At 36.9% G+C, this 144,179-nt stretch overlaps 2 protein-coding genes across 4 annotated transcripts; both read right to left on the reverse strand.

The window, feature by feature from the left end:
- Positions 1–32,382: 32,382 nt before the first annotated feature.
- Positions 32,383–111,800, reverse strand: Not3 (CCR4-associated factor Not3). Of its 3 annotated transcripts, none has more exons than XM_081751090.1 (14): positions 111,377–111,800; positions 90,567–90,796; positions 87,766–87,921; positions 83,225–83,404; positions 77,707–77,826; positions 73,904–74,086; positions 71,306–71,426; positions 63,930–64,064; positions 60,981–61,255; positions 55,689–55,776; positions 55,031–55,090; positions 54,358–54,584; positions 52,967–53,176; positions 32,383–34,814 (listed from the first exon to the last, which is right to left on the reverse strand). In XM_081751090.1, exons 1-14 carry the CDS (start codon positions 111,399–111,401, stop codon positions 34,716–34,718), a joined length of 2,109 nt encoding a protein of 702 aa, XP_081607216.1. In that variant the 5' UTR covers positions 111,402–111,800; the 3' UTR covers positions 32,383–34,715. The 3 variants fall into 3 exon arrangements, with proteins under 3 accessions (XP_081607216.1, XP_081607215.1, XP_081607217.1); XM_081751089.1 differs by having other exon boundaries at positions 90,567–90,799; positions 111,377–111,799; XM_081751091.1 differs by lacking the exon at positions 55,031–55,090 and having other exon boundaries at positions 90,567–90,799; positions 111,377–111,798.
- A 22,080-nt stretch (positions 111,801–133,880) lies between these two features.
- On the reverse strand, positions 133,881–139,577 carry LOC145681829 (uncharacterized). Its single transcript, XM_081753436.1, has 2 exons — positions 138,152–139,577; positions 133,881–133,885 (listed from the first exon to the last, which is right to left on the reverse strand). The coding sequence occupies exons 1-2, from the start codon at positions 139,575–139,577 to the stop codon at positions 133,881–133,883; spliced, it is 1,431 nt and encodes a 476-aa protein (XP_081609562.1).
- Between the last annotated feature and the right edge of the window lie 4,602 nt (positions 139,578–144,179).

Genomic DNA, 144,179 nt, shown 5'->3' on the forward strand with positions numbered 1-144,179 from the left:
ACCAGAGGGCGCTCTATCTGACGTAGTCTCCTCAGCCGAGACAAGGTAATAACATGACGTCACTGAATCCGTGACGAAATATCTCTTGGTTCTCTTTCTCTCTTTCCTTCCCATCAACATTCAGTGATACCAGAATATTAGAACTAAATCCTAAGTTGTAAGGCAAAAAATTCTAGAAACAGGGTTGGAAATTAATTCTTTTTAACATGTTTTCCCAGAATTGTTAAAATTACGAATTAAGCTCTGAAACTATTACAAATGAATTACTACTGAATAAGGTAAACATGATAATTTTTTGGAAACCATAAACAACCCTGTCATTAATGGCGTATTCGAGGGATGCTATTTTTTAAATCGTTATAACTTCATTGTTTATTAACCGATTTTCAAAATTCAAACGGCAATCAATAGAGAAATAAACCTGCCATCTTCTGAATGTATTGTAGATTGCATAACTCTAAGGATAGTATTTCGAATGTGTTATATCTCCGTTGTTTATTAACCGATTTTCAAAATTCAAACAGTAATCAATAGAGAAACAAATTTACTATATATCGAATGTCTTGTAGGTTAAAAACTCTAAGGATATAATTACAAAAAACTCAAATAACTCTCTTATTTATATATGGAACTTTAAAATTCAAATGGTATTGCGTTCTGTATGTCCAAAGATCTTAGTTTTTATACTACTGATACAATAAAAACACTTATACACTTATAACATACTTAAAAATACAAGTTCGGATACTGATAATGGAATCTGCTAACTTCTTTCTCTATGGGGAACAATGATTTCTTAAACTCTGTCCCCTGATCGTAATTCAAGCTGAATAGACAGCCGTTAATATCAAAAACTACTTGGACTTCGGTTTGCACATTTTTCACAATAACTTGAAATTATTAGTAAGTATAAACTTTTTTGGGGAATCCATAATAATCGCTCCATTTTTACTTCTGAAAACATATTTTTAATCATTTTTGTTATTTTTTGGATTCATTTCTAAAGTAAAACTGATGTATTTTATAACCATTATCTAAATCTTTCAAACCCTCATACTTAACAAACAGCTTATACTTTTCTTGTCTTTTCATGTCTTTTAACACTTGCTCAGTATCATCATTATATCTTTGTGGTAATAACGTCTTATATTTCTCATCTAAATGTACTAAAACTCTTTGACCATAACGCTGTGTTTGAATCAATTTCCATAATGTTATCTCGTACGGTTTACTTTTTTCTAACTCATCTATGCGAAGGAATCTCAATGCTTTAACGTCATTTTCTTATTCAAATAATTAGCCATAGCTTCTTATTTGTTATAAGGAAAATGTTCGTGTTATGAAAAAATTCATAAAACTGCTTTCCATTTAAAATTTACGTACAGAACTCAACAGTTGGATAATTATCTTTTAGACCAGTGTATTTGATTTTTATTCCATCTTTAACGATCTCATCAATCATTTTATCTGTTAAATGTTTTGTAAATCTAGGTGGAAGAAAGACCTTAAACTCTTCGCATTCAACTAAAATGCTCTTTCCAAACTTAGTTTTAATCTTTTCCATTTTCACAATCTTATATTCTGTATCTAATTGTAATTATCTTAATCCAATAACTTTTTTTTTATCAAGACTTCCAAGTTTATTTAAAAGCTCAATATCACTCGCCATCGTATTTATTATATAGAAAATCAATGATCACTCTTCAATTTTTATCTTTAACAAAAAACTTTTTAATAATTTTTGCTAATTTTAGAATAACGTTTATGGAAAACCTCCATAATCATTACAAAAATACATTTAACTATCTAAAACTCTTCTATTACTTTCTCATTCTTAGGATCGTATGTAAAGTACTTTTGTCCAATTAAAATCGCATAGCATATAGTATTATCAGCAACATGTTCTGCAAAGTCTACTACAATCTTTATGTTTGTTCTCTCATTTACCGATACATTCTTCCTCTTACTACAATTAAGCACATACATTGGTCTGTTATCTATAAACTCTTTAGGATCATAGTACATTTCGGTATTACCACATGTTATTCTCTTAAATGCAGTATAATCTTCATACATCTTAAAATAATCCTTGTTAGCAATATCTAAGTTTCTTGATTCTTTTGGAAATACCTCATTCCTTCCATTCTTTAGATATTCCTTACCTTACAATGATCGAACTTACTTGCATCTGCTGTTTGTTTGTCACTTCTATCAGTTTGGAACATTATAACTACGAAATCAGGCATATCAAATTGTCTAGAATTAAATTGAGCAGTAACATCGAACTCCAAGAAAGAACCTACAATCGTCTTTTGAACACACTGATAAGTATGGAATGAAAACATGATTGTATGTTCTTTAAGCATATATAACTTTAACTTGTTTTCGTAATTAGATTCGTATTCAATAATAGGCATTCTTATCTCCATATTCTTTATTGTTATTTTTCCATCATGAGGAGCTTTTGCACCTGCTCCTGCTCCAGTCCATTTGTACAAAACAAGGTTATTGTTGTTAGCTTTTGTAAATGTTATTCTCAATCCGCCTTTCCACATAACCTCTTTATAATCACTTAAAAAGCCTGGAATTTATCTTAATGGATACAAAACGCTAAAGTCCTTTCGTAGACCAAGTTTATCATCTGTTTCAAATCCTGCTTGTTTTAGATATTCAACTTCTGGCTTGGAAATCGTTAATGTTCCAATAGCTGTAGATGTTATTCCAGGTGGTTCAATCTTATCTATAACAACTCCATGCTTTCTAACCTCAATTTGAGAAAAGAAGAATTGTAAGAAGTTATCTACAAGTTTTATAGTATCATTTGCACCGAATGTTCCTTCAGCTGATGCACCAACAACTTCGAAAGTCATATGACAATCTGCTTTGTGTGGATGTATAAACCCATCCCCCACATCGAAATCAAACTCAATATCTTTGTTAGCTTCATTCAAATTATTAAATGTTCTTGTGTTAGGTTTAAAACTCTGTAACTCATAACTCTCAACACTATCCATTTATTATAAAGAAAATCTTCGTTCCTCTTACATAAACAAAGGGTAACAATTCGTTCCCCTTACATAAACAAAGGGTAACAATTCGCTCCCCTTACATAAACAAAGGGTAACAATTCGCTCCTCTTACATAAACAAAGGGTAAAAATTCGTTCATCTTACATAAACAAAGAGTAACAATTCGTTCCTCTTACATAAACAAAGGGTAAAAATTCGTTCCTCTTACATAAACAAAGGGTAACAGAAAATCTTGAAACAACGCTTTTATGGAATGTACCCATAAAAGAATTAGGTTTAAAACTGTAACTCATAACTCTCAACACTATCCATTTATTATAAAGAAAATCTTCGTTTCTCTTACATAAACAAAGGGTAACAATTCGTTCCCCTTACATAAACAAAGGGTAACAATTCGCTCCCCTTACATAAACAAAGGGTAACAATTCGCTCCTCTTACATAAACAAAGGGTAAAAATTCGTTCATCTTACATAAACAAAGAGTAACAATTCGTTCCTCTTACATAAACAAAGGGTAAAAATTCGTTCTTCTTACATAAACAAAGGGTAACAGAAAATCTTGAAACAACGCTTTTATGGAATGTACCCATAAAAGAATTATACATATAACATTTAAAAACTTATAATCCCCATCCTAACTTAACCTTAGCATTCATAGCAGTACCAACTCCAAAAGCAGCTAATCGTTCACCAATTGATGCATCACTACTAAATGCTCTATTCCATGCTTTAGTTTCTAGTTCTTTATCTGCAATATGTCTTGACTCTGTATCTTTATTATCTCTGTAGTATATATCGTGTTCTTTACAAGCCTCATCTAAAGGGGTTAATACCTTTATCACCTCTTTCTAATCTTTCTTGAAACGTAGTTCCCGGACCACAGTACGACATACCAGGAATATGTAATTCAAATGGGAGTTTATTAATAAAATCATTTACTAATCCTTTCCCAAGCTTCTCATCTTTCCAGAATCGTGGTGGTAATGTATTTAAGATCTTAATCATATAACCTATACCTTTCGGATAATTAGGAATAAATTGTGAAAGCTTATTATTAATCATACTCACTATACCCACTTTCTCATTGTAAAAGTTATCATTTCCAGCTTTTTCCTCTCCATCTATAACTATTAACCGTTCAATTAACTTTCTCACATCATCCATCCATATATATTCTTTAGATAATTTGTTGTATAATTTTATTCCTTCCCCAGACTTTGGTGTTTTCTTTCTTGTTGGTGTTGAAGGTAAATTTGGCTTAATATAATCATCCCAAATAGGCTTGATAATATTATTGTACTTAGAACCTCTATTAGATGCTACTTTTTATCTATTATATTTTTGGAAGGCAGCATCTGATTCTATTATTATTTCCTTGTACTGTTCAAAATCATCATCATCATAATCTTTAATGATTTTATTAGTATTCATCGTTAACAATTCCCATAGACCTTCTGTTCTTTTATATCAAATCATCACCACTCACTTTAACTTCAGAATTTCCTACCTTATTTATTATTCTTCCATCTTCTTCAACAGCTCTTATTCCAAATACACTATCATTTCTTCTACTATAATATTTTGTTGCAATCATACCAAATGATTGTGCTGTTGTTAAAGGCTCTACTCCTTCGACTTTGTCTTTAATTTGTTTTATTTCTCCTGTTATAGGTGTATCACTACTACTTGTAGGACTATCATAAGTTATCTTTTAGGTGTTTCTAGTAGATTAGGATCTATTGAAGCCGTCTTATGTACTCCTGGAACAAGTTCAGTTATTAGATTTTTATTTTGTTCTGCTACGTCTTTGATCTCATTTCCTAAATTTTGGATAGCATCAATTACAGGTTGTTCTTGTGTCTTAAATTTATCGTATATACCCGCTTTTTCTTTCTTCCAAGATTTGAAGCCCTTTATCAAGAACTCCTTTAACTTAATATTCTTATTAATTTCTTTCTCATCCATTTATTATATAGAAAACGAACAAACGTCAAAAACATCAATAAACGTGAAAAACGTCAAAAAGGTAAAAAAACGTAAACCGTTAAAACGTAAAAACGTGAAAAAACGTCAAACTTTTAAGAAGTGTTTTATCTTGTTACTATACTTACCATTGTTTACCTTCCTTGTCATATCAATTACTATAAAACCATAATCTTCTTGCCAACATTTTGAACATATCTCTTTAAATTTATCATAAGACATATCTCCTCCAACAAACTCGTTATACACATGTTTAAGATTACTATCATCTTGTCTAAATACGCATAGGAAGTTAACCTTATCTCCTATAAGCTGTTTAGGTACTTTTGAATAGGTCTGTGCAAGATAGAAACAGTCTAAATGTCTATGTCTACCTCTCGTAAAGTAATTTCTAACAGTATCTTGGTTCTCTAAAATGTAATCATCAAACACAACGACAGAGTGTTTTTCACATTCATCAATAGGTACAATACAATCATTACTGCTTAAGAACGTTGCTATTTGCTTCTTGAACTTTAGTTCTGCTTTTTTCAAATCGATCTCTTAATTGTTCATACTTTGGCTGATTCATGCTTTTAGAATATATGTAGAAGTAATTATTGTTTAACCAACCTGGTGGTAATAAGAAGTTAAATAACAGAAAAGTTTTACCACAACCAGATGGACCCACAATAAGACATCGAATATCATCAGGTATAAGTTCTCCATTTCTTTTCTTAGCTGTTGTTTCTTTTATCATCTCTTTTACATCCCAGTTAATAGTTTTCTTACTCATTTATTATAGAGAAAATTTTGAATCAGACCCGATAAATCGTGAGTCCCTGGGTGTCAACACCTTTTATGATCTTATAACTTTAAGTTGTTCTTTGATTTTATGCAACGTATTTTTATATATATTCTTCATCCATTTCGCCATTTAATGTTATTATCATCTCTAACTGTTCTTTAAATGAGTTAATACAAGTGACAATGGTCTTATCTTTTCTTTTGCTTATGTTTAACGAGGGGGAAAGTGCGCTCGTAGTTTGGTATGCATGCTACTTGCAGGCTTGCATGAAGACGACAGTGTTCTGTAGTAGTGCAAGAAGCATGGTGAACAGTAAAATTGAGCAGCGCATTAACATCAAATTTCTGGTGAAATTAAACAAAACACCGAGGGAATGTGCAATGTTAAAAGAGGTGTATGGTTATAATGCTATGTCACGTGCGCGAGTTTTCGAATTGCACAAACGATTTTCAGAAGGTAGGAAGGAGGTTGAAGATGATGAACGACCCGGCTGCCCTTTGAGTTCAGAACGGACGAAAATGTTCAGAAAATTAATGAACTTGTGCGGAAAGACAGACTTCTGAACATTCGGATGATCGCAGACATGACGAACATTAACAGAGACAGTGCGGCAAGACAAATTTTGCATGACAAGGGTTTGTGCAAAAATTGTCACGAAAAACCTCTCTCAGGAACAAAAAGACATTCGAAAGACCATTTGCTGTGATTTCATGGAACGACTCAAAGCAAAACCAGACTTGCTAACACGTGTCATCACATGTGATGAAACATGGATTTTCCAGTATGACTCCGAGACTAAGTGTTAATCCATGCACTAGGAAACTCCCATATCGACAAGAATAAAAAAAACTATTAAACAACTCCAAAGTGAAGGCAATGCTCATCGTTTTTTCGATACCAGGGGTATCATCATGACTGAATGGGTGCTTCAGGGTCAAACGATGAATCAAGCCTACTACAAAGAAGTCCTAATCAAGCTGAGGGAAAGAATAAGGAATAAGAGAAAGGATTTGTGGAAGAACGATGAATGGATGCTCCACCAAGACAATGCGCCTGCCCATAATGCCCTTTCTGTGAAGCAATTTTTAGCAGCTAAGCGCATTAGTGTGCTCGACCCTCTTCCGTATTCCCCAGACTTGGCTCCCTGTGAATTTTATCTATTCCCAAAAGTGAAAAGTGCATTGAAGGGAATACATTTTCAGTCTGTGGAACAGGTGAAACGAAAAGCGGCAGACTTCTTGAACAATGTGCCATCTGATGATACACAGCATTGCTTTGAACAATGGAAGGCACTATGCAGCGGTGTATAGACAGGGGAGGGGAGTATATTGAAGGGGATAAGAGCAGTGGTCGAAGTGAGACGGTATGCGGTGGTATGCCATACCGCCTCTGGATTTTCAGTAATGAGGACATACCGTCTCTGTTTTTTCAGTGATCAAGACAATATTAAAATAGCCGGTAGGTTGAGTCAAAATCATAATAAACATACCGCCTCTGCTTTTTATCCACTTCGAACACTGGATAACAGTCAATTGTAACTTTCTTTACAACACATTACATTTATGACACGTCTCGTTATTTAACTGCCACACCTCGTATTCCTTAGAATGTGTAAATTTGAGGTACTAAATGTCTCGTTTAAGCTTTCTTTGACCGTCTAAAAACAGTATTACTCTCATAATGGCATTTCGTCTAATTCTGTTCATTTCTCCGTAAAATTTTGCGTTTCGAGGCCGCCATCTGCAGCAGTTAACCCGAATGCGCTCTTTGATGAAATTCATTCATTTTATAGAAACGAAACCACGAACCGTGACCCAGTTGCTTTCATTTCTTTTGTATTTAACCAATGAATAAACGCAATATCGTGTTTCTAATACTGCTGGGTTAAAACTTCTGATTATTTAAAATAATGTTTATTATTATTTACATATTGTATGAACTACGTGTTAGTTTAGACGTTTAGTTATATTTAAACTTATTACCTTCTTACCAATCAAAAAAACTAAAACACACTTGTAAAAAGTAAACAAGAAGCAGAACTAAGAAGCAGAAAATAATCATCTATCTTAATAAGTTTTTATTTAATTGATTATAAAGCAATGCCTTTACGAACCTATCTTCTCCAAGATTTATGTCATAATGTATTTACCTATATAATATCGATTAAGTATATATTAACCTTTGGCTAGCTGGGGGCCCTGCCTCCAGCCTCCCGCGTTTGCTCAACCTACGGCCTCCCATCTCTTATACATCAGCATTTGAATCAACAGTGAATTTCGTGCAATTGCTCTTCTTATTTCCTGAATTTACCAACTGAGGGCAAAGCCCACACCCTCTTTGCTCGGCATATGGCCTCGCATTTCTTAAACCCACAATTCTACCGAATTTTAAGTTTCTTCTCCTATTTCAACTATCTAAAAGATAAAATTTTGTGTCCCAACGAAATGCTAGTTTAAATAATATGGGAATTCCTTCATCCCGCTTTCGACATCTTAAAAACTAAAAATATTCAGTTTTGGTAATTTTACTGTCGGTTAGTCCCGAAAAGCTACAATCATGTCAAATTTCATCATTCTAATCCTGCCGGGAGTGCCTAAATATTTTGGGGTGTGGAAGACGTCCCAAATAAATAACGCGGGAAAGATTTTTCAGTTCCCATAAAACCATTTTAAAGTTGGCAACTTTTATTTCTACTGACTTACTTAGGTAACACTAACAAAAACAAACAAGCATACCGAATTTCAAGTTTGTATTCCCATTTCCAGTACTTAAAATATGAGATTATAAGTAAAAAAAAAAAAGACATTTAAATAACATGGGAAATTCTTAATCCCAACTTTAGACCCCCTAAAAATTAAAAATAGTCACTTTTGACAATGTTCCTTTATGTTAGTCTCAGAAAGCTACTATATATACACAAAGGGCATTAGAAAAATTTTGCAATAGAACAGAAAAGATCATCACAGGAGTTTGCAACTTAACGCGTCTCAGTTTCAGTTGATTTTCAGCTGTGTTAGTGAAAAGAGGTGAAGATGTCGTCGTGGTCAAAAACTAAATACAGGGCAACTTTACGCTACAATTTTGCATGTGGTTTAAGTGTTGATCAGTGTTCAGAGAAAATTACTCCTGTACTTGGAGAGGTTTGTCCTCATCGCACAACGATATTTAAGTGGTACCGAGATTTTCAAAAATAGGATACTCCAAGGTCAGGTCGGCCATCTTCATTTGTGACTGAACAAAACATTGCTGCAATAAGGAAAATGCTTGAGACAGATAGACGGGTTACATAGCATCAAATAGAGATATGCTTGAGCATTAATGCATCAGCAGTTCGTGCTATTCACCGCGATCACCTTCGAGTTAGACAGCTTTGTACCATTTGAATACTACATGACTTGACCGACGAGCAGATGGCACATCGTGAATGATGTGGAAAAAATATAAAAATGGAAAATCTTCCTCTGTGAGCAGTATTGTGACAGGTGACGAAAATTGGATCTATTACAATGATATCCCGACTAAGGCTCAAAACCAAGTATGGGTGTTCGAAGATGAGGAGACCCCCGTGGCTGCTAGAAAGTCCACATCAGTGAAGAAGAGAATGGTAGCGATATTTTTTAATGTGCGATGAATTGTCGAGCGAGTTGTCTTAGAAAGACATAAGACAGTCATAGGGAAGTGGTATACCGAGGAATGTCTGCCTAAAGTCCTTACAGCTCTCAAACAGTTCTGCCCAAACTCAAGGATGGACACATGGTTTCTTTACCACGATAACGCTTCAGCGCACCGTTCTAAAGTTTGCTCAGAGCATCTGGCCAATACTGGACTAAAACTTAGAGCACCTTCCGTACAGTCCAGATTTTGCTCTCTGTGACTTCGTGCTGTTTCTTCATGTGATGACCAGACTGAAAGGAAGGCCTTTTTCAAGCGATGACGCCTTTCTGAGGGCTTGGGAAGATTAGTGTGCCCAGATCTCTGCCGAAAGATGGCAGAGTTTCTTTGACGACTGGTTTCGAAGAATGGAAACGTGTAATGTGTGGTGGAAAGCACTTTGAAAAAAATATAAGAAATAAGATCCGTATTCCAAAACTTTCCTAGTGCCCTTCGTATATATATATATATATATAGTGTGTCTTACCTAACTTTGCGACATGAAAAAAATTCCGAAATGAAAAAATGTGACAAATCTAGTTACGTAAGAATGTACCCATGTCAGGGGCCTATAACATTCTGTAAACAATAAGTGCCCCCAGGGGTCCCATCATAGGGCTCAACTTGAAAATTTCAAATGGAAACCCCCTATTTCTATTGCAGAATCTAAATCTGCGATCAAAACTAAGCAACTTTTACTTGAAGCACTTTTTCGTTATTCTAATACATGGCACTGTAATCGCAAATAAATGAATATCATCATACCCACGTCTCCTACCTTTGCGACCTCAAATATTTCCGAAATGACAAAAAAGTGACAAATCTAGTTACGTAAGAATGTACCCATGTTAGGAGCCTTAAAATTCTGTAAACAATAAGTGCCCCAGGGGTCCCATCATAGGGCCCAACTTGAAATTTTCAAATGCAAACCTCTTATTTCCATTACAGAATCTGAATCTGCGATCAAAACTATTCAACTTTTACTTGAAGCACTTTTTCGTTATTCTAATACATGGCACTGTAATCACATAAAAAAAAAATCATCATACGTACATCTCCTAACTTTGCGACCTCAAATATTTCCGAAATGACAAAAAAATTTGACAAATCTAGTTACGTAAGAATGTACCCATGTCAGGGGTCTATAAAATTCTGTAAACAACAAGTGCTCCCAAAGGTCCTATCATAGGGCCCCAGGGGCCAACTTGAAAATTTCAAATGGAAACCCCATATTTTTATTGCAGATTGTGATTCTGCGATCAAAACTAGGCAACTTTTACTTGAAGCACTTTTTCGTTATTGTACTAGGTGGAGCTGTAATAAAAAAGTGGATATCACGTCACCCACCGAAGGCTGGATAAATAAAAACCTGGTTCAAGAACTGGACATGTTGTGTGATGTTGGTACTAAGACTTGCAAAGGGAAAGTTATGAATAGTGGTGGAGAGTGATAGTTTCAAGAGGGTAAGCCCAATGTTCTTCTTCTTCATCTACTACTACTACTACTACTACTACTACTACTACTACTACTACTACTACTACTAATAATAATAATAATAATAATAATAATAATAATAATAATGACGATAATGATAATAAAATGAAACAGATTAGACATAAATATCTTACTACAGAAACACAAGAAGACAAATTCACATAAATTTAACGTAATTGTATCCATCGACAGCACTTATTCGATCCGGATCTCAATTTTCATAATGAAATTCACGTGACTCTCAGCTTATCTTAGTTCGCCGTAATGCAGTTTAATTGTTTTAATTGGGCGTGATTGGGTGGGGAAGATGGATTATCACATTATCTGCGCTTTACAAGAAACATATGCCGCCTTATGCAGAGTCGTTTTGACATATGATTAGCATCATACTAAAGGCCTGACTACTGCAGTCGATTTCTTTAGAATGGCACTAATTACGCGTCAGAACGACTCTACATAAGGCCCATATTGTTTAGTCTACTTGTACTGAAACAAACTCTGCTTGTAAAATTTCGTCTTTAATTATATTGTTCAAAACACATGACAAGCATTCAATCAAGTCATTTTGTGTGTCACTTAATTCTCCTTTAAAAGCAAAATCATACGTAAATATTTTTTTTATACGCTGCTCTTTATATGTCAACAACCCCGAATAATTTTTCGTACCAATGCATGCAGAATTCTCTTGCACTCTGCCCTATTTTCAACACAGGCGTTGGTCTCCGTTCCTTAATAACACATTAATTTTCAAAAGACCACTGACATAGAAGATTCTTTAATAGGAACAACGTAACGGAATAAAGGGGCATTAGTTTGCGATAATACGCGTAGCACCTTTAGAATTGCTTGTCCCAGCTTTTGCGTTGGTTTAGAGTCCGCAAAATTAAGCAAAGTTGGTACGGAATCGGGCCCTACGTTCACTTGTTCTTTATTTGTTTGACATATCGAATCGAAATCGAAGGTCTCGAGAGAAACGCTTTATGTAGAAACGAAAGTCGATAAGCGCTGAGGCCGGTCTCTTTCGCAGGTAATTACCAACACGTTCTCTCGCGGGATTTTCAGAGTAACTTCCTGAGACACTGCTCAGTGAGCCTCCCAGCAGTGGTGCTAGCCACGATTTCTTTATCAAACATTTTTTTTTAACTTAGAAAACTATCATACATACTGTGCAAGGAAAATTAATTAATTATAAATTATAATTTCTGAAAGTAAGTGGGTAGACCGGGCCTCAAGGAAGGCCTCTTACGACCCTTCGCCACTGGTTATGAACATGTTTGTAACAAGACTCTTCAAAAACTGATATTTTTCTGTGAGCTTGTGGACACGATGTAAGTTGATTAGCTATCCGTTGGGACGTGAAGTTTCAATTGATAATCGGACATAGTGTCAAAAGAGAATTAAGTTATTAATTTTTGTCATGTTTATGTAGATATGTATAAGCCTAAGAGGTAAAAGTGAAAGTGAACACGTAAGGTTGATCGATGGATCTATTAAAGTTTAAAAGGACATCATCATTTTGTTGTTATGGTGATGTACAGTGGCGTATTTAAGGGGGGGGGGGGCTTCCGGGCTTAAGCCCCCCCCCGAAATCTTACTAACTATAGTAAAGTATATGAAATATCTTGCAGAATTTTCACATTTTCAGGCAAAGCCCACCCCGAAAGTTAGCAAAGCTTCCCCCGAAACAAAATCGTAAATACGCCACTGGTGATGTAGATGTACATAATTATGATTTGATTTGAAACTGCATGTAATTCCATCTGAGAAGTGAAAGTAAATATGAACATGTAAAGTTGATCCGTAGATCTGAGAGAGCAAATGTGCTCTTATAAACTTAGTGGAACAAATGACATTTGACCAGAAGAATACATGTGTGTCACCAATATGTCATATTTTGTAAATTCTTATAGTTGATTGTAAATTACGGTCCAGAAACGTAGAAGCCTTTAGATATTGGTAGCAGTAAGGGATATAATATACGTAAGACCGCATCAGTTCCAGAAGGAGCTGGACGCTCATACTTTTAGGAATTATTCATTGAGTATCTACGAACTTAAAAAGGGGGTAACAAACCCACTTTCATTTACTTACCGACTGATACGAAAATAAAAAAATAACGTAGTTGTCTTACACTTTGTTGTTCTTCCTCAGGCGTGTTTACCTTCACGACTGCTGATGTGCAAATGTCTGAGGTGTATCTAGTAGTACCAAGTCAAGTATGGTTGCTTAGCGGTGTTTGCAGACAGAAAGGAAGTTTGGGAGTCACAGGTTTTCGTGAAGAGAACGTAACGCGAAGTTTGCTTTTTTTATGTTTACTTTTAGTTTCTGGTCATTTCAATGCGAATTATAATGCTTAGAATTACGTGTATAAATTGAGGAAAATTCCTCGCTGATCGTATTACATCTTGGAACTCTAAGCACAGATGCCATTTCTAGTGATGGGTTTGCACACACTGACATAAGCAGCGGTAGGTGGCAGTATAGTATGAAAAAGAAGTCATTAACAAGATGGAAGGAGGATTGTAATGGTTATTTCGTTTTACGTGAACTGATTCTTGTATAAACGTGGGATAGTCGAAATAAGTATAAAATAAAAAAGTGCTGTGCTGTTGGTGTGATGTAGGAGCACGTGCTGCTCCGCGTCGGTAAGTTATCTTATGGATTGGTAGGGATGCGGCTTTTTTTTAGGGAAAGGAACATGTTTCGCTGTTGGAAAACACGTTTCATTGGAAATTCGACGAGGAAGACGAGGTGCATTTTTTCCTCCTCGCTTTTCAATGGAACGTTCTTTTGTAGAGCTAAACTCGATTTTTTTAATGCTTTGTGTTCTTTATTGTCTTTCTACTTTAACACATTTTGCCCTTGTACTCTATATGTGCATGTGTAGTGCCCTTGTACTTTATCTATGATTATGTGTGTGTGGGGGGAGATTTAACGCATATCGCATGTCTTGTGCACATGGATACTTCTTAGTATTGCACTACGTAGAAAATTTGTGGTATTTCATGTAGAAGTGGTAATAGAACACAAAGGAAACCCAGATCATGTTGTATTCACACTCGAATATAAAGTGTGAATACAGCCTGATCTGCGTTTCTTCTGTGTTTTACAAAAAAAAAGTCATATAAAATAAATAAATAAAATAAAATGTAAATAAATAAAATAAAACAATGATGATGATACTGATATTGTGTTTCTGTATGACGTTCACTTTCCTTAAGACTATGGTTGCGTGAATGTGTCACTGATTGCTGAACGCGAACCCATCGGGCCCAGACGGGCAAGCTGTCAACACTCACTGACCCATCCACTACACCAATCATCTCAGGAAAGTAGAACTCAAATCGTCCCAAAATGTGAAGATTTCTAAGCCTCCCTCATTCTCACTCGCAGTCCAGCATCCCGATCCGCAGGTCATAGCCTGCATCCCATCAAGAGATAAGGTTACAAACCACAACCCGACAGAACAAGACACTGACCCAAGAGTGAAACTGACGGTGAATGCTTCGAAAATCTAAATGTTTGTGTTTACTAACCCAGATAAAAAAATTCTCGAATCAAATCTAAATCGCGCAACGGGATGGAATTTCGAAAAAAAAAAACTGAATGCCAAAGTGAATTTAGTTGATCCTATTAACGAAGTGAAATTTCCTGGCAGGTCTGTGATTCCAACCCCGGTCACACTAAGTGAAATCGATTCTGTACGTCTTAAGATGCTATAATATACTTTCGTTACACTATTCACGTACTGCTTTTCAAAACTCTACTTTCTGAGTACTAATACTATTGAAGTCACTATACTACATAGTTTTAAAATAATTAGCTTCGCACTGGACAATGAAAGATTTTGTTTCGACTCGCACACTTTATTACACTAACTTTCTGTATGATAAGAAATAACAGGAGAATACATTTAAAAAAATCGCAAAGGTTGGAAATTGAGGAAAATTCTTGACATAGCTGAATGGGTAAGTCCATCATTGCATTACATATTCTCTTCACATATCATGAACAATTCTACATACGTTTAGTTTAGTCAAAACAATTTGAAAATAAAGACATTTACTACTATAACCACATGAGCCTTGTACTACACAGGTACCACTTATTACGGCTGTGTGCTACATACTATACTTTCTTTTCTTAGTATTTTCTCTTTTAGATACCGTTGTGAAAGTAGGGTCAGCGCGGAGGATTTATACCAATAAGGTGACCTCCCTTGTATGAGCTCAGACCTCATCCACTTTGATTCCACAACAAAACATTTTCTTTGAGACAATACATACACTAAATAAATCTACATGAAAAGAAAGTACACTTAACCTAGTCCCTAGCCTAACTATCTAACTTAACCTAAAACATATAAAATCACTTTATTCAACAGATTAATAATATAGCACACACCCTGCTTCTTACTGAGGACGTATGGGACGTCGACCATTCAGCTTTAATTTTGAATTGGGAAAAAAAGTCTTAAATTATGTGCTTAATATTCGAATTTCTGGTTTCTGGTGAAAGGAATTTAAAATACATAACGAACGTGTTGTTGTTGACGAGCATCTCCCATTACCAATAGTTATCCAAGCACCCTTGTTATCAATGTGAGCCGAAACTTTGTATACATTTTGTCTCATCGTATTCAAACTACAGTGAAGGTAAGCACAAACCAGAGAATGGATTAATTTTGTAATATAGCAGTACGGAAAAAATAATAAATAAAAAATATATATATGAGATTACATATTCAAAATATAATTTTGGGGTGAAATGTATGTACTCGAAAGTATACACATTTCATGGACTGTTGGTAACAAACGTCCACACTGAAACTCCAAAGAACAATTTTCCCCCCATTGAACGACTGATTTATGTCACATTACTAAGTTTTTATATTGTATAACTTAGGGAAAACTACGCAGCGTTTAGCACATTTTATAAGGCATCACAACACCAATAACATAACACATTTTTCCAATCCGGAAGAGGTTAGAATTTAGAGGTTCTCACGTGGCCAAAACAACAGAAAATTTTGATGCTATCTTCTATAACTTACTTGGATTCCATGGGAAAAATATAGAATACTTCTCTCCCACGTCTGATGGTTGTTGTTATTTTACACCAGCTCTCGAGGATGGAGAGCCTACCTCAGTGCACAAAAAATAAAATCATCGGATCTGACATCCATGAGTCGACAGTGAAGATGGCTTTTCCCCCAAACCACTTTCGGTCTGACGTGAAAGATTTGCTCTCACTGCAGAAAATCCTATGTCCGTTGAGCACAGCAACCTACTCACTGCCTTCCATATTATGTCCACAGATATCAAAGGTATCAATTATTTTGTGTCGAAACCTTTAACTACTTCTCTTTCACGTTTTTTTATGGACGGAGATTATCGTACGTCCATAACTTAACACTGCTTCCGGTAAAGACAATGACAATGGGAAGAAGATCCCTAATTGGAGGTTCATTGTGACGTTACTATACGATGATAGGTGTATCTATCAAGATCAAAGAAGCCGAAAAATCTCAACCACACCTGTGATTGCGGAAGATCCAATCACAGATAATTTAGATTAAACAAAGGGATGCTTCAAGAAGCTACTATGGCTGACTTTACAAATGAAAAATTTTAAAGAAGATTTTTGAAATAAAAATTTTGAATTCTTTTGAAGACCCCCTAAACCACAAATATGAATGAAAATTGATTGGAAAGGATTAAATACGACCAGATATTACCTTATTTCCCAAAATAATATTATATTTTAGCTAAATATACGAATAATTATTCAATGTAAATATATTACCATATATTTCCCTCTAAATATACTAAAATCATTAGTTCAAGGAAGTTAACGCAAATTTTGTGACCTACTTCAAATCGAGTCATTGATTTAATTATATATTAAAAATAAAATTTTAATAAATATTAAATTCATATATACACTGGTTGCCCAAAACTTCCGGGCCATGTTACCTTATACGATGTATAAGGTAACATCCTCCGGGAGCTTCGGATAAAAAAAATCTAACTTAGAAGTTCTAAGTTAAGCTCCTTTTTTTTCTCTAATCTAACATTTTAGTCATAAAATACTCTAATGCAATGCAATCAATATAAGAAATGTTTTGAAAATTTTTCAAAGACCTTAATCCTAACAAAGAATTTTATAACTACACTATGTGAAAGAAAAGAAAATTGGACAAAAATAGACACAAAACAAACAAGAATTACCTTAATCTAAATTTAACCTACGATTCTCTTTCTTTTTTTCTTTTTCGACTATGTTTATTTCTGTTCGACCTCCCAACAGCTCTCTCCTCTTTTCTTCAGAGCATCGAAATAATTTTAGGTTGTCGAAACTCTGAGTGCCAATATTTTCTCCTTTTAGACTTTGTAGTCTAGCTGAGTTTCTAGTTAAAGCGGAAACAATGTATGGTCCCACATAGGTGTCCATAAACTTGGCAAATATTTTCTTTGGTATGGATGACACGTGATGAGTTTTAACCATTACCAATGAGCCTTCTGTAATGGTATCCTGATGTTTCTGCTGTTTACGTTCTTTCTTGGGCACCATTGCTGGACTAGATATGACGAGTTTCTTGTCTTCACTGACAGGAAGTGACTCTTTTGGCCAGATAAAGTTCTCCTTGAAGCTCTTGGACGCAGAGTAGCATAGGAAACGCTCTGCCGGTGTGCATCCAAGTGCATCACACCAGGAATGGTTGCACAAATCTTGGGCGGCTTTTAGAAAGGTACTCCATTTGGATTGATTCTCGCTACAATAGAGGCGGAGAATACGGTGGAGGTCACGATGTCTGCGCTCGATAATGCCATGGGAGGAAGGATGGTATGGCGTGGTAAGTATGTGTTTGATTCGGTGTTTTTGACAAAATTCTCGCCAGACGCGCGACAAGAATTGCGGACCTTGGTCACTCACCAAATACTTAGGATAAGGTAGTTGATAGTAATATCTTTTCTCGAGGACAGCCACAATCTCCCTCGTGTGAGCCGTCCTAAGGGGGAAGAAACACACGAAGCGACTGTAGACGTCCAAGATAGACAAGATATACTTATAACCCTGACTCCTAGGAAGGGGCCCGACCAGGTCGAGGCATTGTTTCTCGAAGGAAGCAGAGGCCTCAACATGGCAGGGTTCCTTTCTGATCACCCTGTACGAGTACTTAGTTCGTGCACAAGGAAGGCATTCTTGAATATACTTAGTAAAAGTCGCACGCATACTTTTCCAGTGAAACATGGCCTTAGCGAACGACAAACATCGCTTCACACCAAAATGGCCTTTGTTGTGAATCGCCGAAACAATATTTTCCCCCAAGCTGGCAGGAATGACCAGCAGCCAAACAGAATTTTGAGAATTTCTAATATAAACTAAATGATTCTCCACACGTATCCTGTCATTGTCTCGAGAATCCTTCCAAATGGCGTGTAGCTTTCTACAATACGGATCTTTCCGCTGTTCTCGCCTCAGTTCCGTGACATCCAAGAGGTCAGCGTCCTCCGCGGTCAAAAAATTTATAAAATGATCCTCTTCTGCCTCAGGAATTTCTGGAGGATAACGACTCAATAGGTCAGCGATTTCATTGTCAGAGCCTTTGATGTGAACAAATTGCAGATCGAATCGTTGCAGTTTGAGCAGAAGACGAGTAGTTCGAGCATCGAGATTTCTCAAACTAAAAGCATATGTGACTGCAGCATTGTCACAGTGGACCGTAGTCCGTCGCCCCAAAATGAAGTAGGAAAACTTCTCGCAGAGAAAAAGAACAGCTGCCAACTCTAACTGGAAGACTGATAAGGAGGCCTCATGCGGCTTTATTCGCCGACTCGCGTACGCAATAACTTCCGGGTCATCCTGTCCCGGGGGAAATTGAGCCACGTAGCCAGCCAATGACTCCGCAGAGGCATCACTGAACAGATGAAAATCCAAATTGAAATCAGGTTGAGCAAGAGCAGGAGGACTACTTAGAAGTTCTTTTAGATGATCGAACTTTTCTAATAACTCCGAAGAGTATTCTATCTTCCGGTCCTTCTTAAGAAGATCGTAAAACGGAGCAGTTAAACCCGCGAAGTTTGGAAAATGTCGCTTTCGCCATCCCACGAGACCAAGAAATCTCCGTAGAGCCTTCTTATTTCGTGGAAGGGGAAAGTGACGGATGGCCTCATTACTTTTAGGATTTATTTTTACAGAAGATCCTGAAACAAGATGACCAAGAAAAGGAATTTCGAATTTGAAGAAGTTGCATTTCCGAAAATTGAGAGAAAGATTAGCCGAACGAAGAGTGTTGAAGACCTTTTCTAAATGCTGGAAATGTTCGTCTATGGAAGATGAAAAACAAAGTACGTCGTCGAGGTAAACTATAAGAAAATTTTTGAAGGTTTCTAATCCAAAGAAGGTGTGCATGACAGACTGGAAAACCGCTGGTGATGATTTCAAACCCATTGTTAAACGAGTCATTTGATACTGACGTCCTTTGTAAACAAAACTAACATATTTGTAAGAGTCTGGATGGATCGGGACACTATGATATGATTGCGTACAGTCCAACGAGGTGAAAATGGTTGCACCACTGACTCGCGCGATTAGATCGGAGATCGGCTCGACCTGAATCTTTGGTGTAATCACACGCTCGTTGATACCACGCAGATCAATCACGGGTCTTAGCTCTCCAGACGCCTTACGCACAATATGTACAGGGCATCTGTAAGGTGAAGGACCTTCAACGATAATCCCAAGTTTTACCCACTTATCTAAGACTTCCTCAAACTCTTTTTGAAGATGAATGGGTACAGGATACAACTTTCCTACCACCGGGACGTCGTCGGAAAGCTGTATTCTATACGGCTCGACCTTTATGATACGGGGATTCTCTGTGAAGAGACACCTGAATCGAACTAATAAAGAAAATAACCTCTCCTGAGAATCCGAATCGAGATCGGTTCTCTGAGAAACAAAGTTCCGAAGTTCCTCCTTCGTGACCGATGGCTGGAACAAAGAGTCGTCCTCTTTATCTGAAGTTAATTCGGCGACAGTAACCTGGCAACAATGCTGCTGTTCCATGTCAATAGAGATGGTCTGTCCCGAGTCTGACTGAAGCAAAATTTCTTTAGACTTACAATTTAAAGAAAGGTTATACCGAACGAAAAACGGAAATCCTAAAATACAGTGTGCTTTTAATTTCTGGACAACATAGACTGGGACTTCAAACACACAACCTTGGATAGTGAAGTTTAAGATCTGGAAACCTTTAACTTGGAATGATTCGTCTCCTGCAAAACCTTTTAAAGAGATATTAGTTTTCGGTCGAAGTTTGGCAGAAGGATAGATCTCTTTTATTCGCCTCCAAGCATCTCCCGAGAGCAAATTCGTATCCGCTCCAGAATCTAGGATACAAACCAAAGATAACTCTCCTACCGAACAAGTTAGAGTGGGTGAGGGATAGGATAAAAGAACACCTTTTTCCGCACTGGAGTCACACTCCCTCTCGTCTATCACGAAACGAACCGAGAACAGAGGCGTGCTCGATTTGTTTCCCCGAATTCCGGAAGTTACCAAAACATCTAATTTTGAATTTTGAGGTTCGAAATTAACTTCTGGACAGGTTGATGCCAAACAAAAATTTTGATGTTCCGTTATCGGACTTTCTTCCTTTTGGGGAGTCGAGGAATTCATATCGCAGTCCACAGTCTCCCCTAATGAGGGCTGCGACATGCATTTCCCGAACTATTCCCATTCGCTTCAGATGACTGCGCCATCGGCGGCATGAACGTCGTATACGGTGAAGGCCAACCAGTGGACATAGCCATGTTCACCGCTGGGGAAGGAGTGGATGTGGGAGTTGCCACTCCTCCTCCAGGAGGCAAATTCGGCATGTATCCCGGATAGGCTTGCGCTCCCGGTATGTGGTTCGAACTCGGCGCGCACTGTTGGGATGCACCTCGATGACATCCAAAGTTCATTGCTCCCGATTGGTAGTTAGGGTTGGAAACATATGGAGCATTCTGGTTTCCGTTCCCCCAGTTTTGCCTTCGGTTGTTGAACCAGGGTCTTCTGGCCTGAAAATTTCTTCTTCGACCTCGGTTCCCCAAGAATTGATTGCCATTTCCATTTTTCTTGGCATCACCATTCTTCTTTACTTCGTCCTCCTCCGTCTGCGACGAAGTATCTTTAGTCTGTTGCGCCTTTCCGTTCTTTTCGGTCTTTTTTCCTATCTTCGCCTGCCGAATGTGCAGACGCTTTAATTTCTTATCTGTCACAGGTTCCACAGGTTCCGGATGACCTTCTATTTCGGCTATCTTAACAATCAGATGCTGAATATTCTTGGGCTCCACGGCTCGCAACAATTTTGCATCTCCAGCTGGCAGACAATCAAGGACTATTTCAATGAGTTCTGTCTCATCTGGATGTTGTGCCACAGCATAGTATTCGGCTATGACCTTCCAGGCAAAGTCAGTTAGCCGGTTATACTTGGACCGGTCAAATTTCATTCCTTGGATAAATTTCTTCTGCAGGCGTTCCATCCTGGCCGAGAAATAGTGCTCCTTAAATAGACGCACAAAGTCCGCATAACTGCTGATGTCTTTGCAGACCGTTTGGTACCAAGTCTTGGCCCCAGCCGACAAACAATACGGTACCAAAACCATGCGTTCGTATTCCGACGCAGAGATTATCTTAAACGCCTGTTCTAAACTTTCAAGAAAAGACCTGGCCAAACCATATTCTCCAGTGAAGTTTGGTAAGTGATTTAGTTCCGACAGCCTTAAATTTAACGCTCTATTTCCAGAACATCCCTCATATCTGCCGGGATTCAGGGGAGAGTTGCAGCCAATCACAGGGCTCTTTGCATTATTATGATTTTGTCCAAAATTCGAATAAGAAATATAATTTGGTCCAAAAGGTAAGTTGCTTGGCATCGATACCACTGTGTGACTACATACTCCCTCCGGAATTCCAACAAACGAAGGAGTCCTATCTGCAACAGTACTTGACACTACATGACTTAAGCTACATACATTGGAAGTCGAGACCGAAGCCTGAGACCACGTCAATAATGGGTTTAAAGTCCTAGAGGCAACCTGACCACTCATGATATCCCCACAGGTGGGACTGGAATTGTTCGTGACCAACGAATGTGAATTTAAGTCAAACGGCCAGACATTCTTAGTGTGAACGTTGGTCGGCTGACAGACAGAGACTGTCACCGTTGGGACAGTACGAGTCTCCCCAACCGAAGAGACTGGTACATCCACTCGGGTGTCAGAGTCTGTTCCGTCAGAGTCAACCCCCTCACAACCAACAAAGTCACGTGACCGCTTGCGACCGACACGACCTGGTTTACTTTGCTCCTGATCCTTCACCAAAGTTTGGATCTTAGCCTCGAGTACGTCATAAGATTTCTGGGTGCTCGACTCGAGATGCGATAGTTCTTTTGCGAGCTGATCACATCTGCGATTTTGCTTTTCTACTGACAACCGGAGATTCTCCTCAACGGTGTCTACCCGCGCTGTTATCGTATCCTGAAATTCCCCCACCGAAGTGTACAAATCGCGAACTTCGTTACGGAGGTCCGATACGTCCTTGTTTACATTTTCCACCTTTTCATTTACAATTTGCACCATTTCCGACTTTAACAAATCAAATTTTTTATTCATCGCGTACAAATTATTATCTACTTTCTCAAACCTTTGGTTCATAATACTGTCAACCTTTTCAAATTTTTGGTCCAAAGTTAAAGTTAAAGTTTGACTAAAACGTTCTAACACTTTTGCAAGGTCTGTCACGGATGCAGGTGAACCTGCAGTTCCGACACTCTCTCCACCGTTGTGTAAGAGTTTCTCTCCCGTGTCGTGCGTCGCGGTGTTCCGTTCACTTCCACTTTCCTGTGACTTGGAAAGCGATTGCTCAGTCAGCTGTTTGGCCACACACGTTTTACAAAACCAGGGCTCACTACACTTATTCAATTCTTCTACCTGCTCGTCGGTTATACCATAGCACTGTGCATGCACCCATCCAGAGCAACCGTCACAATAAACACTAAAGCCCTGTATTTCTTCACTACAACATACATATTCATCCGGACTACGGGATTCAGTACTCGACCTGCTACCAGCAGACATCTCCATTTCATATAAATTGTTTTCCCCAAGTTACACATATACAAACTTAAGAGTGACTACACATCGTTCAAGGAGTCGTTTGTCACAACAGTCCCCATTACATTACACTGCTCTTTCAATATGATTCACTTAGCACTCGCGAACGGTTGGAATAACAGATCCTGGATGTGGAACGCCAATTTTACAAAAAAAAAAGTCATATAAAATAAATAAATAAAATAAAATGTAAATAAATAAAATAAAATAATGATGATGATACTGATATTGTGTTTCTGTATGACGTTCACTTTCCTTAAGACTATGGTTGCGTGAATGTGTCACTGATTGCTGAACGCGAACCCATCGGGCCCAGACGGGCAAGCTGTCAACACTCACTGACCCATCCACTACACCAATCATCTCAGGAAAGTAGAACTCAAATCGTCCCAAAATGTGAAGATTTCTAAGCCTCCCTCATTCTCACTCGCAGTCCAGCATCCCGATCCGCAGGCCATAGCCTGCATCCCATCAACTTTCCATTCCATATCGTAATGGTCTACCACGGTCGCATTGAAATGAAAATATTGGACACGTATCTCGTGCTCTTTAATTGCACGTGTATTTCTCGAGATATTTAGTTTATTATCAATCCCAGGTAGCGTACGATGATATTACCCCATCAGGATCCTGCCGCCTACAGTCGGACAATTTGTCCATACCGACCAGATGCTACTGTCAGATTGCCGGTGCCGTTCCGGGCGATTTTCGACCGTGACGAATAGTTGCCTCGCCGACCAGTAGGCAAACAGCCGGAATGAGCATTAAATGCGTCGGCGCCGCCGTCGAAAAGAGGCCGGCATAAGGAGTCGGCAAAGGGAATTTTATTTTACGATTTTCGACCGCTTGCCGCCTCGGCAAAAGGTCGGGAACTTTGAACAAGTAGATCGTCGTGCCGCCGCGGACGGGTGCCGGCTGTCTCTTTCCGACCGCGACTTCCTGATGGGGTACTTTTTTGTGATTACAGCGCCATCTAAGCGGATAACGAAAAATGCTTCAAGTAAAATTTGCGTATTTGCGGTCACAGAATCAGAACCTGCAATAAAAATAGGGAACTTTCATTTAAAACTTTCAAGTTGGCCCCTGAAGCTATATGATGGGACGCCTGGGGGTACTTATTGTTTACATAATTTTATAGGCCCCTAACATGGGTACATTGTTACGTAACTAGATTTGTCACATTTTTTGTCATTTCGGAAATATTTCAGGTCGCAAAGTTAGGTGAGATACCCTATAAACTAGGTGATATCAAGAAGATTCGAGAGCTCGCTCGTAGTTAAGCGGTTAGCGTACGCGCCTTTGGCGCGGGAGACCCGGGTTCGATTCCCGGCGGAGCTCGTGGTTCGGATTCCACGTTAATCAGTAGGTCCACATCTCATATAGCCTCGCTGCTGAAAGGGACGCTAAACGAAAATAACTCAACTCAAGAAGATTCGAGACTAGTTCTGCAACACGCCAACATATGGCAACGAATGGCTCCACTCAGACACAAGGAGCACAGATCTTCGTAAGTCAGGGTGCCAAGAGATATCGGGAGTAGTGGAACTAGTGCTATTATGACCACGTGCATTACCACGTCTGCAACTTCATCATGGCAGCAAGTTAAAACAACGAGCGATTGTGAAGTTCTATGTGAAACTGGGCAAATCAGCCACAGAGATGATTCACATGGTTCGGCAAGTGTATAGCCTTTTGCAATGACTCGTTTAGGGTGTTCTGAATGGTACGTGCGTTTCAAGTACGGGAGAACGTCACTGGAAGACGACGGGAGATAAGGATGGCCTTCAACAAGTACAATACCAGATATGTTTAAACCATTCAGCAACTTGTGCATGAGATTCGTCGGAGAACAATCCACAACGTTGCTACTATTGACGATGTGTTATACAAAACAGTGCACGTTATCCTCACGTGTGATTTGAACATGCACCAAGTTCGTTCCCAGGCTGCTGACCCAGGAGCATAAGAAACACAGCGTCGAAGTCTGCCAAGAACTTCGTCAGCGTGCCGTGGATGGCAGGTTCTTTAGTCGAGGTTCATTACCGGTAACGAAACTTGGGTGTATGGGTACGACTCTGAGACAAAGCAATATTCTTCACAGTGGAAGAGTCCATCGTCTCCACGACCGAAAAAAAGGCGAAGCAGGTCTCCACAGTTCGCTCATCGTTTTTTTCCACATTTGCGGCATTGTGCATTAGGAATTCATCCGCAGGGACCAGAACGTCAATAGCAAATTCTATTGCCAGATTTTGAAGCGTCTGAGGGAGGACGTTCAGCGAAAGCGACTAGATCTGTGGCGCACAAAAAACTGGCTGCTCCGTGACGACAATACACTGTCATCGTGTCACCTCACACGTGTCCCTCTCACCAGAAACAAAACTGTACTTCCGCATCCAACCTACTCATCAATTTGGCTTCTGCAGAATTCATCTTCCCGAAGCTGAAGATCTAGCTCAAAGGTTGCCGTTTGGACACCACTGCGGAGTTCCAGCGCAAATTGCAGAAGGTACTTGACACGATTCGAAAAAACTTCCAGGACACATTCCAGCGGTGACAGAAACGCTGGGAGCGCTGTATTGCTATACAAGGTGACTATTTTGAAGGTGTAAAACGTGGTAGTCTGCCTGTAAACGTAGACAAGTGAAGGGCTTTCTTGTAAATATTTTCGAAACTTTTATATACCACCTCGTATGTATGAAGTCTGTGCGAAGCCGAGCAAATTAACACCTAATAAAATTATCATTGAAACTGTAGTTTCATATTACGAGATTCGAATTGACAACCTCCTTTCTTTGAAGTCGATTTAGAAAGTAGTTTAATGTTGAAAGGCCATAAAGGAATTAATTTATCATAAAATCCAAGCCACAAAACAATTCGATGTCGTAAAGAACATTTCAGCAGAGATAACCGAAACGCGGCAGTTGTGTCTCATTAATTTTACCAACAATTATATATACATATATATATACAACACATGAATGAAACATGTGGCGCACGCACACATAAAGCCGGGTGCTTTTTGATTAGAATTCTTTTTCTTTTCTTATCTATACTCTTACAACGGAGACTTTCGTGGGGAACGAACCAAATCTTTAGGTGCATAAATGTTTCCAATCATCATAAATACAGCATTTTGTACATCTAGAGTACATTAACAATATACTATATATATATATATATATATATATATATCTTCAATTTCTCTTTAGTGGAAGGTAACAAGGAGTCAAGATAAGCAATAGTTCAGTAGGTGATGCAGTCAGTAATTGATAATTGTGAAATACACTACGGTACAATTAAATATATTTTATCTGAAATGTAACATGGAAGGAGGAAATTCAGCTTCATAAGTTTTCCAAGAAGTATGGCTCATGTTACATACACGAATGTTTGCCTACTGGAGCATCAAAAGGCTCACTGAGACTAATATTATTGATTGTCAACTGAAGAAAGGTAGGACAATATGGATAGACTGCCTGATTACAGTAATAGGAGCTCGAAATCTGGAGAAATCCTGTCCAAAAGCAGTAATAGCTCATGAGCTAAATATTCCAAATATTTCAATGTCTCACGTCCTAAACAGTATTCAATGGACAAATGTTTACTGTCGGAGTACAGGCCATTTTCTTATCCAAAGTAATACATATTTCAGGATATACAGGCAGGTGGAGAATAACCGCCACCCAAAGGTTATTTTAAATAATGAAAACATTTTTACTCCTCCGAAAACGACAGGATTTATGACAAGGTGCACAGAAGCTTGTGAGATCCTAAAGCCAACATATGGTTTAATGAAGTGTGTTCTGTAAGAGATCCACTGAATTTCTGTGCAAAGTATGTTGAAACTTACGCCAAGGTCTACTATGTAACTATTTATGCATTTTGTAAAGCAATTTCCTACACCCAGTTCAAAAGGTAAAAATACACCTATACCAATATATTTCACAAAATTAAATTTCTAGTTTTATGTACGACGATTATCTCTTTACAGTAGGCAGTAAGGAAAGATTATAAAATAATTTGGGGAGATTGAGAATGTAGGACGAAACGAAAAAATCTCGAGAAAACCCACAGACTCTTTTACCAAAGGATCCTTTACACCAAGATGTGCGTCACCGTGCCCCTCACCCCCAATATATTTCACAGTATTGAATTAATATTGTCTACCCAGGAGTGGCTTTAACTGAATGAGCCGAATCTCCACCAGATTAGTCTTTCAGCATGTGCCGTTCTCAGAAAAATTATATATATAAAAAAAAATATTCATGTTTGTAACGGCTGCTGATGATTTACGTTTTTAACGCTAGAGTGAGCCGTTATCAGTCCTTGCTTATAAGGCGTCTACCATCCATCGAGGGACCTGTGAAGTTCTGGAGGCGGGAGCAGCTCGTCAGTTTCACACATTGGGTTAAAAGTGTGAACATACAAATTCTTCTGATGGTTGTTCATCGATATTAAAAAAATGATCAAGTTATTTTGGTTGAAACATGTTGAGGTTAACTTCTTTAGGCAAACCTTTCAAGATTTAAACCTATTATTTTTCTTTTTTTAAGCAATGGTAATTCTTCCTATCCTGAATTTAACTTGAAAGCTCAATGAAAGTGTGTTGTGCATTATGCAAACCCTTTCTGCGTCGAGTTAACATATACTGCAGGTAAACCTGGAAATATAAATTGTTTGAAAATCTCTCTAATGTATGTTTTGACATTTGTCGGTTACGAATATTATGTTATACTTGTTACGTAAAATCTAGTGAAATTCAGACCAATTCATCACGTTAATGCAGAAGCTGAACTATTTCAAAAACTTTTGACCTGTTTGAATTACACTGTTTGCTCATCTGCTCCTTATATTAAGTTTGCATCTCATTTTGATTCATGTTAATTCTACATTAATGTAGTTTGAGAAATTTTATTCTTAAATTCTTTGTTACATATTTTCATCTAAGAAAAAGTCAAGAATAAAAGTAAACTATTTTCGTACATGGTAGTCTCATTGAGCGAACTGAGATTTCTTTGTGCAGGTACTTGAATCTTGTATTCCATGTTTGAGGATCTAAAATATTCCTTGATGCACACGCAACACTTTCCAGTGGAATACGTGAGTCTAATGTTTTAAGTGGCACCAGAGACATAAAGCCTGTATGATGACGGATATTTTGAAAACTGATAGGAGTGTTTTATTCGTAATTATCATCAGTTAGTCTAAAAAGTATTTAGCCTTTTGCGCATGAGATAGCGTTATTGTTTCAAATCTCATAGTACAGAAGTCAGCGGGTCAGGTCTAACGTCATTTGACAGCTGAAGCTAGATTGTAAAAATTGCTGAAATTCTAATATCAGACCTAAGGTAGTGCATCGTGAAGATGAGTGAACTATGGTACATTAGTTTATGGGAAAGACTATCAAATGCAGCAATCAAAATATGTTCAGTCGGTTTCGTCTGGAAATTTCGATGTCAAATATGCTCCTCGGAATGATCCATGAATCACAGCAAAAGTGCATGATGATATGGCAAAAGTCGAGCAAAATCGGCATATAAACAGTCATGACATCGCCAATGACAGAAACCAAGGTTGGCAAAAACCACGGTTTTTATTGAAAAAAACCTTATTTTATTTAAATAATTTGCTCTATGTATTTATATTACATATGGACAGAAATGTTTGTTTCAGCTTGGTGTTATTATGCAACAACAGGATTATACTGGAAGGGGTCACATAAGCTTAAAGCGGAATCCAAACCGCTTCCCTGCTTGTATCCAAGAGAAATTGTCCTCCATTAGGACTCGAAACCGGGACTAATTCGATGACAATGAGATGAGTCTGCAGACTCACTCACGAAGGAGTCCTGATAAAAAAATATGTTGTACTGATTTTTACGTACTTGTTAATATAATCATCAAAGAGTCATTTCAGGACAAAAAGATAAACAGTTGCACAATCTTTATACACAATACATATAAATCGGGAAACTCCCGTCTTAGTCATTGGGAAAATCCTGTTATTACTTTAAATACAAAGCAATTGCAGTTTGCATGTAAAATTTTAAGGTCAATGTATCATAATTAGTACGCTAAAATTGAGGTATTAAATTACAAATTTAGTATGTAGATATTATTCAATTACGTAGGCAGTCAATAAATTTTGCCAATGTGTCAACATATTTAAGCAACCTTTGCTTCTTTATAAAACAAGGGGGCGCGGTGGCTCAGTGGTAGAGCGTTCACCTCTGGTGCTTGGGGTCCCGGGTTCGATCCCAGCCCCCGCCAAGTGAACTTTGTGGTGGACAAACACCGTGCTCGTGGGTTTTCTCGGGGTTCTCCCGTTTCCTCCCACTTTCTTCATTTCACTCATCTCTCATAATCACCGTCTCCTTTAGCCTAACCGGCATAACCGTGGGACGTAAAACTCAAAGATTTCATTTCATTTTATAAAACAACAGGGATTCAGGCAAGCAGAAATATACAATTTGGGTTCGTTTCGCATGTTTAGGCTTAATACCGAGGTTACCAAGATGATTTTCGCTTAAAGTGACATCCGAACCGCTACTTGGTTTACATTTGAAAGAAGGGTTGTTGTTCGACCGAGAGAGACTGTCGGTGTGATGTGATATGTGGAAACGTCACCATGAAGTTCACACGATTTAAAGCTTTTGTTGTTGTTGTTTGTTTTGTTTTGTTTTGTTTAAAGCAGTTGTTCTTTTTGAACCGGCCAACCCTGACAGAAACCAAACGGTGTTAAACCTTTGGAGAAAGCTGGCTACAAAAAGAAGCTCTACTTTTGGGTGCCAAATAATCCAACTCTAAAGCATTTTCTCAATCCAATTTCTATTTGCTAATCTGTACCAAAACATACCGAACTCGAGTCATTTCTGAAGCGGTTGCTCACGAGTGATGTAAAATGGATACGACAACGACATTGTGCGAAAAAAATCGTGGTCGAAGCTAGTAGTTGTTCCACCATCTGTGACAAAGCCCACACTGACGCAACGGAAGGTTATGATATGCCTTTGGTGGGATTTAGAACGGCATCGTGCATCATTTATCTGCTGCTGACGCCGGGCAGAACGAGGCTCGGACCTGTACTATTAACAATTAGCGAGAGACCACTTAACAATGGAAACGACCGGGACCAGTCAACAAAAAGGATGTCGTACACCACGCCGACAACGCCAGACCGCATACATCTTTAACGACCCGTCAGGAATTAAGGGAACTTGGCTGGGAGGTCATTACGCATCAACTATATAGCCAGATCCTAGCACCGTCAGACTATTATTTGTTTCGGAGTCTGCAGAACTGGCTAAATGGCGTTAAGTTAGTTTGAAAAGAGGTCTGTGAAAACCATGTATCATAATTTTCCGTCTGAAACTACAGATGTATAGCGACAGGATTATGGTTTTGCCGAAAAAGTAAGTCATCGAACAAAATGGTGCGTGTGTGGTTTTTAAATGTTATTTTCAGATCATCATAAATGTACTCTCAATTGTGCTCTCCACAGGCTCAATACTTTATAGACTACCTGATATTATAGACCAGTCTTAGGGCTGGGATAATTGAAGTCTAACATATAAATTATTAAAAAAAAAAAAAAAAAACTGTATAGCAGAATACATTATTTCGAGTCTTAACTTGATGTCACTTGTACAGTTACAGTTAAAAGTTCTTTCATTTACTACACGCATAAATTGTTAAAGGGAATAGAAAGAACATTTAACCCTAACTACACAGACGATCGCAAAATGTTTCTGTCTTCTAAGGCTGAATGAAATTTGTTATTACCTTTAAAGACTCGACGAGATGTGATGAGGTAAGGTTGTGCATAAAATGAAAGCTCCATTTACACTGACAAAAATGATTGTATTTTGTCTCAGGTTACCATTTTTGTTTGCCCTACTTGTTACTCTCACTATCTTATTTAGAGTGGCAGTTTGCCTGAACATTTAAAAAAAAATCCTTTAAAAATATTTACATAAGATCCCAATGAGGGGGAAAAATAAACAGTAACACTGCACTTTTTATACACATGAAACCGTATGCTTTTAATAACCGTACTTGGATTTTTTTTTATGAGATAAAAATAATCACAGTTGCAACTTTGTTCTTTATACGGTTGTACAAAATACTCTTCGCGTAAATATCACACTGGATCCCGTTTTGTTTTCAATATTAACGTCAAATGCCATCAGCGAAAAAACAGAAAACGATATTTCCACTTACACCACTACAAATATACGCAATGTTACATTCAATTTCAGGCCCACAAATAACTGTAAGAATGAAGTCAACTTGTTCAGTTTGCAGCGACCTTTGATAAGAACGTAAAAAATAGAGCCTTTTATCATAACAGCTTTTAACTTTTGAATCTTGTCTTTTATTATTTAAAGTTCATTCAACTTAAAAAAAAGAAAATCATTATGCAAGAAAAAGCATAGGCACAAGACAAACTATCTGAAACCACAAATTGTACGTTAGGACCTTAAGTTTAGCGCATTAAAAAAAATCTCTCTCTCAAAACAGATTTCAACATTCTTACTTTGTGCTGTTTGCTACTTTATTCTAACTGGGAAATACTGTCTTTCATAAAATTTTGCAGTGTTAATGTTCAACAATGGAATGAGAGCATACACTTGCCAGAAAGTGCATATTTTTGATGTTTTCTTTTTAAAAAATTTCCATGTATACACAAACAAAAGTCATTTCTTTGTTGTTGTTATTGTTGTTTTGTTTCTATTATAAAGAAAAACAATTATATTGAAATCTAAAAATCTTTATAAATAGTTTTACTCTTTGTAGGTCTAAATACTTAATTTACTTATATATACACACAAATCGCAGAATTGAATGAATTGATTAGAAGGTATTTTTTCTTCTTTTATGCAGAAACGAAAATAATCGGCTTTTAAATATAGCTGTATGAAAATATAGCCAGCACCTACCATATTGTTTTATGTACAATCCGAAACCCTCCAAAGCTCTTTCTTACACAATAATTCAAAAAATCTGGCAAATATGCTCTCATACCGTGATTTTCCCTTCAACTGGGACAAGAGATTTTTCTTTTGATCAGGCTGAGCAGTTCAAGTTAACAACCACCATTTTATGGGCAACAACTATACAAAAATAAGGACATGAGCACCAGACATCTGGCTAAAACAATGTGCTCGTGTTTCAAATATCAGAGACTGAAAACTACCTCCATACCCATGCATGTCTCTGGACAGAATTTGCTCTTTTTTTTATTACTATCATTTTTTCAAGTTTTGTATAGTTCACTGAAAAAAAAAACTTCACAGCCAGACTGGACTCTCTTTATAATTAAAAAAAGAAAAAAAAAACGAAAATATGTGCAATACTGGTAACTCCATAACAAAACAAAGCCGGCTAGCTAAGATTACGCACTATTAAATAATTGTTAACAGAACTGTATACACTTAGAACAGCGGATGATATTCCTATGCAAGGTAGTTCCACATCCATATCAACTATGCAAAGTCAAGCATGGCTCGGAACTTAATGAGATCATTTGACTTGCGACAGACTTGAATATTTTCAGGATAAAAAGGACCTATAGGGAACAGATGAAAGTGATTAAATAACAGCGTGGATAGAGGAAGGAGGGATTGAAAGTAATTATACCTTATTCAGATCTTGAGCAAATCTATATAAGCATTTTTTATTTATTTTTAAAAAAATAGGCAAGAGTATACTGCAGCTGTCTCGAGTATCCATTTAGTACAACGGAAAACGTGTGATTAGGAGAAATTTCATCGGCAATATTTTTTCATTTTTTTTTTAACAAGATTAAAAATAAACGAACACACCATACAAGGGTCTGCTTCTACGTACTGTTTGGTCCTTTCTAAAAATAAAGGAAACAAAAAATGTTAAATGCACTGAACTTTTGTGAACATTTAAAAAAAACATAAACATTCACAAAAGAATTTTAAAATGGAAAGCAATCCACGTGACAACACTTATACAAACTTTACATACTTGTTTATACACGTATTATCTTTCGATTTGGCAATTCACACGTTATTGTTTTTTCCGCCTTAATGAAAAATAACATATTGACATGAATGGGAATGAGGGTAGCTTTCACGTAATCTTATCAGTCTAAAGAGTTTTCCAACTTCTTAAACTGTAAAGTCCACCCCTTAGATTAATATGCATTAAAGAACTCTGTGAATGTTTAACACTTGTCATTCGTGTATATAAAGTATGATAAGGCTAACTTTCTATTCATCACATTCCAAGTTTCTCGTATCACACAATAATTTTTAATTAATATTTTCGTTCACTCTTTAATTAATACTTAAGTAAAAACTATATCTCCACTCTGAATATCCTGTGACTAGATATAACTTCATGGACAATATTCAGTTTTAGGAGTAATGACGTTGAATTATATAAACAGATCTTAACTTTTTGTTTGGTTTCCTTCTACACAATTCTATTGTTAGTTTACTGTAATGAAATAATAGTTTTAAAAACTGCAACAACATAGAATCACAGAGCTGCCTATTGTACAGTTTATGTTAGTGTGTTGTGGGGGGAGATAGGAGCTTCATCACAGAGTTCAAATGCTCGAAAGAAAGAAGGGAAGAAAAGGAGAACAAGGGTAAAGGTTGACAGAGACAGAGGTGGAGAAAAATACTATTTATATTTATATATTTGTTTTGCATTGACCATTAGTGAAGGCCAGATTTCATCTCTCTTTTCAGGATGCTGATATGTACCTGGAAACAGGTACAATTCTTTGTAAATAGATATATCTTTTCTTATAATATACATATAAAAAAAGTTTTACAAGAAATTCAACAAATTTACAAGATGTAAAACATCTTCAGTCCAGTTACGATTTTTTTCCCTTGTACATCACCCTGCATCTTCTAAGCATCTAGCAACTGCTTACTATGCAAAATAATAATTATTTATTCTACACAAATAGCTTTATACAATATCTCAATACTTTTTACAAAAGTGAAAACTAACAAACAAGTTGCATCGTAGCAGTGTGTTGGACACTCAGTATAACGCAGGCCAGTGTACATCGAAAAGCAACCTCTGCTTACAGTCATTGTTGAGATACTGGCACCTCCTTCGTTTGTTTTTCTTTTTTCAATTTTTTTTATTATTTTTATTTTTGTTTCGTATCGTAATTGGATGACATGATTAAAGTCTTCCCCATTTTAATTAACACGAGGAAATAATTGTTCTGTTTATTATCACGGTGAAATTCCTCAAAAGGCATGGAGCTGAAGTGAGCAACCTCTTCTCCCAGGTACGATGTCTGCATCCTAAAAAACGAAGAAAAAAATGCATGGAAGTTGATTCGAGTCCTTTCTGAACACCAATGCACCAAGAAAAAATGAACACATTCAAGGCCGAGCCTGGAACCATTTGTTTTTGTTATTAGTTTGCTGTTGCCTCTTCTTCCGTATCAGCACTTACTAATTCATTGCTATTCCACTTAAAAATGATAACCTGTTTCAAAATAACTGTCTGTCTTCGGAGATGCATGGTGGGATATACAATCCGATGAAGCAAAAAAAATTCTATACAATATCACTTGCAGGAATCTCCTGTTTGCATCAAGTTTATTTCAGTTCAGGTCTCGGTCTTCTAAGTACTTGTATTCAAACGTAAAACCCTCTTTCTTCCGTTGGCCCCACTTCTCATAATCGAAGTAAATATATGTACCCTACAAAAACAGAAAGAAAAACGTATTACTACATTTATCAGTTCACGTGCTAAGTTCTAATCATTACAGTATCCAAAACAACATACAATTTTGGGAGCTACTGAAGATTTTTTTTTTTTTTTTTAACAGTAAAATCTTTTAAGAACAGTGTTACGTAAGCATACTGGACAAATATTAGTCACCCTCCGCAGGACTTAACCTAATACTAGGTAATACAGTCTGATTTGGATACCCGCTTATTGAATTCTGTTTGAAAGTACGAGGTACTGTGCATAGGCGACATTAATAAGAATGTACTCTTTCATAGCTGCAGCCAAGTACAGAAAGGTACTTCTGCGTCTCACCCTCTGCTCCAAATAGATCTACACGTTTTTAACTGAATTTAAATCTGGAAACTCTGCTGGCCAGACCAGATGCAACACTCTCAAACCATGTACAAACGGTTTTAGTGCTGTGAACACGGGAGATGACATCCTGGAAGATGTGTGTGTCCACTGCACATTCATCATGAATACGAAACATAGCCACTGAGACTGTACAAATAAACATACGTTTATATTAGCATTTATAAGCTGGCCTAAGCCACGATACAAGAAACACAATCACAGAACATGTTCCAACTTGAACCACACCCTCCACATACACACTATAGATGACATGCTTCATTAAGCTTTCGGTACACTCCACGTCTTATATTATTTAAATTACAGAGCTCTAAATGAAACTTGTCGAACCACATTACACATTTACAGGGCGTTAAAATGCAATATCTGTTCTTGAACATTGAAGATGTTCAGTTTTATGCACCACAGTGAGAAGTGGTTTGTCTCGTAGCATTTGGCTAAACATCCTACATTCACGGACTGCAGCAATTCCTATAGAGTTTGAAAACTAATTTTCTTTGACTAGACCAGAAATTTGGTGGATATATATGGGGTTGGTTTGATATTAAAGACAATTTTTTTTAACACACTTTATTTTTCTACATAGTCCCTTCGAAGTTCAACGCACCTGCACCAACGTTTCTTCACTTTCGTGATTCCTTTGCGGAAATGAGTCTCTTCGAGGCTTTCAAAATACTTGTTTACTTTTCTATGAACCTTTAATTTGACTCAAATTTTCCTCCTGCCAGTTTTTGTCGAAAAGGTTTGAATTTCGGGAATAAATGGTAATCCAAGCTAGATTTAGTGAGGCAGGATGTGGAATCAGTTCAAAATGCTGATCGGTTAATGTTTGCTCAACAAGACGGCTTTTTTCTGCTTGGAGTGAGTAAACGCGGCACTCAACTTGCGGAAAGTTTTTTTTTTTTTTTTTTTTCATGTGTACTTCATTATGCGAAATGGAGTGAACCCGCTCAGTTGAGGTGCCTGTGGCTTTTGCTAACTTGCGCATTTTCACTTGTCTTTCGGCTAAAACCAAATCATGGAATTTACCGACGATTTCGGAGTTCCAGGATGTGTGCATCTTCAATGCTTGTTCTGACACACTTAAATTCATTTATCCGAAGTTGAACAGCTTCATAGAAAGGGCATGAGTTACCCAATGTAGGTAAAAATCCTTTCATGAATTTCTTTCGCTGCTTTTCTTTCCGCGAAACTAAAAAGGATTAACTGAAGAACTGAAACACCACAAATTCCAATTTTATCTATATTTCAGTATTATTCGAAATACTTTTGTTTAAGCAGCTATCGAAACAACGAATTACCGTCAGAACGACCTGAGACCACAGATTATTTATTCGTAGAAAGGCGATTTTATGACTTCATATACGGATGACGTTAGCGTCACATATGGTATGCGAACCAAATTACTTATCAAACCCCTTTTGTATGTATACACTTATATTTATCACAATTTGAGTTCGCATGCGTATTATATCTTTTCTTGTGTACATATTGGATTGCCCGCTTTGATAACAAATCATGCAACCTCATTTTACTACATGTCCATAGCCACACTCCACAAAATGCCCCTGTCAATCTTTTTGCCATTCTGTCAGGTTCTGCTTCGATCAATCTTGGCAAGATGTTTAAATATAACTGAATGACATACTCCCTCCAGCTAGCTGTAATGGCCAAATGCCAAAAATGACGGGTCAACAGTGCATTGTGTGTTACTAGTGAAACATCATTGATACTTGCTGTTAGAAATGACAATATTAATGTAGAGAGGGTTGCTAATTTTTTGTCCGGTTTATTACTAAATGTATTATTTAGTGAAATGGCCATATAAATTATATAATACTTAACATCTAAATATAAACAGAATGTGACCAAATGGAACACTTATTATTATTAAACTGGGTTACAGTTTCGGCAATATACCATTGCGGAAACTATAACAAAGATTAGCAGTCGTGTTTGCTTGGCCAGATTTTATGATTATTAAAGTTACACGTAGTTTCAAAGCTAGAATGAGCAGTATTCCAGGGTGTCTACTGAATTTTATTTTCAAAATTCCAGTATATTCAGTATAACAATCAACAAAATTCGTGTACCTAATACAATGACTTTTTAAAAGTTTTTTTTAAAAAAAAATAATCACACTATTGATTTCAGGTTTGTAATTCTTTTACCGTCAAAGGAATGTTTTATTTTTAATAAATTATTTAACTTTGATTTTTTTTAAAATACAATGATTTTTTAACATTTTTAAAGGGCCTACCAACTCCCCTCACAGCCCTCCACTTCACCCATTGCTTTAAATGTCTTATTACAAAATATATACAACTCTTTTTTTTCTTTCAGTCACCTCCCTTACGGGAGATTTATAAAGGAAGTCCCAGCCTTAGGGTCTTGTGGATTACGTCACTATATTTGTTTTAATTATAAATTGCTTGAAATAAGTAAATGTACTAAAATGGCACGAGCTAAGATGGCCGAATTTGCCTGTCTTAAATAAAATTGTTTATCACACTATTAATGTAATAATACAGAAGGATAAGCGGCGCATGAACATATTGAAAATGAAATATAGTATATTAAAATTGTAACAAATAATAAAATTGTCCAAAGTAATGAATTGTAAATAGTTAAAATTGAATAAAAAATGAGAGCAAGGCTCCCCAATACTTAGTGTTTACAGCGCCATCTCTTATCCCTATACAATTCTTGCTTTGGAAAAATGTACAATCTCAATGGATACAAAATTGTTTCTAAGACTATTGAATACCAGTTTCATGATTTTTCTAGTATGTGGGTCAAAATTCTAGTATATTTTCAGTATTTCCAGTATCAAAATTGAATTCCAGTATAATTCAAGTACTTCCAGTATCAGTAGACAACCTGTATTCAGATACTTAACACATAGCTACTACAATTCCCAACAACGATACGTGTGTGTAAACATTTTCGTTAATTCATACATGAAAAACGTTGTTAAGTATACATAATATTGTATACACAACAAAATATATTTACAAACTGAACAGTATACTGCTAGAAGCTTCCAGACAACCATGATTTATTAATTTTCAGAATATTTCTGGAGTAATTTAGTCCATATCAAAAACGATGCTTTCTCATAGTTAGTAAAATTGGCTTACCAATATTGCTCTAATAGTTGAATCATACATGTCAATGTCATTATAATGTGAACGTTATTTTTCTCTATCCTATTACGGATTCATTTTTCGTTGAATCTTATCTCCACTCAAATTCTTCCTATTTCTATCTATTTCTTGACAATGCTGACAGAAGAATCACCGAAAATTCAACGATTTGTTTTTAAGTGAATCCGCAACAGAATAGTGAAAAGGAAGGTAAGCACCTTTTGAGTTTAAATGCAAACGTGTCTGAAATTTATGACAGCCAAACTTTCAATTACGAGTGAGAAAAACAACGCTCTCATTGATTCGTGTGCTAAATCTAACAACTGTTTCTCATTCTTCAACATAATTATTATTCTTTGAAATAAATTTAACCCTGAAACGAATTTAAAACACTGAGCGTTCCGCACTCACATGATATTTATTTTTAAAAAGTTGATTTTCAGTTATCGAAAAATTAATAAAATCAAATAGTGTATTACTTTAATGCATGTGACTGAATACTGTCGATTCTGCAAAACAAAACGAACTGGACCTTATGCAGAGTTGTTTTGACGTATGATTAGCGTCATACTAAAGGCCTGACTACTGCAGGAAACATGTTAGTCGAACTCTTTAGTATGGCACTAATCATGCGTCAGAACGACTCTGCATATGGCCTACTATGTTCAAAAATTATTAAAAAACAACGCCAACTGAATATGAATTTTGGACCAGTAAGAATTCCTCAAAACATTATATACAGCCTCAACAATGTTTAATAGGAAGAGTAGACAAAAGTATTTCTGGTATTGGAAGAGTTAAAATACATATGTATATCAGGAGAATCAAAGTCATTCCTTAGTAACTCTACAAACTCTATGTGTCCTAGCTCTTCAACATTTTATTACATTATTCCTTTCTGGGTCTTTTCGCTTTCTACGCTATTATATAAACCCATTTTAAATTGAAATTCTTGTATGCTGTCTATGCGACTTGATGAACAACGTTGTTTACAAGAATTTCCATTACGTATCAGATTCTTTTGCTGACCACATTTTACACTAAAAGTTTATTTCAATTTTCTAATGATGAACCTCAAAATACGAAGGCTCAATTTAGAAGTTTTTATTTTTATTACCTCCGTTCAAAAGGACATATTACGATAATTAATCAACTTACGCATTTTTATATATATACACAATTACGAATATATAGTTTAAACGAAGTTTTCCCGAAGCGAAAACAAAGTAAATTACTTATTGAAAAGGAGTAAAAACAATCACAATACTAAAAAATAACTATACTTCCTATCTGATGAAGTAGGACAGAGAATTGAAAAACCTCTTGCGCAACAGCCCTTAGTAAACAGGGCCTCCAGTCGACTTATGGCACTTATACCCTTGAGGTGATGTGTATTCAGCATGTCGGCTTCCCTCACCGCTAATGATGACTTTCTACACCGGAGTTCACTACTTCTTTCTGTCGAACAGCTTCCCAATTGTCCACACGCTGGGAGGGCACCACAATGCCAATACAATTTGACGAGTACAAACGGTTACCCTTTTTCTTGACCAGATTCGACACACTCTCGATTTCGCTCAAGTCACGAAAAGCAGCATTCTAATGCGGCTAAGGCGTTGGCAGAGAACTGGAGAGCCTGTTCAATCCAATGTATATTTCATGTTTACAATGTTGGATAACGTAAGATTTTCATTTTACGAACTTATGTATAGTATGTTCCGTAGTCTAAGTATATAGTTCGCTCGGTTTCAGTTTAACGTTCCACGATTATGCCCTTTAAGGGACAAGAGACCATCTCGGTAACTACTGAGGATACGGAAAAATGATAAGTTGGCAATGTCACGAGAATATATGAGTTTCAAATCTAAAATTTTGGAACTTTGCAAATTGGACAAACTGTTTGGGCTCTATACAAGTGAAGCTCCCAAAGGAAAAGAAAAATAAGACGTTTCTACGCCACTGCTACAGAACACTGAACGAAAGAATGTTGTTTAGTTTGTTGTATAGCTGACCAAGGGGAATAGTAGGGCACAAGGAAGAATGAAGGATCACATGCGGCTGCAACGTCCACAACAACAGTAGTGTCAGCAACGTGAAAGTGCGTGGGAAAAGGGGTTAGATAGAAGTTTAGTGTCCTTTTTAGCAACAAGGCTATATAACACGTAGAAACAAACCACATGAGCTCCCGCCGGGAATCGAACCCGGGTCCCCCGCGTCAAAGACGAGTACCCTTACCATATAAACGAGGGGGGAACGCTAATCAGTATAACCACTGTCCAAATGGTTATATTGTTCTGAGTATGTTGGCTCATTTTGGAACGATTTCTCTTACAAAATTACACTGGGAAGTTCTTAAAAAGAAAATAGGTGTGAGTTTAACATAGATACACTTTTTAATTGTTTATATCTGTCAATATTTCCGCTAATATTGAACAGTTTTGTGGCTGATTTCCAACAAAACCAAAGGCTTTTCGATACAAGTTCTTCTGAATGAAATAATTATGCTTGGATGTTATTGTTCACGAAGTTTAATACTGTGGCATAGTTAAATGGTGTTAGATTGGAAATCTGCATATTGTGGTAGAGATTGTGTGACCTATATATATATATTTTAGGTTGGGGATAAGTTACGTAGAATTTTGTGTACCTATCAAATATTAAAGGGCAGAGAATCAGAATAATGCTACAACAAAGATTACTTTTAAACTTTTGTCTCTGTGTGCATTAAGTTTCAGTGACACACTGAGTAGTAGTACGTTGGCGAAGCGCGTCCAATGATAGGCAGCATGTTTCACTTTGATAGAAGATTAGGATTAGGCGATAACTTTTACGATTAACACACATATATATATGAAGGGTAAGGGGAAAAAGAAGGAATGTCACAAAACTGCATTTTCGAGAAATGGGTGTTTTAATATTGAAAACCGCGTAAAAAGAATAGGGTTAGTTAAATTTTTGTCCTCTTTTACATGGACATTTCTCCATCTACGCATGCATGGCATACACAGTCAAATAGTACCAAGAGTCACCAACGATAGGACAAAGCACCCGATAAAGCACATACATGGACATTCCTTGTTTTTTTTCCCTTACCCTTCATATATATATATATATATATATATATATATATATATATATATATATATATATATATATATATATATATATATATATATATATATATTGAGGGAGATAAAATTTATGTTTACGCGTGAAGAATTATAACAACTGAAATCTTGTCTTCTACCCCACAAATAAAACCAACATAGTCGTTGCATTTCTCAGTTATGTTTATACACCCTAACAGAAAACTGAGAATTCCAGCTGCAAAGGTTAAGTTTATGATTATATGATAGAATAAAAGTAAAATCGGTTATCAAGAGAAAGGAATAACGTTGACAACCCACCCTGACAATACAGATGTATAAGAGGAGAGAGTTCCTTACTCAATCCTTATGTTTAACCTACTTATTCTTGTAATTACATATCTTATGACTTTTAGTTATTTTCAGTTATAAACGCAGTTTTCATGTCGAGAATCTGCAACAAATCAAGACAATGGAACAACACTCCACAACATAGAATAACTCCAACAATATTTCCAAGTATTGAATATTGAAAAACTATTAACTGTGTGTGTGGGGGGGGGGGGGGGGAAGGGGCGAAATTTCTTTTTTCTTAAAGCTTATATAAGATACATAAACTTTAATTTCAACATTAAGACGTGAACTTACGGTTTAAAACAGGATCCGGACTACATGTACTATCCGTACAGAATCACGTAAATAGTAACTAGTAGACGAAGTGTACCACAAGGCTGAATAAAAGATTACTTCCAAACATTTCTGCTAATCACAGTAGAAATATGTTTACATTTGGATCATCCTGCATTTATATCATCATATAGACATACTTGTTCCAGTTATTTATTCATTTAGAATATCTAAACAATCTCTACATATATTTCTAAAATATAACTGTCAAGGCCTGGTTGCAATTCACAGATTTATGTTTAATCGGAACGTTGTATTAAGGCTATCTGTTCTCGTCACGAAACAGTCTATGTCTGACACGTGCTCTCCATGAAGGAACTCACAATATAAAACGATCAAAAATAAGATTTCTAAAAAAATGTAACTCTAACGCAAGCTCCATGAAATTAACAGAATAAAACATAAATATTTATAAAATTAGAACAGAGGCTTGATACAACTTAAAAAAGTGGAACGATATCGTCTTCACTAGATATGGATGCTTGAGATATCCAATACGCAAGCGCGCCAGATCGCTGTATCTCGGCGATTAGTACGCGATAACGCCTGCCAATTGCCTAAAAATAGGTTTTACTGTGTGGTCTGGTCTGGTTTGAATTCGACTGCCATTGAAAGTACTGCAACATCTGCCAATGAGACATTCTTGACTACTGCATCGGTACGTTCATTTCTCCGAATGTCGAATGTCCCGGAACACGGCAGACAACGACGACACAGCCCTGTTGCTTAGCTATAGCATCTAATTAGATTGCCTTGTCCGAGAGTGTTTACTATGTTTACTATGTAACTTTTATTGGGAGTGGGTGTGGGTAAGCACACTACAAAGCTGCAGGTGAAACGCATGAACGAGGGCACGCTGAACTGCTGTTAGTTTAGCAGAGAATTCTTATACAGGCGATGTAGACTGAATTCCGAACTGTCCTCGTCTATGACTAAGGTATAGTCAACAGAATTCTCGCTTTTGGAACTATCCCTATCAAACACATTAAAATCGGTGTACTGTTCTAGCAGCGCTCCAAACTCTTGCTCGAATTCTGAAGAGGAAATTAAAAATATTTATGAGCACATACACCAAATTTACGTGTGTGAAAAAGATACGTAATCAAACTATCGCATTTCTGTAACTTTTAGGTCCAGAATGAAATTACATTTCTCGAACCTAATTTTCCTGCACTAAGTATATTACTTGGTAGCAGTTTACAAATTTTAAACAAGGAACAAAAATTTGAACTCTTCAGACGAAATCTTACGCGACCACTAGTAGTAAGAAAGAGACTAGTGACTACTGTGGGGCAATACCACAATCTAAAAATCTACTCATTGGAAATAGTAAAACATTCTGAAAGAAGCCTTAATAATATCAGTAAGTTAAAAGTTCTATACGACTTATGGTTAGTAGACATGTAAAAACGGACAAAACATTTTAGTTAATAAAAATAAAAATTTTACTCATAATTACCAAAAATACATCGCCTCTGAAAGAAATATTTTCTTTAAAATAGACCACCGATGACGAGCAAAATGGAAGTCTCCCACGATGCAAATTGGCTATTTTTCAAATCGAAAATTACTGCAACTGAGACAAATTCCAATCAATAAGTCAAACAAAGTATACAAAAGTATTTGTAGTGTCAATATTATTCTTAGAGTTGAAAGAGAGAAATATCAGAGAAAAGGACAAAAAGTTTGTTTTCGACACATTAATTTTCACATATGCGAAGGAAAATAATAAAGAAGACATTCATTTCTTCAATTAAGGAAAAATTAATAGTTTAAAAAAAAGTCGAAGTTTCGCTACAAGAGGAATTAATGCAGAGATCTTAATTTGTTTTAACTTTATACATTAAAAGAAGAATAAGTTGGCCTTCAGGTAACTTTACAATATCAAATTATGGAAATAGCAGTGGATTATGCTCTAGATTATTTATTAAGTAGTTTAGAATGATGACTTTCAAAATTACCTGTTGTTTTATTTATATATTAACGACTCTTACAATGCCAAAATATAAATGAGTACTCTTAAAAGAAATTAATATTCTTAAATTAATAATAAAATCTATACATAAATATAAAACCTGAAAAATCATTGAGGCTGATTACTGTACTTTCGACCATGACCGAATAGGATGAAATTTAACACGGCTGTTAATTTTAATTCTTGGTGTTTCCTTACGAAGATTTCTACAGAATTTGTCGCGCCGGACATAACTTTCTAACCGACGTGGTGCCTTGAAGACTTTTCGTGTCAGTGTATATCGATCTCTTACCCACTTAAACGAATTCAATGTGGCAAGACACGTAAGTACTGGCAGAAGTAAAACGCAACCTTGTTGACTAATTTGGTCGAAAAGTTTCAATGAAATGGAGGTGATCTATTCTATTCCTGACAAGAGAAAATGACATACTTAGATCTGGACATTGAGAAAAAAGATTTCGGGCCGAATTTGGACAAATAACTTCAGGTGCTCCTAACTTTATGACACGTTATTATGCGACTCATTCAATTAATTTGGGATGAGTGAGTAAGGATTAATCCCAATGATTTATACGAAAACACGTTGAATTTAATGTTTTCTCGTTAACATCCGTGAATCTAACGCTGGGAAAGCTCTTTCGCTCGGTTTTGATCTTGAGAAAATTACTTTTCAATTTACCTAAAAATTTCTATGAAATTAGGTTAATCTTCTATTTTCGAATGTGAGAAAACATTTTAAATTAATCTCATCATTGGAAGAAATAATTTAGAAACGAATTGAGTAAGAAAAAACAAAGAATGGAGATCACGATCTTTCCTACGATTCCCGTGAAATGAAATAAAATCAACCGTTTTCAAGTAAAAGAAACCGATTTTACTAGGTTTCAATTTTGGGAAAATCAATGCTTATTTATGGAAGGAGGAAAGGGGCAACTCTATCTGTGTAATAAGATCTATATCAAACGAAAGGATCAGAAAATATTTTTAAATATATATGTGTTCAACACTATGTGTGCTTCTTACAAATGTAACATCTGATGTACAGATTTGAACACGGTTTTCAAATTGGCGAACACAAATCCCCCGACTTTTCCAGGTCACAATTTAGAAATTTACTAGGTCTATATACAACTTAAAATGCAGCTATATTTTACCCCACGAGGTTGTTCCTCATCTACTGAGCATGTGCATATGTATAGTGTATGTGTAGGTAGAAAAGTTTTGCAAAACGAACTAATTATTTTATAAAGCACCTTCTTCCAAATATCCGGGTGAGGCAAGGATCTGAAAAGTAAAAATTCCTATTTAAAATTCCCTAACTTTTACCGATATTTTCAGTTTTTCGTGAAATTTACCGATTTTTCCAGACCTTTGAAGATTAAGCTGAATTTCCTCACTTTTCCAGAATGTCTAGGTCGGTGAGAACCTTATTGAAATATTACAGCAAAAATACGATGCAATTTAAATATACTTAAATTTGTATGTAGTAATTTTGAATTTCTTAACGACTGAAAATGACAGTTTACTACAGCAGATTTTACAGCCCATAAACAATGGGTTTCTAAAAAAATAGTGTGCTACTAAAATGAAAATGAAATTTTTCACGTTTATACATTTAGCAGTGGCGTAACAATGGACTTTGGCACCCCTAGGCTAAATCCCTAGCGGCGCTCCTCACCTATCAAATAGGCCCCATGCATGCTAGAACTTAAGCGTACGGGGAGAATCGGCCATAAACCGAAAATTATCAGTGGGAGGGCATTAACCGTTTTTCTTTTCATATCGCTGTGGTATGTCTTTTAAAAGTAAACTGGACAAAGTGTCCTGTTCATTAAAAATATACTTATGTAAAAATCGGACTGTTTTTGCTGTGCTAGTGTAAACAAACAGTAATGTATCAACCAATATTACCAAAATGATTTGAAATGAATTTATGTATATAGTATGTTACGATTTTACATAATCATAAAATAAATAATAAACTTTGTGAAACTGCTTATAGCTTAAATATTTTTTCTCCATATATATATATATATATATATATATATATATATATATATATATATATTTTTAATCAACAAATTGTATACCAAATCAGAAATGTTTCTTTCTTACTTTTGCTTCTGCAAATTCTTTTATTAGATCAGAGATGTTCAATTCATAATAAACTTTTTCACCCGGTCAAAGTGTCTTTTTGGCACCCCCCACCTAGTCCTAGCCTATATTTTACAGTTTATTACAGTGATACTAGAAAATGTTCTAAAATTCATTTTGGAGTGCTCGTTTGGACAGTTGCCCAGTTTGCCCGACCCTTAGTGCTTGTGCTTGGTTCTGTGTGGCCGCGGTACGTGGCAATTGTGCTGTACCTCATAATCATGGCAACACTTTCTAACTGGTTTTAATCCAGATCTAATAGGTCATAGAATTTGACATTATTGTTGAAGCCTTTTGCGCAGGGGAATTTTATTTAGCCCGTACATGTAATAAGTTAATAAGCCAGTACATATGATATAATACAGGAGGATTAATTTCATAACTTAGTGTGCTTGCTATAACCTCGACGAGTTTATAGTGATGCCAATAATTTCATGCGCAAATGTAATGAACTTCGAGTGAACTGAGCAGAAATTTTTATTCTTGCCATGTTTGGAAATGAAAACCACGAAAACTGGGGCTCCATTTATATAATTTGCTTCTGTTTTTATTAAAAACCAGAGGCACCCCTAATATTTCAAAACGCCCTACGCCCGTAAGCAATGCCTATCCTGCCTACCCTATTGCTACGCCACTGCCTTTAGGCTAAGGGTGACGATGATAAAAGCAAGTGAATGATAACAGAGGAACTGGTAAAATGAAAATGTGGGAAGAAATGGGAGTACCCCAAGAAAACGGACACGATGTTGTCCATCATAAAATTTACTTGGCTGGGGATCAAACCTGAGACCCTACGCACCAGAGGTAAACGCTCTACCACCGAGCCACTGTGCTCCGCTAGGTATCACTAGTATCCCTATATATATATATATATATATATATACCAGGATTGAAAATTGATTGAACACCTTCTGAGAACACACATACGATTACTAAAAGTTTTAAGCATACATAGTAGGGTGGTCCTTAATTTTCGATTTCCGAATTTCTTTGCTCCCAACCTCTAAATTGGTTCCATGTAGGACCAAATTAATCTGTGAAAAAAATGAGCTCAATCGAAGAATATTTAACCGACCCTCAAGCGACCTAAACATCTAAATGCATTTACAATGTATACTATATGACAAAAGTTTGTAATAAACTCTTGTAATTTAAAAATGGCTCAGGGAAAGGAATCATATCTTGGATAGAGGTTGTAGAAGTAGATCCATACCTGATACTGAGTAGTGACCGAGATGAGGCATATCTTTACGTCCATCATCTTGGATTCGGGCACAAAATTTTAAATAGAAATAGCCTCGTATGATATATCATTTTGAGGTAGCTTTTGACGACAAACAGACGTCTGCCATTATTTTCCACTTATCTCTGAACATGTAATAATTATCAACTATGGAAAATAAAAGCCCCGAAGTAATAAAACAGATATTCTGTGAGTTTATATCTCTGTACGGGCTGCAGATTTATAAAACTGTTGAATAGTTTCCCTTATTTGAATTAAACCATAAAGTAAAGAAAGAAATGCACATGCCCATCTACTTGGAAAGAAGATGCGAACTTTCAAGTGGGCTGAATATATTGAAAAACATTGTGGTGGTGACTGATGTTGCAGAGAGATGTGTGAAACTGATACAAGAATACGGAAATGTTTTAACAAAGGACGAAAAAGAGAAACAATACATATTGCAGATAGTCAGTGAACACAAAAAAGTATCCAGATTCTACAAAAATTGGCTTAATGATGCAGTAGAATTTGGCTAGTTATCCACAGCCGTCAGCTTTATTTTATTATCATTTTAAGCATTCATTATATTATTTATGTAACTTCATTTCATATAAATAATTTCAATATAGCCTGGTGTGTATTTCGGAGGGGTGTAATTATATAACAACATATATAATTATTTCCTTGTTACATGTATGTAATAGTTAATTAATATTTCAGTAACCTATAAAGAAAAAAACAATATTGAAAGATAATAAACTATTATTTCAAAGCTAAAAAGAATTAAATGACCAGAGATAAGTTGAAAATATAGGAAGATATGTTTTTATAATGAAAGGTTACCCAAAAACGATGTCACAAAACATCATTTCCATTTAAAATTTTGGGTCCGAATACAAAATTGCGGACTTCAAAATGGCCGCCATCATGCTATTTCTCAGGGTCAGATGTGGATTACTTCCAATCCCTGTATCCAAGATTTGGTCCCTTTCCCTTCAGCCGCTTTGAAGTAAGAAGGGTTTATTCCAGACTATTCCTATATATTAACATATTGGATATGCATTCAAACTTTAGGTCGCTTGGGGGTCGGTTAAATATTCTTCGATTGAGCCCATTTTTTTTCATGGATAAATTGGGTCCTACATGGAACCAATTTAGGGGTTGGGAGCAAAGAAATTCGGGAAAAAAATTTTCGCCATGTAATTAAGGACCACCCTAATATATAGGTATACAAGATATAATGGAAGAGACCATGATTATTCAAGCAAGAGATTGTGAACACTGCCAGCCCTAAATAAGTATTCGAAATGTGATCTCATTTTCAGATTGCCAACAAAGTGAAACCAATCACATCCATCTACAAAGAATATTAAATTTGAACTATACCTTAATCTTATGCATCTCACATTTACAATAAGTTAATAAATCTTCGTACAAAGGAGTTAGGAACCCAGTCACCATTACATTACATTTAATCCAAACTGAACTTCATGCCATTAATACAATATTCTACTTTTTATCAGCTCGTAGGAATACGTTGTTTCATGTTTATGTTCACTGACCGTATATTTAAAATTTCGAAGTGTTTTTTTTTTTTTTTTTAACTGCCAACTCTCATAACCACATTTTGATATCTAAATGCTACACTCAAACTTATTTTTGAGCATTCATCACCATAAGTGGTCTACCATCACTCATAAAGTCAGTTGCCGCAAATTAGAGAGCTTTCATTCACTTCAGTCCTGACCTAATCTGTTCGTTTGGAAATACGAAGTATTTTCTTTCACATTCTCCATCAACTGATTATCCTCTTCTTCCTCCTCTTTTATATTTTCTTTATCTAATCTAATCTAAGACAATTTCTTCTCAAAGTCCGCATCAATTTCTTTTCCCCCTTTTAAGTTCCCAACATTTGCTAACACCTTGTTGTCATTTCGTTTCAACCAGCTCATGTTCTTTCTATTCTCACATTTCAAATGCTCCCATTATTTTATCATTGCTCTTTTGTAACGTTAACATTCCTGCTTCGTACAGAATAATTACTCTTCATACAAAAGAATATATCACTCTTCTTCGAAATTTTATATGTACTTACAACTCACTTTGTTATTATTATTATTATTATTATTATTATTATTATTATTATTATTATTCAATGATTCTTCTGCCAAACCTATCCTTGTTTTGATATATTAGATCACTTTTTCAGTTAGCTATACGTCACGTTGTCAATCGAATTCATTCATATTCTATTATTTTCCTGCCGGGACCGATGGAGTGGTTTTGTAATCCAGCTCTTTTGGAGGCAGCATATGTGGTGGGGGGCGGATGGTTGAGCTTAAATGACAGTCTGCACACTCGACAACTGCACCGATTCAAGCTCTCCGGTGGTAGTTCGGAACCCACGATAATAACAGGTCATGTCCTTCATTATCTTGCTGTTGCATAAGATTTAAAACACAAAAGCATTACTCATTTTCCTTTAGATATCACATATGATTTATTATTATTTTTTAAATTTCCTAACAAAGAATAATTATCCTTTACTACTTTGTTTTCTTATGTTTCAGATAGTCAGCCTGTGCACCCTTAAAACATATTCCTTTATGTGTCCACAGAGAAAAGACAACGAGTCAGAGCTGGATTTGAAGATACTACCCTACATCAATATTTATGACTACGGAAAACATCTTAATAATTCGAGACTCAAAGAGCAATGAATCCGTTAGCATATGGTCCCCATCTGCTAGATTTGTTTCACACAAGCGAACCCTTCAAACTTTATTCTTGTATTTACTTGATCAGTGAATCACGTTATCACATATTACTTTCAAGTCTCCTCTGCTAGTGTAGGAAAAATAAAATAAAATAAATAAATAAAATAAATAAATAAACGGTGCCGTTTGTAGCTAAGAAAAGCTCTCTGGCAGGCGGTACGGTGAATACAATTGGCCTCCCAAAACTCTATGCCTAAATCCAACTAGACAACACACACACCAAATTAACAAGCTTTCAGTAAGGATACAAATATCCCTCCAAACTTTAGTTATGAGTAACAGATTATGTACCTCAATGACTTTCAAACGGAGGCAGGGCACCCTTGGTCACATACTAAAAAAATATTCACATGACTTGCATCAAAAACTGCTGAAGTTAAATCAATTAGTTATGAAATCTACTAATCTTGTACATGGATTTGTCAAGTCAAATAAAGTTAAAATCACTGATCCGCCGGGAATTTCCCATAATTTTCGTTTTTAATCTGTTGTTGGTACTAGTACTACGATAACCCATTACAGGCTTTTAGTTCGAATATTTCGAATTCGTTAAGCTACATCGTACAGCATTAGCTTCCGCCTTTCAAACATTCAACAGATTCATACATTTCTTGGAAGGGGGAAGAAATAAAATTTCAATATTTTGATTTAGATTAATTTCAATGTTCGTCTGATGCAATAGAAAATACCCAAAAAATATAATAAAATAAAACAAGAATCTAAGGAATAAAGTTACTCGAAATCACCAAATGCGAGAGTATGTGTAGGTAGAGAAGTTTAGCAAAACTTTGTACTATACTATAAATATATATAGTAATAATATGATATATTATTACGTAATACGATTTATTTTATAAAATATTCTCTACCAAATAACCGTGTAAACCAAAAAGAGAAATCTCGCAGATCTACAATTCTCAAATATTCTGAAAAAAGGAAGAAAAAAAAAGTACAATTTTTGAATTATTACAGGATTCACATTGATATCCATTTTCTGGCACATAACTTGCTACAGCTTTTCTCCCTACAATAATATTCAAAAACTTCTAAAAGTTTGTCACTACTAGGTCATAATGCATGTATATGCGCAGTAAAAACGCCTCCCAGAAACCGAAAAATGCAAGTACATAATTTTATGGATGTGTTTAGTGGAAGCTCTACTCTGAGGTTTTTTTTTCTTTCTTTTTTTTCCTCCCAAAGGAAATATTAAACTACTGGCTCCAACTGCAAGAGTTGCCGTTTCTTTGAATGGGTTCTGCGAAGTAAATATCGAACTTGAAATTCCCTGATTTTTCAGGTTTTCCAGGTCGATGGGAACCTTTTTTATTAGTATTATTATTTTCATTAACATTTTGATTATGGTATTTATCATAGAGTTAAAAACTTACCTTAAACGTCCTGTGCATAAATTAATATTGCAGACAGTTTCAATGAATAATCTTCATCATCAGTGCGATATTAACAATTTACGCTGCTTATTGGATTACACAGTGAATTTCCTTCTGACTTGCCGAACATACAAGGAATAAAAATGGTTTTGTCCTTGTAGCACTATTTGCTATGGAAAGATCTTTCTTCTAAGTTCACAGAGCAAATACTGTTAGAAGTACAAAGTCATTTTCACGCCTTGAACATAACAATACACTGTACTACAAGTCAGAAAGATCATTATGTAATTAAATAGGCTGCATAGTTTGTCAATATCGCACTGATGATGCCGGGAACTCATTGAAACCGTCTGCAATATTAAAAAAAAAAAAAATATGCAGAGGACACATGAGTTCTCTTTTCTTTGTCTTCTTTTCTTTTTAAATATTTAATACGCGTCCAATGTCATTATTAAGCAATGTTTGTTGTATAGTTTAGTTTGTCCTTCTCATTACTTACAAAATCATAATCCAAAAATAAATAAATATATAAAATAAAATAAAATAAAATAAAAATAAAGAAAGTGACAACCCTCATCACTAGCATATCGAAATAGAACTGCAGAAAATTGATGTTACTAAAATACTGGGTACTCTATTTGGTAATTGATAAGAGAAATCAAACGAATATTCCTCATGATGTACTTTGTTTACCGTCCAAGCGATGTTTCTTCACTTTCACGTTATGTGAAATAATAGAATAAATAAATAATGAGTAATTTAGAAAATAAAATGATCATTATCGCTACTATCTTTGTTACGAGGTTCCACTTCTTAATATGTTTTGGTAAACATCTGATATCTCCTAGTAACAATTTAAACAATGTCTTCACACACTCCCAACTCACAATCCATCCTTTCACGTTCTTTTACGAAGTTTAAAGATTAATCGTATTATTTACACCCACAAAATAGGACACTAGAAAGGGTTACTAATAAATTACTAATATTATTGAGGATAAACACTTGCTTCTTACTGAGAGAAACCAAACACACACACCTCAGTGTACTGTACGTAATTTTCTAGGTTTATAAAATAATATTTTGAGAAATATTCTGTGTTTGCTAGTTGCTGAAACACATTACTAGTTTCACGATTTCTATAAATTATTGCAGTCAATTCATCTATTCAGTGGACGTAATTTCATTAACAATGCACTTATTACGATAAACTGTCGAGTACAAAATATAACACGAAAGAAAACGATTGCACATAATTTATAAAGTAACGAATTTCGGATAAATTTTTAGATTAAATCTTGATATCTTACTTGCTCATATTCCTCGTTGATGATCTTGGGCTCCTCATGCCGCTGGAACCACATCATATACTTCGTATGAAACCTCCAACTCTGCTTCTTCAGAGCTTTGGCTGCCAGATACTGTGCTTTTGTACCTTCCATGTAATAAAAAATGAAGAAGAGAGTTTCCGTCGACAAGCGTTGAAAGAATTCCACTGTGTCTGAATGGGGAAGTGGCACCTGAAATTAACATTCAATATTACTGAAAGCACACACAAGGGAGCAGTGTTTCTTATTTGAACATGTTTTACGACGCTGTAGCTCAACTGATAATTTATATTGTTACCATTCGAAACAAACAATGATTTGATGTAGTCATAAAATCTTTTAAGTTTTCAAGACTAATAATAAAGAAATAACAGTGAAACTCCTCCTTAACGGACAGATTTTTCGTCCCGGTAAAAATATTATCACCAAACAGAACCTTCCATTCTCAGATATGGATACGGACAGTCTTCTTGTCACTCCATAGCGGTCTCAGTTCATACATATTTGGCACAGAAAAAGAGACAATACAACAAATTTAAACAGGAACTAGTGTCCGCAGAATGTAGACAACTATTGCAGCCTTTTCCCCAAGGAATTCATGAACAGTAATAACTGATAAGTTCTATTTCCATTTTCAATATTTAATGATAATGTTGGATCATCTCACTATATTACTTTCAGACAGTCAGTAAGTGAATTAAGGGATATTTTACAGGGGGATGGCATGTGCTTAAGAGGAAAATGACCGTACATACAGTATATTTCATATTTCACCCATACAACATATTCATTCAGATACTTTTGAACCTTACCTTTACAGGGGGAGATTTTTCTATCATTCCTCCAGTAATTCCTACACTGGATACAGTACTTCAATAAGAACCGACATTTTGATTTGGTACTAATGAATTTACTATACAGTGTATATAATTCTGCATATAATCTAAATTACTCTGATCTCATTTACTGCATGAACTGTAACCTCTCAGTAACGGACACACTTCATGTACCGACAAACGATCATGTCCCATCAATACCCGTTATTCAGGGGTTTTCACTGAGCATGTAAATTTTATTTCGGATAAGAAAAAATGATGTTCCGATAGATTTTTCAAAAAGAAAACTAAATTCTTTAACTTTCCAAGTGTAGCAAACCTATTGAAACTGTGATACACTCCTATTCTGCATTAAAATATATGTAAGATATATACAGCTTTTGTTATCTTATTCTCTCTGTACAGTTACCTCAAGGTTTTCCGATATCAGTTCGCTTCCAAATCACTAGCCCCACAATAAAATATCCTTTCAAAAGTTAATAAAAATGATCAAGAATTGAATAAACAGATACGATACAAGCTGAATTATCAACATACCTGAGGATAATATGGTGGCGTTGGACATGGATTCCTCGGAAGATATGGCCTTAACCTCTCTGAATCAGAAGGATGTGGCATATGAAAGTAGGCTGCCTCTAACATTTGAAACTGACACTGGTGTTCTTTTTGCAACGGAACTGGTCCTAACGGCGCTACACCTAACAAGGGCGGTATGTGCGCTTCCGACGTAATTACCTGGGTTTTATTGCCGCTTTCGAAAAGCCCTGCAAATTTCATTTTAAAAAATTACGTATTTTAGTTAAAAACTATCAACAGAAAAACAAGATTCTCTGCAAACAAATTAATGAATTTCTTTTTCAATCTTCAAAATAATATGCTACAAGGTAGAAAATAGATACTCTTTACAAAAGAAATAGTCTTTTAGCTTTTAGTACTGCCCCGTAAAATCAATAAAGGGGACTTATCATGTTTCATATTAAATAATAAACTATTCTTAAAGAAGATAGTGAATACACACAAATGTATTACATTTCATGCAACTCTAAATGACTCTCTTCAAATATTAAGTTCTAATTAAAATATAATAACTCTTCTATTAAATTACATGAATCTTGATTAGTATATTTGAAAGTTTAAAACAGCCTTCTTACCGTATTAGAATTCTGTCAACTTCAACACTGACGTAAAACAATTACGATAAAGGACTTACGTTTCACTCGTTCAAGCGTTGAAGAAATCTTTTGTATTCCCTGGCAAGTTCCCGGCGTATCTGGTTTATCAAAGTGAGAAAAAAATGTTTTCTGTAGGACTTAGGCAGGCAAGCAAGTGATTGTGAATATAATAATAATCTCATTGTTAAATACAATCATGTATGGATCTCAAAGAAATAGTGGTGTCTCGAAATTCCCCATTTGATAATTCTTCCCGATCAACTTATATTTATATAAATATATACACCATACTTCAACAATCAAAATGGTTTAACATAATTTTGTAACAACTATTTTTTCCCTCTGTTTCAAATGTTAAGAAACAAAAGTAAATAAATTTCATCCTAAGATTCGAACTACTATTAACGATTGATATGGCCTAAATTGTCTAATATGCTTTAAAAATCAGTGCAAGTCAATTTTCAACACATCATAGAGTCGACTCAGAAAATGCGTTTACAACCCAGCCCAAAGAATTTCACGGACTTTCTGAGCCGATTGTATGTTCTTTTTTAAAAAAATAAAATAAAATAAAATAAATAAATAAAGCAGCAAAATAATTGTTCTGTTCACTTGCAGATAATTTTTCCCGCGCCTTCTACGTTAAGAGCATCACGAAGATAATGTTATTTACATGAACTAATAATTTATACCTACCCCTACTCGTTTCAGAAGATGGAAGTTCCAGACCCGCTCTATCGATCACTTGCTGTGCTATGGACTTCAGAGATATCCCTTCAGGAACCTAAAATACAAACACAACATGTAAGCCAACGAATTCTGTTCCTTTGCATTGATATTTGGTTTTAATTTATTCCCTAGAAGATGGGCTACAATTATATTTTGTAATAATTAAGCATACTCGTAGTTATAATACTCGAAATTAGCTATATTATCTTTCTTTCTCTTCAACTGTCTTCTATCTTTTTGACTGATTTAAAAACAGTTCTATAGATTTTCTTACAAGTAAGAAGCTGACATATGTCACTAAAGAACACCCAAAATTAACCCAATTTTCATGGTTTTGCAGTTGTCCCTGATTATCTTTATAGAGTGTACTTTGTATATATATTTTTATAAGGGTCATTTCACAGGTCATGGCAACTGTGCTACAGTCCCAATGGAAATCCACTACATGCACTTGAAGGCCATACGAAGGTGCTTCTTAATATCAGAAACAGATGGAGTCCGTATGCAGCAGCTAATGGCAGAAAGCAGTACGTACATACAAATTTACCGTTCTATCAGGCTTTAATATACACAAATGTACCAAGATACAAATAAAAGTATGGAATGTACATAACAAACAATTAAGTTTAATGAAAATATTCTCCATGGTATTCATACATCTTTGCCAACGATGGAAAAGTCGCTAAATTCTACCCGCTGCAACAGTGTCACACTGTCGCCGAAATGATGTTATGATGTCCTCCTTGGTAACAAAGCGCTGCTCACGAAAATGTTGCTTTACTTTTGGGATAAGATCACAGTCACAATTACTAATATCCTGCGAATATGAAGGATATTCTAAGACTTTCTACCGCGGTTAGATGTGTATGATAAGACCAGCCGCATGGGTGATAGTATCATCAGAGGACTATGGCGTTGTCCAGTAGTGCAGGACATTGCTGCCTTTGTATACGATGCAGATGTACTGCAGAAATGATCTGAAGTACTGGGCACTAACAGTGTGGCCCTTACGTACAAAACAACACTCAAGAATAACTTGTCTGTCATACGTCAAAATGATCATCACCTCGTCATGTTTTTATTCTGTTGACTTTATGTCTTTGTGGTTAAGCTGGGTGACGTTATTCATTATACTAGAGCTTAATCGCACTATATGGATTCAGCATGTTTCGTATTAAGTCCACTTTTACACCTCTGTTAACTGATGAGACATCCACTTTGTAAAAATCTTCCGCTTCAGATTCTGCCGTAAATACGTAACACTGTAGTGTACGTGTAAGTGTAGATAATTCTTGCACAGTCTAACCTTTGTCTTACGTTAAGTACTGCTCGATCACGGACATTAACATGTCGGTGAGAGACAACTCGGGACATCTCAGCGCACCGATTACTAATTTCTACTCGTTCACGTTTGAATGTCTCGACCCAAGTGTACAACAGTTTGATAGAGCAACGCTGCTCCACCAAACGCTTCTCGTAGCTCCGTGTAATACTGGGGTGCTATTCTACTACAGAGAACTACAATATTCACAAATGACCTCTGCCCTACTTTACTGACTTCTATCGTGGAGCCTGCCATTTGGGTGCGCTGAGACTTCAGTACCCCTATATTGGTGGCATTGAGAAGTACTTCCTGTGGCCATCAAACGTATATATTTACGAAATGATCCTCGTATTATCAACAGAATAAAATGTATGAAACAGATATGACGCATGCCGGGGACATTCTTTGTTTACACAGAACATTTAAGTTCACCACATATCTTTATCATCTCATATTTTATGTGCAGAGCACATTATGAGGATTAAAACTATTTATCAATCACTTCACTCCTCTAACAACTGACTGATTTTATGTTTAAGGATAACGTCACCATCTAGGTTATTTGTCCCCGACATGGAAAGACCAAAGACCTACACATGTTCCTCATATCTGGTTTGAAGAAATCCTAATTATCTAATATATTCAGCTAGATCTCAGTTCCCTCGGTTGGTAATTTGCCGGTTTTAAATTGCGGGAAAAGGAAAACAAAGTGTGAAGGTAATATTTTAATGATTGGTAAAAAGACTGGTTCCTGAAAGAAGAACGGGCATTAAGACACGGATGCTGTTCTGAATTTCTAATTACCAGCCAACGAAGGTGAGAAAGCTCAATACACGTATTTGGCAATTGATTATTCTTTGAAGAAGAGAAGAGAATGTAAGATTCTTTTCTCATAAATTTTAGTGTTATGAACACAACTAAAACGCATATATTACAAAGAATACAACTGACAATGATCTGTCTTGCAACATACATTTAGGTTTTTGAGTATAGTAAGTTCAGTTTGAATGATACTTCAAGTATAAAAAATAAAGACCAGCAGTGATAGCAAAATAAAACACTAAAAATGGCAAAATAAATTTTAAAACTGACACTAAAAAGTGTCAGTTTACATTGCAAAAATTAGTATATTTATTGTATTCTTATGTTATTAATTTACCGAAATTTCAAAATAAATGTGTTAATCTACATTAAAGATTTTAAACACTAATAATTAGTAAGTACGACTTTGAAAGTATCAATAACCAGAACACATCAAAGCGAAGAAAGAGAATTACAAATCATAAAAATACTAGTATCATAAACGTAACACCGCAGAGAAAATATGCTAATGTTTACCGTGAACACTATCCTGGCTCTTGATAAAGCAATCCTCCATACAACATATAATTCACTTCTCATTGCATTATATCACAAACCAAGATGCATTTAATAAGTAAAACGATCGTTCAACACCTACTGATGTCAAAGCAGCTTATTTGAAGCACATAACATGTTGTCTGTGTACACTGTGCTTTCCATATACTTGGTTGGTCAACAATGATTCATCTTTCCGGTAAGGAGTGTTAAATTACGTAAGTTATTGATCTGCATTTCGCACGTCATGATAATGATGAGTAATGTGACTTGTATTTCCGGTAGAAATGTACCAGAAACTTAAGAAGCCACCATTGAATGGCAAACAAAGACAATAATCATACGAAGTGGATCTTATTTCGATTTCTTGTAAGAACGGCCACAAATGTGTCTTTAGTAATAAACATAAAAGAAAAAAGCAACGCATCAAGTATTTTATTCATTTCACTAATATGAGGGCTTGTCGATTTACAACAGTGTGTCTATAACAATGTTTTACTATACTGTACGTACCTAATCTACAATAGCGAACAGATAAAATCTCGATCTATGTGTATGTACTTCTATTGACCACTACAAATAAAAATAACAGCACGTATGATGGTCGAAATATGACAAGATAATGCTATTTATTTTCATAACGAGACAGGGCACCCCTACCTCGTCCTTTAGGTGAGGCATTATCTGGACGCATAATTTCGTGAGAGGGGGATTTAACTCGTTACATCATAAATACTGTCACAAGTTTGAATGTGAATAACACAGAGAGTATTAACACCAAGGCAATTTATTTTGGTCATGTTTTACATTGATATGTTGTACACCTGACGCATGAATCATTTTTCGAAATGTCACCCCTTGGCCTTGATGCAGGCACGAAGTCTGTCTGGCCACTGACCAATGGATTACGCACCACGTCCATGGGAAAATTGTTCACTGCTCGGGTCAAAGATTGTTTTAGACTGTCAATAGATGGATGCCGTTCATGGCAGACCTTTGCCTGAAGGACTACCCAAAGTTTGTAGTACAACGGGTTAAGGTCCGGACTGCTAGAAGGCCAATCAGCGACAGAAATGAAGTCGGGGACGCTCCGTGCCAGCCAGTCCTGGGTTGTTTTCGCTTTGTGGCCTGGAGCGGAATCCTGCTGGAAGGTCCATCTTTCTCCAGGGAACATGGTAGCAAACAGTGGTTTCACTATAGGGGTTAGCACTGTGTCCTGGTACACCTTGGCAGATGTTTTAACACCTTTTTCGCAAAAATGCAGTTGGGTTGTGCCTGAGTAGCTCACTCCTCACCAAACCATCATCGAGGCAGGATGATGTGCCCTCTAGACCCTTGGAGCTGCCTCAGCAGCTGCAGTAAATGACGTGGCATACACACGGTCATTTTGGGCGTTGTAGGCATGCTCAATTGTGAACACCTTTTCGTCAGTGAACAGAATCTTTCTGTGCAGATTATTGGCGTAATGCCGTAAGAGTCTCTTTGATTTAAGGACCCTCTGCGACATTAATGTTTGGGTCAGAAAGTGACCAGTCCGCCTCTTATACGCCCGTAGATATAGGTCACTCCTGAGCACACGAGACATGGAATTGCTGCTGATGTTCATCCCAGCAGCCATCACACTTTGTGTTCAAACAGGATTTCTTCGAATTCTAGCTGCGACTGCTTTCTGGACTTGCGGGGTTCATACCGTTCGTGGTTTGCCACTCTTTGCACGGTCAGCTGCCGTTCCAGTCTCGGTGTATCGCTGTGTGGCGCGATACACGAATCTCTTGTTGTTTTGTAGGGTTTTCAGGATGCTGAAAATCTCACCTGCTGTTTTCCCGACCTTGTGTAGTGCAATTACTACTACACGATTTTCGTAATCACCCCACTCCATCAGAACTCAGTACAATATCAACGTATGTCATGAACAGTCAAACACACACTACATACATCTTCTGCTTTATACACAGATAGCAGCACTGTGCCACTCCGGATGCCTACAGCGCCACTCCAAACTTTGTGACAGTATTTATGATATAACTAGGTATAGCAAGGGAACCAATTCTTGGCCCCAAAGCTTTCAGATCTGAAGCCTGTAACTCTGGTGCATGTAGAATATTAAAAGAAAAATGTGTGCAAAAAAGGGTAAAGTGCATGATCTAAGAGTAAATACATATGGTAGGTATGTTAAGGATATCATATGAAAATAGTCCAGAAAGAACTGTTAAGAGTGTTTAGACGTCAATGGAGCAGAAGTGGAAGTCTGATGTCGAACAGCTCTTTATCACTGTCAAGTTTTAAAGGGATATAAGTTATATCATGTTGATGTGGCTCTCCACTTGTTAGAACCCATGATGTTTTAAAATCCACCATTAGACCCATGATGTTTTAAAATCTACCCAATATATATCTGAAGTGCTCTCTAAAACATCTGATGATACATGATAATCAATAACAGAAAAATCTGTACGCTCAACTCAAGGAGACTCGAACCTATCTACTTGCCGGCAATGTTCAAAACATAATGTATAAAGTGACATTCAACTGGCACTTCAGTATAATAGTAACTTACAGCGTACATTACATATATTTACCTTCGGTGTCATGGGACCATTAAGTGTAGGTGCTGACGTTTGATGACTATTCTGTGCTGGTGAAGGAGTGGAAGGACCAATAGGAAGAGGAGACGCAGTACTACTAACAGATGAAGGTGACGATGAATTGTGGTCAATAGAATTCACCAATTTTTGCGTATTTGAAGACATCTGATTTAACTGTTGTTGTTGCTGCTGCTGCTGTTGTTGCTGTTGTAACAATGGCTGACTTACTGTTGAACTTATGGAGAGACTTCCATTCTCTGAACTATGTGCTAGAAAAATACGAAAAGAAAACATATTACATAAAACTGATTGTTACATATTACATAATTATTGCATATTACTGATTTGTTACATATTACATAAAACAGAACTTGCAATGGAATGGAACTGTACGTAAAATCTTTATCAGTATCCCTCTCCAATAAAGGTGTAAATATGCAAATGAAATACGATGTGATTAAACCTTTTACCATTTTTATCGCCCGTTTTAGAACATCTAGCAATAATCCAAACGTTTGTACCATACATTTACTTATGCAGTAGACTCCAGAGTATCCGGCTCGCGACTATCCGGCCTAGTTTTATTTTATCGTAATTAAATAAGGCAAGGCAAGGAGTTGCATTGACATTGCCAAGGCATTGGAAGCGGGCGTCTGCTACGATCCTCCTACGTGTCGTGTGCAAAATACAAGTTGTGACAGGAAAAGAGCAGCGTTCTGCTCCTTGTTCATTGTTTCGTCAGTGTGTAACGGACCTCAGTAAAGTATGCTTGCCGCTGTACAGTACATACAGTACTGTATTCGTAAATTGTTCTTGGCGTATGCTTAATGTTTTTTTAAGTGTACTACAGTGAACTCCGGCCTAACCGGCCTGCCCTTCCGCTACATTAGGGCAGATACTCGGAAGTCTACTGTATTTACAATTTTTACAATATTTTTAATAATTCTGTTCTTATTGTTTGTTTCCAATTTTTAAAAAAATATATACAGTATGTCTTCTATTTGAGTGTGTTCCTTCGATCTGGATCGCTTATCTGGCTCATGTATTCATACTGTCAAGTCAATAGTACACGTGACGCCAAAGCTTTCTTCAGAGATTATTTTTCCCCATACATTTATTTATTTGCTTATTTAGTTTTCTCTATATTTCTGCAAACTAGACCTTCATAGCTTTATTTCAGCACATAATTACTTCCGGTGCAACAGCTTACTAAAAACTTAATCTACAGATTATAGATGTATCGATACGTCATTTAACATTTTTTGGGACGCTCATTTACCATCTACAACTTCGTTTAAAGATTCATTATTTTACACAATTATAGGCAAAAGTACTAAGAAATTACTACATATAAATTCCGATTAGCGGTTTCTTTAGAATAACTTGGGGAAATGTGCCAACAAATTGTATCGTGTGATCAATGAAAGAATGGAGTACTAGTTTGTGGATATTTATAACAAATTACAAGCAGTAAATCTGTTGAATGCATCATATTTATAAGTAGAAGTTTAGCACTGTCAATAGTATCAAGGTGGCATCCGTATAGCATATCTGCACCATTCAGGAAAGTATTAAGTAATATTAGGAAAAGTTTCAAAGTGGTTTTGTAAGAGTAAAGATATTTGAAAATTTAACTTTTGTTATTAGCAATACCGAAGAAATATTTTCGATATTTCTATACCACGACTGATGCCGTATGATGTAACAAGTTTGCAAGGCCAATACGAAGACAGCTGTTCTTACTGAAAATTTCGGCAATTACTAAATAACAGAGCATGCCCAGTTAATACACAAAACGATTATTATAGTAAATTTGGTCCATCCTGGTTGCAGATCAGCAAAAATCTTGAACATCTGCTATTTACAAGTAAGTCATCCGTAAATCTTCCTTGTCAATGTTCTACGTGAATTCCGCTTAATGGGAAAACCGATTAATAGAACCAGCCACTTACTAGAAACAAAATGGTCAGTCAGAACATGGTACTATAAAGCGAAGTGCACTGTGCACAAAATACGGACAATGGCATCAACCGTTTACAAGGATTAAAATCCATGGTCCGAACCGCAGTGCACTGTAATTATTCAGATTTGACACCAGATATGAAATTTATTTACCAAAAACTGCATAATTCAGAACCACGATACTGAGAAGAGTTCATGAGCCCTTTCTCTCTTAGTTGCCAAAATAGGAAAAAGAAGCAGTCTCTCTTTTTATATAATCATTATACAAATATATATTCTCTTTCATTACTTGATATGCGTTCTCTTCAAGTACACAACACGGAAAATTGAAGTATTCTGGCCATACAACAGTGCTTAAGGAAGACGACAAGAAAAAACACGCAGAAGGATATGAGGGAAAAAATTTGAGTTCAATCATATATTGAATAACGGACCCGTCCATGGATGAAGATTTGTTAGCTGAAATTACAGACAATAAAATTTACGCAACAAAGTAAGAAGTCATGTAATTTATTATTGAGTATGAGTAAAATGGGTGCATTAACAGAATTCTGTAACTTCTTACCCGAGTTCAACATATCTGTTTGTTCTGCGTGTGTGTCACTTGTCAAACTCTTCCAATTTTTAGAAATCTAGCTATATTTTATTACTTTCCTTCTTAAAAAAGTTAGAAAACCTTTGCAGTGATTAGGAATTTGAAGATAATATTCGGATGCATTGAGACAAGAGAAATTCTGACAAGAAAATTTCAACATGCCACATCAGATAATAACTTTCTTACTGTACACTTGGTACTTATGATCTCACCTTATGAAGATTTAAAATGTAGAATAAATAAAGGAAGTACGGAGGAGATATTATTTTGCAACAAATCTTTACGTCTTTGAACCCACTTCGCAGCCCCTTAACCTCTGTGCGATAATAGAATTCCTTCCTTACAGTGTTCACATCATTACATGCGTCACTATACCAAATACTTACATGTATTTTTACTGGAACTATTGTTATGTTGGCTATTTGCTGCAGCAACCGCTGCGAAATTACCCGGCGAAGAGATATGATTACTTAATCCCGAGCTCGGTGAACTGTTATTAGGGGTAGTTTGAGAAGTGGAGCCTGTAATAAAATTAATAAAAATAATAATAATACTTTATATCCAAGTGGTTGTTTAATCACGCTAGAAGACAATTTTAATCTTCCCTAAACTTTAAGAAACCATACTTTAATATCATTAAACAATTGCACAATTCAAAGATATACTTTAATATCGTTACACAATTGCACAATTCCACGCTTGAGTATAATTTTAAATAACGAAGTAGAACTACAACCAGTGTCGCTACGTGATATCCTTTTCTCAAGTTATCGCAAGATATGTCAAATACTAGGGCCGGTCTTTCAATGCGGTTTTAATATTTATCCACGATAAATGGCAAGATACTGCCATTTCAATTTCAAAAATTGAGTGAAATACCATAAAATTTAAGACAAAACATATATATTGGTGGTGGTGGAGGCGTTAGTATGAGCATCAGAACAACTATCCAATATTATGAGTGTTTGTAAATTCTGATTAATTTGTATTCAGATTAATCACCCTGTAACTTAATATAACAAACTGGATTATGTAAATAACAACGAAAAAAAAGGCTTAATTAATTTTACTCTGAAGACGATAAATCGGTCCTTCACGCAATCCTCCTCCTTATACATATACCTCAAGACAGTTAATAACTGCAACCTACTTCTAACATGAGATGTTTCATCGTGGTCCAACGCCTAGCAACACAGAGAGGCCCAACAGCAGGAAAAAGTACTCTAGCCAACTACAAACGTTGTAATTGGTCGCTTTGTCAAAGATTGCCAATCAATTCGACTGCAAATGTAGCCCCTACCAACGAAGTAATTTTGCGACTGGGAGTGAGATTGAAACACTGTTAGATAAGTTATGGCAAATTGTGGTTAGCCAACATAAACTTTAAACTAAGTTCCACCAACGTATTTTTCAAATTTATTTTTGCAATTACCAATTTCCAAGTATGTCGACCATCAGCCTGCCAAATGTGCTGCTAGTGACTCAGATAATTGAGACAAAATCTGATTTTCTCCACTCATATAACTAATTACATAAATTAGATTATTTTGAAAATCACTGGTTGTTCCTTTAAATGCAGATGAAGTTTCAAAATGTTCTTCTAACACAGAATCCTACATTTTAATAAATTCCATGTCTCTATGTAATTCCCTTTATTCAAATTCTTCATGGTGTGCATGGAATGAAGGTTCTTGTCTGCGAAGAAACATATTACCTCATTTAAATGTTTTAAGATTATTATTATTGCTATTATTTTATCGTGCACTCTAGTTAACTTTTTAATGCCATTTACACCTTCGTCCACTCATATTTCTTTCAAAATCGTACAGGTCTACAATGCATTGAAGATTATTTTCTTGATCAGCTGTTTTCGATTTTATACGAGCAGCTGAATTACAGAACTTAAACATTTTTGTAGTTGCTTGAAAACGAAAGAGAAACCAACAAAACGATTTTGATAAACACTCACTTTCACAAAGCCAGTTGTCAAACTCATAATTAGGAAACGTTAAATATCTGGTATAGGATATATTTTTTTCAGTAACTTTAGCTGTCTAGATTTAGCTGAAGGCAGGACCAGTCACTCTGAACTGTCATAAGCCTTACTTCAAATGTAAGTGAATGGCGATGTTTCTGTTTTAACTGAACCAAAATATCTTGTTCCGGCTTCTCCATAGCAATGATATTTATGATGTTAATGCCATTTATTTAATACACATATGTAACACAAGTAATTACATCATTCATACTCAGGAAACATTAACGAAAACAATATACAGGTAAACAACAATGAGATTACAATCTAACGTATCCGTTGTGCAATAAGGTCGTATTTCGCTGACGTGACAGCAGAACACTACCGAACAGAGCCGAAGAAGCGTGTATTCGCTAAACCTCACTTAGGCATTTAGCAGCAATTCGGTTAAACAGGATATGGAGCGTGAGAAGGGTATACGAGATGTGGTGAGTTCTCATTTCGATGCAAAGAATAATTGTAACACATTTAGCATCATAGAAGTTTAGAGCAGTGTTGGAGTGTTTCACAACAACACTTAATATCGAAAAATACATCACTAATATATATATATATATATATATATATATATATATATACTAGCAGCGTTCACCCCGCTTCGCTGCGGTCACCCCGGAACGCAATAAACTTTGTTACTTAGATAATTTTTACTTTTTCGCTTTCAAGTGATATGATAAAAACCATAGAAGATTGCACTAATGTTAACATTATATCGCCTGTCATTTATGTTAACCCGCCCCGCTTCGCTGCGGTCACCCCAACCCGCCCCGCTTCGCTGCGGTCATCCCGGAACGCAATAAACTTTGTTACTTAGATAATTTTTACTTTTTCGCTTTCAAGTGATTTATAGCGCCTGTCAGTTATGTTAACCCGCCGAGTCACAGGGTCATGCGGGTTGCATATAAATACGTTTATTTTTATACCTATGATGAACTAATAACAAAGGATTTGTACGTATGGACACCTGAATGGTCAATTATCTCAAGACACTGGTAATTGAAAATTAAAGTGATATGATAAAAAACATCTAGGGTCCACATCCTAACAACCCCCCAAAAATGAAAGAAATCGGTTCAGCCGTATTAGCGTGATGAGCGGACAAAGGATTTTTTGTACGTATTGACACCTGATTGGTCAATTATCTCAAGACACTGGTAATTGAAAATTAAAGTGATATGATAAAAACCATCTAGGGTCCAAATCCTAACAACCCCCCAAAAATGAAAGAAATCGGTTCAGCCGTATTAGCGTGATGAGCGGACAAAGGATTTTGTGCGTTCTCTTTTATATATATAGATAGATAGATGTGTGTGTGTGTGTGTTCCAGCATAACTCTGGAACGCCTCAACCCATTTTACAAAACTTGGAACACATATTACTTACAGCCTAGAAAACGGTAATGTGAAACTAAGACCTCCCTGGCACACTTAAGGAGGAGTGTGGCTAAATGATGATTAAAATAATAATAATAATAATAATAATAATAATAATAATAATAATAATAAAAATAAAAAGACTGATATTAGTATTGAATCCATACTTTTCGCGGTTGCTGAGATGAATAATGACAGCGACGCCTTTCAAGTCCAAGTTCAGTCCCATTAGCACCCCTAGGGAAGAAGGGAATGGTAACATATAAAAATAATCGAAAACGGCTTACATTAGTGTCGAATCCATTGTTTTCGGGATCCGTAAATTGATTGGCGATAATTCTGATTCCCTTTAAATCCAACTCCATTATTCACTGGGGGCAAGACCCCCTAAAGCACCTAGGGCAAGTGGGAGGACATGACAAAAATGATCGAAAACGATCAATATTACTGTCAAAATCTATATAGTTTTCGGGATCGCTGAGATGAATAATGATACTCCAGATGTATTTGTATCCAAGTTTAGTTTGAGGGGAAAGGGAATAGTGATATGTAGAAATAATCGAAAATAATCAATATTAGTGTCGAATACGAGGGACGATCTGAAGTTTCGTTATTTGTTTTTGAATGATAAGATGGTACACGAGGTGAAACAAACAATTGCCACAGGAAACCACACCCGTTGCTGGTTCAACGACGGAAGGAGCGTCAGCGGAGGTGGAATGAAGCATGCGCAGAGCGTCGAAGAAGAGAAAGAACCAGCAGACCGGCGTGCGCTGACAACGTAGTCGCCAATGGAAGTGCGTGCTGTTATCCGGTATGAATGGGCACGTGGGACTAGTGTGTCTGTCATCCATGAACGCCTACAGACCCTGTATGGTGAAGAGGTCATGTCTCATCAAATGGTTGGTCGTTGATGTTACATGTTCAATGAAAGAAGGCAGTGTGTGGAAGATGAAGGCCAAAGTGGGCATCCCTCCACATTCACGAACGAAAACAACATTGCTAGAGTACAGAACATGGGGTGTTAGCGGACAGGTGCATAACGGTGTCTACATTGTGTATTAGTCGTGCTCAGACCACATGCTCCATGATGTGTTGGGTAACGGAAAAGTTTCTCCAAGATGGGTGCCGAGAAACCTGACCCTGATCACTAGAGTGCAAGAATGGGAGTCAGCCTCGATCACGTCGTACGGTACGCGCGAGAGGGAAATGAGTTCTGTTGGGAATCATCACAGGCGATGAGATATGGGTGCACCAAATTCCCACAAACCAAGGCCGCCTCAATGACATGGAAGCATCCCAGTTCACCAGTGAGATAAAAGTCAATGTGTCACTTTCCGCAGGAAAGTGTATGGCCACAGTGTTTTGGGAGGCGAGAGATATGATTCTCCTTGATTTTCTCCATGCAGGGATCATTAATGTGGCACGTTAATGTGACACCCTCACCAAACGCAGGTCCGTCATTCTACGAAAGAGACCAGGGCTCTTGAGTGAAAGTGTGCTCTTGGACAACGGAAAAGCACACACAGCAAGGCTCACGCAAGATCAGATTCGTCGTTCCAGAGTTGCATGTACGTCAAACCAATGATATCAAACTCGCGAATATCAGTAAGAATGCCAAGTCTGAACACCATTCAGGTCAGCGAACGCAAGCTCAATGCGAAATGTGTATATTGTCATTTCTATACTACGTTATCTTTTTTTTTTCTTTCTTTTTTGCTTAGAATCATTTCTGCGTTGGTTCCGTAAGTACTTTTTCTAAACACTCAGGAGCCAATATAGAACAATTTAGTGAGGCATTTTCCACAAACAATTTTCCTCTTCCAATTTGAAATCTTCCGTGCAAGATTCTGCATGCAAAGTTAGCATTTCTTCGAAGAGATAAAGAAAATTAATTTAGTATCTCCACCCCACCAACACTGCCCGCATCATCTAATGTAACACCTCGGAACGTTTTTCCATTTAAATTATTTCAATATATTGCGTACGATGAAGGAGTGTAAAATAGTTCTTGTTTGGAATCGAAACTGAAAGGCACAAACCCGTTAGCCCGAGGCTTACGAGTCCGAAAATCGCACTCAATAACTGGGTGCCAACCCAAGTCCCAATATGAGATTAATTAGCATAAGTCCGATGCAAAATAACCATCTATGTGAATAATTAACTTCGACTAAAGGCAGTGGAAGCTTCCAGAAGTTTTATGGATCAATAATCTGATGTTGGTTACGAGTACAATAGGCTGTGCATGGCTCAAACTAAGATGTTTAACAGTAAGTGAGTTTTGTTATGGAAAAATGTATATCTTTTTGCTGTATATTTAAGATTGGTGTCTAGAATCTACTTTTGTTTATTACGAGGGCTATCCAGAAAGTAGATTACGTTTTCGTCTGTGTCCGCTAGGGGCGGGGCTAGCGCGGCCATCTTGGGGTCAGAGCGTTGCGCAGCTCAGTCGGCATCTAGCCGTGCTAGTGAGAGGTTCGTGCTGTGCTCCGTTAAGATACTGTGACGGTTTGAAATGTCTGCGTTAATTGAAAATCCCGCGAGCTGCGAGGTGCGTGCAGTAATAAGGTTTCTGACAGCAAAAAACTGTAAACCGATAGAAATCTATCGGCAGCTGTGTGAAGTGTATGGGGACAACATTATCACTGAAGGTGGAGTGCGACAGTGGGTCATAAAATTTAAAAATGGCCGAACCAATGTTCACGACGAAGATCGAAGTGGGAGACCCAGCAAAGTGACTGCCGAACTTGTCGAAAAAGTCGATGTTAAAGTCCGTGAAAATCGAAAGTTCACAATAACGGAACTTTCTTTGAGTTTTCCACAAATTTTGCGAAGTTTGTTGCACGAAATCATCAGCGAAAAGCTTGGTTACCACAAGTTTTGTGCAAGATGGATTCCAAAAATCTTGACAGAGGACCACAAAAATCAGCGAATGGCTGCAGCGTTGCACTTTTTGGACGCCTACAATAAGGATGGTGACTCTTTACTCGATTGCATCGTTACTGGTGACGAAACATGGGTGAAACACGTGAACTGTGAAACGAAATTGCAATCAATGCAGTGGGGGCACACAGGTTCTCCCCAAAAACCCAAGAAATGCATGCAAACAATGTCGGCAAGGAAGATGATGGCGACTGTTTTTTGGGACAGAAAAGGTGTGATTTTGGTGGACTTCCTGGAAAGAGGCACTACAATAAACGCTCAAAGGTATTGCCAAACTCTGCAAAACCTCAGAAGAGCAATTCAAAACAAGCGCAGAGGAATGTTGAGCTCTAAGATCTTGTTGATTCACGACAACGCCCGGCCCCACACGGCAAATGTCACGCGTGAAGTTCTTGAATCTTTTCAGTGGGAGTTGTTTCCTCATCCGCCGTACAGTCCCGACCTGGCACCGAGCGACTTCCACCTATTCCCAGCAATGAAGAAGTGACTGGCTATGCAGCGTTTTGATGACGACGAACAGCTGCAAGAAGAGGTAACGAAGTGGTTGAAGTCGCAGGCGGCCGAATTTTTCGACGAAGGAATTTCCAAGCTCGTACATCGCTACGATAAATGCCTTAATTTGAATGGTGACTATGTCGAAAAGTAGTATTTGTGTGTGGCTTTCATCTGTATATAATAAAATTTGTTTCCTATACTTTGTTGATTTTTTATTCCAAAACGTAATCTACTTTCTGGATAGCCCTCGTATTATCAACAACATGAATTTCTGCACAATCTGAATTAGATTTTAAAATGGTAAAATCCTTTTATTATTATTATTATTATTATTATTATTACGTTTTGCATATTGTTATCTATTTACTGTGATTCCAATTTAAAACCCAGCTACTTTCGTTTATTTCAGTGACACAACTGCTTTAACAGATCGAATTCGGTGTGGTTAGTTGATTTGAAGTTTAACGTCTCGTTCAGTACCAAGTTACATGAGACATGACATGAGCTCCGATCGGGAATTGAAAATCTTTCAGTTTAATGTCCCTCGATTATGCTCTTTAGGCTAAGGGAGACGATTAAAGCAAGTGAATTATGGAAGAATTAGTGAAATGAGAAAGTGGGAGGAAATTGGAATATCCCAAGAAAACCCACGGACACAATGTTGTCCATCACAAACTTAGCCAGGGATCAAAAAAGGAACTCGACGCATCAGAGGTAAACGCTCTACCACTGAGCCACCGTGCCCCTAGAAGACGGAAAAACATTCAGTAATATATTTTAGGTACGGTGCAATTCCAAGATTTTCTGTATCAATACACAACTAGTTATGTATTTTCTACGCCTCGGAAAATTTTGCATGTGCACAATAAACAAATATATACACTGTATCTTATTCCACAGAAAAATGAACACTGACCTGATACAGGCTTACTAGGAGTACTGGAGTTTTGGGCAGACTTAGGCCCTGACTGAGAACAATTTGTGGAACTTGACGAAGTGTTGCTATTAGTCGCCCTGACCGCTGTTGGTTTAACAGGCTAGAATAAAAACAAATAAAAATCACATTAAATCTCATATACCGTCTTACAGAGTTGACTTATGACCTTGAATTTCTCTTCAGTCGTACTTTTCATGAATTAAATTGTGCCAAAGTTGCTCTAAAACTTCCAAACCCACAGTGACCTTCGACTCGAATCAAATTTGTGAAAAATATGTTTGAAGAGAAATTCAAAACCATTGAATCATTTTAACTTGCCACATCAATTAACTCTACATTATTAATTCACGTATACACAATCACTAAAGAAAATCACCACACATACACAGTTGTATGTCAGAATCCTCAACAGAGTGAATATTATCTTTCGTGCGTGTAGCCCTGCGTTCGATCCCAAAAATAAATTCTCAATTTGCATTGGGTACATGTCATAAATGTCATCTGGAAAAAAAAAAAAAAAAAAAAAAAAAAAAAAAAAAAAAAGACTAAAACCAGTTCGTTGAACGTCTTTTATTAACTTCAAAGATGATAAAATATCCAGGTAAACTTCAGAGCTTAAACAGAACATGAGTATCTAAAAATTATATAAAATTATAGTAAAATCAGAACTAGAATTTGCCCGAAGTTTTCAGTGAAAACGATGTACAGTCATTAACAGAAGAAAATACATATTATACAGTGTCTTCCAAAAGTCCTGTAAAAAAGTAAAAAGCTATAACTTTGTAACCATTTTATTGTATTTGTACAAAACCTTTAGTGGACTTGCAAGAAAGTCTGAAATTTTGTTTCCAAGCATTTTTTCAACGCCAAACCTCCAGCTGAGCACCATCTACGTCCAAATATTGCTGAAGTCTTTTCGGGAATCCAAGAATGGCATTTCGACGTGCTTCATCCGTAATACTCCCAATCACATCACGTATCTTCTTCCGGAGGTCCTGAACATCTTTCGATTTTTGCTTGTAAACTTTTGTATCATTTTCTTACGAACGATATTGTATAGCGTTGTCATTGGCACTAGCAGCTCCAAGGATCTGCGTTTCAACGATTTCTTTGGACTTCGCAACACGCTTTCCTGCACGGACTGAATCACATCAACACTGGTTGTTGGCCTTCCGCTACGAGGCACTTCCGGTAACTAGGAACTTATCGTACCATCTCTTGATACTTGAACCTGCACGTGGTTGTTTCTGATATTTTTGTCGCAATTTTCTTCTCACCAAAATACTATATTTTAACTCTCGAAACCACGCCACACACTGCGCTTTCTCTTGAGTAGACGTCATCTGTCACGTGATTTGCGGTTATGACGTTAATGTTTTCATCCGCTCATTGTTGCCAACAAAAATTTTAACATTTCCACTAAACATTACAAACAAAATACAAAATTGTAAGTAGTACTTTCAAAGTTACAGCTTTTTACTTTTTTGCAGAACTTTTGGAAGACTCTGTACATAATATTTTAATATTCTACACATGGTTTATATTAGTAAACATACGTGCTTCTTATTTATAAACAAAACCACTTGCTCTTCTACTACAATTACTACATGAAGCAGATGACAGGAATCTTCTTCATCATCTAGTCATGGACAGAAGAGGAACACCAGCGCCATCGCTATCAAAAAGAAGGTATAAAACTGCATGTAACGTCTCTATCGACATCAATTTCGGCTGGTCGATTCCCTTTTCTTAGCTTTCCTGGCTCTGAGAGATCTAACCTAATCCACGCCTCCTAGCTTGCCTGGAACACTGCGGGACACCAACTTCTCTTGCTTGCCTTGAGCTTTGTAGGAATTCCTCCTTTGGCGGCATAAGCCTAGAGACATCTATTTTACCAAAACTACTTAGTGAACTTTGTATTGGTCTTAGAATCACAATTATAGTGACTTTGTGTTATATTGCATATAACAGGAATTTTATAATAAAAGATTGTAGGAGAAAACCGAATCTCGTGTGCTAAACTGCTCTACCTTCTACCTCATAAAAAATTTTATATGGTAAAAGCGTCGGATTCAATCCGGACTGATATATTGTCTCAATCTTTTTTTTTTTTTTTTTTTTTTTTTTTTTTTGTCGCAGACTATACGAAAGTACAGACTTTAGTGTCCTCCTTACAAATTACAAGGCAGTACGTAAAGGCCTTACGACCTTCCTACTGTTTTTTTTCTTTTTTACGTTAATTTTCTGTAAATTAAAAAATTAGTATACTCATAAATGTGCTGCAAACAATATAATTTGTAAGAAGCGTGTTGATACTTCTTCTATATTTATATATACTTCTATATTTATTTTGAAAACAATCTATTTTTCACAATGTTTCAGTTGCAGCATTATAAGATCAATTTACAATGAAGTTCGAAAAACTATATCCATCACTTCTACCTCAATTATTATTATTAGTTCTAGAAGCTACATAGAGCGAGATAGATAGATAGACACACACACACAGAGACAGACAGATAAATACATAAATAGATATAGACAGACAGATAGGCATAGATATAAATCAGAGTTTACCTTCGAACTAGATTCATCTGAACACTTGACCTTCTTCTTCTCCTCATTTGAACTATCACTGGAATGGTTATGCAATGGCGGAGAAGGTACAGGAGAATTCCCTGAATTTGTTGACGTTGGCGTGCCCGCTGTATCGTTGCTGTTATTACTATCCGTTGTCACCGCAGAGGATGGTAACGTGACCTGTTATCAATCAACATTTAATATATTAATTCGACAAGCAACAAGCAAGAATTAAATTTAATGAGTGTAAAGCATTTTTGTGTTTAAAATGAAGGTGACTTTTGTAGAAATACTTTAATTATTTGTGGATAAATATAAAATTACAAAAAATTCAAAGTCAGGTAAGTAGAATACATTATACGTACTTGTTCGCTTGTTTTACTGTACTCTTTATTCCACACTTATTACTAATTTATGTTACTAAATAATGAAGTGTTTGAAAATACATCAACTGTCCCAAATGGAAGTATTGTAAAATCATATTTGTTGCAACTATGAAACAAATAGGTATGAAACAACATTCTTTCCCATTAAATAATTACTGTATTAATTGTAATCGAGCACAAAAAATACTTTAAATAACGTAATATGAACAATATTATGTTTCAGTGAGTGAGCTTCTGACTTCCAGCCTATGGGAATTTAATACTCAAACTTCAAGTAGTACATCTATAACTAGTGGTTGCAATAAATTGATAAGATCAAAGATAGAATCTGTTTCTCGGATGCTGAATCCATATCAAAAAGCCATTCACCGCTATGCCTTACTGTTTTTGTTCCACGGCGATAAAGATTGAAACTGGAAATCGTTAATTTGAACCACTGTTGAACTGAATAGATGCTTAAGGGAGGAGATGGAACCTACTCTTGGCGAGCTCAATCTATTGCAAGAAACTGCTTCTCGGTATCTCTCATCGTTTTTGCTCCACAGAAATCAGTACTGATATCGCTAGTAGTAATTTTCAACCTCTTTCGGTTTTAGTAGAAGAGTTGTGGGTTATAATGGTATGTTCTCTTGAGACCTGAATCGTTTCCAGAAAATCGCTTGCCGCTATCTAATACGAATTTTGTTCTCTGGCGATACATGTTTAAACTAATAATGGTTAATTTCAACCACTCTTGGATTGAATAGAGAGTTACCGGAGGAGATGGAAACTATGAATCAATCGCAAAAGACTACATCTCAATATCTCTTACTGTTATTGCTCTATGATCATCAGGGGGCCGCGGTGGCTCAGTGGTAGAGCGTTCACCTCTGGTGCTTGGGGTCCTGGGTTCGATCCCAGCCTCCCGCCAAGTGAACTTTGTGGTGGACAAACACCGTGTGCGTGGGTTTTCTCGGGGTTCTCCCGTTTCCTCCCACTTTCTTCATTCCACCATTTCATTCATTACTCATCATCACCGTCTCATTTAGCCTAACCGGCATAACCGTGGGACGTAAAACTCAAAGATTTCATTTTTCTATGATCATCAGTATTGAAGCCGGAAGTACTAATAAATTTCAACTACTTTCAGTTTCGGTAGTGTGTTGTGACAATATGCTCTTGAAATACTGAATCGATTGCAGAAAATCACTTGCCGCTATTTATTACTTTTGTTTTATAGCGATAAGTCTTGAAACCTGAAATGGTTAATTTGAACCACTTCTGTTTGAATAGAGGGTAAGGGAACCGAGATAGAACCTATTCTTAAGACAATGAATCGATTGCAAAAAATTACATCTTTCTGCTCTACGAAAATCAGTATGAAACAGAAATATTAAATTTTAACCACTTTCGGTTTTGGTATACTGTTTGGGATAGTCATGGTACGTTGCCTTGAAACGCTAAATCATTTGCCAAAAAAAAAAAAAAAAAAAAAAAAAAAAAAAAAAAAAAAAAAAAAAAAAAAAAAACCGTTTATCGCTATCTGTTACCGTTTTGATTTATGGCGATAAACACTGAAACTGGAAATGACTAATTTGAACCACTTCCAGTTTAAATAGCGAGTTAATGGAGAACATAAAGCCTATTCTTAAGGCTCTAAATCGATTCAAAAAAAAATTTCGATATCTCTTACAGTTTTTCATATGATACATGACGACAAAGCCGTTTAGCGCACGCTGACCATATCGCCACAGGGAAATATTACAGAAAAATAAATCGTTCTAATTCAAATTTCAACTACGACAAATATCGAAGGACGACTCACACAGAGGAGATGAATAAACAAAACATTATATACTGTTCTAATGAAAATCTATGATACACCGACTCCTGTACGACACAAGGGTCTGCAACATGCTATGTTTCGAAATCTATGAGCATATTATCAGTTCTATTTTCATTAACGGAGGAATCAATGTAGCAATCTATCTTTATATGTTAAAGAAGATCATACTGTCCATCACAGTGACTGAACACATGTCTCTTTGAATATGATGATGCGGTACCACATTATGTGCCTGAGTTTTGGTCTAGTTAGAAAAATATCTGACAGAGGACTGGATATCACAATTCGCTGAACGAGTGTCACTTTTGTTTGATTTGGCATTCCTGGAAGTAGATCTTTGGGAATCTGAAATGAGTTTTGTGTACATGTAAATTCGTGATATGAAGAACGATGTGTTATTTGACGCAAAATGCCTACTGTCCTTGGACGTATGTGCGTAAATTTCATGTAATGAATGCCAAGACAATTAGCATGTAAGGATATGGTATCGAACACATTGTGTATCAGCTGAGCTCGTTCGTTTAACTTTCATTAACTACCCTAAACTGTACCAGGAAGATACTGATACTTTCTTGTGTCCTCTCACTGATAAATACAGGAATGCATCTCTCACAGTTCTTTATATTATGTGTGTTATAGTACAATATCAGCGTCTAGATCTCGCTATCTTGCCATTAGCAGCACGGTGAGTGATATCATCTTCTCCAATATTATTCCCTCAACTAGACTGATCTATAAAAAATGAGTAGTTATTTTCATAATGTGCCTAAGAACAAAAACTTTAAATCACTTCTATTGCTCACAAAAGTCTTTAATTATTTTGCGAGACATACCTTTTCCTATGATTTTTCCAATTCTCTCTATAATAGTTTTCTCCACAAATTCTAGCCCAGCAACATATAAAGCATGCACTTATACCCATCGAAAAATAAATAAATAAAATTTTAAAAAAGAATATAAAACGCCACACTGCGTTAAATATGCACCCGTAATAAGCCCCTCTTCCGGTGATATATATTTTACTATATGCTCAGCACCCTTGGTTTTACTGATGAGTGGTACTGGCACTATTTCATGTTACGGTGGTAGTAAGCACTTCCTAGGAATCACTGTTTTATAACAACTGCCTAATTACAGTGCGGTAACTGAAGAAATCAAAACTACATTAACGGTCACTGTCACAACGGCAGTTTTTCTCCATGTTATCAGGTTTCGCTATTCAAGCAAAACCAAGACTTGCCAACCAACCTGTACCATTACTTATCTTCCTTCATAAAACTTCCTGCACTTTCTACCTCACAAAATTATCACAATTCCGATGATAGCTATACCGTCTCAGATCTGATTTACGCATGTGGTAGAAATAAAGGAATTTTGAAGTGGTCATGAATAACGTCATCGTTGTATCGTTGATATGCATCACTTTTTTTCATACCCTTTTGAGGTATGTTGTTAACGACAGCACTACAATATAAATTCAAACTTGTTTTAATACATAAACTAGGTTCGCTCATTACACAACGTAACTATTTGGAAAACAGACAATAGCACCAGTAAATATGGAACTTAATTAAAGAGAATATACATACTCCCGAAAGCTCGATTTCATCCAGTCCGATGATATCATCATAAATATATTCGTTTTCCTCAAAATCAGGATCTTGCGAGGACTCTATATAATATTCTACATCATCCTTGATCCTTCTTATCTAGAAAGAAACAAACATAAACATTGATAATTGCAATAAAAATTAAACAAAGAATATTACATCGGAATGCAGCAATTATGCTACTAATATTAAATTACATTATAGTGTATAATAATAATAATAAAGCGAGGAATCCGGTCAAGAAATACCGTCGGTTAAGGTGACAGTTTCATGCATGAACACAGGCGGAAACGCATTTCAAAAACACTCAAAAAGAATACACGAATCTGGCTGGAAGATGGTTCATAACAAGAGGATGGTATTAGGGTGTAGCGACCCCAAAATAGAGCCTTTGGAAAATCCCAAATATAGTATTCTACAAGTATATAATACTCATTTCAATAGCACGCGTAAGTAGTTGGTGGGCCGCGCTCACTGTAGATCTTGGCTAGCTGGGCGACGGTCATTTGCAGGAGACCAGGTGGAGGTCAGACATTACCTATGTCCCACACTTGTTTCATGGAAGGCCTAGCAGGGCAAAATGAAGGTGCAACGAGCAGAGCATGCTGCGTTGCCCCGGCATATTGCATGTTATCTTGTTGGAATACGGGCTCCCTCAATATGCCAATGACGACGTCACGAATGTGCAATGCACGAATCCCCTGAATTAAAACCACAGATGGGCGGGAATGTATAACTTATTGCCCACCATACCTAATGCCAGATCTTGTATGAAGAGTGCGACTACTTCCTGGTTATCTCTAACCTCTACAGACATGCAAACGGCAATCACTCTATACAGGACAGAAACGTCTCTACTTACCTTCACTCTCCTTGCAACTGCAGTTCGATGATTCTCGATGTGGGGCAAGTGTCATGGTAATCGAGTGAAAATATGCAGACTAGCTTCCAAGAATCGTTCAGTGATTCTGCTGTCACGAGCTATGACTGCACTTGCGATTGTCGTCCTGTCTAAACGATCCTTCTATCCAGGAGTTCTCAGTGTGTGGACTAGGGTGAGCATGTCTGCTCTGAAAACACACAGCCTCACAATATGTACACCACCAATGAACCAATAGCACGTCACAATTTTGGCCAGTGATAATATCCTGTCTTTCCCATTGTGACTATTTGGATACGCACAAAGTCACTTAATTGCACAATACGCATTCAATGGCGTCGTGCTGGCACTGCAGACTATGATCAATACATGCGGACTATGAGAAGCATAAACGTTACGTTCATAATTATCCAAAGATCTTCGAACTACGAGGGTAGTCGGACCATCCTTGACCGGAGAAATCATAAAGCAATGATACAAAAAGTACAATAGTTTAATGCGAGAGATACCTATACATAATTTGGTGACGTACGATCAAGATCGAAGATGGCGAGTTCGCAGCGCTAGCAGATAATTCGGATAAGCGGACAATTCTGTGTCCGGCAAGTATGGAGGTTGAAACAACCAATGCTCCGCGATATTGTTCGACATACACAAAACTGCAGTATGCTATTTGCAGGAAGAGGCCTGGGCTTCTGGCGTCTGGCATTCCCCTTTTAGAGGCCAATGTGAGACCACATTCAGCGGTGACAACACGAAACCATCTTGCCATCCTCGGGATCGCCTTGACCATCCACCGTAGTCTCGCCTCAGACCCACCGACTTCCATGTGTTTCCAGCATTGAAAAAGATTTTCAGTTAAAGTCACTTTGAAACTAGTGACGATAGCTGTGAAAAAGTTTCTCCGTAGGCAAGGCATTTCTTTCCAAAAGCGGTCTTTAAACTTTGCGGTATAACAATTACATCCACATTCTTGGTTATGTGCAAAAATAAAGTGAGGATTGTTCTTTATCTTCATCGCATATTATTTGCTTTGCAGAAATACTTTTGTCCATAGCCGCCTGGGTACTTATTTTTCTACTTACCCTCGTACTATGGTTGAGAATTTCTTTCGAATAGGACGGTGTTACAATGACCTTCAATGCGTTTTCACCTTATATATCGACATATAAGTGGCGTTTCAGTCTATGTTCAGTTGACTGATTCAGTGTACATACAAACTTAATTAGATAATTAACGGAACTAACCCTTACCATCATCAAGAGAGCCATATACAGGGTGTCCAATATACAATGCAACCCGGAGTTTGGGATAGTAGAACTTTTGAACCTGAAGTGATACACGAATAATGGTTATACCAAAATGAAGCCTTGTTCATGCATATATTTTTTTAACTAGGAACCAACGATTGAAATACACTAGGAACCACACAGTGTTGCCAGATGTAACCGAAGGTGTAAATCAACTTTTTGCAAAACATGTAAACTGATTCATAACTCATACGTATGGATGTTCTGTCGTTAATTTTCAGTTTGTTTAGTTGGAATAGCTTGGAAACTATGGAGCAGAAAAAAGAATTTTTCATTACCACCGATAACTAATCGGATGAGGCCTCTGTAAGTGGAACTAGGGAAATCGTAATTTTCATAAATTAACACTGAATTGGCAATCCTGCTGATGTTTCAGTGCATCGAAAGGTGTGTTAAGGATCTGTCTACATTATGCAATTCTGAAAACAATGAAAAACAAACTTTGAAATTATCATGATAAAACGTTTATTTACATGCACCCGGCAACATTGCTATTATCAAAAATGAGTTACCAGCTCTACAGCGGATGCTGGGAGTGTCCCCTGTTTTGATTCAAACACTGGTTCACACGTTTCATCAGGTTGGCAGCAACTTTACGAAGATTAGAAGTGTTAATGTTCTCAATGGCACTGCGAATGTTCGTTTCCAGGTCTTGAATAGTTCGAGAATTGTTCTTGTATACCTCTTGCTTTAAATAGCCCCATAGAAATGAAAAGCAGTGTTGCCGGGTGCATGTAAGTAAAAATTTTATCATGATAATTTCAAAGTTTCTTTTTCATTGTTTTCAGGAATTGCATATTGTAGACACATCTTTAATACACCTTTTGATGCACTGAAACATCAGCAGGGTTGCCATTCAGTGTTAATTTATGAAAATTACGATTTCCCTAGTTCCCCCTTACAGAGGCCTCATCCGATTAGTTATCGGTGGAAATGAAAAATTATATTTTCTGCTCCATAGTTTCCAAGCTACTCCAACTAAACAAACTGAAAATTAACGACAGAACATCCATACGTATGAATTATGAATCAATTTACATGTTTTGCAAAAACAATTGATTTATACCTTCGGTTATATCTGGCAATACTGTGTTGTTCCTAGTGTACTTCAATCGTTGCTTCCTAATTTAAAAATATATGCATGAACAAGGCTTCATTTTGGTATAACCATTATTTGTGTATCACTTCAGATTCAAAAGTTCTACTATCCCCAACTCCGGGTTGCATTGTATATTGGACACCCTGTATAAAAACAATGAAAAATTATAAATAATGTATCATCTTAACCAGTCTCTATATCATCTTAACTAAATATATTCCCATTTTTTCCACAGAGAAGTATTTTTATGCATGGTCCTCAAACAGGGTTCCCAATTACGAGGGCCACTCCATATATTTTGCAATACGCAAGTACTATAAAAGATAAAGCAATGATTTTTTTCTCGTTACAGTGAGACATCTGGAGTACTGAAAACATACGGAACTGCACGGTTTAATCTATGAGTCTATGAGCTTTGTGTAAGAGTGACATTTGTGATCAAAAGTGTGGTTGGAATGGAGCTTTCACGCGAAGCATTTCGAGCCATGATTTACTATGATTTTCGCGTTGGCCTAAATGAGAAAGACTGGCACTAAAGATTGAGGTCAGTCGCTCATTGGAGTTTCGGATACCACTCCATCATATACAACAGTGTTTAGATGGTACAGACTTTTAAAAGGGTTGGAGGTCTTTGCAAGATGAAGCCAGTGAAGGGAGACCTCGTGTTCAACAACGCCGGCTTTAATGGGTATGGTCTCTAAAGTACAAAATGTAGCTATGCGATGATGGAGGAGGCATTTGGCATTGGATCCTCGTCAGTGCACACAATTTTACACTGAAAAAGTTAGTTTCTTGGTGGGTTCCCCATAAAGTGTCTGACTTCCAGAAATGAGAAGGTCAGAATTGCTCGTAAAACCCTGGATATGTTAAATCAAGGTGGACACCGGCTGATTTTTAAAATTGTGAGAGGTGATGAAACCTACATCCCATTTTATGGCTGATCACTCGTCAGGAAAGTCTTGCATGGATGACCCGACGCCAACCACTGTAAAGAACAGCGAGCGATGAAGTAATGTACGCTATGTTCTTCCGAAGCAGTGGTCTCGTCGTAGCTATTAGGTTACAGTTACAATAAGTCGAGTACAGCAAACAAGTACACAACAGTCTGTTTTCCCCACGAAATGTTCTTCCAAAGCAGTGGTCTCGTCGCAGCTGTTAGGTTACAGAACAGAAGCCGATTACAGCAAACTGGTACACAACAGTCTGTTTACCACAAGTTCTTTGTTCCTTGAAAATCCGAGGTTTACTCTTCCACCACGACAATGCCTCCTCGCACACTGCAAAGCAATTAGTGGAGTATCTCCAGGCTCATCATGTTAAAACACTTCCGCATCCCCTATATTCCCCTGATTTGGCTATGTGTAACTTCTGGCTCTTCTTTGACCTTAAAAAGCACTTGCGGGGACGTCGTTTTCACACGGAAGACGAAACTGAAGGGTCGATCATGGAGTTTTCTACAGTAGAGCCATTCGATTTATGGCAGGAAAGATTAAACAAGTATACTGCTGCTGCTAGAAATTACTTTGAACACATGAAAAAAAGTTAGTTCATAGGACGTATAGTTCTGTTGTATTTCAGAACTTTTATTAGAGTGACCCTCGTATTTGGCGACCACAAATTCTCTTGGCATTTCTAGATTTTCCAGACTCACAAGCAGGTGTACATTTACTCATTTGACAGACAGCACATGTATGTAGTGTGCAGGTAGGGAAATTTTGCAAAACTAATTATTTTATAAAATATTCCCTACCAAATAGAAGAGAAACGAGTTCTGAGAAGTAAAAATCAGTACTTAAAATTCCCCGATTTTTCCCGGTGTTTTAAGATTTTCATGAAATTTCCCGACTTCTCTAAGACTTTTTATGAGTAAGCTGAATTCCCTGACTTTTCCACGTTCTCGGTTTCTAAGGTCGGCGGGAACCGTGTCAAATAGTTAAACATATAAAATGTATGACTGGTAAAAAAAATATATTCGTTGATTCCTAATTTTTAACAATGAAAATGATATATTTTGTGGCAAATCTGTCACACTGATTAAGAAAAAAAAAAAAAAAAAAAAAAAAAAAAAAAAAAAAAAACAGGCACTTTTAAATTGCTAAAATTCTAAATTTTTTCATTCGTCAATCATAAGAGGTTCAAAATAACCACTACAATTTTTAAAATTACCGAACTTAACAAAACGATAGGCAGAGTACTTTTTGTACGTACCTGACCGACTTCAACTGACATATTATCTAACATTCTCAACAACGTTTCCAATTTTCGTATGTGATACCGATGTTTTTCTAATTTTGACTTCAGTTCTTCTATTCTGTCTTGCTTATCCTTGTCTAACCTTTTCTTTTTACCTGCCATTAGTGACTCAATTTCAGACTCAAACTGGTCAACCTGAAAAAAGGAAACTCTATTATATGTTGAATCACAAACAAAACTCTTGGTGGTTAAATTCTTTACATATACAAGTATTACTATCTAAACTAAAATGAATGAAGGTAAGATGAATGAATGGAAGATTACACATATCAGAAAAACTATCATTTGGAAGAAAAATTTAGGTTTAATAATTTCTATCTATTGCTCTTATAGAATTAAATTGACGCAGCGCTCTCTACACGCAATTGCAGAATATGTAACACAATAAATTCAAAAGAAGTGTCCACGAATTGAGAAAATTGCTCCGAAACACACAATATACTGAACACAACAACGCAATATAAACTTGCGTCCACGCTGGTGCTTCGCTGATGCGGGTTTTCCGGAACACTCGTAGGCAGTCATCATCTTCGAGACTGTCTCTGGATACATCGTCACGGAAGTTCTCACCATACGCGCACCCAAAATTTGCCCTCCTTTAAATGGGCAGGTTGTATTCCTCACAGGATGCGCCAGTGACCACCTACCATTCAGACGCAAATCGTGTTTGAAATGGCAACCTTTTTTGTACCAGGTGTCTCCATATATTTGATGACCATCTCCCATATAACTACACTCACTGGACAAAAAATTAGTCACCCTTGTGCAGAAGGAGAAATGAATCGTAAAGCCTGTACAGATGGCGCAGCAGTCGAGCCACGTGCACAACTGTGCGCGTACTGCCTCTACGGAACCATAAGGCAGCTTTAGTCAGTGAGACAAGTGTATTGCAAGTAGACAGTGTCCGTCAAAATGGGTAAAAGTAACGATGTAACAGAGTGGCAAAACAGGGGCAATCGTGTTTGGCCGTGCCCATGGCCATACGGCGAGGGAAGTTGCTGGATTTGTTGGTGTTTCGCAGCGAACTGTTCAACGCGTGTACAAGCAGTGGTGTCATACACGTGGCCACGAAACACGGCGTCAGAATTGTGGTCGGAAGAAGATCATGACTGAAAGGGACCGGAGACGCGTTTCTCGGCTTGTGAATGAAAATCGGTTCCAAACCCGACAGGAATTGCTGCAGACAGTGAATGCAGGTCCATCCCAACCTGTTAGCGAAAGAACATTACGACGGGAACTGCATGCATTGAACATTTGGAGTCGGGCACCTCGCAAGGGGCCATTGCTCACACAGGCACATAAAGCTGCGCGTCTTCAATGGGCCAGAAATCACCAAACGTGGACAGTAGCTGACTGGCGGGAGGTAATGTGGTCTGACGAATCACGTTTTTGCTTGTATTCCAATGACGCACGTCGTCGAGTGCACCGAAGGCCACATGAAGCACTTCATCCTGAATGTGTGCAAGGGCATGTTTAAGCCGGTGGGGGGTCTGTGATGTTTTGGGGGTATTTTTCTTATCACGAATTGGGCCCACTTACTGAGGTCACCACTACAATGAACCAGCATGTGTATTTGCACATTCTGGATGAGCAAGTGTTGCCTTTCAGTCAACATCTTCATGATAAGTATGCTGTGGAGACTCCTATTTTTCAAGACAACAACAGCAAAGTTCATAGGGCTGGAACAATTTGTGCGTGGTATGATGAACACTCCCGAACCCTATTCCATCTAGATTGGCCTGCAAAGTCACCAGACTTGGACCCCATCGAGAATCTGTGGGACATGTTGGAAGAGCGGGTAAAACGTCGAAATCGGCATCCACGCAGTTTCGCGGATTTGCGCGATCAAATCCTGAACGAGTGGCTTCAACTGGATGAGACATACCTGCAAAACCTTGTGGACTCGCTTCCAAACTGAATCCAGGCAGTTACCAAAGCCAGAGGTGGTATTACACGCTATTAATTACTGCTGTTCACGAATTCTTGAGGGGTGACTAATTTTTTGTCCGGTGAGTGTAGTTATATTATATACTGTCACAAGTTTGAATGTGAATAACATAGAGTACTAACACCAAGGCAATTTATTTTGGTCATGTTTTACAGTGGTATGTTGTATACCTGACGCATGAATCATTTTTCGAAATATCCCCCTTGGCCTTGATGCAGGCACAAAGTCTGTCCGGCCACTAGTCAATGGCATTACGCACCACGTTCATGGGAAAATTGTTCACTGCTCGGGTGAACATTGTTTTAGCCTGTCGACAGATGGATGCCATTTATGACAGACCTTTGCTTGAAGTACTGCCCAAAGTTTGTAATCCAACGGGTTAAGGTCCGGGCTGCTAAAGGCCAATCAGCGGTAGAAATGAAATCGGGGACGTTCCGTGCCAGCCAGTTCTGGGTTGTTTTCGCTTTGTGGCCTGGAGTGGAATCCTGCTGGAAGGTCCACCTTTCTCCAGGGAACATGGTAGCAGACAGTGATTTCACTATAGGTGTTAGCACTGTGTCCTGGTACACCTTGGCAGATGTTTTAACACCTTGTTCGCAAAAATGCAGCTGGGGTTGTGCCTGAGTAGCTTACTTCCCACCAAAACATCATCGAGGCAGGATGATGTGCCCTCTGAACCCTTGAAGCTGCCTTAATAGCTGCAGTAGATGACGTGGCATACACACGGTCATTTTGGGAGTTGTAGGCCTGCTCAATTGTGAACACCTTTTCGTCAGTGAACAGAATCTTTCTATGTAGATTGTTGGCGTAACGCCGCAACAGACCCTTTGATTTAAGGACTCTCTGCGACATTAATGTTTGGGTCAGAAAGTGACCAGTCCGCCTCTTATACGCCCGTAGATGTAGGTCACTCCTGAGCACACGAGACATGGAATTACTGCTGATGTTCATCCCAGCAGCAGCCATCACACTTTGTGTTCAAACAGGAATTCTTCCAATTCTTGCTGCAACTGCTTTCTGGACCTGTGGGGTTCGTACCGGTCGTGGTCTGCCACTCCTTGCGCGGTCAGCTACTGTTCCAATCTCGGTGTATCGCTGTGTGGCGCGATACACGAATCTCTTGCTGATTTGTGGGGTTTTCAGGAGGTTGAAAATCTCACCTACTGTCTTCCCGACCTTGTGTAGTGCAATAACTGCTACACGATTTTCGTAATCGCCCCACTCCATCAGAACTCAGTACAATATCAACGTATGTCATGAACAGTCACACGCTACATGCATCTTGCGCTTTATACACAGATGGGAGCACTCTGCCACTCCGGATGCCTACAGTGCTACTTCAAACTTTGTGACAGTATTTATGATATATATATAATCTTATGCCAATACAGTAATAACTGACATACTCATGCATAACCCTGCAGCATGCTGTTCATAGATATAATCACAAATTTTAATGGTCTGAAATTGTGCAATTTTTATCTGTAGGAAGTGTCCCTAATATGATGTAACTTAGTCTCTCGTCTCCTCCCCCATTCTCACTACAACATTTATTTCACCATCATTTACTTTTGTTAATCATCCGTCTCGTTCAGCTTAAAAGGGCATAGCATGGAACGGAAAACTAGAAATTATATTTAAACATGTTACACTTTATGTTATTGGTTGAACTGAAGTTCAGGGTCATTTTGAGCCCCGGGGCTATATGAGACATGCGCCTACGGTTTAAAGTAAGATCAGAACTATGAGCTCCCACCTGGAATCGAACCTGAAACTCCCGCGGCGAAGACGTGTATATCAAACCATATAGCCACGAGGGAGCTCGTTACACTTTACGTACCTTATCATATACAGGGTGTTTCAAAACAACACCGACAACGTTTGGGAGGTGATTCCTGACACCATTCTAAGGCAAAAAGCATAGACCAACCTGGGTGCACAAATACTTCCTTTTGAAGTTATAGGCTGCCAAAAACATGAAAAAAAGAAAGAAAAGAAAAAAATTTAGAGGTCCATAGCTCCAAACCTATAGGACCTACAACAGTCAGATCAAGACTTCACTTAAGAACTAGTATATGCCCTATCCAAATATTCAAGTTTCAGAATCCTGCGGTACTTCCGCAACAACTTTTATAGAGGTAGTTGGTGAGTATTTCAGGTTACATGCGGGTAGTCAAATTCCCTCTATAAAAAGTGTTGCGTGAGTACCTTTGGATTCTGAAACGTATTTTTGGATAGCTCACATATTAGTTCCTAAGTGAAGTCTTGACACGATTATGGTAGGTCCTATAGTTTTGGAGCTACGGGCCTTTGAAGATTATTTTTTCATGTTTACGGCAGCCTATAACTTTGAAAGGAAGCGTTTGTGCACCCAGATTGGTTAACACTTTTTGTCTTACCTTGGTGTCAGGAATCACCTCCCAAACGTTGTCGGTGTTGTTTTGAAACACCCTGTATATTACATCACTACAGAATGATTCGGTGCAACGCAAGATAAATGAAATTCTTGTGAAGCAAACACAATGAATAAACTTAAGAAAATGAGTACCTGAAGATTCAAGGCATCAATGGAAGAAGCAAGCCACGCACTCATCTCCTCTCTCTCCTTTTGCGCAGGATCCATCTTCTGTGCTGCTCCCAAACCTTCTTTGGAATAGGCTTTGGTTTTTGTCTCTCTTTCCACAACCTTGAACCTTTCCATTTGCTAACGAAGAAAAGTATGTCGTTATTAAGAAAATTCTGATCCACTGATTTCCAACAAAAATGACAGACCCAGCACAGTCAATTTACAAGAAAACAACATACATTATTCCGAGCTATCATCAAAGAGTACTTATCTTGTATTACAAAATAATTATGAAATAATAGTGATTGAAGAGAATTTATATTAAAATAATTATTTTAGGTACAAAAGAACCTAACTACAGTACTTTCACATATATTGAAAAAATAACTAAGTCTAATCTGTCACAAAGGAACAGTTTTGAAGTTGCAGAAGAGAAGTATTTCGTAACTAACATATAACAACAGGTAGTATAAAAAGTATTAAGCCTTTTGCGCATGATATGGCGTTAGTTTCCCAAATCTCAAGGTATGAGTTGCAGCGGGTCAGGTCTAACGTCATTCAACAGCTACCAGTCGAAGCTAGTACATGTGCAAAAAATGTTGGAATTCTAACAATCATATGTAAGGTACTGAAGGTAAGTGAACTTTCAGCAAAACTGCGCTACATTTCACAATTTTATTTCGATAAAGATGCAAATGCTGCACAGGCTCGTGAGGAAATCTGTGCTGTTTATAGGCAATATACTTTATTAAAAAAAGCAACCAAAAGATGCTTCAGTCGCTTTCGCTCTGTAAATGTCCATGTGGAGGATCAATTACAAAGTTATTCTGGTAACCGTTGGACAAGACCGGCATGTAAGCAGTCATGATATCGCCAATCCCAAACATTCATTACCAAAGTGTTAAATAATTTGGAGAAAGATGACTACAAAAAGAATCCCGACATCTGGGTGCCAGATAAACTGCCCCAAAAATATTTACAAAAATACCCATCTCCGAATCTCCACTGAAACATAATGAACTCCAGCCATTACGATTATTACGAGTGATGAAAAGTGGTGCAAAAAGGATCGTGGTCGAAGCGGGAAGAAGTTTCACCGTCTGTGCTCCTGTTAGACGCCCGGGAAGGTTATGCTGTGAGTTTGGTGGGATTGGAATGGCATCGTGTATCACGAACTGCTCCCGTCGGGCAGAACGATAGCCTTGGCGATAGATATACTGCCTTGCAATTCAAAAAAACGGCCGGAACCGGTCAACAGAGAGAGTGTGATATACAGCGCTGACAACGCGAAACCGCATACATCTTTAATGACTCGTCAAATTTTGAGTATTTAACTGGTAAGTTTTAATGCTTCCATCGCATAATCCGGACTGGTACCATCAGACTATTATTTGTTTCGGTCTTGGCAGAATCTCCTGAATGGTGTTTAGTTTCGAAAGAAGCATGTAAGAAACTGTTAAAAGTTTTTGACCAGAAACCACACAGAAGTTCCACAGTAACGGGATTATAGTATTACCAGGAAAAAAAAAAAATATCAGATGGTCATCAAACAACACGCTGTATATGTGATTTCATAATGTTATTTTCAAATCACAATAAATGTATTCTCAATTTTGACCTTCAAAGGCTCAATACGTTTTAGAAAACCTGATATACACGTATAATACTATACTGCGGGAAATATTACTTTGGTACTAATAGCTTCCACTGTCTACACGATACTGAAATGGCATGAGTTTGTCTACACAATAGTGGAACGCACCAGCGGTTTAAGAAGGATGTACAGTGATAAAAGGCGAACGTAGCCGAAACATTAGTAAAAGTATATTAACGTCCCGTGTAACAGTGCTTTATTACATGGAAGGAGATTGTTAGTACCAAAGAAAACGTCTCCCACCGTATACCATGTAAACTGAACTGAAAATAGCGTTTTGTATTCTAATACATTTTGCATTACGTTAAGTATAGGACTGTTTAGTAAGTTCAGAAAAGACATCCAATCAAACTCATACATCAATATCATGCTCACGTAAACAGAAGCAGTTTTTCTCCTCGATACATACCACCGTCTTGTGAAAGGAAAGTTTTGTACAGTAGTTACCAAGTGTTTTCTCATGAATAATTTTCTTTTGCCAATAACAAATGAATGCATGGACCCTTCTAAATACATTTTCTTCGACCATGTACAGAAAAGTGCGTACTTTCTACGTCGAAGAAAAATAAACTCAGACTGATTCGAGAGTTCCAGTTATGCACAAAATCGGAAGGACAGTACAAACTTTTGTGGGTAGCTGTATAAACATAGTTAATACAATTAAAAGGAATGCAGTTTTAATTTTCTTTACAAAAGGTGATCTACTCTAAATTATACATACAAAATCCAATTGATCGACTGCGCTAATTCATTATCTAATTTTATTCACACACTACACTAACACAATATTTGAACACATCATAGTATTGTTCTATAGTTTTCATTAACTATCTTATCTAGCATCGTTATCTGTATTTCTGAGCGACTAAAATTAAATGAAAGAGTCATGATCCAAACACAGTTGCACTTGTTTTTTTTAAAAACTAGTGGTGGTCAAAACCAAGATACAAGTCTCTACTGTACTAATTATTTCAATTCTAGAATTAATTCTAAAATCTTGTGCACAAACATAAAATAATACATACTACATGCATGTGAAAATATATATTTATATAAAATGTATAAAGTAAATAGTGAGAAGATTATTTGTTGCGCAAGCAATAAAAAACGAATGAAATATTGTGCTTACTGTTTCTATCAACTTCCTATACTCGAGCAAAGTGCTCTTATCCTTGATTTCACCTGACGCAATCCACGATTTAATTTGGTCTCGCAGCCTTTGCAACTTTTTAATCTCCTTCTTGAGATCAGCCTCATATTTCTCTTTTTGGTTGCTATTTGTTGCATTATGCACTTTTTGCCAGATGTCCTCAAATGTTTCTACGCCTTCAGTTACCTTTTTTAGACATCTGTCGATCTCTCCTGAAACAAAATAAAAATACTTGTAATATTCACAGCAATCCACTGAACGAACACACAGTTTGAGGAATTATTATTTTTTAAAGTTTTACAATAGTTATGATTTCTACTGCTGCTTTCGCTCATTTCCAACTACCAAATGACATGATGCTATAGTCTACTTTAATATTAGTTTATTGCCTTTGATCTTTTAGTCACGAAGTCAAACTGGAAAACATCACAACGTGTATATCTTATAATCTGAATATATGAATGTAAAACTCTTGTGACAAAACCACAATATATGGCAATCTTCATTAGGGTTTTGGACATTGACGAAGTCAAAAGCAGTAACTTTAAATGGATTAATTTATCAAGTAAAGCACTCACTCGCTTAACAAGAAAATTCTTCTAAAACATACGTAAGAAATAAGGAAAAGTGTATCTCGAACTACGTGAGAGTTCTAGTTCATTCAATATTGTGGACAATTATACCGATTTCAAGATACATTTCAAAACGACAAAATAGTATTACGGATAGTGTAATTACTGTAGCATTCTTATTCACTAGTTCTCGTCCTACTTTAACGTGTCCTTACTATCTAAACTGCAGCGAATAACTAAAGAATATCAAACTTTCGATGCCACAAAGTGAAATCTAAGAAAAATACTAACTGACGGATGATCAGGCCATAATTACCCAGTTCTCATATATGAGGTATCCTCAATCTTATTTTTGATCTATCTCTCCAATCAAATCTTATTTCCAGTTTTCCGTATAATCTACAACTAAAAAAAGAAAAGAAAATTGGTCATCGTACTCCCGTTCTAGTGACTTAGTGACCCACCTACCTACATTACGATAAGTAAGCTCATGTCTTCGGGCAAAACACTTAGGTTAAAACAGTTTAAAACACCAAAAAACATCCACACACACACCTTAAATTTCGCCTGAAACAATAGCATACAAGATGGAACCACCAATTGTTGACGCGCTGGAACTAGTGAGTGTAATCACTTCCCTTTCCAAATTACGAACACACTGTAACTGATTTAAATCTTTACATAAACGTTTTCTATCTATTTAAGTGTAATTATTCATCTATTTATATGTAGTAAATTCATATTATTATAAAACATAAGAAATAGAATCACATGAAATATCCAATCATCGCTGCCCGATAAAGAGGACCAAGTTTTCCTTAAAATATTGCAGATATTATTTATAAATATCGATCCTCAGGGTACACGGAAGGTTGTTCGGTTTGTATCGAACCGAATTAGGAACGATATTACGCTAGAACGGATCATTCACTGTCGAGAGCAGTAGCGTGTCGTCAAATAGCGCCTAACTTAAACTATTACTGAGAAGAGTACGTCATGGCCCTTTGCATACTTGTTTTTCCTATATGTATAGTGAAACAATGTCGAGAGACTGAGTTAACCCTAGGAGTAACTCCTGCGAAAGCTACTGTTGCCTGCTACATGAATCAGAAGCCGTGACGAAACAGTTGCCCACGACAAGCACCAGGAAGAGAGCTGCAAGGAAAGTGCCATCTTTAGTGCTGTAAGGAACCTGCCAATTGGCGTGCCAGGAAACCCAGACTCAACGTGTGATGGGCTTGTCAGTAATTCCATTTGGCACCTTCATCTGCGAACATAGTTATTCGCAAAAGACTCCGGATGACGTGTCCATAAGGTCCGCGTACATCACCTGCTTTCAAATCATATTGCCAGGGTTGGCAAAAACCATGGTTTATATATATCTTTGTGGTTAATCTTTTTGTCCTCCATTTGAATTCGAAACCGGGACTAATTGGCCACAAATGCGATACGTCTGCCGACTCACTCATGAAGGACTCCTGATGATATAATAATAATAATAAAAAAAAAAAAAAAAACATTGTATTGATCTTTATATAGTTGTTAATATAATTGTCAAGAGTAATTGCAGAAGGACAAAAAGATTAACAGTTGCACAAGTGAATTATTATACAGAATTACATATGAACAATTTCAAAATACTGCAGAGTACAAAAGAAAAAATTTAGTCCAAGTTAGTTTACTACGACTTTTATTATTCCAAGTTAAAGGAATACAATGACTTAATTTGCATACCAGTAAGAAAAGTGAATAAAAATACGAATTATTTGAGTCCACTTTGGCTCTGACCCATTTATACATAAATAGATACCAAAGATACTTCTGATTTCAACAAATCCCTATCGTTTGGTTTGTATGACCCCTCTCAAAAAACGGCATTTCGATGTATTTTATCAATAGTGAACATTATTAAAACGAAATATTTAAAATTTTTCTTTGATTATAATTTCGTAACAAGAATAACAAAATATTAAAAAAAATCACAAAACATTCATAAACTTATTTTTAAAAAAGGTTGCTTTTGTAGTATAATCTCTTATGGGTAATTCAGATCTGAATATAATACGAAAAATATACGGGAGTGAAGCGTGATAATCCACAAATATGTGTTCAGCAAGATTTTACTAACACTTACACTTTTACGAAAATTTTCCGTTTTTTTGGTTTAAACCAGCCAACCCTGCATATTGCAGAACGAAAACCGACTGTATAAAAAGCACTTACCGGGATCCAAATTATAGACAGTCATTGCAATGGACGAAGCATACACCTATCTCACTGTTGGTGCGCACAATCTTGCTGAGATATACCGTGATGGCGATTTCAAGGGTTGCTGGAACTTCGTTCGCCATTGCCATGAAAGTCTTCCACTCGAATTTATGTTTTTACGGGATACAGATTTACGGTAAAATTCCTTATGTGTAAGGTTGATGAAAACTGGAAAGTGAATACAATATATTTCCAGCAATCCATTATGATATCTATCTTTCGGATTGACATCCCACAATTGTATGGTGCGGACGCCAACCAGGTAAGGATTCACATGTACAAAGCTTCGAGTCATACCATCAGAATGTCTCTGCGTTTTTATTAGGAAATGAAACGAGAGTTAGAAATTCTGTGTGTCACTATTCCAAGACATTCCTATGAAGAACCCTGATGTCAGTCCAATAAGAGATTTCTGGGGCCTTGGCCTCCGGAAAATTTGGATGGAAGACTGTGACCGTATTCCCTTGCTCATGTTTCGCTGGAGTTTGCTCCAGTAAAAATTGCGATGTCGGTTCGAGAGCCAACAGTCCTGGGAACCCAACAGAACACAATTGGTGGTAGCGGCGAGGTTACTCATAAGGTGAGTATCCTTCAAAATCGGTCCGAATAGACCGAACAACCTTCTGTACACTATTGTTACATAATATCATAGCATTAATAGTCATAGTGAAAAACATACAATGTCATTAAAAAGAAGCATGGATCGTTAATTTAGTTTTTCGCTTTTTTCGTCATTCCTATGATTATTCGTTATTCTTCTTGTTCCTTCTATGCTACAGAAGATTAAGTCGCATATGCGTACGTATTTAACTTTCAATCCCCATCCATATGCATAGTATCAATTGCACTGGTTTGTTTCAACCTTAACGAAAAGGTAGGAGCTTGCAGTACTGTTTCGCTATCGTAAATATGTTGTGTGTACATCATGACTCCCACAGTGAACAGGTTTTGGGGAAGGGCATATGGTTGCAGTTTTCCAATTCAAGAACAAAAAGAAAGTGGATGCACCATAGGATCGGCTAATATCAAGAACATACTTAACTATAAAAAACTACAAGGTTCCAGCTATTAGTTCCCCACTAAAGAGTGTCGAATGTGATCGTGCAATGTAGTGTTGTGACTCCACATGTGTCTCAGAAGTTGAGCCAAATGACCCTTCAGTAACCCCCTCCCTCACATGTGTGGTGGCCACTCGGCTACACGTATCTCAGAGAACGGCACCTTGCGCGACAAATTAAATCTTCGGAAGATATTCAAGTGCCAGGGACATTACCTAAGTACGCCTCTACGAATGTCATCTATCCGGTGACACGTGGAAGTGCGTAGCTATACTGGATGAAGCTTCGATTTATCTATTCGCTTATGGTAAAATTCTCGCCAAAACTTACACTTCGTCCTCCCAGAATTCCTCCGTCATTGCAAGGAAACTTTATCGAAAGGATTTATGGCCGTTGGGGAATCCAGATACAATGGACGGTTCACTGTTCGTAAAAGCTAAAAGCAACTGTAAAATTAACTATGCATGTCAGTAACATACACTTATTTATACAGAAGACTGAATGGAAATATCAAAAACTAAGTCCGTCTGTACTAAGATACACGGAGTTATCACATACATATCTCATTCTTTGCACATATTCCTGTAACAAATAGAGACAACCACTGGCATCAAGGTTATTTGTTCCATTATACCGGCAAAGACGCCAGATGCCAGTGCTATAGATTTCAGAAGATTTTGTTTCCAGAAAAGAATATTTTTTCGCCTCGCTTCATCACTCCCGAGTCTCTGTGGAAAGCTTGTAAAGAAATGACAGTAGATTCACTTCCTGTGCTTCGTAGAACCCTCCTACAATGATAGCTGCGATGCAGGACTATTGTCAAGACACATGGTGGTGCCGTAGCTTTTCCTATGGTAATTTCGAGTTTAATTTGGACACATATACGCGACTTACCCTTCTGCATAGTTATTGAAAACAACGTCTGAAGGTTCTCATGAAATACTTTCAATCGCCATTTCGACTACTATTATGTAAATATAATGAATAAATAAAATGGGTTCCTTCCTGTCTATTCAATTCGACAAATCCTAACATTTTAACACATTTTTGTTAGTCACACTTACACAACCTACAAGGATATATTCTAAGACAAATATAAGGAATTTTCACATCACCGCAGTACAGGTAAGTCAGAAGTAGAGATGCAAGGCCTCGGTAAAATACAGCTGTTTTCAAAAAAAAAAAAAAAAAAAAAAAAAAGTTTTTTTCTGCTTTGTGTTTTTTGCTTGGGACATTTTGGGCTTTTTTCAAAATTCTGCTTTAAATTGATAAAGCAGACTGTTTCGCTTCTCTACAGCACCAAAACTCAATTAGTGGTTGATGCAGATAATAATGCAAAACCTCAGATATAAACCATGAATTGGTTTAGAATCGGGAAAGTACCGAATTTTCTAGGATCATATGCGCAATAAACTGTTTATCTGAGCGTGTGATTTCCAAGGCTCTAGAATATATGTAGACTGAATATAAAATCCGTGCTAAGTGTCAAAAATGGAAAAGTTCGGTTTAATGTAAAAATGTTGCCTATGTGCCCAACACTATTCAGTGCAAAACTGGCTATCTAATATTCACTGTGGAAGTAGTTCAAATAGTCCCCAGAAGAATGCGCGTGCCTATATGTTCCATCAGTTCTGGAGTAACATCTAGGCTGTTTACTCAGTATTTTCGTTTTGGTACCTAGCACGGATCTTATATTCAGTCTACATATAACCAGCATTACGGTTTACTCAGTCCTGAAGATTTCTGAATTTTTAACATATTATTATGGAGCTCTCCCTTTAAAAACAAAAAACGAACGAAAAAGAAAAACTACTGAACACATTTAAGCTAAGTAAAGCACAACTGCACAATAACCATGAGTGAGTGGTTAGCTTTTGCACTTCTATTGGGAAGTCTGAGATTCAATCCCGCCCTCAACCATTCTGATAAAACTTTTTCTTAATTCCATCTGTAAGTATAGAGATACTGTGTGTACTGTGAGTTCTACGATTTCCTTTCTTATTGTTTTCAAATCGTTGTTATTACTAATTACCAGCAGTGACGGATTTCCGAAGGTGGTTAGAGTGAGGAAGTGTCTTTTGGACTGAAGCCTGTTCCTCCATATCCTATTATATTGAAAAACGTACGCTCTGACGGATATATTGAAAAACATACGTTTAACTTATGTGCTACACGCTAGAGTACTACCGAATTTATAAAGCAAGAGAAATATTCGTTATGCATTCTTTCATAAATTTCAAGCTCTCCTCAAATAAAAATTAGGAATTTTTAGAAAAACTAAACATTAGTAAGAAAAACCCCTCCCAAAATACTCTTAATCTGACACTGAGTATCAGTATAAAATTGTCTTCAAAGATGTATTCGGAAGATTATTGCTAAATACCTAGGTATATAAACGAAACGAAATATTAGTTATGCCTGTAATCATAAACTTCAAGCTCCTCCCAAATAAGAAAAGCGATTTTTAGAAAACCAAACATTAATCAGAGACACTCTTCCTAAAAATACTTTTCTAAATCCGCTACTTATTATTTGTATAAAATGGTAATCACGGTTGTATCCGGAAGATTGTTGCTAAATCATAGCACAGTTACAGTATAATAGAAATGTGGAAGTACACTTTGACGAATATATTGAAAAACGTACGCTCTGACGGATATATTAAGAAACATAAGTTTATGTGCTAGAAGCTAGAGTACTAAACTCTAAGAAATGAAACACGGATAATTAAAAATGAAATGATGTAGAGAAGAAAAAAATGTCGACAACTTAGAGGTTAAATAGCCTCTAAATTACTCTCAATTACTACGTACTTTATATGTACTTTAATTCATAAAACATGTGCTCCATTCATCATGATGGTGAATTCCAGAGCGAAATATGACATTTAGGTCACGAAATCGTATTTAACTATAGAATATACTATAAGAAAGCTATTTAAATAGAAAAATCAGGGGGGAAAGCCAAAATTTCCGTTTCTTTCCCAAAGAAAAGCAGCTTTTTATGTGAAAAAAACTATCGATTCAAAAAAGCGGCTTTTTTGCATCTCTAGTTAGAAGTCTGAGGACACACTTCTATCTCCGAAACGAGAGAGGTGTCGGCTGTTCCGAGTTCATCACTTTATTCCGGGATAGGGACCTCGAGTAAAACTGCTACTGATATAAGAGAAATCAGCATTGGTGTTGGCAGCTTCAAAGAGTCCAACGTGCAGTGCATGCTTAACTACAACAAAACTTTCCGAGAACAACGTTGATGAACGCATAAACTTCTCTCTCTGAAGTCTGAATCAACGTGAAAAGGATCCATCATTTTCTAAAGGCTGTTTTCTTTCTTATCTTTTTATTTGTGTGTTTGTTTGATTGTTAGGAAAATAAGCTATCAGTATTAACATGACCATAAACCTCAGTGTACAGACGTATCCAAAGAGGTTGCTTTAGACAAAGTACATGTGGTGACGAATACAGAAAATATACAAGAGTAAAATAAATTCAAATGGAATTTTGAAATTTTTGAAACAATATAAGAAAAAGATAAAGAATTACGAGTATGTCCCAAGAAAACACACAAAGGAGTCTAGAATGGGAAATTAAAATCCTTTATTACTGCCCAATGTTTCAGAAAACAAGAGGAAATAACGTCACAAAGTTGAAAAAAAAATGTACGCTCATTTCACGAATGCAGACATGTCTCAGCAACCAGCAGACGACGAAAACAGCCTTGTTGCTGTAGCTGACGTCATCTCGAACGAATGTCTTATGCGAGAGCGTATTAAGTACAAAGCTCTGCAGATTAATAATAACCCTTTGCGAGCCAGTGTACTTAAACACGTGACATCTCGAAAACTGAAGTGCATAATCGAGAACAAGCTTAACTGCTATTACTGAACAAAGGCGATGAAGACAATATTCTGAGCTGTTGTCTGTGACAAAAACACATCCAACAAAAATCTCATTTCTGGAACCACCTATATTTAAAACATTAAAATTAGGTTACTGTTCTAGCAATTTTCCGAACTCTTGTTGGTATTCCTAGGTACTTTTTGTGCTGTTTGTTGTCACACACCAAACAGAAGTCAAGTCTTCGCGAATTCGGTAGCCATGGTGGAACAGCAGAAATGCATACAAACAAACGGCCGATCACACAAATTTGTCTGCAATGAGACTTGTAAACCCGCATATGTCCTTTTTCAATGGTTCCTGGATAAATACGTATTTAAAGCAAATTCTGAAACTAGGCGTATACTGAGAAACACAACTGAGAAAAATAACTATGATCACATTATGGTTATCATTTCAATCCACGTTCGAAGTATATTTTTGGAGATGGGCTTTTTTGGTTTTCTTATGTGGATTTTACACCACACCAAAAAACAAGGCATTTCTGGGCTCTAGAAAATTCCAACCATCCTGATCGGGAGCGACAATAAATCACAAGCTCGTCAACATAATGAAGACCAGAGAGGAACATAAATTTGAGACAGAATGCTGTAGACGGCGACGACAGTGTGATACTACGAATGCCTTGAGCAACACTGTTTACCTACAGAACACCTTGAGGAACACTGTTTACGTAGCTCGTACCACAACCATCCTAAAATAACGTTCCTTAATAAGTGGGCTATATAGCTATATCCCAATCACGAAGCTGCTTTAATATTCCATTACGCTACGTTGCAGAGTTGGCAAAACCCACGGTTTTTACTTTAAAAATCAAAAAAACTCTTTTGTTTGTTTGTTTAAACCAGGTTTTCTTGGTTTAAATAATTTGCTCTATGTATTTACATCACATATGGACAGAAATAAGTTTGATTCGTCTTGGTGTTATTATGTAACAACCGGGTTATGTTGGAAGGGATCACATAAGCTTAAAGCGGAATCCAAACCGCTTCTCGGCTCACATCCAACAGAGATTGTCCTCCATTTGAACTTGAAACCGGGACTAATTGGCCACAAATACGATATGTCTGCCGATTCACTCACGTAGGACTCCTGATAAAAAAATACGTTATACTGATCTTTACATACTTGTTAATATAATTGTCAAGAGTCATTTCAGAAGGACAAGAAGAGAAACAGCTACACGAGTGAAACAATTAAACGGAATTACCTAGGTACATATGGACAACTTCAAAATACTGCAGTACAGAACTAATTTAGCCCAAGTTAGTTCACTAACTCTATGGCTTATGGAGCCCGGAGGTTCAATGCCGCGTTCACAAAAGCTCTCCACTGACTTCTATCCTTAGCTAACTGCATCCAGTTTGTACTTTGTATTCCAATCTCTGCGAGATCCATCTTAATATTGTCCTCCCATCTGCGCCTAAGTCTTCCTAATGGCCGTTTTCCGATTGGTCTTCCAGTCAAGACTTTGAAAGCGTTCCTACTTTCTTCCATTCTAGCTACATGACCCGCCCACCTAAGCCTCCTAGACTTGACGACCCTAACAATGTTGGGTAAACCGTATAAATTAAGTAGTTCCTCGTTATGAAGTTTCCGCCATTTCCCATTCCCGATCCTCTTGGGTCCGAATATTCGTCTCAAGATCTTGTTCTCAAATACTTTCAGTCTATGTTCTTCCCAGTTAGTTCACCACGACTTTTATTAGTCCAAGTTAAAGAAATACAATGACTTAATTTGCATACCAGTAAGAAAAGTGAATAAAGATACGAATTATTTGAGTCCACTTTGGCTATGACCCATTTATACATAAATAGATACCAAAGACACTTCTGATTTCAATAAATGCCCCTCGTGGGTCTCGTAAAGCAGAGCATATTCGAAAGCCGTGGACGAAACGTTTTTAGTTCTCAGTATTACAGTTCCAAAATTTTAAAGGGATCCGCTTGATACAAGCACGAACGTGATTCAATTTGACAGAATAATGTGCAGTTAGAGATGTAAGAAACGCCTTGGCCAAAAAAGTTGGCTATCTCTGAAGGTTTTTTATTTTATTATTATCTAGAACCCGGTTATTACCCGGCTGTAGAAAACAATATAAGTGCAATCTTGAAATTGTTTCACTTATTTTTTTAAATAATTTTATGCCTTAGTTAGATTTCCATACTTCGTTATATGCTAGGTTGTATTTCTAAGGAAGTGTGTTCTATTTTGTAACGCTTGGGCACAATTTACTATCTTTTGTCTCTACTGTTACCGTAACTATTGCTTTTGGCACTTACATTGTTTTCTACAGCGAGTCTTCAATTACAAATATACATGTTTGACATATCTATCAGGTGACGACATAATTAATTCACCAATGCTCACTATTTCCTCCTTTTTATTTCCTGTTATGGGATTTTAATAAAATTACTTATGGAATTCATATAAATATAAAAGAGTGCATTAACAAACTGTGCAAAATGCCCTTGTTTCCATATTACTAATAAAAATCGTGGAACCCCACGTTAAAGAAGTTCTCTTTTTCTGTTCCAATTTACTACGCGATAGGCTATTGTTAGCATTTAAAAATCAGAGATTCCTGACATTCTAATGTTCTAAATGGGTCTCAAATTTTTATGCTCTTTCTCTGTTCATGACAGAAAAACACTCGGCTTGTTCCAAAGCAAAGAGATTCCAGTGCAATCCGAAAATGTATGTTTCTGACTTGAACAAACCCAAGTAACTGTAGATTAGGAGGAACTCTTTAAAAATAATTCTATAGTAACATTGACCATCCCCGTTGAACTAGTGACTAGGTGTAGCTTTGGTATACATAATTCCTAGATAAGTTCACAATCACTCATTTTCAATAATCATCCGTCTCACAAAAAGTTTCATTTCCTTTTTTACAGTAACACTGGCTATTCGTAGCCTTAATTTTACAGTTTAAAAGTTATTTTCACCCTTTTTGGAAAAGATAATCACTCATTATGTATCTACATGCATGTTAATATTAAGTCTTCGCAAGCGTAAACCTTCGGCGAAACTGGTGCCACACCACCTTAACGAAGTGCAGAATTGCTATAAGTGGAATACTGAAAAGATTCCAATTTGAATAGTTACTAACGAAAACAATAAGACTTCCTTCGTCACAACATTTCAACCAACGAAATACAGTATCGGTTGTATGAATCTCAACTGAAACATCACTCAATTACTACGGCAAGGAAGGTCATATTACTGTCAAATGGTAGTGGGACTATCCAGGGTTTGCCCAAGCGGGCCCAGCCCGAAAAAACCCACCGGGTTTTTTCGGGTTGGACCCACCTGAAAAAACCCATCTTAAAACCCACCTGGGTTTTTGACTTTCTTGTTAGTGTATTATTGGTACAACTAAGGTGATCACATTGAAAGTTATTTTTATCAGATTTTAAACTTTCTTTGGGCGAATTATATGCTTTCATGTTAAGATAGACAACAATATTCAACATAAGACCTTTATAAAGCTCTAAATGCACTGAATGAATGAATAAATAAATAAAACCCTCACCTTAGCTTGAGATAATTGTAGAACAAATTAATGTGTGGATTATGCTTATAGCCTACTTGAAGTAAAGTAAGCGATTGTATGTTTTAGAAAATACTTTCCACGAATAGTGTGTTTCCTGACTCGGCACCGCCGAGGGACGTTATCCCTCATACGTTGACGGGTTTAAGGTCATAGGTGCCGGTACTAACAGTAAATATGTAAATACATTAGTAAAACTATTAGTATTATTTCTTACCTTTGATGGTAACAAAAGTATTCAGTAAAATTTGGATTTCCAACAACAACAGTTAAGTTCAGTCATTTGTTGCTAGCCTTCAAATAAGCATTCTGTAGAATCAACACTAGCAATAACGTAAAAATTCTTGTCAAAATTAAGAAGCTTAATGCTCGGAGCTCCGAAGACTACGTAACACTTACTATTTCAAGTGCTGCATTCGAACTTCAGTATTAATGGAAGTTTCGATGTACAGTAAAGCAAGCTGCATTTTCAGAGAAAATCCGTCGTGAAAGAAGTGTTCGGGAAATTCCCGCAATTGAACCCACAAAGCATCGAAAGTGAATACTTCAACAATACTACAAAACTATTTATTTTACGCTGGAGGATATTTTATTTCATTTTAGACATTTTGAAACATTTACTTTATAAAATATGAATTATAGGCCTATCTTTGTTAACTGTTTTAAATTAATTTTCGGAAAAGAACGGTCTTGCAACAAGTGCTCGGGTAATTCCCGTAATTGAATGCACAAAGCATCGAAAGTGAACTTCAACAATAAGACTATTTATTTTACGTTGAAAAATATTTAAGACATTTTGATGAATTATGTCTTTGTTTTAAATTAATATAGCTATTTGGTATTCATATTTGGCGAACGTCACTGAGGCTCCTAGGATAACTCGTTCTACATTTGTTCGTTTGTCTGCCTTTCCTACACAGTGTTCAACTTTCGGTCTTTTAAATTTTCAGGATACAAACCAGACACACCCTAAATTTTCTGTTTAGATTTTGGCAGCATACCAACGTAAAATTACAAAATGACGCGCTTTTATTAAAAAAAATAGCTGATATCCACTGGCGAAAATCCCGGGGGGATGATGGGGACATATCTCTTACAATCTTGGAACTATCCCCCTCAATAATCCGATTGGAAATGTGTCTTTTAGGAAGGAATGTGATGATTTGTGTCCAACTGTCACAAAGGAATGTGAGATGAAATTTATACCTCAAATCTGACCGCCTCCCAATGTTAAAGACAACTCTGCTCCCCTACCCATGTTGTCCGGGAGTCCCACACAGGGGACATAAAATATGACGATATTATTATTACTTTACAACTTTCAAATCAGACTGGCAACATTGAAAACTGTTTACAGGGAATGATCATATTTGGATCATCCCTTGTATACAGTTTTCAATGTTGCCAGTCGGATTTTAAAGTTATAAAGCAATAATAATGTCGTCATATTTTATGTCCCCTGTGGAGGACGCCGGGACCGACATGGGTAATCCTCCCCAGCATTGTTTTTCGCCTTCATAAATATTTTGTACATCGCACATATATATACATATATCCGTCTTACCCGTCCCCCCCCCCCCCAATGTTGAAGACAAATTTGCGCCGCTGCTGATATCCACGCTACAAAGTTGAAATTTTCAAAGTAGAAGCACGAGAGACTACATTAGCTGTATATATTTTGGCGGCATAAAATTTCAAAATGGCGGCCATTTTTCAAAATAGCGGGTATACATGCTACAAGGTGCAATTTTCGGACTTTTTAAGTTGATATTTTGAGGGTAGAAGCACAAGACCTTCTAAATTTGCTGTATAGATTTTTTCGGAGATCCAATATAAAATTTCAAAATGGCGGCATTTTTTCAAAACAGCAGTGAATAGAAAGTTGTTGCAAGTTGTGACAATGACACTCATAAAATGTAAATCATATTTTAACATTTTTACCCCAAAGAGATTGAAATATTTCGAAAAAACCCACATGGGCCCAGGTGGGTTGGGTTTTTTCAAAAATACCCGGGTTTTTTCAAACCCTGGGACTATCACATTTGGGCACATACCGGTACTGTTCCACACGTAAACTCAATTAACGCAGCTAATTTATACTGTGAAACTCTACCTTCAGCCATGTTGTACAACCCTGTCAACGAGGTTTTGGGAGTTGTCCCGTTTCCTCCGAATTCTCATCCTACCAGATTCTTTCTTCACCATTCATTTGCACTTATTGTCAGTCTCCTCTAGGCTACTTCTGGATATTCGTAGGACGTTCATACTTTTTCACTATATCGTCACAATATATACTAACGTATATGAAGTTCGACATTCTAACAGAAGATGGAGACAGTGCATGTCGTTCGGATCAGGTATACGTACAAGGTGTAGAGTTCTAGTTGGGAATGCTGTGAGGAAAAGATCGAGCAGACCACGAAAATGGGAGGATAACATAAGACAGGGTCTAAGGGAGATGGCTAACAATAGTTGTCTCTATTGTTAATGAAGTTTGGACTGACCTAAGCACCCGTTTTGTCAATCTTTACAGTAGATACTTCAGTGATCGGCTTGTGGCTTTCTTCAGTGCTACTTCTTTTCTTTAAGGAATTTTTACGTTGTCTGAAGAATCACATTACCAGAAACATTGCTGCACTATAGAATTTATTATTATTAGAGCTTTCATCTTATTCTGACTTAATTTATTCCTTTAAACGTATTTTCATGTACGCCCAATAAATTTTTGGTGTACAGCTTAGATATACTGGCTCTCATTCCTGAGCTTGAACCCAGTAAAAAGTAGACAATACAAGTGGAGAACGAAAGAAAACTCTGATCAATGCATCACAAGACCTTCGGTGTGTTTATAGCAAAGAAGTAAATAAGAGCTAGTAAAAAGATAGTTTTGAAATTATTTATTCTACAGCAGGAATGCTACCAGTAAGATGCTTCTTCAAGCAATGTAAAAATTCATTAAAGAAGTCGTACTAGACAACCAGGTCGCTGAAACGTCTACGGTAAAGACTGACAAAACGGACGCCTAGGTCAGTACGAACTTTAATAATATCCGATGTGATTTTTCTCATTTCATTGGGTGATTGCTTGCACTGGACTGACAAAGAACAGATCTTTTGTTTACGCAGTGATAAACCTAAATATTTCTTTCGCCATAAAGAGAAGTTAGTTATCAGTGACAAGAAGCTTGAAGGAAGCGATCGCATCCGATGGTACTGTCGCAACATTGCCAGGTAACGTACGCCACATTACGAGACCCTACGAGAACTAAGTTCCACTGACATTTTTATCACCACTTTTGAAATGGTGCGATCTCTTTGATCAGTCAGACAATTATGCTATTACTTGGATCGAATGACTGGTACCTTGCATCACTGTCTAGCAACAAGACTACAATGACTGAAGTCCATTGTAACTGTCGCTATAAGTCACCTTCGTATCAATCGTTATACGTACTTCGATAGGTCACGAATACTAAGTGTCATGTGACTTTCAACATAAACTGCCTCGTATTATGACAGCAACGGAACTAAAAAAGAAGCAGATTGTACATTGAAACAAAAGAAAAGCATATAAGAAGGGTAAGTACTGGTACTGTTTCAGCTACTTCAGACTTGTCTACTTATATTGCAGTTTCTCCAATTGAAGTACCGGTACTGCACACGTGACTACTTTGTGTTAATAGTGTGAATACCTTACTGGCAACGGAAATACTTTAAATAATAAACATAGCTAGTGCATCAAAATTGGATCATAATAGTGCAGACAGCGACTTCAGAAATTTTGTTATATTTAGGTGTTCTGTATTTGATAGGGTTCGTCACATAAAAGAAGTACAGCACACGGCCTATAAATCATATGAAGTGAGTATTGGGATTGCCAGGATGACTGTTCTCTCAGTATATGTAATTAATTAATTAAACAAAAAGAAAAGAAAAGAAATCTAGTAGTACCGTATCTCGTATCGCCAGCCTATTTCTGGATCCGACCTACCAATGGTTCTACACCATTAATGGGTTTTAGTGACAAGGGACCTTACTCCAATTCCCTTAACACTGTATTCATTTTATTGCGCTGGTACAGTATATCGTTAACAAAGAACAGTATTCACCATTCTGTAAAAGCTTTCTGGCGATAGTTTTACATTTTGGATTGTATCGAAGTCCATTGTCAAAGACAAATTAATTCATATTTAATATTAATCACCTTTGAAGATCCTTACACATCAATTTACAATATGTAGAGACAATGTCAATAAAAAGATTTTACGAAGTACTGAGTATAATTCTTTGTTAGTACACATTACGGTTACAGGACTAACTGAAACTTAAAAATACCTTACAGGCTAGAATTTGGTTCAATAGTGATGCCATGTGGCAGCAATCGTCAGTTAGCTCTGCCAAATACAAAGTTTACAATTCACCATACATGCAAATTTTATTAAGGCATGCTCGATTAAGTAAGTAAAATATTTGGAGAAGTTATCATTTGAAATATCAGGTTATGTTTCGAACATTATCCAGTGATCACAGGAAACGAGCCAAATTGAAAAGACTAGTGCCGAGAACCAGCCTCATATTCAGGGTTGGCAAAAACCATGGTTTTTATTGAAAAAAACCAAAAAACAGGCTTTTTTGGTTTAAATAATTTGATCTATGTATTTACATTACATATGGATAGAAACAAGTTTGTTTCGCCTTGGTGTTATTATGCAGCAACGAGGTTGTGCTGGAAGGAGTCACATAAGTGTAAAGCGGAATCCAAACCGCTTCTCAGCTTACATTCGAGGGAAATTATTCTCCATTTGGACTCAAAACCGGGACTATTGGCCACAAATGCGATGAGTCTGCCGACTCACTCACGAAGGACTCCTGACAAAAATACGTTGTACTGATCTTGACATAATTGTTAAGATAACTGTCAAGAGTCATTTCAGAAGGACAAAAAGATACACATTTGCACAAGTGAAATCATTATACAGAATTATATATAAATCGGGAAACTCCCGCCTTAGAGATTGAGAAAATCCCGTGTCAATGCAAAGCAGTAACGCTAAAGTCTCGCTATCGCTTGGCATGTAGGCCTAAAAGTTTATGATCAACGTATCATAATATGTATGATAAAACTGAGGTATCCAATTGCAAATTTAGTATGTAGATATCATTCAATTAAATTAAAACTGAAAGTCCAATAAAAGCTAATGTTGGAAGCTACATAGGCAGTCGATAAATTTTGCTAATTTCTATCAATATATTTATGCAACCGAGGTTTCTTTATAAAACAAAATCTCATTCGGGCATACAATTTGATTTCGTTTCGTGTGTTTAGGCTTAACATTCTTATGTAATGCCGAGGTAAGAAGAAGACTTTCGCTTAAAGTGACACCTGAATCGCTACTTAGTTTACACTTGAAAGAAAGATTGTGGTTCGACCGAGAATTATACATGGGATGCCTTGATTAAAAAGTGAAAAGGAGATGAAACTAATGCAGATGGTATGTTATGTGGAAACGTAACCATGAAGTTCATACGATTTAAAGCATTTTTCTTTCTTTTATTTTTCTTTTTTGGTTTAAACCAGCCAACCCTGCTCATATTCATAAGTATAAGAAAACAGAAATAGGCACTTTATCGGAAGAATTTCTTTTATATGAGTTTTGAATGAAATTTGGAACCTTGGCAAGACTATTTTTAGTAATTATTTAACCAACCTATTTTCTTTAATGTTGAAATACTAATAAGCAAAAAACGATGTTCACATTGGCTGAAAGCGTCACGTATCGCCCAAAGCCAAAACAAGCTCTTCATAATCATATTCTAGATGTTACATATTACAACAAATAACTTTAGGCTACCTTAGAGTAAGGGGCAGTAGATATTCCAGGCGACAATTAATTAATATATAAAATTTAAAGGCGACATAAACATGGGTAAAATCACGAAGATTACGACTAAATCCTTCTATGGGTTACTCTGAACAAATCTGTGAACGTATCACTAACATCGATCTACTGGTTTCAGACATAATTGCAGATATTCCAATACCGACATGCATACAAGTCAAATACAAAACCTACTTTTTCAGTCGGTTGAAAACGACTTGTTTAATCCACTTCTCGGTTGGATTCTGGTTACAGATCTCCGAGACGCTATAAACGTTATCATATTCGTAGCGTTCCCATGGTGATTACCCTCTGATCCCACTGGAATCTAACGTGCTGGAGTGGATAAGCGTAAAACGCATTTGCGCAATTGGTTCCAATGGAACTTTTGCAAATGATGATATTCAACTGGATATGGACAGATTTAACAGGATTAAGAAATTTCAAGCCAACTTGAATTAAAAAACACATTGTACAGAATCCTTTTCTTTTCAATCACGCTATTTATTCAATAACTTTTATTTTAGACAACCAGCATTAACCTGTTTAGTGCTCTTTGTTTCCTTTAGTAGGATAATTCAGAGGATTTTACAGAGTAGAGGTGCATATGTTACGTTTTAGCAGGGTTCTAGAACACAAGTCCCCCTTCCCATTTAGCTGTAATAAAGACAGAAAACAACGAGCCCTGCGGGGCTCTAACCCGCCTTCACTCGCTAACGCTCGCTCGGCAATACTATGTGAATTAAATATTAAACTCTGGCACAGAAAGGAATCAACCTAGCTACTAAACTATACGGGAGGACCTTGTTCTAGAACCTTCTCTTACGTTTTGCGTATACTTTTAATTGTGTATAAGTCTCTCCCGCTAGTCTAGTGCTTAGTGCGTGTGCCTCTGGCGCACGTGGCGCAGTGTTCGATTCCTAGTTGGAGAGCACAAAAAATTTAATTTTACACTCCATTAATAATCAGTCTCCTTTAGCCAAAAAATACATAACTGTGTCGTTACACTGAAAAATTTTATTTTTATCTCACAACCAAGTTAGTGGTTGCTACTCTAAACTAATACTGAGGGTTAACTTCAGTGATTCCCCTAAGTTTTACTAAAAATTTGGAAGATATACAGGAGAAAGGAGGTGAAAAATAGTGATCTGGAGTTCTTTCGTGATCTTTAGGTGTGTAAGCTTGGGAGTAAAGTTAAGTTTAATACGAGAAATTATATGTAGAAGTTCGTGACACTATCTGCAAGACGCGAAAGGTTTCGATGCTTCAAAAACATGGTGTCGTGTTTTAAAAGTTAACAATATTTGATGTTTTAACTGCTTTTTGTAGGTGCACCTCTAAAGTTAAGCCAATACTGAAGTAAGTTTTCGTGTTTCCTGTCCTTATGTACGGTAACACCGAAGTAATTGACGTGACCTATTATTAATATAGGATCCGAACCTCTACAGAGATTTGTAAGTTCGCGTCACCCGAATTGGTGTGTGGCATCAGCCAATAAGCTGCAGTGCCCTGTTGCTAAACCTTCAGGGAGAAATTTAATCATTCATAATCGATTTTGTTCTTATTTGTAGATAATTATGAACAATTATCCACAAGGTTTAGTAACATTCCTCCCTGAAGGTTTAGTAACAGCGTACTGCGAGCTTATTTGCTGATGCCACATCCCAATTCGGGTGACGTAGACTATAGTGCAGATAACGGGTGCGCATACTATCATGTACGATCAACGATCACAGTATAGGCCGCTACCCACCACACTATCTCGCCTTCAAGAGCTGAATTGCAGGACCATATCGCCGTCTCGGTCTGAAATACATTCCAGACAATACCTGTATTAGATATATTTCAATTAGGCTATTTCGAACTTCATACGCCATGAAGCTTCTCATTCAGATTTAACAAAAAAGAAAACGAGTGGCGTTGATAGCCATAAAGGTTCGATTTATTCCTTTCGTATTGGCATTTTCCGTGATGTACTTTTGCTCATAAGGATACTAAATATTTATGATGAATAGTACACCTCTTGAAAGTAATATTGCATTATAAACTGATTTAAGTCAAAAATACTTAAATTATTAAAAACAAGAATGAATTACTTAGTAAATATTAATAAAGCGCAGTATTAAGTTGAATATGGAATATCTACGGTGTAATTTTATTTTCGATTTTCAATCGCTCTGAATAAATATTCTTCACTGCCCTAACACCTATAATTCTACTTTCGGAATATTCCGCAAAACTATGCTAACTATTGAAACAGACTCGTTTCGTTTTACATTCTCGCATGTTCATGGAAGTATACTAAGCGTCACTTGTCATGACTACAGACAGTAGCTACGGTATGTGACTACATGACCCAAGCCTATACAATTTACTTGATCATTTTTAATACAAACTAAACATAAATAATAAAAACACAAAGCTAAAAAAGTCACCATGATGGCACTGTACACCAATCAGTGACAATTTGTAAATATGGTCCGCTATACCGTGATTTTACAATTAAAAATTATGTCAGTTTAAAACGTACACGTCAAAATTTATGAAATGAGCTAGTCTATTTCATTGTAAATATCATTACTCCATTACTTTACACCTATACATAAAAAATCTAATGAACTACTGATGTGAATGGACTGTGTATGCACAATATTATTTCTTAGTGCAAGGGTTGATAATTCTACACTTGCAACATTATAAACACACTTAGGTTTCATATAAATTTTGATTTGAGTGCTAATTTTATTCTATTACAAGGTAATACCACATGATGACCAAAACGTCACCTTTTATCATTAATTCACGTGGAAAATGTCAGACATTTAACTCCAGTTTCCGTATATACCGTATACATTCTTTTTAAAAACTGGACTGATTTGACTTCAAACTGAATTAATTACTGTATTTATAATGCTCCAGTAAACATTTCTGATATAATATGATTATAATATGAAGTACCTACTAAGAATGCGTAACAAAAAACTCCGGAAGTAAACACAAAGGACGCTGACAAAATATACACCGAAGAACTCAATGCGTCTATTACCGCATATATTGGTGATATACGGAAATGTATTAGAAAATTATTTCCATCGCACCCTAGAACTTTTTTAAAATTTTAAAAAATAAAAAAAGGTTATCCTACAATAACAGTGGCCCATTGTTTCCAATGTCCCAAGAAAAAGGACTTCCCGCAAAATTTAACTGGCTCGTCTAAGCTTTTACTAAATATAATATAATAATATGTGCGTAGTAGCCCTTGTACCTTTAATGAACGAACCCCCCAAAGAAAAAAAATACAATGGCATTTACAAAACAAATAGGATCAACCTTAAGTTTGCACACCTTGCATTTATATTCACGCCTTACGGCTAAATTATCACAAATGCCACGAAACTATTATGCCCAAGCTGTAACTGTGTAGCCATCCTAATAATTTTTGGGGAATTGTTTTCATTTTTCATACAGCTATAACCAAAACTAATGTTTTCGTATGTTAGAAAACAGTAAACAGGTCGGTAAGAGGTCATATTTTGTAATTGATTTTTTATGGATTTTTCTTACCTTGTAACTTCCTAGTAGCAGCCATAGCTATGTAAACATATAGGACAATAATTCGTGCATAGTCTAAATATACAGATAAGTAGCACAATGTGATAAACAACAATTATTTTTTTGATAAACTCTATGCAGCTGAAGCTTTGTTCTCGACCAAGATGGCTGCCTTTTCTACAGACGATGAACTACTCAGACTGGGTAAAATTCTTCCGCCAGAAGAAAAAGTTAGAGAGCAATTTTATCCGTAAGTATTTACACTCTGGTACTAAAATTGGCTCTGAAAGTCCCGATATTCTATAAAAACATTGTTCCCAGTCATAATTTCTATCAGAGCTTGCATATAAACGAAGAAAAAAGTCTTCGAAAAAACGGAAACACTCGAAATATCGTTTACATACGCTTCGCCACGACAAAATGCGCAAACTCGACAGCTTCGTGCAAAACAAATAAATGACAATCGTTAATATCAGCTGTTCATGCTGCGCACCTGCATGAACTTCTTGTTTGCTAAGATAGTTATGGCTATTATTTCTTTTTTCCTTTTCAAAAAACGTGTGTAAATCTAAAATTGAATTATGAAAGAAATGCGAAGCAACTCTGAAAATATTGCAGCAAAATATTTGTTTATTCACATATTTCTTATTATTGAAGTCTAAGAGAATATGGATAGATAAATGACTTGTTTGTTTGTTAATAGCCGGGATTTTTGTTTGTAATTTCTTGAAGTTGCTAATGTAACACATCAACTAAGTCGCAACTGAGATATGCATTGGTAAAAAATAATGAATTAATAATAAACAAATCGATAAGAAAAGAAAAGATTAAATGCAAATCCCTTAACGAATGTCACATGCACTCACGCGAACTTCTTTACATCTAAATCAGGGGCGTCATTTAGGGAGGGCAGGAGGGGGCAATTGCCCCCCCCAAGAGTTTGAGGAATACATATACTTTAATCGGTTGTCTATTAATATACTAGTACAAAACGTGAAAGTCTTATGTCGGTGGTGCTCTTGCCCCCCCCAAGCAAAATCTGAAATGACGCCCCTGATCTAAATATTGCATAATAATAGTAATAATAACGAAACATTTTTACTTCATATACTTCTGTGTTCCACAGTTTCGAATTTAAAATATCTTTTTTTTTTTTTTCATGATCTACATAAAAATCAGACACAAAAATATTTTTCGATGCTTTTGTAAGACACTAAAATCTCGTTTTCCACAATCTCCCTGCAAGAGCGTCTGTAGCGGAGGACGAAGGGATGGTGTTACCCAATATCTTTGAATAGGAAGTAAAATAGATCAAGTTGAAAATGCTTTCATAAAAAGGACAAATAAATGTTATATCTGTTAAGTAACCGTATATGTTGCTTTGTAGCTGTGAAAGTTTATGCTTTGAAGAGAGTAAGAATAAAAGGAATTGTGTTGTCTCTCTAGCAGGGGCGTAACTACATTTGGCTCAAGATTCCACAATGTGGGAGGATCCCAACCCTTCTAACAAGGAAACCGATTCAAGTGTGACACGAAATTGTGGACGAGTTTGTGCGCAAACGAAGTGTTTTTGTGTACAATTAAACTCATTAGAGGGGAAAACCCTTGATCTCAGCCGTTCCGGAGATATTGATGGGTAAGGAGGAAGCTGGTGATCTAATATTTTGTGGATTTTCGGTTATATTGCGAGTGAATATATTTGAAAATTGCATTGAAACTTTAAGAAAGATACACCACAGCGAATGAAAGTGATGTTGAATGTTGAGGTGAGTGGGGTAGCTTTTACTCGGGGCTGTGAGGAATAACAAATGCTATTGACACGAAGAACAAAATTGTATGATTTTACTTGCTAATATATCAGATCTTTAGTTCGTAGAAAATGAGAAAAGGTGATATGAAAATGTATTAATTATATTGCCAAAGTAACAGAGAGACATTATTATGTGAACAAAAATACAAGGTCGTATTCCGTGAAAAAGCGCTGTAGAAAAACAAATCAAATAATTTGAAACATAAACACATATTGTTGCAAACGTAAGTATGACAGTGTGTAACTGTGTGACATGCGTATATTAAAACGCAAAGTATGATTCAGTAAACAGAAACAGTATCTTCCCTCTAAAAAGGAAAATTTGTACGTCTTATATACTGAATATTACATACAGTTCCGATCGGTTAATAATTGTAGAAATTATAGATGTTTGGAAAGTTCGGACGGCCACCATTTTTTACATTTTTAATCCTACTGGATTGATGATGCTTTTATTCGATTCAGCGCACCAAGAAACCTATATTAGACACCTTACATACCTATTTCAGGTAACAATGGAAATCCGGTATTTTCGCCTTCCCCCTCCAAAACATTCTTTCCCTGGAAGTTTTATGGCCTCTTCGGTTTTGTAACCCTCGTGTCTAAGGGTACGTATTACTACAGTTTCGTGGATAAAGGAACTCTTCATTTTTAAAAGTCTCTTTTACTTGTAGTATCGCCTACATATTCAAAAATTCGTAAAATATCGGAGCACCAGCCTTCCCCTTATTCCTCTATATCTCCGGAACGGTTGAGATCAAGGGTTTTTTCCCTCTAATGGGTTTAATTGTACACAAAAACACTTCGTTTGCGCATAAACTCGTCCACAATTTCGTGTCACACTTGAATCGGTTTCCTTGTAAGAGGACCCTTTATCTTAGCCTCTCAATGAGCCGAATCAACCTGCTTTTCAGTTTTGTCTTAGTTATGTACTATAGTTTTGAATGTTATGATCATCATCATAGGTATTCCACCATTATTGACAGGTCACTTGTTGCAACTGAGAAGCTTCCATGCTCTACGGTCTTCCGCTAGCCTCTTCGTCTTCACGTACGGTTTTCTGCTTTGATATCGTCCATTAATTGTAATCTCCTTTGCCCTTCCCTCTCTTTCCTGTCACCATACGCTCTAGCACGTCCCTCATGATACAATCCCTTCTTATACCATGTCCCAACAAGTTTCTTTTAAACCGTGCTATAAATTCATGAATGTCAACAGATAAATTTTCACTGAAGCAACCAAGAATACTTTATAGTACACACATGTACCGTAGATGAAAAAAGAAAATGTGAAATTGTACACTCTGAATTCTATTCGAAAGATTTACTACCTGCTTTGCGGCAACAACGTATGTTTCCGAAGTCAACAAATTCTTCTCTCAAAACGATCGCCGGTTAGAAAAGTTGTGAGCAGGATTAAGGAATTTTCATATACTGATTTGTGATTGTGAACATTTTATGTGTTAAAGTATTTTGAAAGAAATTATTACTGTTAAGATTATTTTTTTAAAGTTTCACGGGCCTATTCCTCAAAGCTTCCTGAGTGGTAATACTTCTTCATATATTTATGATACTAGTGTAAATATACGAGTGTGTGTTCCTCAAATACACAAGAGCAAATTACTAGATACAAGTTGGTGGACTAGTGTTACAAGAGCACCTGACTTCCTTTATCAGTGATTTTGTTTCACAAAACATTAGTGTGGGCAGTTAATTTGTAATTTACTAGTAAATATCAACAAGAGGTTGAAGATTCAGCGTCGTAACTTATATTTTTTTTCTGGAGGACAAGCATTAATACGAGTATTTGGGACCCCTAGAAAAGTTGTTTTACTAATTTTGGGCTCCTCTTTGCATCTTTCTCTTACTCTTTATGAGACCCTGGTGCCTGCAGGCCCTCCCGCATGGCAAGGTCTGCGGGGCCGAAAGTTAGGTCTACGCCCCTTGGCTCGTTCCATACATGACTAATTAATTAAAGGGACAATATTGACAAATCTCAAGGCCATACGAATAAATATTATTTCTAGGGCCCCAAATAGTAGACAATTTTTACTGAAATGGACCCACGACTCATTTTTGTTTCATTGATCTTTTGTGTGCATTTTTGTTTATGTAATGTAGTGAACCTGTTCGATGCTTCATTTATAATTTCATGTTTGTATCGTATATGGAATAACAAATTTTTTTCTTAAAATGGGCCCCCCTCGAACGGCGGGGAGCTCCCCAGGGGGGCTGTTGCACCCCCTGCCTCCACAAGTTACGGCCCTGTGGAGATTTGTACTGCATTTGTGTAACTTCATAACTATAAATAGCTCAGTGTTCTGTTAAAATAATGAAAAATCAGAGTATGAAACCGGATGCAAACTCTGGCCAAACAACCTGTAGGCCTACACTAAAAAAATAATAATAATAAAAAGTACATTGGTTTATCTAATATTGTCAATAAATAACCAAGTTCAGTTGATTCTAAGCAAACATTAAAGTATATATTCGAAGGAAAGCGTTCAAGTAATTTAGTAATTTTATTTTGGGGTCAAAAGATCCAATATATTTCAATCAAAAATTTTCTTGTAGGCCATATATTTGGAAAAATACATACAGTGTAGCCAAACTCAAACTATCACTTAACTCAGTATGGTGTGCTTATTCCGTAGAAAATATGAAAACTCGATTTAGGTGCCATTCAAAAAAATTGTTGTCCATGATCCAAAAACTAATTATTGGCCTAGACTAGAATCTTTTGATTCATTTTTTTTTTTTTTTTTGATCATTCATAAAATTCTTGGCCAAGATCGCAATCTTTTGTTCCATCTTTTTATCATTCCTAAAATTCTTTTTGATTTACATTTAGACCTTTTTCCATTGCGTCTACCTATGTGTTACAATCTGTGAATTTACTACATATATATACATATATTTTTTGACGTGACGAAGTAATTAAAATTCAATCTAAGATGATTAGTTAAAATATTATCTATTATTCCTTATTTGCATGATATGATAAATTACTGTATATATAGTGTGTGTGTGTGTTAGATAATAATAATAATTTTTATTAATGTAGGTTTACTTATGTTAGGCTAATATTTTCGAACACATGAATAATCTCCGAGTCCATGGGCCTGGCACGCTTGCAATATTTTTGTTCATTCATTTACTTCATCTTACAAAAACTTCTTCTCGCGTTTTGATATAACTTACCGTTTTTTGCTCTATGTAACTATGCATTGAAACCGGAAGTACAAGTAAATTTCAACCACTTCCGATTTTGGTACATTGTTGCGGATAGTGATGGTATGTTCTGTTGTGACGTTGAATAGATTGTTAAAAAAAAAACCTCTTCTTGCTATCTATCACACTGTTTGTTTTATGGATACCAACGTCGAAACCGGAAACAGTTGATTTCTTCCACTTCCAGAGGGGTTAATAGGGAAGATGGAACCTACTCTTTGCACCCTAAGTCGATTTCAAAAACAACGCTTCTTGATATTGTTTTTACCGTTTTAGCTCTATAGAAATCAGTATTGAAACCGGAAGTACTAGTAAATTTGAACCACTTCCAGTTACTGTAAAGTAATGCGGGTAGTAATTATATGTTCTCGTGAGATGCTGAAACAGTTGCAAAGGAACAGTTTTCGCTATTTCTAACCGTTGTCGTTGTATGGCTATACACGTTTAAACTGGAAATGGTTAATTTGAAAATCTTAAGGTTTGAATAGAGGACTAACGGATTAGATGGAGCTTGGGACGCTGAATCGATTGCAAAATACCGCTTCTTGATATCCATTGATATGTTACCATTCTGATCCGATGGAAATGAATATTGAAACCGGAAGTAATAAATTTGAACCACTTCTGGCTTTGAAAATGTTGCAGATAGTCATGACATGTTATCTTGAGACACATAGGGCCTTACGCAGAGTCGTTTTGATGTATGATTAGCGTCATACTAAAGGCTTGACTACATTAGAGAAAACATTAGAGTACGGCACTAATCACGCGTCGAAACGACTCTGCATAAGGCCGCTAATCTTTTGCAAAAATCTCTTCTCGCTCTCTGTTACCGTTTTCGTTCAATGGCGATATACGTTGAAACCGGAAATAGTTAATTTGAGCCACTTCCGATTTGAATAGAGGGATAATGGAGGATTTGGAGTCTACTCTTGGGACTCTGAATTGATTGCAAAAAACGAGGCTATATGAGACGTGTACCGTACGTAAGACTAGCGTACCATTGTTACTCCAGTCTTCCTTGAGAGAGACACATCTTCGGTGCACTGCAAAGTCATTTAGTAATCAAGAAATTACTTCCTGCTCTTTATTTCTGTACACATGAAACCATGTAATGTGATGTATATGAAACAGGCTTTGCTGTGAGTTTACATATTATGATAAGACTCAAGTTTATGTTGCACTTTACACAGACATGTTTTGTTTTACTGATACTGTTGTGAGAAACTTGTGTCAGCAAGAATTTAGTAAAGGATTTCAATGTGGCAAGGTGAACTGAATTGACAATTCACAAGACCTGAGAAACAAGTTAACGCTAAACAAACAAGAACAAAACGTTAGGAATACTAACAGGAGGTGTTACAGGGCAGTTTCCGACTCCACATATACGTAGTACATAACAAATATATTTTATACTGTATATAAAGGATAAAATACTCTATATCGAACTATAAGTCCATTTCATCCTCAGGGATGAATAAATTGATATTTTACAATAATCAGAGAGCACCCTTGTATGTACTGGTGTTACAACCCATGAAGAGCTATGATGCCTAGGTGATTCTTTTCGTTGACTAATGTATGATTTGCATACCGAATTCAATCGCCATTTTTTTTAAATGTAAACCAGAGATCCCTATCTATTAAAATAAGTATCTTCCCTGTTATCTCATGACTCTGGGTAAAGCAAACGAAATTTGCATGTGTCCACCGAAACTGGGACCACATCCCTCAATCAGTAGGCTTCACGGGAGCACGCTTACAACAAATAGATCTAAAACTGCAAATAATAGGATAAGAGCTTGCAGTGTGAACCACAGCTCCAGGCCCTCCCTGCCAGTGAAGCCTACCAGGAACTTTATAAAATCCCTTCTTGAAAGGCAAAAAAGCTCATTTTGCTCTTAAAATTCCCACGCGCTACACTAATTACAAAATTTTCAAAATTTATAGAATATGAAAATTGAAACTACTGAATGTTACTTAATTTTTTTGATATTTGTGTGAATTATTCGTAAATTCCGATCTTCTAAATTTCTAAGAAGTATTTTCCTTAATAATAATAATAATAATAAAAACAACCTCTCCTCAGTTCAGCACTCCGTGAAGAATGGGCTGCCATTCCCCAAGAAACCTTCCAGCACCGGATTGAAAGTATGCCTGCGAGAGTGGAAGCTGTCATCAAGGCAGATGGTGGGCCAACACCATATTGAATTCCAGCAGTACCGATGGAGGGGGCCACGAACTTGTAAGTCATTTTCAGCCAGGTGTCCGGATACTTTTGATCACATAGTGTGTATGTATATAGCCAAGGGCGCCGATTCCTATGTAAATTTGGGGGGTCGTCCATTCAGATGCAGAAGGTATATATATGAAGATTTTAAGACAAATTGCACTCAAATTATGCCAAATATTGTATATTCATAAATACAATAGAGGACCCCCTCGCCCCCCCCCCCAGGATCGGCGCCCTTGTATATAGCGTATGGGAAGTTTTAGAAAATGATAGTTTCTCGTGTGGCAATTAAACTACTTTCTTCCGTTCATGATTAAAAAGAAAAAATAGTCCAGAGTACAATGTACGTTCCTTTATATTTATAGGTGCAACAGACTTGCGCACACTTGAGATCCAAGATTGCGCACACTTTTCAGTTATACAGATCAAGATCCAAAAATCCAGGTTTGCGCATAGTTTTTTTTACAACGTTCCCAAACTTAGATGTTTACAGGGTGTCCTAAAAGTAGGTATACAGTACCGTACTGATCAGGCTCATTGCATTTTATATCATTTCTTATTGTTATCTTTCAGATAGGCTTAGTTTCTTTATTATTTGTTTTTAATGTGTTTTTATTTACATCTTAAGCTAGGAAGAGCCAAAGCAAATAAACCCATAAACTAGAATGTTATACTTGATCAATGCAGGGGTGTATACCTACTTTTGGGCACCCTGTATTTATTATGAAAATGAAAAACTAACTTTGTGTTAACCAGATCAAACCAGCATAGTTAATGTGCCAAAAATTTACTTTACTTTGTCTGGCAAGTATGAACCACTATTTGAGACACAGCATCCAGCGAGGCTATCTGAGACGGGATCTACTGATTAACGTGGAATCGAAACTACACGAGCTCCCGCCGGGAATCGAACCCGGGTCTCAAACACCAAAGGCGCGTACGCTAACCGCTTAGCGACGAAGGAGCTCGTCGAACCATTGGCTCAGTTGAGCTGAGTCGAACCAAGTTGATAGACTCGCTTCAACGGAGCTGGCTGGAGCTGATGGCTCACATGAGCCGAGTTGGTGGCTCATCCCAGCCAAGCCGGCTCAATTGATCTGAGCAGATGGCTCTTCATCCCAACCGAGCTGGCTCGAGCTGTTCGCTGAGTTAAACCGAGCAGAGCCAGTTGACATCACTATCCGGGTTAGGCTTATGCTTGTATTCAAAACTTAGACCGTGCGGGTCTCAGCCATGACGGTGTTTCAGATAAAACGTCCAGTGCTTATAAATCAGAAACGGCTGGGAATAAAAAGATGACCGCAAAAAGTGGGTCCTGTATCAGATGAAATGTCCAATGCTTATAAATCAGAAACGGCTGAGAATAAAAAGATGAAACAGACACTAAGATAGGAAACTGTTATAGGGCACATCACATGGTGTTGCTGTGGTGACCCCAGGGGCACTCCTTGAAGGAGCCCAGGGGCCAACTTCAAATTTTCAAATAGGAACATGTATTGAATCATACCTCATTCGGTAGTCCTTGAAAAACTAAACAATTTTTGTAGGAAACAATTTTTTATTTCGGCCACCGTCTTCAAAATGGCCGCAAAAAGTAGGTTCTGTGGGTCCATGTGATGTTCCCTATGACACTTTCCTATCTCAGTTTTTATTTCATCTTTTTGTTCTCAGCCGTTTTTGATTTATAAGTACTGGGCGTTTTGTCTGATACAGGATTCACTTTTGCGGCCATTTTGAAAACGGTGGCCTAAATCGAAAATTGTTTCCTACAAAAGTTGTTTCGTTTTTCAAGGACTATCGAATGAAGTATGATTCAATACATGTTCCCATTTGAAAATTTGAAGTTGGCCCCTGGGCTCCCTTCAAGGATGGCCCTGGGGGTCACAAAAACCACACCATGTGATATGCCCTATGATATTTTCCTGCCTCAGTTTTTGTTTCATCTTTTTATTCCCAGCCGTTTCTGATTTATAAGCACTGGACGTTTTATCTGAAACACCCTGTATAGATATATAGTATATGCAATGTCTCGTTATAAAAATTTATTGTTGTCTCGTTTTCGAGACGAGACTAAATGCACTAAAAGTACCCCACGAGATACACTAAAAGTAAGAGATGAAATGCACCCCTGTCAAAAGCATCACTAAAAGTATTCCACGTTACTGCTTACATATGGCTTTCGCTTTCCAATCTAATCAGGCCATGATATCAAAACGAGTTAAAACGAGCTGAACGAGCGAGCCATTTATCAAACTTGACTCGACTCGAAACTCGAACTCAAATCACTGACTCGGCTCGAAACTCGACTCGTGCCCATCTCGAATCTTTATGAGTAAATTGTACACAATCGTCATCTTTGAAAGCTCGTGCCTGATAATCTTATTAGGTCTCTCACTAACATATTCCATTGCTTTTCTCTTACATGCTTCGTTTAGAATATGCTTCTGAAGTTACTGTTGGACTTTTAACATTTTACAAAATTATTGACCTGCTATTAGATTTTGAAAACTGGGGAAAGCCGAAAAATATTACAACTGAATCATTTAGAATAATTTTGATTCTTGATATCTGAAATTTGTCTTGTATTTCAGATTTAGCATAAAGAAATCTCATTTTCTTTTCTTCATTAAATGTTGTGCACATTTCAGTTTTTATCACCTGGCAACGTCGATTCCCGATCCTGTGCGCAATGCTGGCCAAAGATACTATCAATCAACCTCTTATCTGGCATTTGCTGATAAAGAAGTGTGCGCAAGTCTGTGACTCATATATATATAAATTCACAAGTCCCTGCATAAATCACTTGCACACTAGTATGCACTTTCAAACAAAATTTGACAATTAACGTTGATCATAAGTTTATTCAAACGTCATTAGCCCACCTGACTCTCATAGAGAATTTTGTTGGCCTTAATGAAATAAACATCAAAAATCCCCGGGCTCTTTCGTGGCTAAGCGGTTAGCAAACGCGCCTTTGGCGTGGGAGACCCGGGTTCGATTCCCAGCGGGAGCTCATGTGGGTCGGATTCCAAGTCAATCAGTAGGTCCACGTCTCATATAGCCTCGCTGCTGAAGGGGACGCTAAACTCAACTCAACAACATAAGAAACATCTCATATGTGCTGCCAATTTTGACGAAAATTTCCCTTAAGCCTATTGGAAAAATTAATGTCAAAAAGCCTACAAAATGAGATTTTTCCCACGGGTTAGCATCGCAGCTCCCCTCTGGTCTAGTTTATAGCGTGGGCATCTTTGCTGTACGGCATGGGTGTCCTGGCATGCAAAATTGAGGGGGGCGATTAGAACAAAGAACGCTTATAGACTCCAATTAAATTTACGTCAAAATCGTGCGGTAAATGGGAAACTTGAATTTGAATTGATACTTGAATTCAGAGCCGGCTTCTATCTCTATCACTACAATTAATTATATTTTTATTCCATCGCTGGCAGGTCACTTGCTGCATGTATAGAGGTTTTCATACACTATAATCCTCAAGAAACTTAGTTTTGATGTGGGAATTATACCATCAATACTATCCATTGTTTTATATGCCTCTACCTCCCTTGTTTTTCTACCATCATATTTTCTATCACGTCACTCAGAGTGCAATTTCTTCTGTAACAATGTTCTAACAAGTTTTTACAATTATATTCTTTTAATCCTTTTATTCCTAATGCCTTACATTGGTTTATCGCTCAAATTAGCCATTTTTTTTTCATTTTCCTCAAAATAAAAATTTCCGAGAACTCAAGCACAATATTGTTTCTATAAGAGAAAATTTGCGCATTGTCCACTTTTTTTTTCCCTCCGTACAATACAATACTCAACTCCTGAGTCCTTTTTGTAACTCTTCATTCAGCAATTCAAATACTGTGCTTCTCATCATTAGCATCAAAAACGCCTTAGAGACATTCTTCACGTTGCTTTCTATTTATTGTTTACATTTCATAACACTAGCCAACAGTGAAAATGTAACTGAAATGAACTAAATGTTTGTTAACTAACTAATTGACCACGCTGATAACGAAAGCAATAACGAAAAACTCGAATTAGCTCTCGTTTCTAAGTTAAACTGAGTGGTGCATTTAATTATAATTAATATTTTTTTATTAGCATTCACTGTCAATCCCTTCTCATATAGACCTCGAAATCCCGCTGATAGTAGACGAACGGATTAATTTTCCTGCAGCTTACAATGGCTGTGTGTATTTTGTCGCTATTTTTAGCCTGGGTTCGTAGCAACAAGGAGGAAAGGGGAAGGGGAAGGGCAAGGGAGGAGTGGAACATGTTTCATTTAAGCCTAGTTTAGTCTGTTACAAGCTTTTCCTTGGTTCGATCCCAGATTGCGACAAGTGTGCTTTGTGATGGACAAACACCGTGTGCGTGGGTTTTCTCGCGGTTCTCTGTTCCCTCACACTTTCTTCACTCCATCATTTTTGTTCATTTCTCATCATCACTTTCTCCTTTAGCCTAGCCAGCATAATCGTGGGACGTAAAACTTAAAGATTCCATTTCATTTTCTGTTACAAGCTGTTTTTATCTGCTCATGTGCTGGAAGAATACCTCTTCCAACTTCACAATCCTATATCATTTCTTGTATTCCAACTTTATATGGTTGGTTCATGTGTAAATTTTTTCCGAATCTGGTCTTTCATTTCATTCCAAGAATCTTTCACTTTACCAGTTCAACAAGTCAACCAGTTTTATTCTGAATCGACGAATACTACATACACTTCCTTCTCTTTGTCTGAAAAGCTCTAACGTACTTTATCCAATGGCTAATTGCATCTATTTGTCTCCTTCCAAGTCAAAACTGTTCAAATTTCTTACTTCTTCCTTCAAATGATCTCTTTTATTAAAAAGGGAAATTTTGCTGCTTTCGTTATGAACCAAGACTCTGGTGGAATGCCATTTTAAGTCATTTAGTGTACATTACCCCATTCGAACTAAGTTCGCACCATAAAATGTGTATCTATAGAGGGCATGCTAATCCTTATTTTAAAGATCCCAGCACCGTGAACGGCAGACAGATAACATGTTACTAGTAGCGTAGAGGTTGTCAAACAATAAGGCAACCGTGGATCGCATTATGTGTCTACAATCTCAGTATGATGCCAGCGAACGTCTATTATACAATGAATTGTCTTCGAATGTGGCAGTATACTGAAGAAGCGAGAGATCAAATGGTCATTCCGTTTAACTTCCGCTTACGTGTCATGTCGTGTCAGTTATCCATTGGTAGTATGCACGACCAGAAGCAGAGGGTTCCCACAGCCGACGTGCCCCCTCCAGTACCTCAGCGACATATTGAAATACTCCTGGAAAAAGGGTCAAAGGACTACCTAACTGACAGACGGCTACCAGTGCCATCATAGTTTTCCGAACTCTAAGCTCAGTGAGAACACGAATACTAAACAATTAATTGCTGAATATTGAACAACCATCCTGCGTTTTTTTTTCGCACGACTACTCCTGATATTTGGTTATCACCAAGAAATGTGTTCCATGGTATCAGAACCTGTAGTAACAAGGTGAACGGAGGGTAGTGGTATTCGGCGATGAGAGTAATTTCTACCTTAGACACAGAAGTGGTTCTGACGTATATGTAAACCTGCAGGTGAGAGCGAAAATCCAGCGTGTTTTCATTCGTCACACAAGGCTCACACTTGATTTTCTAGTATTTTGTAACTGTGGAGGGAATAAGCTATATATCCTGCTCATCTTTCGCCTTCATTCAGGGGAGTATGAGTAGTATGCTCTGCGTTCGTGATGTTAATCTATTCTACGACATTGCCTGGACACTTTCTGAGACTTCATCTTCCAGCAGCATATCGTGCAACCTCACACCTCTCGGTGCCTGCCGTATGCCTTTTAGTCTAGTCTCCTAAGTCTTCGGATCTAAACCTAATCGAGCATGTCTGAGATATGGTGGGACGGACCCTGACCATCAGCCGGGTCCGACAACGATGATTTTCTTTAAACAGATATAGCCTAAGCATTTGACCGACTACGTGTTCAAATAGTTGTATAGCCGCTTAGGGTAGTTACACGTTACATTATGATAAGTAGGCCTACCGTATGATTTGTAACATGTTCAGTATGTACCATGGATGATACATTGGAAATAGTACTACCTACCATGGCTTTTCCCTAGTGTACTAACTTTGGACCTGATACGTTAATTCCTATTGTGTGTTCTTAAATACGTATATTTGTACCAGTGCAGTTTTATAGTTTTTTTTTTTAACTGAATCAAATCTTTTCTCTCTATAAGAAGCCTATGACGACTCTCATCGTCGCCACAAGATGATGATCTAACAACTTTTGTTTTTCGTATTTATTTACTTCTTCCATACAAATACTTTCTGTCTTCATCCATTTGCTGTCCTACACCAAATATTGTGGGGGACCCGTTCCCTCTGCCTTCACCCCCACCAGAGACGCCCGTGCTGAACGGGGTCCCGACCAGCTGAGGAACCTTGTAAGTTTAACATCTTTACAGTGGTTAGGATTCCATCTGAAACTGTAGGTCCACGTCTCATATAGCCTCTTTGCTGGAAGGGGACGCTAAAATCCAATCCATCTAAGTAATCGAGGTCTTAGAAGAAAAACTCACGGAAGCTCAGTGTTGGAGGTCCTGGTGTGAGAGGTTCTTAGTTCAAATCCAGGCCATGCGAATTTGTGGTGGACATTAGTACATCTGTGGTCTTCTCAGAGTTTTCCCGTTCCTCTCACACTATCACTTCATCAATTCTTTCATAATCATTGATTTCAATTGATAACATATCTCGCTTACCCGACGGGGCATGACCGTAGAACGTAAAATTATAAATTTCATTTCATTTTCAGGTTTCAGCCTCAACTTCTTTTGCGGAAGCGATGATGAAGTTTTTTCATCAAGCTCAAAAAAAAAAATCTAGTTACTCGTAGTTATATTGCTAAGGGGAAGTTCCGAGAAAACACACAACCCCGGTGTTGAACACCAAAAAACTTTCACGGTCTAGGGCTGAACTAGAGACCACTCTCATTAAAGATAACTAAGCGGTTAGCGTACGCACCTTTGACGTGGGAGACCCGGGTTCGATTCCTGGCGGGAGCTTATGTGGTTCGGATTCCACGTCAATCAGTAGGTTCAGGTCTTATATTGCATCGGTGCTGAAAGGGAGGTTAAACTTAAAATCAACTCAACTCAACTCATTAAAGATGAGTGACCTAGTACTCATTCACCTTTACCCTACTTGGGAAAATGAAATTCAGATACATCTTTGTTTTATAGCAATCAACCCATTCATAAGATTATGGTGCTTTTCAGATATATTTCTTTAATATGATTGTACCTGAATGAGTGGCATTAAATGAAATGAGTGCCATTAAATGTCCCGCAAGCGTATACGAGCAAACTCAACGGACGGAGGGTGTTAAATAGGTCTATGGCCTTATTCCGTAACGCTTTACGTCAACTCAACGCAGCTAAATACTACTTACATGAACACCTGCTCTGTTAATATACATGCAATAGAATTCAGATGTCTTTACGCCCAGGACAACATGAATCACAAGAAAGGCGAGAAGAGATTTTCCCCGTAAATATTATTTCTTCTTTTAGATAGGTGCGAATGAAACGTAACTTTATGTGCTTTATTTTCAAACGAAAAAAAAAAAAAAAGATTACAATGCCTGGCGTTATCCGTTACTTGCCATGAAACATTCATATAGCAGAAATCAAAAACTTCGTGCTGTCGGCCTTCGTGGCCAAGCGTGCCCGCGATACGTGCCATTAACGAAAATCGCTTTCGACGTGGGTTCAAACCCGGCCCATGGACACTTCTTTACTTTCAATTCCATAACACTTTTTTCCATTAAAATAAGAGGAAAATAATACTCAAAAAAAGTTATTTCGTGCAGATAAGAAGTAGTAGTAGTAGAAGAAGAAGACGTAGCAGTAGTAGTAGTAGTAGGAAGAGGAGGAACGGATTAGAAGCCCCATAGGGCTCGTTTAGTTCCACCTTGACCCCCATGATAAATACTACCGGGAGTATTACTCTCCCGACCGGGTCGTATTTTGTTGAGGTTGATGTCATAATTATATTGATTGATCATTGATATATGTCTTATGTTTGGACAATATTCTGCTATATAATGGGACCTAATATTTTTATAGTTCGGTGTATATACTCACCTTAAATTTACGGAATAAAAAATGAAATATTTGTTTAACGTCCCAAGATTATGCCCTTGGAGACGATGAAAAACAGGTGATTGATGATGGAGAAAGAATTAGTAGGATGAGAAAGTGGAAGGAAACTACGAGAAAACTTACGGACATGATGTTGTCCACCACAAACTTACTTAGACTGGTATCGAATGAATTTACGGGAAAACGATGGGTATATGCGTGTGAGTATATGCTATATTTTTCAAAATGGTCGACCGTATACCTAGGATTACATCACTAACAATACGTATTATAGTTAATCAAGAAATTAAAGTTTAATAATAATCATAATTTTGAGCTTTAGACAATCTCAATGTGTACCATCGTCTTCTCATAATGGAAATCTTCATAAGGGTATAATTAGGCCTACTTTAGTGTCTTTTTTATGTTAACATATGGCGTGGTTATCATACAATATCAATTTTGAGGCTACCCCCCAACCCCCTAAAAATAGTTTTTCTCGATTTTCTCGAAAACTACGCATGAGATTTTACACACATCCATAGTATTTTATTTAGCTCAATGAGATCTATAAGTAGGTATGTGTCTCATTTTGGGATAAATATCTTTCTGTTAGACGCTAGTGATTTTGTAGAAATTAAATTCATTTTAGGCTCAGCAGCTTTCACTGCGTGGAAAAAATTAGAAAAATCGAATACATAAGGAAAAACAAACCACCTGACTTCAGAGTTCAGCACATACGAGTCAACGAGTACAAACGTTGATTGCAAACAAGAATTGAAAGGAAATGATAAACACCGGAAGACACGGGAAAGCCATTCGAAGTAATAGACTATCAGTTGCTGCGTATATTATTAAGCTAAAACACTAAAGCTTTTCCCAACACCTGCTATATTCTGCTTTGCATAACCGATTCTCCACATTTCAGACAATCGGCCTACGTGTAGCTAGAGGGCAGCTAATGGACCAGGTCCTCTAAAAATCTTTGTTGTCTCCTAAATATTATTACAACCGTACAATACCGTTATTTCAATTTTCTGAAGTTAGTGGCCATGCTTCTCTTATGCCAATGTCAATCTGTATCTATGTTTTCTATGTTTTACTTATTCAGATGCCACTTGAGGTCAATCTATCAGCATTATATTAAAGATTTTCTGGCACATAAATCAAATTTTCTTCATTTATTTATCTGTTTATTGAGTTTAACGGCCCACAATTGAAGACTTTCGGGCAAAAACCCTTTAAGTCCAAAAAGTGAAAGTGTAAAGGATATAGCTTCAGAAGGGTATCTCCTCATCCGATTTTCTTCAAACTTGGCACATGTATAGTAAACCGAAAATAAATCTATATGTTTTTTTTTGTTTCTTTCGGAAAATAGGTTAAGGGGACAAAGGCCCCCATTTCATAAAAGGCCCCCATCGATTAAAAGGATCAATTTAAAGAAACGAAACTTTGCCGATGAAAAGATGACTTCAAAGTAAGAAATACAGGTTTTATCGTTTTTGCGAGAAAAGGGTTGCAGGAGCTATGGCCCCCTTCGAAATGACAAAGGAATCCTTACGGAAATTGGATTTCGGTGGAATTGCTTAAGACCATGTTATGTTGTAGATATGGTGTTCCTGAGAAAAAGTCTCAACAAGCACAACCACAATCACTGACTGTTTGGCCACTACAGGGGCAGTTTTTGAAAACAGCCGAAGATAACGACATTCTGGATTTCGGTAAAAATGACTAAACCCGTGATATGTTGTAGATATTGTGATCCTGAGAAAAAGTCTTAATGGGAATAACCACCTATCACTGACCGTTTGGCCACTACAGGGCCACTTTTTTGAAGGCAGCAGAAGATAGTGATATTCTGGATTTCGATGAAATTGCTTGAAACTGTGATATGTTGTCAGGGGCGTCATTTCAGACTTCGCTTGGGGGGGGGTAAGAGTACCATCGACATAAGACTTTCACGTTTTGTACCAGTATATTAGTAGACAATAGATTAAAGTATATGTATTCCTCAAATTCTTGGGGGGGGGGCAATTGCCCCCTCCTGCCCTCCCTAAATGACGCCCCTGTATGTTGTAGATGTTGTGATCCTGAGAAAAGTTCTTAATGGGCACAACCACTTACCACTGGCCATTTGGCCACTACAGGGTCGCTTTTTTGGAAACAGAAGGCAACTGTCTTCTGGATTTCGGTGGAATTGTCTGAAACCGTGTTATGTTGTATATATTGTGACCCTTAGGAAAAGTCTTAATGGGCACAACTACCACTCACTGACCGTTTGGCCACTACGAGGTCACTTTTATGAAAGTAACTGAAGATAGTGATGTTCTTAATTTCTGTGAAAATGACCGAAACCGTGATATGTTGTAGATATTGTAATCCTGAGAAAAAGACTCAATGGACACAATCACAAATCACTAATCGTTTGGTCACTATCACTGGCGCAAATCGCGGGGAGATGAGGGGGACATGTCCCCTCCAATTTTGGAACTGGGGGGATTGTCCCCCCAGTAATCCGATTTGAAATGTTTCTTTTTTTGGGGGGGGGGAAATGTGATGATTTGTGTTCGATTGCCACAAAGAAAAGTGAGATGAAATTGATGTCCACCCAGAATAAGCCTCAAATCTGCCCGCCTCCAAATGTTGAAGACAACTCTTCTCTCTGATCCTTCAGAGGATTGTTTTTCAACTTCACAATCATTTTGAGCATACCTTAACAAAAAAAAAAAAAAAAGAAAAAAAAAAAAGAAAAGAAAAAAGAAAAAAAAGAAAAAAAAGAAAAGAAAAGAAAAAGAAACATCATCTGCAACATATAACGGTTTCAAGCAATTCCACCGAAATCCAGAATAACGTTACCTTCTGCTGTTTTCAAAAATGTGGCCCTGTAATGGCCAAACGGTCAGTGAGTGGTGGTTCTACCTGTTAAGACTTTTTCTCAGGATCAAAACATCTATAATATATCACAGTTTTAGTCATTTTCATCGAAATCCAGAATATCACTATCTTCGGCTGCTTTCAAAAAAGAGGCCATGTAGTGGCCAAACGGTCAGTGATTTGTGGTTGCGCCTGTTGAAACATTTTCTCAGGATCAGAATATCTACAACATATCACAGTTTCAGTCATTTTCATCGAAATCCAGAATATTACTATTTTCTGCTGCTTTCAAAAAAGCGGCCCTGTAGTGGCCAAACGATCAGTAATTGGTGGCTATCCCCTCTAAGACCTTTTTTTCAGGATCCAATATCTACAACATATTACGGGTTTAGTCATTTTTACCGAAATCCAGAATATCGTTATCTTCGATCGTTTTCAAAAAAGTGGCCCTGTAGTGACCAAACGGTCAGTGATTTGTGGCTGTGCTCATTGAGACTTTTTCAGGAACACCATATCTACAACATAACATGGTATTAAGCAATTCCACCGAAATCCAATTTCCATAAGGATTGAGCGGGGTCCTTTGTCATTTCGAAGGGGGCTGTTGCTCCTGCAACCCTTTTTTTCGCAAAAACGACAAAACCCGTATTTCTTACTTTGAAGTCATCTTTCCATCGGCAGAGTTTCGTTTCTTTAAATTGGTCCTTTTAACCAAAGGGGCCCTTTCTTGAAAAGGTGGCCTTTGCCCCACTTAACCTATTTTCCGAAAGAAACAAAAAGAAATACGTGTGGATTTATTTTCGGACTACTATATGTGCCAAGTTTGAAGAAAATCGGATGAGGAGAAACCCTTGTGAAACTATCTTCTTTACACTTTCACTTTTTGAACTTAACGGGTTTTTGCCCCAAAGTCTTCAATTATGCTCCGAGGCTAAGAGAGGCAATAATAATGATAATAATTGAAATGATGGATATAAGACAGAGGAAGAAAACAAGAAAACCCTGAGAAAATTCACGCACAAGGTACTTGTACACCACAAAGCTCACTTGGAGAGAATTGGTATCAAACTAGTCAGTAATGATTTCAGAAAAAAAAAATCACTCCGAGAGAGAATTTCAATATGCAGGATGTTAAAGTAGTATTGCAAAAATAGTGGTAAGCCACACCCACTTTGAGCACGATCGGAGATATGCCTCGGAGAGAATACTTTTAGCTCTTGACGGAAATTTCCCGAGGCAGCCATCTGAAATATTCATTGGAACTAGGGACTCCACACATCAGAGGTGAGTTTCTGTCACTGAGTCACAGGGACCCCAATTGCTCTTTAAATAATTAATATGTTAAAACGGTAAAATTTATTATTATTATTATTATTATTATTATTATTATTATTATTATTATTATTATTATTATTATTATTATTATTATTATTATTATTATTATTATAGTTATAGTTAACGACTTTCATCACCTTGGCCTTGACTAATTTGAAAGTTATCCTGAAACGTGTTCTTGAAGTTAATAATAAATTCACTTCCTTCCCTCAACTCATATCAACCATAAGCAATAAATTTAATTGAAAAGCTTTAAAGAAAGTAAACACATATTTCATAATAATTGAGTAATTTGTAGGAAATGTACTGCTAAATACTTTTTCTTCTAAAATGGAGTGAATTTGAACGGCTGCGCTGCCTTTAAATTCAATCCCAAATAATAGGTTCAAAACTAAAGCAAAGCACTATGTTTCTCAAAGTCAAGGAATCTTTACGAAATTTATTGTGATATTTTACTCATAATCGGACATTAAAGCACTCCATTAAGAGAGAATTAAGTTGGGTTGATTTGGAAACATCAGAGGAAAGATACACCATATTTGCTCAAAATCAAATACAGTAGAACCCCTCTCGTCCACCCTCGCTGGTCTGCCACTCCGGTTGATCCGATCGTGTTTGAGCCGAACTTGTCCTGACTTGTCGGTAACTCACGAGGCCCATCGTCATTTACTGCCGTCCAGTGATGCCAATTTAGCCTATTTTTGGCTAAATCTAGCCTATGTGGAGAGGCATTTAGCCATACAAATTTACGAAATGCTTATAGCCTCAAATATAGCTTATTTTATGAAACTCTTTTGCCATTTTTGCCCTTTTATATTAGCCGTTAAATTAATTGTAAAAATACTTTTTCTTTCAAAATAAAGTTTTTTTTAAAAAAAAATAGCCTATTTGTCATTATATATCATCGTATTAATTGATTTCTCTAGACAGAGGTATTTTATTACGCAACAAACTTTTTTTATTCTTCTCCCCCCTGCCATAGATTTACAACTATTTAACAATATTTATCGACTCAGAATTTCAATGTCGCTCCCGTAATGGTTCCATTATTTGCTACTTTTTAATTATTTTAATTTTCACATTTCATTAGAAGTATGAAAGTTATCTAATACAAATTTAGTAAGCTGTTCGTTTCTTCAAGCTACAAAGATTGTTTTTGTTTATTAAGGAAATAGGATATATAATTAGCTTAAAAACTCTCAATGCAATCATGATGATTCATGTGGGTACGGAGAAATAAGAAGTGTTTATAAAAAACTATGACCTGGCGAAAGAAGTACTACAGAAAATTCGGACAATGGCAGGCTACATAAACACAACCAATCCACAATCCACCGATGGTGCATCAAGTTCCAGCGTCTCGACTAGCTGCGATGTCATCGATGATAACTTCTTTCAATTAAACTGATAATATGCCTGTTGATTTTCACAAATCAGCTGAGTTGATGGATTTTATTGTAATTTAGTCATGTATGTTGCTTGTTAGTCTTCTGCGAATAAAATTCAACATTTCATATTTTACTATAACTCACTTATAATCCTACACACAAAAAGGGAGTTTAAAATCTACAATGTGGGTTATAGGTTAGCAGTTCAAAATCTAGCCATTTTTGCGTAAAAAAGCTTATTTCTGAAGACCATCTAGCCTATTTTCTTCAGAGGTTGTTGGCAACACTGCTGCCGGTTGTTTACTTGCTTTAGCCGCTTGTTCACTTTAGTGCTCCGTCATCTATTGTATCGTTTCTTTCGTGGTGTGTGTTTTCTGTATTGTACTCGGTGCCGGATTTAGGTTTGATAGAGCCGTAAGCTATTGAAAGTAATAGGGCCCTTTTTATAGGGTTGCCATATGTCCATATTTTGTACGGACTGTTTGTATTTTTGGGTTTGTGTCCGTATCGTACAAAGCATGAAAAAGGAAAATGTCCGTATTTGACAGTTTTTGTAGAGCTGCCCGAAAATTTCCGAGTCGGGAATCGCTAAAATCTCGGGTAAAAAGAGTTGTGTTTTCATCATCTACGGTAACTTATATTTTAGTAACTATTAATAAAGTAGGTTACGTTTAAAAAAAAAAAATGTCTCATTTATCCATTCCAGGGTTCTTTTGGTTAGATTTGATATATTTAATCTAATGGCATAATTTATTATATTCATGTTAATGAAAAAAAAAACTTTAAAATATATTAGTTTCCAATAGTGTTTTTAAGTATTACAGTAAACAGTTGTGTGATAACCAAAAAGGGCGATTTTTAGGTAAGAAATTTCAAAATATTTATTCTGTGTTTGGGCACAATATCTTCGATGGGTCGTCATTTTAAGGTTTGTCCATATTTTAGATCAAAAATTTATGGCAACCCTACCTTTATATATTCTGTATATCTAGCTTTCATTTTCAGCGACAAAATGTCGACATTTTTGGGATTTGAATATATGCTATATGGTAATTTATGAACCTAATATATATCTAAATCAGGGGCGTCATTTCAGCCTTCGCTTGAGGGGGGCAAGAGCACCACCGACATAAGACTTTAACGTTTTGTACTAGTATATTAGTAGACAATCGATTAAAGTATATGTATTTCTCAAACTCTTGGGGGGGGGGCAATTGCCCCCTCCTGCCCTCCCTAAATGACGCCCCTGATCTAAATACGTTTACACATCGAATATGTATTTTATTAACTTACATATTGATCAACTTACAACATTTATAACACATTACAAAATTCTTTAGAAACAAAACAGACTCATAATCTAATCTCTGGAAGCTCGCTATAACATGGAATAATAAGAGGTGTCAATATATTATGCAAACTCTAATAATATTCAGGGAAAGTCAAAATGATGGACCCGATTTCAGAAAGTTATTCTGTGAAATTTAATAAACATGTGTTATTGTGAGACATACGCTTCGAAAGACTAACTTGCAAAATTTATGCCGTGTCCAAAAGATACAAGTGCACATTCCAAGTACGCTTATTTCCGAAACTGACGTCACCTAGTGTGCGTCAAAAGGTCATTCACAAGTCTGTGAGTGCATAGTGCGTAGTGTGCGAGAATGTACACTACGTTAGTACACTTGTGTGCTTAACATGGCTCTTCCTTATAGTAGGAACAATGATATTATCAAAATGATATAATAAAATTTAAAAGACATATTTTAAATATTTTTGTTGAGGTGAATATCTTTGTGAGCTGATCTTATAATAATTTACTTGATAAATACACAAACTAGTGATTTTATAAGTGGAATATAAAAATGTTGCAGAAATAACAAACGTATTTATCAAATGTTCTCTGACAAGTAAACCTTATGTTTGGGTGAATCGAGTTGCTGACTGAGACACATATGAGAAAGTAGTACTAAATGTGGTCAGTATTTCAGTGAAGTTGTAGGTGCGAAGCTCCGGGAGTTTAGGAGATACAGCTACCAGAACATCACATGGAAGTACAGAATAGTCTTCATACAATTGGAGGTAAAAGCTCTGTAAGACCTCTTGTAACGACAAAAGGTGAATAACAAATATATGGGTACATATTAGGACTAGGGGGAAGTCATATAGTAAGGGTATACCTGACGGCGGCCATCTTGAAATCCGCCATTTTGAATTAAGGTTAAGTTTTTAAAATAGGAATAGGATCATGTGATACATGATTTAAGGCGCAAATTTAATCAGAAGAACAATGGTCACGTTAATTTTGAGTTACGCACAATTGGTAAAAAGTTACAGGGAAATTAAATATTGTTGTAGCATATGTATTAGTCCTTTACCCCACCTTGTAAATTTTGTTTTAATGATAATAATTAAATAAAAAAAAGCAGGTGGATAAATATTAGGTCTATGGTAAGAGTTGCCTTGATGGCGGCCATGTTCAAATCCGCCATTTTGAAGCAGACAAAAGTTTTAAACAAAACGCATAACATTGACACCTTATTAATAGCAAATTATACCATAAATCCAACGGTATAACCATTTTTGCTTTATCATGAACCAGCATTTGTTATCGCATTCACAAGTTGCTAATTTAAGGAAAAATGACCAAAGAGGAATTGATTCATAATTGAACTTGGGTCTTTCTTCCAGAAAAGTCCTCAATTAGTACAATCAATATGTAGTTCAGAAAAGAGTGCATCACTTGCACAAATGCTCTGCTCACATTGAGCACACCTGACAAAGGCAATCGAGTTACACTTGACACATCTGTCGTTAACAATTTCGTCAAAGCAGTAGTCGTAAGGAGCGATCCATTTAATTTTGTGCTGTTTAATGATAAAGCAAAAATGGTTATACCGTTGGAGTTATGGTAAAATTTGCTATTAATAAGGTATCACTGTTATGCGTTTTGTTTAAAAATTTTGTCTGCTTCAAAATGTCGGATTTGAACATGGCCACCATCAAGGCAACTCTTACCATAGACCTAATATTTATCCACCTGCTTTTTATTTAATTATTATCATTAAAACAAAATTTACAAGGTGGGGTAAAGGACTAATACATATGCTGCAATAATATTTAATTTCCCTGTAACTTTTTACCAATTGTGCATAACTCAAAATTAACGTGACCATTGTTCTTCTGATTAAATTTGCGCCTTAAATCATGTATCACACGACCCTATTCCTATTTGAAAAACTTAACTTTAATTCAAAATGGCGGATTTCAAGATGGCCGCCGTCAGGTATACCCTTACTATATGACTTCCCCCTAGTCCTAATATATAACCATATATTTGTTATTCACTTTTTTTTTACCTCCAGAGCTTTTATCTCCAACTGTATGAAGACTATTCTGTACTTCCATGTGATGTTCTGGTAGCTGTATCTCCTAAACCCCCGGAGCTTCGCACCTACAACTTCACTGAAATACTGACCACATTTAGTACTACTTTCTCATATGTGTCTCAGTCAGCAACTCGATTCACCCAAACGTAAGGTTTACTTATGAGTATGTAATGGCATTTAAAATAGTCTGGGAAAAGAAACCAAATATATTTTTTAATAATGCTATAAAGACATTTGTGCTTGAAATATTACACGTTTTGTAGCTTAAATATGATAATTAGACTATCGGTAATGCACTATTTGCACGTAAATTACAAACTTTAATGGCACGAGTCAATATATCAATTAATTTTTTTTTTACAGTCTACCCGTTTAAAGGGTTGCGCCCTTTCTTCGGGGAAGTGTTGCATTCATATTGTGGAGGCTATAACAAATATGGTTGGTCTAAGGGTTTTTCTCTTTATTCATTTTTTTAAACATGAACATATATACATTAGAAATAACTTGAACTGGTGATATACATAAATAAAATAATAATAATAATAACAGAAAATGTGCAGGGAGGCGATGAGTAATATGAAACAAGAAGATAACAAAATTAGTGCAGTGCATTAGGTTCAGTGCGTGAATATAACAACAAATATGAAAAACATTAAAAGGAATAACAAGTCATAGCAAAACATAACAGGAATAATAGAACCCATAGGTATAATTATTTGAAATGATGATGAAATGAGGATGAATTGTTCTGGACGCCACAACACGAGGTTCTGTTAGTGAACAGATGCGGTTATCTTCTGTTCCTGGGGCTATTCAGGAACTGATGTAGACAGGAGAGGCCCATGTTAGTAGGTATTTACTGTGCATATGATGGATATATGGAAGATGACAGATGACGGGGATGATATATAGCAAATACTTCTGGGTCGCGGTCGGCAGGATTTAATTGCAAGTGGTACAATGTAAGATAGTGCTGTAGCGGAGAATCAACGTATCGTGGTGGTGCATCATTGTCTCGGTCATAGCGTATTACGTCCTGAAGCATGGGGTGTTGTAAGTCAAAACGTTTCGTAATATAACGGATGCGAAGCTGGGTAAGCAATGGTGGAAAATCTATGAGGTCATAGAGGAGCCTAGTAGGACTTGGTAATTTAATTCGATAGGCCAATCTGAAAGCATGTCGCTCCATTATTGATAACTGTTTATAAAATTTGTCGGGGGCAGCGGCCCAAGCTGTATGGCCGTAAGTTAAAGTAGTCCTCATAAAAGCTTTGTAAGTATGGAGGACAGTAGGTGGTCGTAAACCCCAGCTGGTTCCAACTAAGCGTTTAAGGAGATTTAGTCTGTTCTTGGCTTGAGTAATAATTTTCTTAAGATGCGGTGTCCAAGTGAGCTTTGTGTCAAATATCACCCCAAGGTAAGTAAGAGAAGATGAAAGAGGAACTGGCGTGTTGTCCACATGAATGTTTAATAGATTTGGATTGCGAAGCACTCTGGATCGTCTACCAGGTGGTAGAAATACAATAGATTGTGTTTTCGCAGAGTTAATACTGAGTCTCCATACGTCACACCAGTGGACAAATGTGTCGATGGCTGGCTGCATTAGTTTGTTGATACGTTGGATAGTACGAGCCGTTGTTAGAAATGCTGTGTCGTCAGCGAATTGATAGACTTGGACGTGAGGAGTGACTCTGAGATCAGCAACGTAAAGTAAGTACAGCAATGGAGACAAAGAAGAACCTTGAGGTACGCCAGAGTGTAAGAAAATTGGGTGTGATAGAGCGTTGTTGATAGAGATGTATGCAATACGTCCGGTTAAGAAGGCATTGATTAAGCGTATATAAGATATGGATAGCAGATAATTATGCAATTTGTATATCAAGCCAGGATGCCAGACTTTATCAAATGCCTTTTCCAAATCAAATGTAACTAAACAAGAAGGAAATCCCTTATTGTATTGGTTATAAATGGCAGTGGTAAGTCGCAATAATTGATCTAGTGTGCTGAAACGCGGTCGGAAACCAGCTTGATGGATTGGCAGAAGATTATATGTAAGGAGGTGTTCGTGAAGCCGTCGAACGAGTATACGTTCGAATACTTTGCAAAGACAGCTTGTTAAATGAATTGGACGATACGACTGTATTTCGGATGGTGGTTTCTTTGGCTTAGGAAATAAAAGAACTTTGGAGTATTTCCAATCGAGCGGAAAGAAGCCAGTTCGAAGGATGAACGTGTAAATATGACTGAGAATCAGAATGAAAGAAGGAGGTGTATGTTTGATGAGAGTATATGTAATAGAGTCGAATCCAGGCGCCGTATTGCGTTCAGTTGCTAAAATAGTTCTGATGTCACCTGGGTCTATAGCCTGAGTTAGTGGATTATTAGGTTCCAGAACATGCTGGTCAGATGGTTGTAAATGAGCAGATGAAGGATCAGCGTGACGGTTGATCGAAGATTGAAGGCGTTGCTGTGTGTGCCATCCAGGAAGCGGAGTGAAAATATCTTGAAAAAATGCAGCAAAAAGATTCGCCTTGTCGATGTCAGTATTAGGAGCTTGATTGTTGTGAATAAGAGGATAGGGCGTGCGAGACGTTTTGCCAGTGAGTTGATGGAATTTACGCCAATATTTGCTGGGATGAGTTTCCTTGCTAAGGGTGTTGCACGTGTGAATCCACTGTCTTTTCTTGTAGGCTATAATATAATTGTGTGTTATTCGGAGATATTGACGGTGTAAACGAAGTGCCTCCAAGTTGCCGCTTGTTCGATATTCTCGATAAGCTCGACGTGAAGCAGAAATTAATGTAAGATACCTTGGCGGCAAAGTAGGTTTATTCGGATGGACATGAGTAGATGGAATGAAATGATTCGCTGCACTTTTAACTGCGTCAGTAAGTTCCGTGATGACGTGATCAAGACTATGTTGCGAGGTAGGTACAGTGAGTGCGGTAATGGCATCATCGATGGTAGATCGATATTGATCCCAATTAGCCTTATGATAGAGATAAATCTTCCTAGTTGGTAAGGGATTTGTTGGCTTTGCTGTACATTGTAGTTCCAGCTTAATAGGAACATGATCACTACCGATTGAGTCCAGTACAGTAATGTTGATAAGAGGAGATAAAGAAGACGAAGTTATTACTACGTCAGGAGTCGTGTTACTAGCTGGTCTCGTAGGCTGTGGCAAATTGTGAAATTCCCCAGTAGTGGAAGTATGTATAAAATCAAGGAAGAGCTGCTTGTCGCGTTGTGTTCGACTATGGAAATTTAAGTCAGCCATGATAATATAATGCCTAGATATTGCATCAATGAAACGAAAGAAATCGTAATTGATAATCTTTCCGGGGCGAACATAGATTGTAGCAAATGTGATTGTGCGACCGCGAAAATAGATAGTTGCTATATTGTATTCAGGCAGATTGAAATCCTGCGGTATTGTAACAGTGCGGTATGGTATAAGACTACTAATGCCGAGAGCTGTACCCCCATATAGTCGTGGTCCGGACGGAGCATCATGGCGTAGGATATTGAATTTTGGTATGTAACACTGTAGGTAAGGAGCCAGGTAAGTTTCGTTGAGCGCAAAAACTGAGATATGTTCTTCCTGTAATAACTGCGTAAACAGCACTTGATGTGTCAACAGAGAACGAACGTTCATAAATAATAAGTTGTACGTCATCACGAAAATACAGAAATAGTAGCAAATAGGAGCTGCCATATTACACGTAGACTTCAAGAGGTTGAATTTGAAAATGGACTGTTGGTCCAGAATAGGTGGCATGTAGCTGGAGATTAAACAAGATTTTAGCTGCGTGAATGATTTGGTTGAGAATGTGAGTGCGAAGAAACGGATGGATATTCTGTAAACTAATTTTGAGAAAGCGGAGCAGATCTTCGACAGTAACCGGATGTAGTAAAGAATTAGCATGTGGAGTTGGACGGTCAGCAGACCTTATAGGTGCTACAAGTTCTGGTTTGGATGGCTCAGGTTGTGGCTTAGCCTTACATCTGTAGCTATAAGTTGGATGCTTCTCAGGACATGTACTGCATTGAGGCGGTGCCTTTTGATTGGGACAATCCTTGGTAGAATGTTGTAAGGAACAATATCCACATTTAATATCATTTGTACATTCGGATGTGGGATGTGCATTATAAAGTTGGCATCTCTCGCATCGTAACGGGAGAGGAAGAGGTGTGCGAGAGGGTTCGACCTTATAACGTCGTCGATAAATGTAAGCTCCCGTGGATAACAATTGGTCTATTAATTGTGGCTGATCTGTGAGTACCCTCACAAGATAAGTTGCACCATTGTTGTTCCTTATCCTGATACATCGTTTTACAGGGAATCCTTCCTGATGTATTTAATAATTCCTCACAAATTTCCTCATCGGTGAGGTCCGGTTCTACTCCGCGTATAACTACTGAGAGCATTGGCGATCGTCTAGGAGGAGGAGGAGTTTTGCGTGTGGTAGGAGTTAGTGCTGTTAGTTTAGCCTTTGCCCCAAATATTTCAAAAGTGGCCTTGTTACGCACATGCGTTACAAAGTTTGAATTGCTAGACTTTATGATCATGCCTCTACGAGTTTTGACTATTTCACGTATCTCAGGACGAGGTACATATTTAACAAGCTGCTGAAAAACTGCGCGAACTGTATCATACTTCTGATCATAATCTGTTAACAGAAAATTATATACGGGTTCTGGTTGGTTGCGTGTGTTAGAAGTATTGACTGAAGTTGATGCCCAATCCATGTTGGAGCTGCTACTCTGATCGATTATAGGATTAATGCGTTGTTTCTTGGGATCCAGAGATTGTTCTCCATCAGAGAGAGACCGAGATCGAATGCGATGGCCTTTACTAATGCAATCAGCGTAACTAAGCGAACCAGAGGTGTTGAGTCCTGATCGTGAAGTGCCGGTAACAATCCGGGGTTGAGTTTTCTGGCGTCCATTTGGTCCGATATTCACAGGAAATTGTTGATTGACATACAGTGGTCCGGAAGCGTTGCGAAGGTCAGTCATGATGAGTAACAAGCCTAGGGCCGAAGCCCAAATGAAGATGGAAGCGAAAAGGAAGATGATTAAATGATGTTCAAAAAGCAAGCTTGCCCTCCTAAAGTGAAAACTTTAGTCAATCCCCTAAGTGTCCTAATTGTGTTATGCTCGCAAGTACGTGTTGCAATACTTGGTCCTCGCTGACACAGTAAGAAACACAAGAGGGACTAGGCTTCTTGGTTAAGTACGATCAATTAAAATGTTCGTAGTAGTAAAAGCACCTCAGCTCCAAACTCTAACTTTAGATTTCAAACATTTGATTTAAGATTATTTGTAATTTCATGTTTAACAAATATAAATATTTTAAAGTATGTGTACTGTAAATATAGATCTTTTTCATAAAGTTTATTTTTTTTAAAAAAAATATTCAAAACCTTTGTAATTTAATAAGTTTTCTCCAAAATCAATGCAAATGAATTGTGCTGCCATCTTTGGAGTTCTTTTAAATTATATGTTTGTGGCCAATCGTTTCGACAATAAGATCTCGTAAACTACAGGCTCTAAAAAGATGACGTTTTCACTGATCAATTGCAAATTTCATAGATTGTCTAATTCTAATTGAATATTTAAAAAAAGTGGCCATTATTTCTTTATTACATTTGTAGGAGTACACTGGAAGTGTGAAATTAAAAAAAAAAACATATCCTTTGAGTTATACATTCCAACACCCCATAGTTGCGTACAGATGTTGTATATCACTGAGATGTTTGTTTCATGGTCAAATAATAATGAAAAACGAAAGACAACCATTTCTCCATTCTAAGATGAATATTTTTGGAGTGTTTTGCCCAATGAACACTATATATAACTGACATTATAATTACTTGTGTATGTAATGTATTTGCTTGTTACATACTGCATGCAAGACGAAAGAAAACACTAGTCATACATGAATTAGAAACTCCAACCGGAAGTAGGCTCAAATCCTGCAAACGGTGCAAGATATTGAGGAAAAATAATCGAAAAAAATCTCCCCTTTATGATACCCCTTTCCTTTTTTTTTTTTTTTAAATCAAGGCGTCTTTCACTTGTGTCTGTAAAGGGACATGTACAGATGTTGTGAGGAATCAGAAGGAGATTTATGTTCATATGCGAATGATGCGCTATGTAGAGAACGCAGGTTCAGCTAGTCTATATATTAAAATGTTAGGTTTATATGTTTGTCTCCGATCCTTTCGACAATGAGATCTCGAAAATCACAAGTGCTAGAAACGTGCCGTTTTCGCCAGTCGATTCCAAATTTTGTGTAGATTGTCCAGTTCTCCAGTTCCAAATTTTCAAAAACCGTGTCGTTATTGTTCTATCCAACATTTTAGGGGCCGTTTTGAGCACATAAGATTAACATTTTTGCAGCCGAAATACGTGTTAAATGACCAGTAGAGAAGTAACGTATTGCAGGTTCACGGACATTGCAGGCGCTTTGGTTAAATATGAATGGCAAATATGAATGGTTAAATATGAATCTATTGCATGCTGACAACTTCAAAGGCCTCAAGGGAAGCAATGAGGTGTACTTGGACAGATATGGATTTATTTGAAAAAAATATTTCCACTTGATATCGTGTTACTTCTGCAAATTTGCTACAAACTCACTCCAACATCTATACATAGCAATGCACTTCCTTTGTGAGTCTCCTATACTTTACTTGTGTGAGTAAGGAGACATGCACAGTGGGAAGGAGATTTATGATCATAATAGAACGATGCGCTGAGTAGACAGCGCAGATTCAGCTAATACTTGATTAAAATATTAACTCTGAAATTTCTAGGGTGGTGTTTTGTAATTCGTGTTTCATTATATCCTTTAGTGTTTATTCTTTTTACTTATTCATATATTAATATCCACTGCTTAAACTTAAGATTGACTTCATTTCAATGGGGACACGGTGGTAGAGCGCTTACCGCTCGTGCATGCGACTCCCAGCTCGATCCCCGGCCAAGTAAGTTTGTGGTATAAACATCGTGTTCGTGGGTTTTCTCGGGGTACTCCCGTTTCCTCCTACTTTCTCATTCCACCACATCTTCCATCATCATCCTCTTGCCTTAATCATCCTTTTCCTTAAACTAAAGGGCTAAATTTTTGGACGTTAAACTGAAATATTTCATTTCATTTCATTTTCACTTCATTTCGAACGTTAAGTTTCGTGAATGTTCTGTTCTATGTGATTAAGAATTGATTTCAATTCCAGACAAATACTCATTAACTCTTAATTCTCTCAATCTTTTTCTCCTGTTATTAGGGTGACCAGATTTTTTTAAATCCAAAAGAGTATATCCAAAAAAACAAATTGACAGTAAGTATAAAGACAAGATGAATTACACTATTTTATCCAATGCGCATGCAAATGAGTTAAATACTTCACCATCATTCATACTTCTGCGACGATCTTGCTTTCTTGAGTAACTTAATGTCATCCTTTATTGCCAGTCTGAACTCTTCACAGGTCATGCTTACATTGAACTTCACTTTCATCACTTGTTCCAGTGTCGACACTGTGAGTTGACTTTTTTCCTCGCTCCAGCAAGTGTTAATAGCATTAAAGAGCCTCTCACAATCAACATTAGTGCCCGGTAAAGTAAACAAGAATTCCACGAGTGGCACAATCACTTTTAAATTTGACCCAGCCCGCACTAAATCTTAGTACACTATTTTCCATTTGCCCATCATTGCCTCTCTTTTCTCTCCCCATTGTTCAAGGTGTTCTTGAACACATCTGGATATTGCACAGTAAATATCAAAAATATCATCATCACTGAATTCCAACGAACTGTCTACATGTTTTACCTGCTCATAGAAATATGCAAACGACTCCTGAAATTCTTCATAGATAACTGATGTGTCAGGTAGTAAATATTTCATCTTGTTTACTTCTCCGAAAAAATGTTGTGACCACATCTCTAAGTATGTTATCACTTCAAAGTAAAACCTTCTTGACACTGAGTAGGCATATTCCTCTTTTATATTCCCTTCTTTTACAAGTTTCGTAAGTAAATTTCTAGCAGAAAACGGAAAAAAGTTTTGTTCAATTCTATCTTTGTATTTCCTCAGAAGTTCAAAATATTCAACAGAAACTTCAGTCGCTGTTATATCCTCCCTTTCAATTTTTGTAATTGTTTCACTGAACAAGATTAGTTGAGCATGCAGGAAATACAGTCACAACTCACTTGTTTCGTTTCGAAAGAAATTGACTATAGCTATTGGAGCATTTTCATCACTCAAAAAGTACCCCTTAAGTGGTTCATACTGACATATAATTTTTTATACACACGGAAGCAGAGACAAGAATCTCGTCTTTGAGTGATACAAAAGACTCTCATAATGACAGCC

The sequence above is a fragment of the Thermobia domestica genome, chromosome 3, assembly GCF_964235325.1.
Source record: "Thermobia domestica chromosome 3, izTheDome1.hap1.1, whole genome shotgun sequence".
NCBI lineage: Eukaryota > Metazoa > Arthropoda > Insecta > Zygentoma > Lepismatidae > Thermobia > Thermobia domestica.

Coding starts and splice junctions, on each gene's coding strand:
- Not3 (XM_081751089.1), bottom strand. CDS start 111,401: ATGGCTGCTACTAGGAAGTTACAAG. Junction 74,087..77,706: donor ATGAAATCGAGCTTTCGGGA/GTATGTATATTC, acceptor GATTGATAACAG/GTCACGTTACCATCCTCTGC. Junction 55,777..60,980: donor ATGGTCCCATGACACCGAAG/GTAAATATATGT, acceptor TTTGTATTTTAG/GTTCCTGAAGGGATATCTCT.
- LOC145681829 (XM_081753436.1), bottom strand. CDS start 139,577: ATGCCACCTATTCTGGACCAACAGTCCATTTTCAAATTCAACCTCTTG.